The 144,179-nt window shown below is 41.0% G+C and overlaps 3 protein-coding genes and 1 long non-coding RNA gene across 11 annotated transcripts; 2 read left to right on the top strand and 2 right to left on the bottom strand.

Moving 5' to 3' along the window:
- Positions 1-850: 850 nt before the first annotated feature.
- Positions 851-3,310, top strand: LOC142094493 (uncharacterized). The gene is made up of 3 exons (XR_012677671.1): positions 851-2,635; positions 2,678-2,795; positions 3,216-3,310. It is a non-coding gene; the product is annotated as an uncharacterized LOC142094493 (long non-coding RNA).
- Positions 3,311-40,480: 37,170 nt separating this feature from the next.
- On the bottom strand, positions 40,481-63,086 carry YTHDF1 (YTH N6-methyladenosine RNA binding protein F1). Of its 4 annotated transcripts, none has more exons than XM_075176715.1 (6): positions 62,745-63,086; positions 61,317-61,341; positions 60,186-60,304; positions 57,382-58,917; positions 44,289-44,351; positions 40,481-42,875 (listed from the first exon to the last, which is right to left on the bottom strand). In XM_075176715.1, the coding sequence occupies exons 1-5, from the start codon at positions 62,772-62,774 to the stop codon at positions 44,319-44,321; spliced, it is 1,743 nt and encodes a 580-aa protein (XP_075032816.1). In that variant the 5' UTR covers positions 62,775-63,086; the 3' UTR covers positions 40,481-42,875; positions 44,289-44,318. The 4 variants fall into 4 exon arrangements, with proteins under 4 accessions (XP_075032816.1, XP_075032818.1, XP_075032817.1 ...); XM_075176717.1 differs by having other exon boundaries at positions 60,186-60,265; positions 62,745-63,085; XM_075176716.1 differs by lacking the exon at positions 44,289-44,351.
- A 10,061-nt stretch (positions 63,087-73,147) lies between these two features.
- BIRC7 (baculoviral IAP repeat containing 7) lies at positions 73,148-80,150 on the top strand. Of its 3 annotated transcripts, XM_075176709.1 has the most exons (8): positions 73,149-73,783; positions 74,438-74,537; positions 74,761-74,842; positions 76,689-76,734; positions 77,472-77,666; positions 78,510-78,578; positions 78,837-79,048; positions 79,874-80,150. In XM_075176709.1, exons 1-7 carry the CDS (start codon positions 73,186-73,188, stop codon positions 79,034-79,036), a joined length of 1,290 nt encoding a protein of 429 aa, XP_075032810.1. In that variant the 5' UTR covers positions 73,149-73,185; the 3' UTR covers positions 79,037-79,048; positions 79,874-80,150. The 3 variants fall into 3 exon arrangements, with proteins under 3 accessions (XP_075032811.1, XP_075032810.1, XP_075032812.1); XM_075176710.1 differs by lacking the exon at positions 78,510-78,578 and having other exon boundaries at positions 73,148-73,783; XM_075176711.1 differs by lacking the exon at positions 77,472-77,666.
- A 1,433-nt stretch (positions 80,151-81,583) lies between these two features.
- On the bottom strand, positions 81,584-143,738 carry NKAIN4 (sodium/potassium transporting ATPase interacting 4). 3 transcript variants are annotated; one of them, XM_075176712.1, is made up of 7 exons: positions 143,467-143,737; positions 105,412-105,549; positions 102,794-102,874; positions 100,765-100,962; positions 93,437-93,497; positions 90,710-90,794; positions 81,584-82,176 (listed from the first exon to the last, which is right to left on the bottom strand). In XM_075176712.1, exons 1-7 carry the CDS (start codon positions 143,518-143,520, stop codon positions 82,167-82,169), a joined length of 627 nt encoding a protein of 208 aa, XP_075032813.1. In that variant the 5' UTR covers positions 143,521-143,737; the 3' UTR covers positions 81,584-82,166. The 3 variants fall into 3 exon arrangements, with proteins under 3 accessions (XP_075032813.1, XP_075032815.1, XP_075032814.1); XM_075176714.1 differs by lacking the exon at positions 90,710-90,794; XM_075176713.1 differs by lacking the exon at positions 81,584-82,176 and having other exon boundaries at positions 90,706-90,794; positions 143,467-143,738.
- Positions 143,739-144,179: the final 441 nt, after the last annotated feature.

Here is a 144,179-nt window from a genome sequence, read left to right as displayed (position 1 = left end):
ACATCATGCTCACTTGATCGTATACATTAAGGCCCTTTAAGCATCTACAGATATAAATATATATATATATATATATATATATATATATATATATATATATATATATATATATATATATATAATGAAAAATGCAGCTTGACTTGTTATGCTTAACAAGAGATGTGAATAGTATGGAAATGATTTGAAGAAAAATTATACAAAAACACCAGGGACGAAATAAATAGTATCCGAACATGTTAGGTAATAATTATTATTACAATACACAGCAAATTATATCAAACCAACCTGATTACTGCATTAAAGAGCTCTCGAGTTGTTGGTTATAAAATAGACATGTAAAAAAAAATACCAAATAGCATATATATTTATAGAGCCATCCATTTCAATTGTATTTTTTTTTTCTTTCTGTACGGTCTTTACTACATATGTGGGTGTTAGATACAGTCCCCTAGATAAATTTGCGACCCCATATGTGTAAATCAAGCATTGTTATTTTAGCTTCTAATGTGGACAATGGATGTTTTACATGTTGTATATTTCTCGTAGATACATCTGTATATATCTGTGTTTGGATAGATATAGATATATCTGTACTTGTATAGATATTTCACCGTATATATTTATATAGAGGTATTTGTGTATATATCTGTTTAGCTATATGTGTATATATAATTGTTTGTGCGTGTATGTATATATATGTATGTATATATATATATATATATATATATATATATGTGTGTGTGTGTGTGTATGTGTGTTTACATAGTGCTATTTGTGTGTGTGTGTGTGTGTGTGTGTATATGTATGAACAAATATATATATATATATATATATATATATATACGTGTGTGTGCGCGCGTGTGTCTGCGTATTTTTACATATGTGAATTGCGCTTTATTTAGAATTATATGTGTATGTGATTAAGTGCTGTTTGAGTATTGCGCAATTTATGTACACAAGTGTCCATGAAACATACATTACTTTGTTCTATGTGCACATTGGTGTGTATAAACATTAGATAGTCAGCATGTCCAGCAGATGGGCAATAGCAATCAGACAGACAGACATACACTTTACTCCTGTAATATCCTATACAAAGTGATAATATATTAGTGACAGGCAACATGTTGAGCGAGGGTGCTGGGGGTGGTCTGGACTGGCTGTCCCCCCACCCCCAGTCTCAAGGACACAGCTCACTGATGGGATTTGGGGAATGGCGGTGACGTCACCGCGGCTGTTGTAATCCTCTTGCAGGAGTCAATCAGTAGATGCTCAGGGGCTGGCTGGGTGGATGGGCAGAGAGGGCTTTAATCCCATAGACAGGATCAGATCAGGTCCAGGAGCAGACCCCATACTACCCCCTCTGGAAGGAAGATCAGGAGCAGAGGGATAAATTCTCCCAGCTCCCTCCCAGTTTCTTTATTGAGCCGCTTGGAAGAGAGCAGTGAGGATGGGGAGGAAGAGACTGCACGGACTCTGTGTGCGCTTTGAGGATGAGCAAGGAGCATTGATCCCTTTCTTTTTTCATGGGATTTATTTGTCTCTGCGCTGAATGAAAATGCAATCTATGAGGACAAATCTACAAAGGGAGGAGGAGGAGATGAACCCATCTGCACCCGGAACACAAAGGATGTCACAGGGAAGGTTTTCACCCCTTCATGTCCTCTCTCAGCCGCTGGTATTAGTTTGTGTGTGTTTGTCTAATGATGTCTATTACCTAAGAAACCCAACTTGCCGCATCTCCTTCTTATAATAACCAGTCCCGCGAATCCGCGATGACCTTTTTAACATCACCGATGTCTTCTTGTTCCGTGATGACCTCTCGGCTACTTGATATCCCCCTTCTTCTGTCCCATCTCCTAATGCACCTTAGTATCACTGTGACTCCTCTCCTATCTAACAGAGCTCTCCTCTGCCATATTAATCTCCTTCTAATATTAGCCCGTCCTGTCCCATAATGTCTCCACTGTTTCCCGGTCCTGTGCTTCCTCTCTGCTATTCAATAACAGCCCGTGTTGACCGTTTCTCTGCCTCATGTCATCTTATGATTGCTAATAAACTTCATACAATCCGGCTCCATAATGGGTCTCTTTGATGTATGTATGTATTTGCATGTGAAATTTTTTTCTTTGGTCCCATTAGCAGTCCCTGTTCAAAAATGTTTGTGTTGTAATGTCATTCTTCCTAGGGCAGATTGCAATATTTTCTGGTATGTCCCTGTTCTGTCCTATGACCTCTTCTCTCCTGTGTAATATATTCCTCTCCTGTGCTATAAAGCCTCCCTAAAGCACCCTTCTTATAATGCCTAATATCTCACACTATCAAATTACTATCATATCCTTATCCTGTACTTTAAGGTATTTTCTCCTGTCCAGCATGCCCCTAACCTATAATAAGAAGTCTTCTCTGCTGTCTAACATGTCCCTGTCTTGTACTATGAGGTCTTCTCTGTCTAGCATGTCCCCGTCATGTAGTATGATGTTTTCTCTTCTGTTTAACATGTCTGTGCCCTGTACTATGAAGTCTTCCCTTCAAACAGTTCCCTCTACTATGAGGTCTTCTCTCATGTCTAACATGTCCCAGTCCTGTACTATGAGGTATTCTTTCCTAATAAGTCATTGTCCCATACTATGAGGTATTTTCTCATGTCTAACATATTTCTGTCCCTTACTATGAGGTCTTCTCTAATGTCTAACATGTCCCAGTCCTGTACTATGCGGTCTTCTCACCTAACATGTCCCTGTCTTGTACAATGAGGTATTCTTTCCTAATAGGTCATTGTCCCATACTATGAGGTCTTCTCTCATGTCTAACATGTTCCTGTCCCTTACTATGAGGTCTTCTCTCATGTCTAGCATATTTCTGTCCCTTACTATGAGGTCTTCTCTCATGTCTAACATGTTCCTGTCCTTTACTATGAGGTCTTCTCTCATGTCTAACATGTTCCTGTCCCTTACTATGAGGTCTTCTCTCATGTCTAACATGTTCCTGTCCCTTACTATGAGGTCTTCTCTCATGTCTAACATGTTCCTGTCCCTTACTATGAGGTCTTCTCTTGTGTCTAACATGTTCCTGTCCCTTACTATGAGGTCTTATTTTATGTCTAACATGTTCCTGTCCCCTACTATGAGGTCTTCTCTTGTGTCTAACATGTTCCTGTCCCTTACTATGAGCTCTTCTCTCATGTCTAACATGTTCCTGTCCCTTACTATGAGGTCTTCTCTTGTGTCTAACATGTTCCTGTCCCTTACTATGAGGTCTTCTCATCAGACATGTCCCTGTCTTGTACTATGAGGTTTTCTTTCCTAATAAGTCATTGTCCCATACTATGAGGACTTCTCTACTAACATGTCCCTGACTTGTACTGTGTGGTCTTCTCTCCAGTTTACCATGTCCCTGTTCTGTACTATGTGACCTTCTCTACTAACATGTCCCTGACTTGTACTATGTGACCTTCTCTACTAACATGTTCCTGTCTTGTACTTTGTCCCTTTTTATATTTGCATGTCCCTGTCCAAGGCTGTGTCCTTTACTGCCTAAAATGTCTCTGAACTGTAGCTTGTAGTCTCCTGTCCTAACTTGTCCCTGCCCTGTAATACGAGGTCTCCTAACTAACATGTCTCTGATCTGTACTATAACGTGTACTCTGCAGTATAAATATGGCCACATATGCATCCATTTTTTTTCAATGATTGCATGTTCACCCAATTTAATTAATACACAATCAAGGCATGTATGTTACTACACCATTATTTTAAATCCAACAATTTGTAATCATATATTGATTCTTTTGAGTGAACAATTTCCACTTAATCTGACTAGATATAAATTGATTTGGCCATCTAAGATAATATTGTAAAGTGTGTGGTCAGCTTGACATGTTTTGTTTTGTAGAACATGCTCTCATCTCCTGTGTAGCATGTTCTTCTGATGTACACTGTCTTTTTTATTGTCTTATCATGTCTTGTAGTGTTTACACTGCTGTCTAAAGTGCACCTGTCCTGCACCATTAGATCACCTCTTCTGCCTGACATAACCCTGTTCTGTACAGTGAGGTTTCTTCTCTCACCTGACATGTACATTCTGCAGTTTCTGTCTCCTCTTCTGTGTGACATGTCCGTTCTTTACTATCTCCTCTCCTCAATAACAAATGTCCCTGTCCTGTATTATGTGTGCTCGCCTCTCTAGCATGTACATGTCCTGTATTATGTGTGCTCGCCTCTCTAGCATGTACATGTCCTTTATTATGTGTTCTATCCTTCCTAATCCATCCCTGTCCTATACTCTATGTTCTCCCCTGCTTACCATGTGTGCATCCTGTATTCTGTGTCTATCTGGCCTAACATGTCTCATCTGTACTATGTGTTCTCTCCTCCTTTACATGTCCCTCTTTTGTACTGTGTCTTCTCTCCTGCTTAACAGATCCCAATTCTATATTATATGTCCTCTTCTGCCTAACATGTCTCTGTTCTGTACTCTGTGACGTTTCCTACCTAACATGTCCCTAAACTATACTATGTGTCCAGTCCGAACTAACATGCACCTGTCTGTGTAATGTGTCATAACCAACCTAACATGTTACTATGATATATTATGTGTCCTCTCCTACCTAACATGTCACTGACCTGGTCTATGTGTCATCTCCTGTATAACATGTCATGTACTATGTATTCTCTCCTGCCTAACATATATGTATCCTGTATTATGTGCCCTCTCCTGTTTAGTATATCCATATAATGTACTATGTGTCCTCTATTGTCTAACGTATCTTTGTCCTGTACTATGTGTCCTTTCCTGCCTTTACATTTTCTCATCTGGCTATCATTTATTTTGCTGTATCTCCTCCATTTCGGCATAACATATCCCTGTTTTGTATTAACTGTCTTCTCCAAACTAAATTGTTCATGCAATGTACTAAAAGGTCTAGTCTGCTCTCCTGCCTAAATGTTTGAAATGTATCAGGAGGTCTTCTCTCCCATTTCACATGTTTCCACCTGTATTATATCTCTCTCCTTAACATATCCCAGTACTGCACTTTGTCACCTGTTCTCATAATATTTACCCCCAGCCCTCTGATGTCCAATGTCCTGCCTTGTATCATTCCCCAGTCTAATGTGCCCCCCCCCCCCATATCATCAGCAGCCCTGCAATGTCCACTTTCCTGCACGCTATTAACTCCCAGTCCTGTTTTGAACTCTTCCCTTATTATTAGCGCTTTGTCATGCAATGTCCTCTGTACAATATTAAGCCCATCCTATGACTTATAATCTCCTGCCTACTATCACTCCCCCTGCTGTTTGATGATGACCCTCTCCTGTTATTGGTGTTGGACACTTCTGAAGTGTGAATGTGAAATTGTACCCAATCTAATTTCACTTTGTATTTTCAATGGTCTCTAGATTTAACAGAATACTGTAGGTTAAGCTCCTAGCCCCTGTACACAGCCCACATTGTTTGTTTCTGTTGTAGTAAAGGCGTCATTATGCGGAGTCATGTCATAGTGCAACGGTGTTGTAATGATGACAAATGATGCATTTTCATTGCTTGCTATTACACATACATGATAACATAGTCCTTCTGTGAGATGGAAGTTAAGCTGTCACTATCAAGCTGCTGTGGAACTACAAGTCCCAGCATATCCCTGCCAGCTGCAGTCACTGCATTGATATCATAATCCATGTTAGAGAGGACAATGAAGGGCTTTCTGGGAAATCTAGCTATAGGGGAACATTTATGAGTCAGCAGGCTCCTATACTTTGTGTAGCACAAACATTTTTGGGGGTTTTATGGCAAAATGAACTTACTTTTCCACGTTTCCTTCCTTATAAATACCTTCTAACATTCCCAATTTTAAAATGGGGACACTTTGGTCAGTATCACACCTTGATCTACCTGGGCCATGCCACTATATAACAAGGACCCAGCTATCTGTTGCTGACATCCTGCAAAAATACGAGTATTGTGGATTATGGATATTCCGCAGAACGCAGTTAGGCTTAGGACCCCTGTGGTAACTTTTTATACTAAATGGTATTGTTTAAATAATGGGAACATATCTCTTCTTATGCAAAAGTGTAACATGTAATCAGTAAACATTTTGAGGTAATGTTCTTCCCAGTGAAAACTCATTAATAGTGATATCACTGAACTTGTTAGGCACAACATAGAATATCTAACCTTGTTCCGTGTTTACAGCTCTTCTGAGTACCACACAATATGGAGCCCTGCTCTGCGTGTTCACAGCGGACCTTGATTTAATGTCTATACAATTAAGGCACGCGGTGAATGCCAAGAGAGGGTTCTCAGAGCTACAGAAAGGTTGAGGGTTCCAAGATACAGCCCAACTCTCATGAACTGGTACTGAATACCCATTTGGTAAATTGGTAAAAATAAAATTAAAATTGAAGTGATGTGAAATTACTTTGCGTTAATATACCTGTATGTACCAGTGATTGTTCAGGGGACGGCGACTTGCATCACACATGCTGTTGTATAACTTCTACTCGGTGCCAATTGTGTTTCAACAGTCGTTTGTCTAACACTTAAGTCTGTATACTCAGAAATAAGGTAGATAGACTTTGTGATATTTATCAGAAGCATTGAATACATGGAGGTCTGTAAGGCCTGTCACGTTAACGTACACACATTACTTGCACACAAAGAAGGCAGCCATTTTGTGAGCTGAACCAACATTGATGAGAATGCAGCTTATCCACTCACTGCCTAGCTGTACAGTGACCGGGAAAGTCACTGTTTTTACTGAATGGATACGCCGTCTGCTCATCAATATTGGTACAGCTCTTAAAATGGCTGAGTCACTTTATTGCTATTCTTCTACTGGTTACTTGTGAATTGATATGTTGCTTTTGCAAAATGGCTGCTGACACTATGTGTATGTTATGAAAGCAGTTTAAATAGATATCACTTTGACTTTATGTGTAGTAGGTAGATGACATAATACAAATGTAAGGATTAATTGGAGCCAAATACAGGACAATTACACAGCTGTCCCCTGGCACAAACTAGACTCGGGTTGAGTCTCACAGCCAGAGGAAGCTACTGGGATTCAGGTAGTACTGCTCCTGTCCAGAGCACCTGCTAGAAATCCTTATTTTAGACATAAATAGACCCCTAACTGTCAGTCAAACTGATTAAAGAGAGCCTACCACTGCGCTCACTGTTTTTACGTCAAATTCTCACTTTACTACTTTCCGTCCTTTGCAATATATATTTAGTAAAATAAAAGTGTTTCTCCGTGGCTCTGTCCGCCCAACACAGTGTAATATATTAAGGTCCTTATGCACCGTGCTCTCTCCTGAGCTGGCTTTTCCCAGACCTAACAGCAGGAGAGCACTGAGCATAGTGCAGCCTCAGCCTGACATGAAACCCAGGCAAAAAATCATGGAAAAATCCTATATATTTGCACAAGGAACTGTGTAGTAAAGCAATAAATTGGTAGCCAAGAGCCTTGTTATATGTCAGTTAGAAATAAAAGTCCACCATTGATTTGAATCAAGCTGCTTGAAAGAGGTGATCCTCATCAAGGTGATTGCTATTCTACACCAATTGTGTGACAGAAGTCAGTTGAATACCTAGAAAAGACAGTTGGATCAGAAACGTGCAAATGTTGCTTTTTTACCTTTGACAAAGCACATCTGTAAAGAGTTTTAGGTCCACTGTGACCTTCTGCATATGAACTCTTCTTCCTTTCATTTATTTTAAAGTAAAGATTTTTTTTTATTTTTAATGTTTACTTGTGCATTGAAAGAGCTATAATTAAGTAGATATATAGATTAATTATTTTGGGACCTTCGCTGTTGGCGTGACTTCCTCTATTATTAATATATTAATAACATGAGATAATTGGGGTGAGACCAGTCAGAATAGACTTATAAAAGTGTATAATTCCAGGGACAAAATTTATTATGCCTGGCACACATGGATGGTTCTTCATTATCTAGACATGGTTGTAAGTTAATTTGTTTTCTTATTGTACGTATTGTGACTGAAACCTATAAACTTGTACTTTAAATAGTTATTTTTCTTTTTCACTTTTAATTTACCAATCTCTCTTCTAGATTGGTAAGTCTAAATCTTGTAGCTTTCCTTTGCTTGCTGAGACTTGTAGTACTACAACAGTTGGAGAGCCGCACATTGTTTATCTTTTCTCTGGACGTTTCCAAAATATTTCTTTAGTCCAATTGTATTTCCTGAGTATTTCTTGCTTAGAACTCATTGGACCTCATTTAGAGTCGGACACAATGTCCGTTTTAGGCGCATCTAACCAAAAAACACTACCATGCATGTGTAGAAAGCCCCAAATCCACCTGCATCGTGGATGCAATTAACACTTGCGACAGCTTGCGACTCACTACAAGAGAATGGGAGGAACGTGGAATTGTGAAGGCGTGACCATGTTAATACGTCCTAGTCGCAGTGAGGCGCAGACACAACACATGTCAAAACAGGGCTAAAGCTGTGCGGCAGGAATTAGGTGGCGCAAGCTTTAGCTAGCTGCAGGAACTGCTCGCAGCTCCATAGGGTATTACTAGTGGGATGCAACTGGGGTTGCTTGCCACTCGTAATACCCTACCAAGCTGCGGCACACTCCCACTCCTACACTTCTTACATGGACTTTGCGGCCGACTCTAAATGAGGTCCATTATCTTGAGTGATTTATGTAAATAATACCCTACAGCAATAATTTCTTAATAAACCTCCAGGTCCAACCATTGGAGAGAATATATATGTATGCATGGGAGCCATCTTTTAAAAATGATTAAGGGTTACCCACGCCCCCCCATGCGACTGAAAAAATGCTATGCAAAAATAAAAAAATGGCCGTCGCACAGAAATATTGGTGAAGTACTCTCAGCTTCAATGCATGTATGTTTGTGTGCATGGAGGAAGCATGTCAATCTGTGTCACACACACACTTCTAAAATAAAATGTTCTTGGTTACTTTACAAATAAATAGCAACAGATAAATCTAACACGCAAACAAATTCATATGAAGTAACTACCACATAAAAGATAATAAAGAAGATGTTTTGCTGGTTGGGGGCTATTTTTCCAATGCACGGCATACTTCCTGTCAGTAGCCTCATAAAAATATTTTCTCAGCATGAAATAACTCATAATTGATGACAAATGTTTTAACTGGCAACATATTATTAAAATCCAAAGTCAGATTTTTAAACACTGCAACTGTTTCTTGAAATTCAGGACACTTGGTAACCACAATGAGTAGATGTGGGATAGATAAAATGTTACATACAATATCAAGTTTGTACATTGTACATTCAGTTGCAAGAAAAGCATGTACATGCGCTTACATTCAGACTGTGAGCCTAGGAGCAGAACAGGACTGCAGGTGCTGCAAAGGTGAGTTTGTCCGGAACCACAAAGATTCTGCTAGTTGGGGCAACAAGGTTTCAGAGCAAAAATGTTCCTTTTCAGCAGTTTTCTTTAAATGTACACCTGTCTTCATTAACATATTTAATAGTATATAATATATATATATATATATATAATCCTCTATTTATGTAGCGCCAACATATTCCCTAGTAATGTATGACAGATATATATATAAAAACAATGATGACAAAACAGGGACATACAAAGGAACATTAGGTGAGGTTGATCTAGAACTTTCTATCTAAAGCTGGGTACACACTGCAGGTTTTTCACCCGATTATCATGCCAATCACACAATAAACGACTGCTGGGCCCGATATCGCATTAGTGTGTACGCTCCCACGATCATGTTTTATAATACCAAAGCACATTGTATCATTTGATTTGATTTTATAAACGGACTAAAAATCTTGTAAACATGGTAATAACGTCGGACAAATTCTGCAGTGTGTACACACTCATCCCCAGCAGTGTAGGCAGAACTCCATAGAGTGTACAGAGGCACGATCTTTTCAGCAGATGGTTATAACAGATGAAGAGCACAGATCTGAAGTAAATCGTGTATAGTGTGTACACATGAATCGGCATGCTGATCGAGACTAAAATCATTAAAGATATTGCATCGGGAGAAAGTTTCTGTAGTGTGTACCCAGCCTACACACATCATAAGTGTGAATAATGATCAGTGTCTGGTCCTGAAATAGTGACTGTGTTTTTTTATGACAGTTGCTATAGTATGTAGGAGTGTGAGGAGATTGAGCATCTTTCTCAGTTTGAGGTGGATATGTCAGGCCCAGTTTAATGGGATTTATATGTTCAGTGTAAATGTGCAGGGGATTCAGAGTGCATATTTATGTGTTTCATCCTTCTCTAAATATTTTCTCCTTTTTACCTGTTTTTTTATTTGTATTTGTCATTTAATCCAATTAAACATGTTTATTGCAAAAGTCTATGGCTTGTGTGTGACTCATTTCTTGTTCATTATATAAGTTAAGGGTACAATGATAAAACTGCTATGAGAATTAAGCTGCTCTATTTTATAGAAAAAGACACAGATAAAAAAGTATTTTCTTGCATTAAAGAGGATGTGAACTAACTACCCTTGCAAAAATAAGAAACTAAAAAGCTTTTTGCCTTATTTTAAAGGAGTATGACGAGTCCGTCCGTACCCCCCTCTCTCTCCCTCATTGTAGTCAGAGCCATGGTGACTGCAATACTGAACAAGCAAATCAATTTAGGTCACCAACTTAAAATGGCAGCAGAAGGGGTGTGGCTGGGAGGACCAATCGTAAGCTACTAACACACACCCTCCACCACCAATCACTATTCTCCTGGGATCTTATCCGACCACACCCTCCCCTCTCCCATGTATAAAAAAACAAGATAAATACCAAATTATATGGAGGTTTTTTTTATACTATGGACTCTCAAATTAAGATCTGGGATTTAAAGGATTGATCTAATGTGGCTAACTTTCCTGGTCATTCTGGTCCTGTATCTTGTGTGGCTTTCTCAGATGGTTCGGCAGCTGCGGCTGACGACTCCAGTGTCAAATTGGGGGAATTGCGGTAAAGAACATTGAAACGCTGAAAAATTATTTTTGCATGTGAAAAAATCCAAAACAAAACAAAACCAGGAATAATAAAAACACAGAATTTTACACAAAAATTAACACTGAAAACTGGGGCCCCTAATTATGTTGTTTGTTGCACAAACAATTGTACAAAATAACCTTTAATGTCTAACCAGAGATGCTGCAAGCGTTTGGGACACACACAGGTAATTTGCTGTGATTGGTGGACCTGTCGCCTTTTTACTAAACTGTATTTTCCAAGGAATGGAAAACAGCTAATATCATCCCAATCCACAAAAGTAGTGACAAAGAATTATATTGAGGTACAAACCAATCTCATTACTGCCTATATTGTCATCTCATGGAAAAATGTGTTCATTTACAAATCAACAGCATTTCTTAATTTGAATCTATCTTTTGAGAAAAAAAAACACATTTGACAATGTTTAGTAACAAATCTGCTAGCAATCGACAATGAATTTCAGGATGGAATGGAACATGGACAGTTGACTGATATGTTATTCTTAGATTCCTCTAAAACTTTTGACACAGTGCATTACACTATGCTGGTGAGCAAACTTTGGCATTTCATGTAACACATGTGCTAAAGTGATTTCACTTTTATTTATCCGGAAGATCCCAGTATTTGTCAATCTCTGGCTCCAGCCTCCTAGTTGTCACCTGTGGGGTCATCAAAGGTTTTTTCTGGGGTCACTACAGGTTCCATTTCTACAAATGACTTACCCTCAGTCTATAATTTAGCTTCAATGCATTGGTATGTGTCAGGTATGTGCACAGCGCAAGCTACTCTGACCATAAACAGGTACTTCAATCTGATTTCTCCTAGGCAGAATAATAGGTAATGTTTTGGAGCACTGATAAAACAGTATCTATGTTATTTGAGACAAGGGCTAAATCCATGTTATTTGGTGCAAAGGCTAAACTTGCACACAGTATTGCATTAATTTACTGATTAGAGCAAACATGAATTTACTGATTAGATTTATCAGACACCAATATCCAAATATAAATATGTAGGTTTATGTCTTGATTCTAATTTGATTTGCATATAGACATTATAGACATTACATCTAAAATGTATTCCAATCCAGGCTTTCTTAATAGAAATAATTCCTGTCTAATGCCCATGGCCAGAAACATACTGCACAACTGATGCTATATAGATTATAATGTAGTTTGTATGCATGTTTCTTATGTGTGTATACACATCTTCCTGTGTATATTATATGCATGTTATGCAGAAATCTAAACCATTATGTGGCATTTTAAAAAAGATAAAACTAGAATTGCACAGATTAATATTGTCTGACCGCCCCAGGGATTGTTCCCAAACATTATATAATATATTCTTCCATTAGGAATCCATCACCAGCAGTCCTGTGCTTCACAATGTATCAACAGCAGCAGCTATTTATATAATGCCACCCAAAAGGAAACAAAAAGGCTGATTAAAAAACATGCAAAAATGCAATATACAATACAATGTACAATATAACGCTCCTATGTTTCTGCAAATGTGACCATTTTTACAGGCTGCAAACGCCTGTATCTTCTGATTGGAAGAGGCGAGAGGAACAGGGTATTCATAGCAAAATGTGGACTAGGCCTATGACTGTGGCTTGAAATGAACTGAGATTATGTTTTATGGGACAAGATATTGAAATAGGATTCAAGTGGTGGATGCGTATAAATAAATATATAGGAGAATGTTTTGGTTTGGAGACGGCTGCAGAACCATTTTCTTCCACAAAACTTTTTTTAAAGGATTTTAGGAGTTGATGGTAATCAGGAGTCACACCATACTTCTAGTAGCACAGCCTTTGTACCAAATAGGTGTATTTCTTCATCATCATCATCAACATCATCAATATTTATTCAGATTCCGTAGAACTTTATATTTCATGTAGGTAACCGCATCTCTAAGTTCACAAACACCCATGTAATAAAAATATTAAACTGCACAAAAGTACCACATAATAAAGAGTGTCCCCTGAAAAACTGAATCTTTAATATAATGAAGTGTTAGTAGGCAATAATTTGGAGTGATATGTTTTTCCATACTTGCCTGCTAGTCATACCTCCCCATTGCTTCACTATTCCGTGGAATGCTATTCCGAATTGTATTCGTAAATTCTACATTTCACTGTATTTACAATCTATAAATATAACTCTGTGATTATGTCAGTTCCTTCTACTATGTGACCTGGTTTGGGCAGAATACAGGAGAAGTCCAACAAGTAATTGTTGAAACAAAAATGATAGCGGAGAATTTCATGTGAAACACTTAAGAACCGATTCAACCAGAAAAATGGTCAAAATACCTCAGCCTGATGTGGAATGAGGTAAATATTCCACAGAACAGTTCACTCCACAAAATGGCCGACATTGCTTTCTGTAGGAGACAAGTGCACTTTAAGTGATAATCTGAGACTTTGTTTATATGGTCGCAGATGGCTGTAAATATTTGTATTGAAACAATTTGCGATTAAATATAATGACCACTATCTGCAAATGTTCCTATGAAATGTAAGCCAGTTATTTTACTGGAAAACAGTGACTACCCCATAATACATAGATAGACAAAGTGTTCCAAATAAAAGTTTTTGCCTGTGGCTATATGTCTACAATGTTATCCCACTCACATGTCATACTGACCAACAATTGGCTTTACATATATTGTGCATATACAACAAAAAGAGAGGTTTAAAAGGAGAATTACTGGGGCCTGCAAGCAAACTGATGTATCATCTGAGTGCTCAGGATGGAAACCAAGACTCAATTAGGAGTTGCCTTCAAGCAATTCTTTATATAAAATAGTAAGTATGACAGTAAGATGGAAGTATTTAAGGGTCCCAGAAGACAGAATTATGATCCATCTCTGACCGATGCATTTGGGAAATAATCAGTAAGCAACATCAATGGCAAACATGTTCCTATTTACTCAAAAGACACTAGCCCCAGCCCCACAACGAATACAGTACAGTATAACACTATACAAGATGCAATATTTATTTATATTATTATAGCTAAGCTCTTTTCTGATTCTGGCACGGACGACAACCACAGTGCACCTTTTCCACTGCACCTAAATCTGTCCCCACAAAAACACACACCTTTTTTCAGTAACAAAGTAATAACACACACTACCCATAATTATACAGTGATGGTAACCATCCTGCCTTACTGTATAAGAAACCCACCTGCGAGGGTGTAAATAGAGTTAATGTATTATTTTCACCCTAAAATAACACTGTTTTTTTTTTCTTTTTACATTTCTTATAAAAAGAATATAAATCATTGCCCAAATTATAAAAAAAAACTGAAGAAATTCAACTTTAAAATTAATTTTGTCACAGGGCTTGAGACTTGGGCCATCAGTTCCTGTTGCCAAGGCCTAGCAAGGGTGACGGTTTTAGCATTACCCAACCCACAAAATGCAGCCCTTGTAATATGGCAATAAGAGGTCTATGCAGCATTAAGATGCAGTTCACCTAAATATGCATCGCTGCACATTGCAGTAATGCATATTTATGCACAAAAAAGGTGCATCATGCTGGGGATACTCTCGGAGCCCCGACGAAGTGACCCCTCTCCTCAGGGCCGGATTAACGGAATGGAGGCCCATGGGCTAAAGGGGCCCCCATTCCCCCGTGAGGCCCCTCCCCGTTAGCAGACTGACCCCCCTGTTAGCCGACCCCCCCCCCCCCCCCAAGCGCTTACCTTCTCCTGTCACTGCTGTCCTCCTTCCGCGGCGCGCTGTAAGCTGCTTACTGAGGAGATCTCGTGACACTCTCGCGAGATCTCCTCAGTAAGGAGATTACTGAGCGCCGGAGAAAGAGGACAGCAGTGACAGAGCTCAGCATTGATCGGGACCCCGATCAATAATTCTGCTGAGCTCTGTCAAGGGCCCCCTGGATGCCCGAGGCCCCTGGGCTGTAGCCCAGTTAGACCTCGGGTTAATCCGGCCCTGCCTCTCCTGCGATCCAAACTTCCTATTTACTGGCAGCCCAGCGCTGCCGGTGATAGGAGAAAGTGCTATATTGGAATCTGCGAAGCCAGAGAGGCTTTAGCAGAATCCCATAGGAAATGACAGGTAACACTATCCTGAGATGGCGTTACCTGTCTGCACAATGCAAAGCTTTTCAAAGATTGATGCATTGCAGAACATCGCAGTTCCCAAATAATCTATGGGGACTGTGATGCTGCGAGGCATTTGCCTAAACAGAGGAGATTTCTGTGAAGTCTCCTTCGTTAGGCAGTTATTGCATAGCAAACATACTTAAAAGATGCGGAAGCAGTAGTATCCGCATTAAATTAGGTTGATGCATGGACACCCCAATCCTATCATATAAATGTTTCAGAGCATGTGTGGATCCAGGGACCCTTGTGTGAGTTTTATTTTTTTTTTTTATTTTTTTTTTGGGGGGGGGGGCAGTGATCCAAAATGATTTCATTAAACCTTCTGAATATTTTAAAATATTTCCTGTTACATGCCCTTCTGTAACTTTTACTAAATGTAATGTTTTATATTTCTGAATAATTTATATGTTTATCTCCAAGGACTTTTTTTTATCAACTAGGCAGAAATCATCATTATCACCATTTATTTATATAGCGCCACTAATTCCGCAGCACTGTACATGTCATTCAGAAATGAATAATTTTTTTGCCCTTGGATATCACATGGAATTGATCTGTGGAACAACTGTATCTAATGAAAAGAGATGCGTAGAACATAACTGATATGGGTGCTATTCATAGCAAGAAAATAAGTAACCGTATCTGTATGATGGAAAGGCTTTGGTGAAAAACACAGAAGGAAGCAAGAAAGATAAAACAATGTATTTTTTACAAGTTGCAAGAGGGCGTGTATAATCCAATACATTTAAAGTCATCTGAAGGTAGATAATTCCATCTCCTTCATCAATTTTGCTAAAGTCATTTAAGCAAATGTAAGAGAAGACAGATTTAGCAGTTAATAAGGAGAAAGAGATCCTTCCCATGTTTAAATAAAAGATAATTCGGAAAGCCCTCTTGTATATTTTACTACTGACACATGACAGTTAATTAAAGTTGAAATCCCATCACCCACCTAAAGCTATCATCCACCTACAGAGCGCTATTTATAAGAGCCCCAGGGTTCTAGATTCTCAGAGCCCTGGCCACAAGTCTGGGCTGTGTGGTTATACGGAGGGGGAGGACTAATAAAAGGTGAATTCTGAGATATTTAAACCCTATTCCTAACTGTACCTAATGCTAATGTATATAATTTATAGATTAATTTTTGGGGAACCAGATAGGGAATAAAGCAGAGCAGGTATAGGATCTTTGGTAAAAGCATCATGTTTACCACACCTATACATGACCTCAAAGCTGATTTGATTAATTAATCAAATTGTTTTAAGAGCGGTAGATAATTACAGTCTATAGCGTTCAAGGGGTTTGAGTGAATATGTATTCTCAGGTATTTCAAACACGTGGTACACCAATGGTATTTGTGAGTGGATTTAAGCGATTGGAGTTAATTTAAACTCCAGGGGGTAAATGTATCAACCAATCATATTCTAGCTATCATTTATTTAGTACATTCTACAAAATGATATCTAGAATCTGATTGGTTGCTATAGGCACTTTTCAAACCCGCCGGAAAACTCTCAGCTTGATACATTTATCCCATACTTGCCAACTCCCGGAGGGCGTGACTGGAGGGCGGGAGGGGGCGGGGCGAGTCCAATCGCGTCATTTTAGCCCCGCCCCCCGCAAAACCATAATTTACGTCGCGGGGGCAGGGCCAAAATTACCCGATTGGCCTCACCCCGCCCCTCCCGCACTCCAAAATGGCGTGAATCACCGAGAATCGCGTCAAATGCAGGATGCGGGAGAAATGCCAGCTCGTCCGGGAGACTGACCCGAATTTCGGGAGTCTCCCCGACTTTCCGGGAGAGTTGGCAAGTATGATTTATCCCCAGGACTTCCAACTTAGAACTTAACTTAGTGTTCAGTTTATAGCAGGAAGCCTCAGAATATTTAACTTTTTAACAAAATTCTGACTGCTGTATTTAAAAGGCACACACTTTTTAGTATTGTTGGGTTATTGTTACATTACTGTTAAACACTGCTTGTAGCTTATAGCACCATCTACAGGCTATCATCAGGTACTGCACCTATCAAGAATATACTGCAAGTGCCCAAAAACAAGATGTCCATGCACTCGTCGACCGGCTAACAAAAAAATCACTCATTTAAATTCTGCCTTTAAAGTAGTAATAAAAGTAATAAGTATGTAGGCTTTTTTCTACCCTTACTCCAGTAGGGACACCTCTAAGTGTGGAAGAAAGTGTGGCTCAATAGTTAAGGCTTACGGACTGTATAACCGCACAAAGAAACTTGCTGGAGACCCACATTCAAATTCAGTGTTGGATCATGTTTCTGGTGCCAGCACATTGCAATCTCCTTTGGTTAGATAACTCTTACCCTGTGTGTAACTTAGTAGGATGTAAGCTCTTATGAGCAGGGCTCTCTTCCCTCCTGTCTCTATACCTGTCCTTCTGCTCCATCTTTACTGCAATAGTTATGCCTGGAGTTTCTGAGGTCTTGGTATTATTCATATATTGTTCTGTACTGTTTCACCCTGTATAGTCTACTGTTTGTACTGTGTACGGCACTGGAGAAATCTTGTGGCGCCTTATACATAAAGGATAATAATAATAATAATAACATAGTTGATGAGGTTGAAAAACGACACTAGTCGATCAAGTTCAACCTAATTTGGATCTCCTACAATCCCTCTTTTATATTTGAAATTGATCCAGATGAAGCAAACGCCAATCTGTTTCAATGGGGAAAAATCCCCCCCTGACCAAATATTACAGTCCTATTTCTCTTTGGATCCGCTACTGTCCTTCATTTTAATTAACGATCATAACCCTGGATACCCTTTTCCACTAAAATGTGTCTAACCCTTTCTTAAACATTTCAATTTAATCTGCCATCACAAACTTCACTGGCAGTGAATTCCATATATTGACTGCTCTTACTGTAAAGAACCCCTTCCTTTGTTGGCTATGACATTTCCTCTCCACAAACCTTAGGGGGTGACCCTGTGAACAGGGTAACAGGGCTAAAAAAACTCCCATGAAAGTTCTCTGTATTGACCTAAATGTATCTGTACATAGTAATCATAATCAATTTTAGATGCCAATTTCTAAAGTTAACATGCCTAGAGTAACTAACCTTTTCTCAACTTAATGACTCCATCCCCTTTATCAATTTTGTCGTCCTTTTCTGAACCCTTTCTACTTCCAAAATGTCTTTGTTATAGACTGGTACCCAGAAATGTACTCCGAATTCAAGATGAGTGTTACGCCTGAAGATCTGTCTGTGCCCAGACTGCGTTGTGTCTCTGGAGCTGGTCTGGTAACTACATTGACTGCATGGAAAAACTAGAGTGGATGGAACCAGAGTGCTGGAATCAGACTGGAGCCAGAATGCAGATTGCACTGTCAGAGCTGGGATAGTAGCAAGACTGTAGCAAGATAGTGAGTGTAACGTCGCCGTGAATATAAACCCACCTTCTGCTATTGGCGCTGCTACTACAGTAAGCACGGAGTTTAAACGTGCCCCTAATTTTCACCAGGGACCCCCACAAGGAGGTTTGGATTTCGTGGCAGAGGCACTCAGGTCGCGGCCCTCCCAGGTAGCCACCAGAGAGGCGGAGAGGAAGAATGATCGTTCAATCCGAGTCGGAGCCATGCAGGAATATGAAGACAAAGGAGGGAGTCAGAGCCGGAGTCAGGGATAGCCGAGGTTAAACCAGGAGTTCCAAAGAATGCCAAAAGGAGATACCGAGAGTGAAGTCAGGAGAACCGGGTCAGAAGCCAAGGGAACAATCAGGATGCAGGAATATAGAAATTAGGTGCTGGAGGCAGGGAGGACCTTGATACTCTGGCACCAGGAGGTTGCCAGAGCTTCCCATAAATAGACAGGAATGGCCTCTCATTGGTGGCAGTGGGATCGGCGGTCAGAATCAGCTGACCGCCAACAGGAAGCAGAGCCGAGCGTCCCGTTGCCTAGCAATAAGAACGCCATGACTCTGCGCATGCGGGTATAGGCGCGTCCCGTTGCTTAGCAACAGGACGCAGAGGAGCAGGGCAGGAAGGCTTCCGTCCCTGGCACTTCCTGTCAGTGCGGGGACAGCGCCTAATAGTACCCCCTCCCTCTCTCAGAGAAGGAAGATCATTAGAAGACCATGTCTTCAGGAATGCAGACAAAAGACAAGGGGCATGAAGATCCTCTTCGTTTACCCAGAACCTTTGTTTGGGTCCAAACCCCTTACATTGGACCAGGTATTGGGAGTGTCCACGAAATTGACGAACGTCCAGTATGTGGCTGATCTCATACTCATCACCATAGATGAAATGGGGGAGGGAATGTGAGAAAATGTATTAAGTACCAGAGGTCTCAACAGAGAAATGTGGAAGGTATTGTGAACCTTTAGAGAGGTGGGGAAGAGGAGTCTATAGGTAACAGGATTAAAACGTGGAGCCAACTTCATGGATGGTACCCGCAGTCTGAAGTTTCACGTGGAGAGCCATACTTTATCTCCTGGTCGAAGAACCGGAACCCATTTACGGTGGCGGTCTGCAGAACATTTATACTGCTGAGAGGATCTCAATAAATTTTCCCTAGCAGAGGTCCAAATATAACCCAGATCATGAACAAAAGAGCGAGCAGCAGGAACTGTGGGAGCCTGAAGAGAGGAAAAGTCTGGTAGAATGAGATGAGAACCAAATACTGTGTAGAAAGGAGAAAAAACAGAGGAACTGTGAACATGATAGTTATGGGTAAATTCAGCTCATGGGAGATTACTCCATTCCGACTGATTGCTGGAGGAGAAACACGTTCAGTTTACCCGTTGGTCTAAGAGTGATGCCCTGAGAACTTCAGATCGACTCCCAGATCTGTTATGACTCTGCCTAAACTTTGTATGTGGCAGCGGTAGCTCAAATACATCAGGAGTGTTGCTGTTCTGCCCCTGAACTTTACACCATGCCTGTAGGAGTTAATCTCCTTACCTAATTAGAACTGCACCTGTCTCACAGCTTCTAATACCTGCCTCAATCTGTGCTCTGGGCAGTTCATCGTTTATCCCTGGCTGCTGCTTGTCTCTTGTTTATCCCTGTTCCAGTTTTGCTTTGCTGCTGTCTGATCTCCTGTTGTGACCCTCTGCCTAACTACCGGACCCTGCTTGTTTGCCTGTTGCCCTGACCTCTGCCTGATTACTGGATTATTCTTGTTTGCTTGTGACCCAGACCTCTGCCTGGCTATTGGATCCTGCTTGAACTCTTGTTGCCCTGGTCATTGGACTCAGCTAGTCTCTCTGCTTCCCTGGACTGCCTTGTGCTTCTGGCAATCTGGAATGCTGACCCCAGTTTCCTTAGTCTCGAGTCTCGTGCCTCCTGGCAATTGGGTAACTCAATATACTTGTCCCTGCATTTAAACTGTATTTGTCATTGCTTGGAACATGCTGTTTCTGTGGACTATTCCTGCCATTCATCACACATGTTTATATTAAATATACTTGTTCCTACATTTAAACTGTATTTGTCATTGCTTGGAACCTATTGCTTCTGTGGACTATTCCTGCCATTCATCACACCTGTTCATAATTGTGTATTGAAGTATACCTGTTTTTTCTGCTACCTAAAATCTGCATATTCCATGAACTCAATCCTTCTTCACATATTTTGCCTAAATAAAGACACTTGGTTCTTTCTACTGCTATTGCCGTGTACTGAATTTACTAGGAATCATAACAAGATCCTTACAAAAAGCTCTCCAGAAGCGAGACACAAACTGAACTCCAAGGTCGAATATTATCTCCTGCGGGCATGCGTGGAGATGAAAGATCTCTTTGATAAAAACTTGTGCAAGTTTGGGGGCGGAGGGTAGGCCATTTAATGGAACGAAGTGAGCCATTTTAGAAAATCTATCTACAACGATCCAAATGGTGTTGAAACCATTGCTGAGGGGGAGGTCGGACATGAAGTCTTTGTCTCATCATTGCTTCTATCCCCACACTTATGAGAGCAGTTTATTGACTATACAATCTTTATCTCTGCAGGAGGCTGTGGAGAACCTAAAGGCTGCTGGTGAGAAATAAAGCGGGTGCTTTTAGTGAATACCAGTTATGCCTTAAACTTGACCCATCCATACAAGCTTTCAGCACCAGTCTTAAATCTCCAGTCAGCCCCTTTCCTCCCATTGTAATGTTCCAATATCTGAAAAGATAATATGTAAGCCTTAGAAAGATGGACATCTAGGTAATTTGGAAAAAACAAATGACTCAATCGCTGTCTTGTCAGCATTAAAATATCATATTGCATCTTGGTTTTAGCGGTGTCACATCAATTAAATGTTCTTTACTCACATGGGAAAGAAAGATTCTATTAGGCAACCTGTAAGAAAATGATCAGATTGTCTCAATAAAATATATATTGTTTGTTATGTTTGTTAAAGCCAAGTTTTCTGCTTGCACAAATTGCAAATTAGTTTACAATTTACTTAGAAATGCTCAAAGCAGCCATGTTTTGTTTCTCGAAATTAGAAAAAGATATAGAAAGAGACATGGCAACCTACACTCATTCATGTGCTTGATGTGGCCAAAGATCTGCTTGGTAGAGTACACGCTCAGTGGCCAGGGACAAAATCTATTTGGACTGGATATATTAAAGATGGGAGGACCAGGTCGAGTCCTCCCATTAGCGAGGACTTTAGCAAAAATCTTTAGGTCTACATTTAGCTACCACAAAGGGAGGGATAAATTCTTCCTTTAGGAATAATTCAGAATTTGTCAAAAGTCCCACTATCATGGAGCAGGCCAGTGCAGATGAATGTATATTCTCAGAGCCTAGCTTCTGCGGGATGACAGCTCTTTCCTCAGGATGTTTAGCAAACAGAAGTCTTGATTCTGTGAAAACTTGGAGCTTGAAGGGAAAGCACCACCATTACCTGTATTTATGTTGCCTGAGCATTTTGACGACATCCCACAAATCTAGTCTTTTTTGTATCATGACTGGCACTAGGTCACCGAGCAGATATCAATGTCGCTATATGTGACACCGCACCACCTACATGATGTTTTCTTTGATGTGGTATAAGTGCATATGAGTATGACATGTATAGGGGAAGGGCTGGTGGTGGATTTTGGACAAAGAGATCTGTGAGCTCTGTCAATGAGGAGGTCAGCCTCAGAAGCCTCTGGTAAGATGGTTTTGAATAGGCCTTTGAAAAAAGTTAGGGAGGACCTGGCAGGAACTGATTCTGGGATGTCTTTAAGGCAAATGTTGTTCCACTTAATGTCCATGCACTTCTCAATTAGGGATGACATTTCTGTACTGAGAGAAAAAATGTCCTTATTGGCCTTTGTGAGGAGTCATTAAATGTCGCCTGATGTGGATTTGAAGGCGTGTGATTTCCAATCTCTGTATTGTCTTTGCGGAAAAATTATAATTCTGTAAAAGGAGTGAACGGTACAGCCTGAAGCTCAGAAAGAATCTTATGCTTCAATTTTTATTAAAACAGGTGATTGAAGAATTACTAATGATATAGAAAGTAAGTAGTTTCACATGTGCCCTCTGGGTGGCAGCAGATCTTAACCTCTAAAAATGCAGAATTCACATAGAATAGTAAAAAGTTAAATGTGTAACACCTGTACCGTTACGTGTTGTGCTGGAGGAACACAAGTCAAATAAGATGGCCTGTAGCACAGCAATGCACTATGCCCTACAATACTGTCCACCATCCATGTCCTGCACTGTGTTAAGCACCCTTGCATTTGGTGTGTGTGTGGGGCGGGGGGGCTCTCATTTGCTTGTACTCACCAGCTAGCCTGGGCAAGAAGTACCGCATGTGTTTACAGATCAGTCCACCAGGACTGTTGTTGTCTTATTACAGGGTGCCATTTGTGTAATTGGGTATCTTTGGTAGAAGGACAATTTGTATGCTCACCCCTGTAACTGCTTTGGCTATTGCTGTGGACTCAGCTTAGTTCAGCCACCTGTTCCAAGCAGGTTATCACTGCTGGATGCTGCTGGTACTCCAGTACCAGGATTTTGGGTAGATATAGATTGTCAGGCCGCTGGCTATGTTCTGGGTGTTACTTTCAACTGATGAGTAGTACAAGTCTCCTTCTCCACTTCCAACAGAGTTGAACTTAATACCCGGGTGTTTGGCAACAGAGTAGACTGCTTAACCGGTGTGCTGTGAAGTAGCTGTTTGGGAAGGGATGATTAGCCTAACTTTGGCCAGGTTGAGGAGGGTGGATGGGTCTTTATTGGGATCCAGATGTGTGAGGTCAAAGGGTGCCCAGGAGCTTTATTGTGAGGATTCACAGCAATACCAAACCAAAGCAGTGCAGAAAGTTAACCATATATAGGGGACTTCAGTGAAGAAGTTTGAGTTTTCCACCCTCCCTAGACACCAGCCAAGCCTAGTTTGAAATTGAGCCCTTAAATATGCCCAAACTCCTGCCCTCTCCCAGCAGGTTAACACTTTCCTCAGATGTGGCAGTTTTCCACCCTACTACATACCCATTAAAGAGTGGTCCCCAGCTACCCAAGGCAGAAACCTGGCACTGAAGCCCTGCTTGGGACAAAAAGTCTTCATTAATATGCAAGTGTCTGTGTGTATGTTAGGGAATTTAGACTGTAAGCTCCAATGGGGCAGGGACTGATGTAAATGAGTTCTCTGTACAGCGCTGCGGAATCAGCGGTGCTATATAAATAAATGGTGATGATGATGAAGTGTCATAGGTGTGATGCACCTCAAAAGAAATGGTTGGAGCGCAAGTTACCACCTCGTGAGGCAAGCATTTGAGTCTCTCATAGACTGGAGCCACCTTAAGGGGGCATAGTCAGTGACTACAAGAAAGTGTATCCCACTGAGGTAAATAAGAGAGGGCCTCCACGGCCCACTTGACCGTGAGGTACTCATTCTCTACCATTGAATATTATGTTTCCATAGGGTACAGCTTCTGGCTGATATATAAAACCGGATGCTCTACCCCCTCAGAGAGTGATTATACTTGAACAAAAAAGTGCCTTTATTATAAACAGAGTTTACACAAGAAGCAAATAAGTGCAGTCACTAGTTAGTTAATTGCAAGCATAGTTCATAGAAGCAGTAAGTTCAAGATACCAGGAATAACAGGTATAATGGTCAAATACAGAATCCTAGACACAAATGGTGATTTGCAGCACAGTGTAGCAGGATGACCAGGTTGAGCAAATGAAGCAGGAGACACTGGATTATCAGGTACAAATGGTGAAGTTCCAAATCAGGTTACCAGATTTAGTCAGGAGGCAGGAGGCACCAGATGTTCCATTGGAGAATCAGGCAAAAGGAGAGTCAGGCAAGCCAGGGGTAAGAAGTCAGAAGATTCACAACAAAGTCAGGTAGTAGACAGGAGCAAGGCCAAACGTAGCCAGGGTCTGAGTCACAAGAAACGGTGCAGGATGTTGGAATAAGCAGAAGTCAGATGCCAAGGAGAAACAGGACCAGAACACAGTCTCAGTTTTGACTGTTGACAGAATGTATTTCTGACAAATGCCATTGACGAAATCCATGGTATTATGGATAATGGGGTCTTCAGAATTAAGAAGTCTCTGGCTCCCTTCTGAAACCCATAATCATTAAACCTACTTGGTTAAACTGGTCTGAAAAATATATAGGAAAATCTTCAAACAGTTTCATACATAATTTAAGGTCTCCAGCAAAGAAAACTGGAAACCGGCTGGGCAGCAGTCTCTGGACACTCTGGCTAGGCAGTAGTTTCAGAGGAGTCCCTCAGTGGAACGGCAGGACAGGAGTCCCCCACTTGGATGGCAGGACTGGAAAGATTAAGCTTAGCAGGTAGCTCAGAATCAAACTGAGCACATCTCTCTGGGGTTTGGGGTTGAGCACACTCGTCACAAGGCCCAGGTTGAGCACACAACTTTGAGGCACCTTTGACCAAACAACACTTTGAGGCACCTCTGACTGAACTGCACTTTGAAGCACCTTTGACCAGATAGAGACACGAGACATCTCTCTCTGGACAGTTCTATGAGGTAGCTGCGGCTGGACGGTACTGTAAGGTATCTCTGTCTGAACAAGCAGGATGGACAGGACCCTTTCTGGATCATGCTGGAGGGGCAAGACCCTCTTAAATATGCCCAAACTCCTCCCCTCCGAGCAATGGGTAGGACTTTCTCCTGACTCCCAGAAGGTTAACGCTTTCCTCAGATGTGTCAATTTCTCACCCTGCCACAATAAGGCTGAAGCCTCTTCTTCTCGTATGAGCCGTACATTGAGCACCTAGCCGGCTCCCTTGACTGCCGGTGGAGTCATCTCTATAACTTCCATTCCAGGGATTCACCTGCTGTTGTGATCTGGCCTGGACACTGCACCACATGAGCGGGTCATCTGCAGATGGACAGTTGGGGCACTGGGGAGGCCAGGAGCCTGGATTCCCCTATAGATGTAGGTAGTGACCAGGATCTCAGCAGGTGGTAAAACAAGCACTGGTAGATTTCATCCAACAGCGGGATGTTGTGCTGGAAGGACTATAAATGCCATGCAAGCCACCCAAAAAGAGCAGGTGGCCTGCAGGCCTCACGATAAGACTGCCATTGGAGCTAGCTAAAATTGATTCCAAGTGCTAAACCAGGTAGCCGTGGATGTCTGCAGGTTGTACAGTGCAAGATGAGCCTGTTCATATGGATTATCACACTGATAGCAGCCGATAATATCACTACTCACACCATGTTGTCTTTTTTTTATTTCGTATGTCTTGTCCCTTAAACATGGATACAGAGGTATTCGCAGTTTGATGTAAAAATGTTTAAAATACTTTTTTTTATCAATTAAATACATTATATAAGTAGTGTTTTAAACAGAAAGTTAAAAACACTAATTTTAACACAAACAAGTAAGGCAAACCTTGAACATAAATGGCACACCGCAAAAATGAATGGTGAATGTGAACTTTGAACAGCTAACGCAAGCCACAAATTTGAAACCCATGGTTTGAATGGGGGGAATTCGAGCATCTCTATCCTATGCTTCCAAACTTTGCCCTCTGCTGGCCACATGACAGAATACTTTCAGATTTTCAGATTTCTCAGGCATAGGCTGTGTACACACAGCTTTAAACTCTTTTAGAAATGTTTATCTTTGCTTTAAAGCTTGCGAGATGCTATATGAAAGTGTCTGTTTTAAAGCGTACGGGTGTATGTACTCGCATATATATAATCATTTTCTTATTTCACTAGTGTTTACTAAGCGATATCAAATAGGCTAAATTTCATCACCCAAACTTGACTCTTTTTTTTCACATTTACAGAGCTGCTATTTTCCCTTTTTTCCATACCCAGATTTATTATCCATAGTACCTCTATAGTAGCTGCTTGATATTTCCGTAGCTATCAAAATTAGTGCCTATAAAGTTTTTATGTCTTTTTGACAGAGCTATACAATCCTAACAGGTGCTTTTTTATGTGTACAGAGAAATATACATTCACAGGTCTCTTCTTCATGTGTACAGAGATATATACACCTCACATGTCTCTTCTTCATGTGTACAGAGATATATACACCTCACAGGTCTCTTCTTCATGTGTACAGAGATATATACACCTCACAGGTCTCTTCTTCATGTGTACACATATATATACACCTTACAGGTCTCTTCTTCATGTGTACAGAGATATATACACCTCACAGGTCTCTTCTTCATGTGTACAGAGATATATACACCTCACAGGTCTCTTCTTCATGTGTACAGAGATATATACACCTCACAGGTCTCTTCTTCATGTGTACACATATATATACACCTTACAGGTCTCTTCTTCATGTGTACAGAGATATATACACCTCACATGTCTCTTCTTCATGTGTACAGATATATATACACCTCACAGGTCTCTTCTTCATGTGTACAGAGATATATACACCTCACAGGTCTCTTCTTCATGTGTACACATATATATACACCTTACAGGTCTCTTCTTCATGTGTACAGAGATATATACACCTCACAGGTCTCTTCTTTATGTGTACAGAGATATATACACCTCATAGGTCTCTTCTTTATGTGTACAGAGATATATACACCTCACAGGTCTCTTCTTTATGTGTACACATATATATACACACCTCACTGGTCTCTTCTTCATGTGTACAGAGATATATACACCTCACAGGTCTCTTCTTTATGTGTACAGAGATATATACACCTCATAGGTCTCTTCTTTATGTATACAGAGATATATACACCTCATAGGTCTCTTCTGTATGTGTACAGAGATATATACATCTCACAGGTCTCTTCTTCATTTGTACAGAGATATATACACCTCATAGGTCTATTTATGTGTACAGAAATATCTAAACCTCACAGGTCTCTTCTTCATGTGTACACATATATATAAATATATATATATATATATATATATATATATATATATATATATATATATATATATATATATATACACACACACACACACACCTCACAGGTGCTTTTTATATGTGCACAGAGATATATACACCTCACAGGTCTCTTCTTCATGTGTACAAAAATATCTAAACCTCAAAGGCCTCTACTTGATGTGTACAGATATATATACACCTCAAAGGTCTCTTCTTGATGTGTACAGATATATATATATATATACACCTCTGAGGTGCTTTTTATATGTCTACAGAGATATATACACTTCACAGGTCTCTTCTTCATGTGTACATATATATATTCACCTCACAGGTCTCTTCTTCATGTGTACAGGTCTATTCTTTCATCTTAAAGTTCCGCCCTCTCTCCTCCTCCATTGTATTCTCCACTCCACCCTCTTTTCTCAGCCCCCAACTCTTGTACTCCTTCCGGCCTACATCGGGTGATGAAGTCCACTCTCATATCCTCTCCCCTTTAACCTGCCCCGTGGATCCTATCCTCTCTTCCCAACCGTCTGCTCGAAGCTTTTAATCTTCCCCTCATTCTTTAATCATGCTATAATCTCACCCATTCTGCTAAAACCTAATCTTGACCCCACCTCACTCTCTAACTATTGCCCCATTCCTCTTCTCCCATTTGCCTCCAAAATACTTGAGAGGCTTATCTGCAACTGTCTCATCACTTACCTTTCTGACCACTGCCTCCTTGATCCTCTCCAATCAGGCTTTTCAACAGTTTCAACCCCATTGAAACTGCCATGGCGAAAGTCACCAACGATCTCCTCTCGTCCAAATCTAGGGGCCATTTCTCTTTCCTTATCCTCCTGGACCTCTCAGCGGCCTTTGATACTGTGGATCACCCCCTCCTGCTTCACATCCTCCACTCCATTGGCCTCTCTGGCACCGTCCTCTCATGGTTCACCTCCTACCTTGCCAACCGCTCCTACTGTTTCCACCTCTAGTTCACCCCGCTTCCTCCCTTCCAGTAGGGGACCCACAGGGCTTGGTTCTTGACACTTTGCTCATTTTTCTATACACCTCCTCCCTGGGTAAACTCATCAGCTCTGTTTCCCTCCAGTACCACCTCTATGCCGATGATAATCAACCCTCCCTCTCTTCTACTGATCTTCCTCTCTCTTCTCTCAGGTGTCCTCCTGCCTCTGTGCCATCTCCTCTTGGATGTCCTCTAGATTTCTTACACTCAACATAGTCAAAACTTCCGTCCATCTAGAACCTCCTTCCCCTTTGACCTCTTTATCATTGCTGACCATACCCCTATCTCATCTGTTCACCAACTCCGCTGCCTAGGTGTCATCCTCGACTCCTTTCTCTCCTTTGCTCCCCACATTCAATCTCTTGCCAATTTCTGTCGCTTTGTTCTGCAACATTGCTTGCATCCAGCCCTTCCTCTCCCAAGATGCCACCAAATCTCTCATCCACTCGCTGATCATCTCCTGTCTGGACTACTGTAACCTTCTCCTTACTGGCCTCCCCAGCTTTCATCTCGCTTCACTTCAATCTATACTTAATGATGCTGCTAGACTTATCGTCCTTTCTTGCTGCTCCACATCTGTCTCCCCTCTCTGCCAAGCCTTACACTGGCTCCCCTTCCCCTATAGAATCTTTTTCAAGCTTCTCACCCTCACATACAAGGCCCTCGCCTACTCCACTGCTCCCTACATCTTCAACCTCACCTCTATTCACACTCCATCCTGTCCTCTGCGATCAGCCAATGATCGTCGGCTCTCCTCCCCTCTGGTAAGCACATCTCACTCACATATCGAAGACTTCTCTGGCGCTGGACCCCTCCATTGGAACAATCTCCCTTGTTCTATCAGAACATCCCCTAGTCTGTGCAACTTCAAACGGCCATTAAAAAGCCACCTTTTCTTACAAGCCTTTTAGTCATCAGCTTAACTACCTCCCATAGTCGGTTACCTCACCTTCTCAACCCTTCATGCCCCGTCCTCCTTCTCTCCATCTTGTTCCTCTCGTCCCAGTCCCCATTTCACCCCTTGTTTCATCTGTAGGTCTGCACTTCCCTTTAAATTGTAAGCTCCTATGAGCAGGGCCTTCTCTCCTCCTGTTTCCACCACTTTTAACTTTGCTCTCCAGCTACTCTGCCCACCTCCTTCTTAGGTGTTCTGCCCACTGACTCTACTCCTGCATTTCTTTGCACATTTCCAGTGGCTCTTAACCTGCGTCCACATTCTCTAGCAGGTTTCCAGCCTGAGCTGAATATACCTCGCTCACCCTCCCCCTTTCTTATTAGCTGTGCTTTGCGTTACCAAACTTATAGTGTTACTTGTTTATTGTACCTTACAGTTCTACCCTGTACTGTCCTATTGTTTGTATCCTATTCAGTGCTGCTGTCATCTTGTGGCTCTTTACAAATAAAAATTATTATTATTATTAATAATAATAATAATAATAATAATAATAATAATACTACAAAGATAAATAGAAAAACTTCACAGGTCTCTTCTTCATGTGTACAGAGATATATACACCTCACAGATCTCTTCTTCATATGTACAGATATATATACACCTCACATGTCTCTTCTTCATGTGTACAGAGATATATACACCTCACAGATCTCTTCTTCATATGTACAGAGATATCTACAACTCACATGTGTCCTCTTCATATGTACAGAGATATCTACAACTCACATGTGTCCTCTTCATGTGTACAGAGATATCTACAACTCACATGTGTCCTCTTCATGTGTACAGAGATCTACTGGGCACAGGTAGTGGAAATACAGACTGTGGAGGAAGTAATAGACAATGTGCCAAGAGCAGTTTCACCGCCAGTGTGCACTGGAGGTGAAAGAATAAGTGCTGGACAGGAAACCAGCAACCTTGGAAGAAGCCGTTCAGTTGGCGGGTCAATATGTGACTGTTAGGCCACAATAACAGAAGCAACAAGTTAACAGCCAACCACAAAGGACTGTACAATCAGGGGGACAACACACTTCTACTCATTCCCAAAAGCAAGTATCCAACCATACAGGTACCTCTCACCAGTCACTGCCCCGCCCTTTCCCTGGGAGTTACCAGAAACCACCGGAGCCCCAGGAGCTCAGGCTGGAGATGAAGTGCTACAGCTGCTGGAATACCAGTCACTTGAGGATAAACTGTCCCACAGTCCCAGCACCCCAGACTTGTGCCCCTAATCTGAGTCCTGGGGCCCAGCTGACTTGCTTAACTAGCGAAGGTGAGCTGTAGAGGTTGTTGCCACCCATGCCAGCCCAACGGACTATAACGTGTTTGAAGGTGATTCGGAGGAAAGAGTCACTTGTTTGGTCAAAAGACCCACCAAAAACATGTGGAGGAACCTGCATGCTGTTCAAGTGGGACCCCTGCAGGGAGAAGAACTTAGAGACTCAGGGGCTTTAATCACTATAGTGAGTCCCCATCTTATTGAGTCTGCCGCAGTATTGTAGGGTCACACTATCAAAGTTACTGTGGCAGATGGACTGGAAAAGGAAGTGTCTGTAGCAAGGGTGTATCTGGATTGTGGAGATGGCCAGGAGTTGCGAGTTGTTGCCGTTATGGATGGCCTCCCAACTGATGTGATCTTGGGCAACTATGTTGGGGGTGGAATTGTGACCGCATTTTTAAACTCCATTATCTGAGCTGCCAGACTACAGTCTTCAGGATCTACACCGGCATCAGGCAGCCCAGAGAAAATGACTCAAGCTGCTAGATTTTCAGGAACCAGACAGTTCTTTGCCGCTGGAAAGACTACGTCCCCTAGCAATGCAGAGCATGTTGTCTCCGGCCCCTCTGAACTTGTGGAAGTGCCTGATGATGCTCCTGCCCCTAGCAGTATGCCAGCTTCGGCAGTGAGTATGGCTGACCACAGTGATCTCCTTTTAACCAACCCCACTTTTACTTACGCTAGTGACACCAACATAGACCCCTGCAGAGTGTCCCAACTGAGACGATAGTGAGGTTCACCTCTCCTATTCCTTGATAGCAGGTCTAACTGCTAGGGCAGACAAGTGCCAGATAAGGATGTCAGAGGTGCAGTACCTGGGGCATTGTTTGGGGGAGGAAGGGTCAGGTCAGAACTAGCAAAGGTAGAGGCAATCTGAGACTGGCCGCAGCCCACGACCCATTTACATGTAATGGTATTCTTAACAACTGCAGGATATTACAAACATTTTGTCCCAGATTTTAATTCTGTAGCGAAGCCCCTGATGGATCTCACTAAGAATAAACTCTCCAAAGTAGTGGACTGGACACCCGCTTGTGAGCTGGCATTTCAGCCATTGAACAAAGCCCTGGTTCGTGCTCCAGCACTGTTGGTGCCCAATTATGACAAAGACTTTATTGTGCAAACTGACACATCACAGTATGGACTTGGAGCAGCACTTACTCAGGTGGGGCCAGATGGGCAGGAGCACCCTGTGGCCTATTTGAGCAGGAAACTGCTGAATCAGGAGGAGGGGTATGACATGTTTGGCGATAGTTTGGGCAGTAAAGAAACTTAAACCTTATTTTGTATGAATGAAGTTTCACGGTGGTGACTGAACACAACCCTTTAAAAAGCTACAAAGCACCTCAGGGGAGAATGGCAGGCTGTTGTGGTGGAGCTTTGTTCTTCAGATTTATAAATTTGATATCATTCACAAGGAAAGGCCCACAGCAATGAGGATGGACTGCCTTGGCAGGAAGAGCCGCATCCCAGGTCACCCACAGTATACCCAAGAGAATGCGGGACCAGGAACCAAATTGTGGGTAAAATGGCCAGCATGGAACAGTTGTGGTGAGGAGGGCTGGCAGTGTGGCTGGGTCTCCCTCACCTCCCACATGGCCAAGATGACTGCTGCAGAATACCAGACATTGCTGTGCCAAATGGGTTAAACCTCAGCAAGAGATTAAAGATGACTGCGGCGCCTGTAAATGTATTTATTTTCATATTGTTCATGTATTGATTTATTTTTAATATGCCATGTTGGAGGAAGCTTGTTTCTGTAAAAAAAAAGGAAGAAAGGACATCCCATGCAAATTATTTTCAACATATCTATTTAGTCTGAATGCAGAGCAGGGGCTCCTTACCAACTTTGTGTATCTTTTTCATCCTCTGAACTATATAAATAGCAAGTGATTTGGGAAATCACAGATTGATGTAAATTTTGTTAAAGTAAAAAATTGCGCTATCTAGAGGATATTATATTATGAGGGTAAACATCAGATGTAATATCTCAAACTTTGTGGTGACAGTTAGGATCAGGGGGCTGGGTTACCCCCTGCCAACATGTGTGCCAGAAACCGTATAAAAAGAGCCCTGTTTGACCATGTTATGTATTATACAATATGAGCTTCTGGAGATCACTAGTCCCACTAACTAGTATGCAATTGTCCTTATAAGGACTTCTTGAGCTAATAAACATCATTGCTTAAGGATTCTGCTTTGATACCTACTGACCTGCTGTAATTCCTGTGTCCTACCGATTAGATCAATCTAATCCATTATCCGGCTGCTGGGACCCAGCATCTAGTAGCGAAACTCTGCCCGTTACCCTGCAGCTCTGGCCATTGTGAGAGGCCAGGGGGAGCCATCCACAGCAACCTAGATCTGAAGGAAGAGTTCAGGAGTACCAGCCCTGGTGCCCAGCAAGGGAGTACACTAGCAGCGAGTTATCCAGAAGGAGGCGGTTCTAGGTGCCAGTGAAGAAGCCTAACGATGGCAGCAGAGTCCCATCTGATGCATTTAGAGGGGCGCTATTGGGATAAAGAAAAGGAACAGTGGCAAGGCAAGCCCAGCCAGTCTCCAACAACACAACAGGGTGTCATAGAAGTTACATCCTGTCACAATACCTCTATACAGACATGTTTTCTTTGGGGGGGTTTTCCCCCTCTTATTTCAGGAGACAATGCTTACCCTTGTCGCCCTTGGCTCCTCACTCAAATTTTACATCCACACACAAGAGGTTGCATACAAATATGCGCATATTGCAACCAGATCCGCTGTATTGACCCTGCAGATATCTTGCAGGTAATGTGGTGCAGTTTATCCACCATGAGCTGCACCAGCAGCACCATTTCTTGGAGGCTAAAGTTCCACTGGTGAAGCTTTCTGGTGGCTTGGCCTGAACCCAGGCTAGGACATGATTTGGAATGTAACTAATGTCACTATAGCACACTAAACAAATGTATAACAAGTGTCAAACATTTCAATGCAACTTCTGCTCATCTGCTTGATATAGTGTCTGCAGATCACCTGTTGTGGCTATATTTTCGCTGTTTTCCAGACATTTGTTGCATCGGTATGCCTTATAGCGTCAGTATGGCCCACAATCATCAAGGGGCATGATAGGTACTCCAGTATAGATAAATGGTTATAAATCATACCATAACTGCAATTTTGGATATGGAGTTGAAGGGAACCATGTCTTACGTACCCAGACAAATATTTGCAAACATGCTGTAAGAGAGCCTCTCCCGTGCCGAGCTATGAGCCCTGATCATTTCTTGGGACCCGCTCCCCAATATATCTGCAAGGCGGACTAAAATGCAGCATATAGGGCTGTCTGGCGCGCCATACCACAGCTTCAGCGCAATTGGAGCACCTACGCAGGAGACAGCCACAGCTCCTTGAAGAAATTAGGAGAGATATTGCCAGGCATAAGTTCACTATTACAAACCCAAAATTATTATTTTTGTTTTTAACTTAATGGGAAATCTTTCGCCGGAGAAGCCTGGCAAATCTCTTTGCCACTAGGGGGGCTACACACGTTTTCGCCAGTCATAGGGCTTTTCTAACCTCAAAATTACCACTGAAAACAAATGTAGCATATTTAAATGTACCCTACCTTTTATATAGACAAACAGAACAATAAAAATTATAAATGCCACTGATCTCTTATGTAATACAGATTGAGCAAGCTGTTGTTTATTTCACATGTTCAAGGAGTATTCCTACCCCTGAAATCACCTTTGAGGATGGTCAAGGCAACGAACCTGGGCAGCTCTTTTCCACCCTGTTACATGTGGGCATACATGGACCACCACAACATTGCCACTTATCTCCAGATGAGCAAAGCCAAGCCGCCAGCATGCTTTTATTGCCTGCAGTGCAGCAGCAACAAGACAGCAATGGTGTTTTTGGTGCAGCATTGGACAATACCAAGTCTTGGAAAATAATTGTAACATGTGTAGGAAATGACACAGAGAAAAGAAAGTCGTCTATGAGCTATTACAGCTGCTACTGGAAACGCACACAAACATCTTTCAAATACATGTAATTACACTTACCATTAACACATATGATTATTATATGCACACAGCATAGCTATACTCACACTAGTATCACAAATTACAGACATAATGTAGTATAATTGTTAGGTCAAAAATTAGGTGATTTTGCTGCTTATCAGGGCCAGAACTACTGAGTATACAGTGTATATAAATTAAATTCACTCTCCTACATATTCAGGGTGGCAACAAAAACTATTTTTAATTCCCAAGTACTGTAAAACATAAAGGACACCCAATGGTGAAGTATATTCAAAATAAGATGGGATGCACCATTAAATTGGATGAGTCCTGTGGTTCCCAGACTTCCCACATAGGTGAAAAATAGGTGTGGTCTACATACAGTAGGTCCCTATCTCCCCAGCATTATTTCACAGCTTGCTTACTATTTTCCGAGCAGTTGAATTCTCTAGGGACTGCTAACTGTATGGGTACTCCCAGTGCATACAAAAATGGAGCAGACCCTTTCTGCTGTAGTAGTAGCGACCCATCCTACGACCACCAGGAGCCTCCCTAGCAATGAAAAGGGTCATTGGGATCCTTGCATATAGATGCATGTGGCATTCTACATGAATAGGTAGATGCACCATCTTCTCCTCTGCATCATCGCCCCTTCATCTTCGTGCTCTCACACTCCACAAGGCGGCCGAGCAACATCGACTCTGTATCTGCAGGGTCATCTTATCCCACTTTGTTCACAGTTTCCTGAGGCTTTTCTTGTTCAACACTCAATAGAATTACTCAGTACTCCTTGCTGCGCCCCTTTCTACATCCGGTAAAGAGTTCCCATCTGCGCTCACTTCATGTGACATTGTGTGACTCTTTTGGGTAATGGTATAAGAGTGTTATATGGTAACTATTTGCGATACTTGGAAAAGTGCTATCTGGGTCTGTTCATAGGAAGAGGTGATCTTGTTGATCTCACAGGGTTTTGCCAGATGATTTTTTGGCTCCATTTATTTTAAAAAATGATCCCGGGACAGAGCATCCGCTAGAAGGCTGTCTCTGCAATGATTTTCAACTCCCGCTGTCGCTCTCTTCCCTCCGGTCAAGATGGCAAAGTTGCTTAACCGATGTCAAGTATGCGCTGAGGCATATTTGTGACAGTGACGGAGGGGAACGCAGGCAAGCTCGGGTGAGGGATCCGAAGATCCCTCTACCGCAATGCTCTCCTCATAGGATTCAATGGTTAACACCAGTTTCAGATGGCGTTAGCTGTTGCGGACTAGTTGTTAAATCACGCAAAATAACAGCCCCCCTATGGGGACTGGTTTTGCGCATGATAACAGTTACCATCCTATAGCTAGAACTATTTTCGGGGAATTTTCAGTACATTGATAAATAGGCTCCTTTGTCTTAGGTCCTTCTTTATGTGTACAGAGATATACAAACATCACAGGTCTCTTCTTCATGTGTACAGATATATATACACCTCACAGGTCTCTTCTTCATGTGTACAGATATATATACACCTCACATGTCTCTTCTTCATGTGTACAGATATATATACACCTCACAGGTCTCTTCTTCATGTGTACAGATATATACACCTCACATGTCTCTTCTTCATGTGTACAGAGATATATACATCTCACAGGTCTCTTCTTCATGTGTACAGATATATACATCTCACGGGTCTCTTCTTCATGTGTACAGATATATATACACCTCACAGGTCTCTTCTTCATGTGTACAGATATATATACACCTCACATGTCTCTTCTTCATGTGTACAGATATATACATCTCACAGGTCTCTTCTTCACGTGTACAGAGATATATACACCTCACAGGTCTCTTCTTCATGTGTACAGAGATATATACACCTCACAGGTCTCTTCTTCATATGTACAGATATATATACACCTCACAGGTCTCTTCTTCATGTGTACAGAGATATATACATCTCACAGGTCTCTTCTTCACGTGTACAGAGATATATACACCTCACAGGTCTCTTCTTCATGTGTACAGAGATATATACACCTCACAGGTCTCTTCTTCATGTGTACAGAGATATATACATCTCACAGGTCTCTTCTTCATGTGTACAGATATATACATCTCACAGGTCTCTTCTTCACGTGTACAGAGATATATACACCTCACAGGTCTCTTCTTCATGTGTACAGATATATATACACCTCACAGGTCTCTTCTTCATGTGTACAGAGATATATACGCTTCACAGGTCTCTTCTTCGTGTGTAGAGATATATATATACACCTCACAGGTCTCTTCTTCATGTGTACAGAGATATATACACCTCACAGGTCTCTTCTTCGTGTGTAGAGATATACAAGGGCAATGCACAACGTCTGTGGTACAATAAAGTTGACCTTTGTTGAGCCTTTTTTTTAAATGCAGGTCAGACATGATGTGACAGAGTGAATTCTTATCTTTCAGAAAAGTACACAGGAAGCACTGAAAGGAATACTGAATGTAAGAAAACACTTCACATCTTTGGGGTATTTGAAACCTGAGCTGCTGTTATCAGGTGACTGAACATAGTACCATGAACATTGTATGTACATCCAGCCTTAGAAAAATTAAAAAACTATTGTGGTTGGTAAGAATTATATATTTGTCACACTTGGCACGCACAATCATACACTAGACTCTCTTCACAAGTAACATCATGAAGTTTAAGGACACAACTTATAATCAAAATGTCACTATTAAAAAAAATATATATATATTTAAAAATACATTCTTGATACATTCTTTTAATGGGGTACAATATCTTTCTTAATTGGGGGCTAGTAATAATTGATGTAAAGTAATTATGGCTTATGCTTATTGCTTGGCCAGACTATGCAGCGGTTCCATAGAACCGCCTATTCCTGGTGCTCTGAAGCCATTTTCTTCAAATGGCAGATTTTATTAAAGACAAAACCCAATGGACTTTGTCTTTAATAACAGTGCGATTTTAAAAAAATGAGTTCAAAGCGCCAGGAATCCGCCACATAGTAAATATACCCCTTAATGTTGACCAAATTAGAGAGGCAGGGGCACGTTTGTGGTCAAATTGGAGAAGCAGGATCAGCATGTGTGTGGTCAAATTGGAGAAGCAGAATCAGCATGTGTGTGGTCAAATTGGAGAAGCAGGATCAGCATGTGTGTGGTCAAATTGGAGAAGCAGAATCAGCATGTGTGTGGTCAAATTGGAGAAGCAGGATCAGCATGTGTGTAGCCAACCTTAATGCTGCCAACAGCACACAGTAAACAGAAATCACATACACAGATAAAAGTAACCTATTAAAAAACAAAACCTATATTTCCACAGTTTACTGTATTTAAACCATCTTATCATCAAGAGTTTGTATTGCCACATTTGTTATCTGAGATAGATATAAAAGAAGCACACCTTTCAACTATCCTACAGTCTCATACTGCACAGCCTTAAGGTGGGTTGTGCCATTTATTGTTTATGAATTTTCATTTACCAGGTGACAGTACAATCATTCAGCACCACCTGCAGGTCTTGAATTGGTACTGCACACCCAGCCACTAAATGTCAGCAATACAGACATTTATCAGTATCTTTTCAATGAAATGCTACTTTATCAACATAATTACTATTTTTAGCCAAGAAGAACTTAACAATTTACAATTTGTGTGCTATAATCTAATCTATTTCTTCAAGCAATGCAATGTCCGCCTTCTGTCAGTCTTTGTAACAAGCATAGCAAGGTCCCAAACAAACCACCCAGCAGAAAAGTAAGACGCTCCAGATTCATAACATTATTGATTTTTTATTAGTCGAGACAAGCAGAGCAGAGTGGCCAGTGCGTGGGGACGGCTGGAGACACATAATGAGAACCCATATGCATGGAAAAAAGATGCATATTGGCTACATTCAGAATCAAACTGAACCCCTGACTGACCAGAATGAGGGAAGCTGAGGAACGCAGGCTGCTATCCCACTGGGATCCTCCATGCATGCAGGGACTAGCATTGAAACACCTCTAGGACACATAAAGGGTCCCCAATGTGGTGATTAGAAAGAATGGAGAACAAAAATAGTGATATGTAATGTTCACCAGCCAAAGGGTTAAATGAGTCATTATATTAAGAGCAGGACACGGATGTAACTAGGGACTAAGGGGTAGATTTACCAAACCTTCTAAAAAGGAATAGCATAGGTGTTGTCCATGACAACCAAGAAAGAGGGGAACAAGATTCTACCTATTATTTTCCAGAATGTACTAGATATATGGTAGCTGGAATCTGATTGGTTGCTATGGACATCACTTTTCATTTTCAGTTTGGTAAATCTTCCCCAAGTGTCTATTATGGCAAAAAAGAAGCAGTTCCTGCCACCATACAGTCACATTAATCCATGACACAAGCCACATGACATTATTATCATGGATGTCACTGAATTAATAGTTGTGTGACATTCAGGTCATTAATTATTCAAGGTCAGCATCAGCCTGACACTCTAGAAGGGAAATAACCATATCATTAAAAAAAAGAACAACACCAACAAAAAACAAACTAGAGTTACTGCATTCAGTCACACTGTAGACTGTAAGATATCAGCAGCAGGCCTTCCTCGTCTTTACTTGTTCTGTTTTATATATTATTTGTACCTCCTGACTATCTAGTGCTATGGAGTTTTCTGGTGCCTTACAAATAAACAGCGATGATCATGATGGCGGATAAGGTGCAGTATCATGGTCGGGCAGCCTGTGACTAACCAACAGTTGTAGAACTAGTATTCTCTGAAACACCACCTTACAGGCCATGGGAAACTACTATACTCAAATCTTTAACTTAGAACACTGAATAGATTGAGACTAGATATCATGACATGAGATGAGCAGATACAAACTCTCTTCAGTGCAGGTTTCAGTATCTCCAGAACAGAGCTTACATAAACTGGATCAGTGAGTAAGACTACGTATACATCAGCATTTGCATTACTGCACCTCACAATGTAAGAAATAACGCATTTTATTTTTTTTAACACGCGTCTATGAACAAACGGGAATGCACTTCTCCTGCATCTCATTGTGGCCACAAAACACTCCCATTGAGATGAATGTAGCTTTTCAGCTGTGTTGACACAGGTTAAATGCACTGAAATGGAACGAGGAGCGTGCAAAATAACGCAAGTTAAATGTATGCAAAAACACAAATATGTATGGTATCATTTAGTAAAGTGATTTTCATATTTACATAAGTTTACACGCTTAACTTAACTGCAGAAATTTAATTCCAGTAGTTACGTTGCCTAAATTGTCTCAGTAAATTATCTGTAGCTAAGTTATCTGTAGCTCAAGAGGGATTATGTAAGGACATCCTAAAAAACCTTTACCGCTGACGTAGGTGGGCTTTGAGCAGAGGAATAAAGGTTGGGGGATATGGAAGGTTTGTGAAAAAACAGACAAACTCAGCTACAGAACTGTGAACATACAATATATGCATGCTCATTATATGACACGTTATTGGGCAGCAATACCAATATCTGCCAATGAATATATTGCGGACTGATATCACGTAACATTAACATAATGCTTTATAACTTTTTATGTGTTTATCTTTGAAATACCCAATAGCTGCTGATTATCAGCCCTTGTCAAACTGAATGAATGGCCAACAATCTGCAGCTCCCTCTGTTGGTGAGAAAGTGTAATTTGGTGATGCACCATTCATGAGCTGGAACTGCTACTTTTCATACACAGACAAACACTGAATATTTTGTTTCATGGTTTAATAGCAGGAGTAAAGAAAGATTGATTTAGGACAACATGGTGTTATAATATAGACCCCTGGAAAGGCGGCAGGATGTGGGGAAGGAAATTGACTTGGTTATAATCAATAGATACCTTGATCAATAACCAATAACACACAGTTTTTTTTTACAGGAGTAACATGCAAATCAGGAGGCTATGATATGAAGATAGGGTAGGAGGAGCAGATGGCTGGTATATGTTAAAACTACACAAAATAAATATGGTGATTCCCCAAAAATAGAAGGGATAAAAAATGGACCTGTCCAAGATATCACTCAGTGTCATTTGACACGATTCTAACATGTTATCATCAGCGGATACATAAACAGGTGCAGGCTACAAATGTACTACAGTGAGTCAAATCCATATTTTGTATGCATGATAGTGAAACCTGCAATGTCTAAATGAGGTTTCTACCTACAGATGCCTTTAATTTATTGGCATGTACAAGTTCTCCTATACAGTGGCGGAACTACCATTGGTGCAGCAGGTACGGTGCACCGGGCCCCATGGAGATATCGGGGCCTGCTGCACAGGGAACTAGTGAGCTGTGGGACGTGGTTCCCTCCTCCCCGCACCAGGGCCCACAGCTTGCTAGTTCCACCTCTGCTCCTATAACTATTACTAAACAGTGCTTTACCTAGTTTCCGTCTGAGTTTTGCAGCCATATTTTTAAATCAGCAGTTTAATTTTGTTGTCCTGAAATGAGACACAGGTACTCTCCGCTAAGACTCTTTCCAATGCAGAAAGCCCAGTTCTTATTCCAGGACAACAATAATAAACTAGGGCCTGATTCATTAAGGATCTTAACTTAAGAAACTTCTTATTTCAGTCTCCTGGACAAAACCATGTTACAATGCAAGGGGTGCAAATTAGTATTCTGTTTTGCACATAAGTTAAATACTGACTGTTTTTTCATGTAGCACACAAATATCAACTTTAAATTTCAGTGTACAAATAAGCTAACAAGTATCTGTGTGTTACATGAAAAATTTAATTTATGTGCAAAACAGAATACTAATTTACACCCCTTGCATTGTAACGTGGTTTTGTCCAGGAGACTGAAATAAGAAGTTTCTTAAGTTAAGATCCTTAATGAATCAGGCCCCTAGTGATTTAAATACGAGGCTGACACCATACAAGGGTGCTTGAATAGAAGAAAAAAAAATAACTCCATTTAATAAAATTTGCATGAGCACATGTACGTAAATGAAATTCATCTTCAAGGTGGAAACCTCCTTTAATTCATTGCAGTAGTTAGAATTAATTAAAAGCCACTATTGAGACATATTTATTGGTTAATTATGTCTACTCATTAAACAGCAAAGCCTGCACTGCCAATCTTAAGTCACATAGGGTCTGAAAACATCGGCTACACACAGTGGAGGCTGAACTACTATTTAGGAGAATGCAGCTTATCAATACTGTAGGATCTAGAGACATGGCTAAGGTGTGAATCGATATGCTGAATATAAGGCTGCCTCCACTGTACATGTAGATCATTTAACCTGGCCATAGTGGTGGGGCTTGTCATGACAGATCCCATCCATGTTATAACAAGCTTACCCCCACCCCCAGGCCATGGCAATGTACTGCATCCAGGATGCACATTCCCAGCTACAGTCGTAGCATTCTGCATTTCCAAGAAGTTGGACTGTTATTTAAAACAAGCTGTGTGATGGGCTTTGTCCACTGTTACTCTAAATAAAATAGTTATATAGCAAAATAGAAATGGGGCGGGGGATACCTCCCAAACACAACATAAAAGTGGCAATGTGAACACACTCAGAAGCAGATATGGTTCAAGTGACATTGATTATAGGATTTCGGAGGTGCCTGGGAACACAGCACAATTTGTGTTCAACTTCACAGATTGTCACACTGATCATTGTGGTGAGTTGGGGCCATTGGATTTTGGCTAAAAAAAAAGATAAATTCTCTCTCATGAATTCAAAGAAGCTTTGGAGTTTGTCATCTTACTGGGTTGGTTTAAAATACAGTAGTATATTTCTTATGTTTTTCAGGGCAAATACAGAGCAGAGTACACTTATAAACTACAGGTGTACAATGATACAGGAAATACAAGCTGATTGGCCAAAACAAAGGTAAAGAAAATTAAATTTAGTAGTGGAGGGTGGCGGTTACGTTGTAGCCTGCATTAGAAGATACACAGATACTGAAAGATTTGTTTCAGTCCGAAGCCTACAGGCGGCACCACAAAATGTCTATTTCTTGAGGTGTTTTTTTTTTTTTAACTTCCCAAAGTTACTTTTTTTTTTTTTACTTTTTGTCTTTAAGATCAGTTCTAGTCAGAAAGGTGAAGCGGTGTCCTTACGGTTTGCTTCGAGTCTGGCGTTCCTGTAAGGAGACACATAATAGAAAAGCTGGTAAACAACTGAATCTCCTCAAAGCACCTCCACTTCTGCCAGCTACAGTCCTGAACGGCTTAAACAAAGATGTAGGACATTTCGTGAATGCTAGAAGAGAAAGTAACTCGTTTAGGGAGCACCTGTCACCTAAGCATAGTGGAGTCTGCCATTTTACCAGTGGACCCAACATGAGCGTGGCACCTGTTCATTCACTAAGAACCAATGCCTACAGAATATTTGGTCATGTAGCGCCCGTCAGTACATTAAAAGAAATGACAAATAAATATTCCCTGATGCAGACTTATACATTATATGTAAGGAATATTATCACTGCACTATCACTACTTAGGAAAGGTGCACCTTAACCAGGGCTCCTACTAATGGATTGCTTACAGGCAGAAAATCCAATGTGCACTGATAAAACATGCTTCCCTATGACCAAATATCCTCAGTTCAGAAACTCCTGAGACTTCTTATAGAAGGCAATTTGCATTTTAGGTGTAATGGCCCTGTACAATGGTCTTATCACCCACACACTGTGGATGCAGCTACTTGTTGGAGTGAACAAATAGCGGGCTATCAATTCACTGGTGACATCACTGAGGTATGAGAAATATGTGATCACTTACTAGTGAATAGAGCCCATAAATTGTCTTCTTCTACTGTATGTACCAGGTCCATTCTGAAGTGCATTACTGGCCTCCACATAGTGCAGGCAGCAATTCTGTAGTTTGACCCAAAGTTCATGAGGATGCAGCCTATCAATTCGCTCCAGCGACATCAAATACTGGTACAGTCTTCAAACAGGCTGCTTGCACTGTGTGTGGGTGATGCAAACACTTTAAAAAGCTACTTCAAATTGGTGAAGTCCAAAGGAGTTTAATGGAGGGGTGCACTTAGAAAAAGAATGTTACCTGGATCCTAAGGCTACATACACAGTGGTTAAAATTCTGGAATTAAGATGTGATTCCAGAGCAAGTTAAGCACATGTAACTGATGATATAATAAAAACTATTGTACACAATTGCATTTTTATGGATTTTCTGCATTTTTTTTGTTCCCCTGTAGTGTATTTAACACGTTAGCTCATTAAAAAACTCAATTTCATCTTAATAGGAGCGTATTGTAATTACGCAATGGCATGATTTAGAAGTTTACTTACATGTTTTAACATGCGCTTGATTTGAACAAGTTTACAATTTTCTGTTATGTAACAGGCATATGTTTAAAAAAAAATGCAGATTTAACGCATATTAAATGCCTATATAAATGCAGTGTGGTCTACATGCGATTTTACTTGTCTTTTAAAATGCAATAAAAAGTATTGTAAACGTGTATATAGCCTTAGGAACGTTTATGTTGCCATAAAGTAACAATGTATAAACTGCTTTGAATGATTTACCTGTTGTACAAGTCTTCTCCCTCTCTTTTGCTAGCAGTTCCTCTCTCTGATGCCACTGCCATTCTATGCAAATGAAGGGGAGAAGACAGATTGAGTAGATTCTCTGACAGGTTAAAGAGAAAAGACAGTCCCTTTGTGATGAGGGATGAAAAGAAAATTACAAAAGTTTCAAGAATCAATTAGATAAGAGTTCGTATCTTATGTTTAGTGGTCCCAGTTTTGTTTGATATAGGGGTGATGTTCACTTTTAAACATATGACAAGAATATAAGTGTGTGCTGGAAATGTAATTGCATTGCAAACAATGTGTTGAAATAGGATTTAACTTGTATCAATAAAGGTATAAACAATCAGGCTCACAGTTCATAACCACTGGTGGGTAGTTTGTAAAACTAACTAAATATACAATGTTCTGGGTGTTTGAACAGTAGAAGATATATCTTTAAAATAAAATGTCAGTGCTCTACACTGATATCTATCATTACAGTTTGGGGGGGAATTTAATTGACCGCGGTTTTTTTCTCGCCGTGTTAAAAAATAAAATGAAAACCTGCACAGGTTTTGACCCGCTGGCGCGATCGTTTTTAGCTACCGCCGCGTAATAAATCATGTACTTCAATTTTAAAACAGGTAAGCCACCCCCCGCACGTTAATCATTGGTGCTTGAAAATTTTTGGGGGAGTGAAGGGGAGGGTTTAACACGGTCATCTATAATAAAAAAAGAATGAATTGGCGTACATTTGTATTGCATTACACAACCTTTCTATTTTATAATATCTTTTAACACAGTACTTAGTACATACATATTAGTACGTATAACATACATAAATATATTAATTAGTGTTTACTATTTTTATGATTTTTTTTTTACATGCTTTTTGTAAAAGAAAATCCCCTTTTTCATGTTATGCATTACTGATAAACATAATTGTATCTTTTTTTTTTACATTATTACATGATTTTAAATAGTTTTATGTTTTGAATTTTTTGGCACAGCCATGAGAGGCGTGAGATAAAACTGGAGATTTGACAGTTTACAGCGCCACGTTAAAAAACAATTGAATAGCTTTTAACGCTTCTCCCTCCCTCCCTATACTTTCAATGTATCTTCTACTTGTCCGCGATAGGACCATTTGTGCAAAAAAAAAAAAACGCGTTAAAAATTTAATTGAATATCGGGTAAAGTTAACCCACTCTAAAATGAGTGAAAACTGCGTTAAAATGATTTAACACGGTGTAAAAACAAAACAAAATGCGGTCAACTGAATTCCCTCCTTTGTGTGTATTATAATAATGGATGTCTTCACTATACAGGTTACCATAGTTTATCCAGGCATATTCGGCTAATGTCAGAAATGACACACAGTGAAGGAATGTCTAGGCATGGTGAAGGAAGTGTGGGGCAGGAATTGAATACCCCAATATATTATTTGCTGCAATTGCTGGTATGTTTCCTCTCAGATTACTCCTATTACCGCTAATAGGCATCTGCAAATCACAAGTGAACAAACGAAGGTGGTGTTTGGATCGCCAACACAATTTGTTGAGATGATAGTTGGAATAGGCTGCAACTGGTTATATTTTTTAGAGCCACTCCAGAACTGCTTATAATACTTTACTGTGTTTTTAGACACCCAATTACAAACTCCTTCTTGTGATCAGACTAAACGGAATGCTGTACAGCAACACACACACGTGTGGCCTGTAAGCACTGCCAGTGTAACTGTTACACCTGATGGCATTTCAAGCATGGCACATGCATTTTGGGAATAAATATTGTTAACAAAACCATAAACAGCCTATAAAGAGACACAGTACCAAACAATAGAAGTAACTTTACATATAATGGTTGAGGACCTTGTTAGAAATAAAGATGCTGATATAGGTGGATTGCTTGGGATGTCACAAAGAAAGGACTCCTAAAACAACTTTAAAACCACATGAGCGCATTTTATGTCAGAAATCTTCCCATGCGAATGAGAAGTTCACAAGGGAGGGGCTTCGACAACCCCAAATAAATCCCTCTGAAGCTTGAGTAGAATCTCCTGCTCGGAATGTTACATACATCAGGAGAGTCACCTAAACCCCTCAGCACTTGTAAGGGTAGTGAACCTAATGTACCATAAAGTTAGCCTTTAAGCAAAGAAAATATTAGGTTACAGTTCATTTAATAATTCAGAAGAATATAACAACCAAGGCTGGAGTTTTACTTTGTTGAAACTAAAGGTCTCTCTACTGTAAGTTCATTCACTGCAATTCAAAGTGTATGCTAACTGCACTAAAAATGCAGCTGCCTGTGCTCACTGATCACTATGACAAATTATAACCCTTGTTAACATCAGAGCGCATATGTCCAGCATGCGTAATGATGTGAAATAGGATGTACGGATATAAATGTTATGTACCACAGGCAAATGTATGAAAAGATCTTAAACTCTCTGCGCAGGGTGTGTTGTGTGTAACAGTTGTCTGGTAAAAAATTTAGGTAGACCAATTTGATTTTTCAGGAAACATACCTTACATAATTTTATGAAATAGTGTATAAAATATTTTATATGTAGATCTAATGTGAAAAGATATTAACAAATGTCCCATAAAAAAGCATTCTATTACAAAGATAAAAAAGAATATATTGTCCTTGCTGTTGAATGTAAGTTGCTGTCCTGTTATACCCCCACCAAAAAGATCTATCCAATATTAAAAAGCAGGAAGTAAAGCAGTGGGCAAAACAAAATAAAAACAACATAAAGTTACTTAACAGGGCGTTGAGCCACCATGAGGCCAGTGGTCCCTGTATGTCATGGTACTGAGTCTACTGATGCCTGGAATTTTGGATGAAGTACATGGGACTATTCTTCCACAAGAAAGTTACTGAACTGATACCTGGTTTATAGTGACTGTTTCGGGTGTTATTCTAGAATATCCCATAAATGTTCAATTTGGGTTCATAGCTGGTAATTAAGAAGGCCATTATTATCATTACTGTTTATTAATGAGGCACCACAAAATACTACTGTAAAGTGAGGACAGTAAACCAGAGGGATCCAGCAAGCAAAATGCAGAGCATTCAAGAAGCATAAATGAAATACTAAAAAAAAAATCCACATAAACACATAATAGGTAAGGTACAGAACAATAATAAGTGTAGTACTGAACATGCAAGAGGCATAATACAAGGATGCACAGGTGGCATGACATAGAGAACATCAGGATCATGTTCCTCAAACCATTGGAGTAATACAAATGTTTTGTGGATGGAGTCATCCTAGAAGACACCCCTTCTGGTGGTATAGAAATGCTGCAACATCTGGTGATGGTGTCTAGCCTTCAAAGGGAATGACTGCACCCAAATCATAAAATGATAATGCATCCACATCACAGAACAGTTCAATGTTGGTAAGAAAGGTTGTAGATTTCTTTAGGATGGCACCACACAAGTACATGCCCATTTGTCAAGAACATGGCAAAGGATAATTCATCCGATTAAATCAACTTCCACCACTGCTCCGTAGCCCATTGCCTGTGCTCTCTGTACCAATGATCTCAGAAACATGCACTGCCAAATGGGATAAGCCATTTATGCAGTGTAAGCCAAAAATGTCCTGCTGTATGAAGTACTTGTCAGACCATTCCTGACTGGTTGCTTGTGTCATGGGTTAATATTTGCAGACAATTGATTTTCAGTTGTTTGCTTAATTTGACTTGCACTAAATGCAGAGATTACATGATCCTGGAGTATACGCTTCTTCCCAATGGTGTTCTTTGCCGATGATGTTTTTCCCTCGTCGTTCCATACTGACCTCACTTTTAACAGCTAGACACTGTTGCTTGTAAAACATTAGTAAGTTGAGTTGTCTTGGTCACTTAAGCTACTACCAAATGCTTCCCAACCACCACTTCTGTTTCAGAGTAATGGAGGTCTCCTCCTGCAGCCATAATAATAGGCAACCAGAGCAGTCCATCATTTTATACATGACCCTGGCCATACTGGAATGTTAGTTGGTTAATTTACATGATTAACACCTGTGTGGGAGCCCTTGCTTACAATATGTTTGGAGCCCTTCATTTATCCATGTTTCCTTTTCTTTTTTCCTCCACTACAAATTCATAGCTATTTGGACTTTTATTTGGTCAAAATATCTTTCTATCTGGCAAAATCCTGAAACATTCACCCACATATTTATTAATTTATGAATACCTAATTCTTGTAAAATAACTTTAGCCTATACAACATTCCCATTGTTGGAGAGTTAGCAGCATGGCCAGTTTCCATTAGATAGCAGATCAACTCACTCCACTAAACAAATAACTCCCCACAATATTACCATTTGGTGCTGATGCCATATAGGAGTTGTTCCTCAAAAATGTAAGTTGCAAAATCATAGATAAATGAGAGATATGAAAACATATTTGTATTTTTTCTACCTTTAAAAATAGTTTTGTTTTTTTTTTACATTAACATAATTTTCCCTCGTACAGCTTGGTAATATCTTTTAGCAATAATAAACTTAAGTGGGTCAACAGTTTATAAAACACAATAGAATATATTACAAATACACTACATTTAGTAGATATTGCGGGTTAGAAATTAAATATGTGAAATAGGTGCTGAGGAAAGAACAGGGCAGACTGCTTCTTGCTGAATGCAGGAAACCTGCTAAGTAGTAATAACTATAAATGACAGCAGTATTAGTGTTAAGACAGATGCCAGAGTAGGTTGCTGTGCATTAGTTAGACCAGTGGTTCCCAAACTTTTTCAGTTTGCGGCACCCTCATTTTTTCAAGGCACCGCTAATCCAAAATAACTATCGAGCAATCCCGTTTTATAAGTAGTTGGGTCAAAATAATGTAGTAAGTATTTAGGTCAGGACAGACATACTCATTAAGTTGTTTGCATAAATAAAACAGATAAATCCAAGGGAAAATAATATTACTTTCTGCCAAAGAACAAATTACAGCTATCATTAAGAGGAATAAGATCAAACAAAATAAAAACAGTTCAAAAATCATCACACTGTGCCCCTTTAGGTCTTCGCACCGCCCATTCATGTACTCACACTGCCCCTTCACCAGTACACTGCGCCCTCCATTGCGGTTTCCTATCACCATTTCACCTCCATTCCTTTACTTACCTTCCTTGGCCTTCTTTCTTTTTTACCTTGTCTTCTCTCTCCTGCCACTCCTCACTGAATGTGTTGGACGTGATGACATCACGCCCGACATTCAGTGAGAAGAGAACAGGGAGAAGGATGCCGGGTCCCGGGCGCTCCCGGATTGGAAAGTATTTTTTTCGCCCTGGCCACGGCACCCAAGACAGCGCCATGGCACCCCTGGGATCCGTGGCGCACACTTTGGGAACCGCAGAGTTAGACTAACAATATTTTAGAACTGTGTGTACTCTCATGGACTTTTATTAAAGTCATTTCCTTTACACTGCTAACTATACAAACTTACTAACCTTCTCTTATATCCTTCCCTTACCTTTTAAAGGAGAACCATTTTAACTTTAATACTGCCACCCGATAGAACAGTGTTTAGTCTTCCAGCCACAAAGGATGGTTGTGTGTGCTGTATTTACAATTTGGCACTAACTGATTAGATAGGTATTCAGATGCTACCTGGTCTTTCATATCCAAATAATCCTTTGTGCCTTAAGTCTTTGGGCTATGCATCAGTGGTCTTAACATAATGGTCACTATCACTGATGGGAGGCCAACGCCTTCTATGATTTGAGAGGAGGAAATGTCAATGGGGAAAAATAACTCATTTAAAGGGGGGTGTACAATATCAGACAGATGTAGTAATTGGTTTATAAAGCCACCCTGGAGGCATTGCTTTGTCTCTTTCTGACTTCATTATTGTTTCTCAGAAGGGCTTTTACATCTACCAAACTTGTTTATTTTAAGGACACCTTTGACACAACACAGCCCAGTCCTTATACAATTGCATACATAGAGCAGTTCTAAATTCTATCTGCCGAAAAAGGTGAAGGTTTTGGTGAAACACACAAGGTAAATCAATTTGAAGAGTGTGTGTAAACCAATGCAATATTGGAGACCTCTTACGTTGCTTAGCAAGTTTCTTAAAAAAATAAAAACATGAGGTGAAATGGAAATTATAAACTGTACCAACCAACCAACCAAAATCATAGGATTTATCTCCTTTCTGAGGGTGTGTAAACTATCTGGACATGTTTTATTGTGTGGACTATTGTCAGTCATAAGAAATATCTTTGTGCAGCACAGTACTAAACATTGCAGTTATCATCTTTTATCTAATACATTATTATTAGTTGGAAACTTGCCCTGAAGCACCCAATAAAATGTACTCTTAACTTGCTAGGCGATAATGAATTTCTATAATGGTGCTAGTAAAGGTTTATAATTATTCATATGGCACCACCATATTGTGCAGCACAGTACAGAGAATATTTAATCATTCAAATCAGTCCCAGAGCCTTTAGACCTTACAGCAGTGGTTCCCAAACTTTTGCAGTTCGCGGCACCCTTAGAGTCTCCATAATTTTTTCAAGGCACCCCTCCAAAATAATTACCGAGCAGTCCCATTTTATAAGTAGTTGGGTCAAAAAAACATAATAAGTATTTAGGTCAGGACAGAAATACTTATTTTGTTGTATGCAAAAATAATACACATAAATCCAATGGGAAAAGAATATTTTTATATATTTTTTTCAATTATATTTCTGTCAAAGAATAATTTACAGCTAACTCACTGTGCCCCCTCTGCATCATCTCCACACACTATGTGCCCCCTCTGCATCCACGCACTCTGTGCCACCTGTCCTTTCTTCTATATTACCAATTCGGCAGTGCCTGTGACCCAACATCCTCTCTCCTGTCGCTTGTCACTGAATGTCGGGCGTGATGACATTGCGCCCGACATGCAGTGACAAGGGAGGAGGATGCTGGGTCCCGGGCGCAGCAGTATTGGTAAGTGTTTTTTTTTTTTTCTCCTCCTGGCCACGGCACCCCAGGGAGCCGCGGTGGGAACCTAGGCCTTACAGTATAAAACAGTGATGGACAACAGAAAGCACCCTGAGCCTTCACCTGCAGCTCCTTCTTGCTTTGTCAGATTTGTTTAGCTTGTAAAACTCATTTAAAATGCCTGCTGGTATTTTATTACATATAGGCATTTAACTTGTTACAGAGATTAAGACGGTTTGAGGGCTGCCCATGCAGCCCCTGAAGTGTATCAGGATCTCCATCATTGGTCTAAGCTGTCTACCACACAAGAGCACGCAGACAAAGAGCCCATTTTTGTCAGCAGCAAATTAACCTACCCGTACTGTGGGATGAATCCAGTGCACCCAGAAGAGGTTCTTGCAAACATGGGGACAACATGCAAGGTCCATACAGGTAGGACTCTGGTGGGAATCAATGGCCACAGTGCTGTGAGGCAGCAAGGGTTCTTCCATAAATATCATTATTTATATAGCGCCAATGAAATTAAGAAGTGCTGTACAGGGAATATGTCATTAGTCAGTCCCTGTCCTGCTTACATTCCCTATACCCACACACTCTAGGGTCCCATATTGGATGAAGCCAATTAATCTACCAGTATGTTTTTGAACAGTGGGACTAAACCCATTCAAATACGGTGAGAACACACAGCTAGGAGACCTTGGTTGGAACCGATCCCATAACCCGTGTTGTGAGGCAACAATGATAGGCACTGTGCTGCATCTGTATCTATGTAATAAAGAGCTAAGTAAAATTAATCCCTATACTATGTCACTTACCCTATTAACATGGACAGCAATGAGATACGCAGCTCATCAATACTGTCCATGTAGACAGGATAAAGGGTCTGAAATTGGGATCAACAGACTCAATCTGAGGCATGTGGGCGATTCCCAAGTCAGCTTGCAAGGCTTTCCGTCTAGTGCAGGCCTGTCCAACCTGCGGCCCTCCAGATGTTGTGAAACTACAAGTCCCAGCATGCCCTTCCAGCTATCAACAGGTTGTCTACTGGCAAATCATGCTGGGGCTTGTAGTTTCACAACACCTGGAGGGCCGCAGGTTGGACAGGCCTGGTCTAGTGCAATGCATCTGTCTACCATCTTGTCCCCAAAATCCATTTATCTCCTCTCACAGTCCTGCTGACAATCTTATGGATATGTGATAATCCTTATACAATAGCTTGGGGGACTGGGATAGGATATTATTGGGGTGTACACTCATCATGAAAGGACAAAAAAAAATTGACAGTGACCAGGCAAAGAGAATGCAGAAAACCCGAGTTTATTCACATCCACAACAACGCTATTACAAAACTATATGAATAATAATTCTTCTTTTACATAGCACTTTCTTCCAATAGGATTAAAAGCACTTTACGTTACAGAAGCAGTCATCCTGGCCATGCTCAGCTGCTATTCTATGGAATCATTCCCCATTGTTGTCTTACTACCTGACCTGCAGTGATGCATTTTTGGGACTACATTTAAGGAAACTGATTTTATGCCTCTTATTTTATTTAATTTTAAGGCTATAAATATCTTTCTAAATAAATGTTCACTGGGTCAGTCTCCAAATGTGTGATTTATAGATGTACAAGCATTTACCTATGTCCACTTGCTGTATCTAGGTTTTTGAAATTGTAAAATTAATGTGCTGTAACTCTTAGCAACAAATAGATGTTTTGATCAGCATAGGGCAGATGTAAGACACTTGTAGTTCAATCACAGCTGGAGAACCACAAGAGCTATCCTGTCAGACTCGCAGGCTGCCAGACTAGTCTAGGGTAGAGTAATGAAGTGGTGGGCAACAGACTGGCCTCGGCGTGTCCAGCAGTCACGTGTGGCTCCGAACCTGCTGCGACGATCTTACTTATTCACTGCTTGCAGTATACATTACAAATGTATTGATCCATGAAACAGACTTGGGACGCAAGAAAGCATTATACAAAAAAACAACAAAAAAAACCCCCAAAAAGGCAGCATGCAACACACAACTAGAGAATGAAATAAACAGAGTTGTTCCAACATTCAAAGAGATTCACTGTCTGTGGCTGCACTGGAAGCATATAAGTAACCATTAAGGCCTCTGCATCATAGTTTCCAGATACTGCTATACTTTTTTTAATAAATATTTTATGCTATACTTGTTTTAATAAATATTTCTTAAAATCTTTCTTCTCTATAGTGTCAACAATTCGACAGAGAATGTTTAATCGCTCATATCAGCCCCTGCCCTAGTGGAGCTTACAGTCTAAATCAGGTCTGGCAAATCTGTGGCTCTCCAGGTGTTGTGAAACTACAGGTCCATGCATTCTCTGCCAGCTACCAGCTGGCTATCTACTGGCACAACATGCAGGGACTTGTAGTTTCACAAAACCTGGAGAGTCACAAGTTGGCCAGGCCTGGTCTAAATTCTCTAATACACCAATACAATTGGATCAGATCCAGTTAATCTACTAGTATGATTATTTTTTTTTAAATTTTGGACCGTCAAAATCTCAGCAGGACACGAGTTGAACAAACAAACTCTGCACAGATAGTCCACTAGTCAGAATGGAACATAAGACCCAAACAACGCCAATCACTGTACCATTAATCAAATACAAACCTGGCATAGGCAAATAAGAGTCAACATATAAGAAACCAAATTGCATTAAACAGATATACCTTTTTATGTGCAATGTTAAGATTTGTTGAACAATACAGTGAATTTGACCTTAAAATGAAATGCACTGTCAGCAGTAGACAATTATTCTGCATATCTGTCAATATGAAAAATGAAAAACAAAAAACAAAACAAAAAGTGAATGGGGTGTTAATATCTCTGCTGAGGAAATTTAATGCAACGCAAGTTGTGTACTGTACTGTGTAATATACTGGTACCTTATAAATAAGTAGATTGATAAACCAGTGGGACTATACTACGTCGTGGCAGAATGATAGACAATTTGAAAGTTTATATTAAGCAATAACTGAACAAATATTTTGTTCATTTAGAGTGCTACAAAATAGCATGTCCTTTTAAGGTACCTACAAAAGGGAGTGGTGCAGAAAGAGACCCCCTTTGCCTTGTTATAAGCATTTAAAGTCCTTGGAGCCCATTGAGTTTCGTTACCGAATTTAACCTGTAAAGTAAGCTCTGCCTCCTGATCGGCCTAAGACGATTGCAAGATCCTGGTACCAATCTGTGTCCTCACCAGAGGAGGGCTGGAGATTTTCCAGGTCAGATTCAGCCAACTGGATTGCAGATTCCCAATAATTTAAGAAAAACGAGTCCCTTGTTATTTGTTTGTGCCTACTATCAGTAGAAAGTCTTCAAGTCATTTTCCCTCTATACCAGTAACAAGAATATGTAGGCAACACTCAACTTAATGGCTGCTTATGGTATCGTACCTCAGCTATGCCTCTTGATGTACACGTTTTAAAGGGCTTCTCAAACATAAAATCTATTTTTCCCATAAATGAATATCTGAGGCATATTATTTATATAAAAGTATACTTATCCAACTTAAACGCTGTATTTAGCAACCTCTCAGAAGATTGCATACTCTGGCTCTCACGTCAACAAGATGTTGAGGATGCTATGCAGAAAAGCACCCAAAACCCTACCATTTAAAATCACCAACAGCATGCCTAGGCATTTCACACATGATCTTCCAATCACACTTTTTGTGGCACCTTGTTGTTGGCTTCTGAGAACTGAAGCCACCACTAACATAAGAGGATACCCTACTGAAAAGAATAGGTAGGCAATAGGCACCATCCTTCACAGGAACTAGAGAATATAGCTCCCATTACCAGAATATCAAGCATTTTAAAGACAGTTAACTAGTTTTTGTTTGCTTGTCTTTTAAATGCCAAGTTTATTCTTATAAAAAAAAAAAAAATGTACTGAACATTTAGAATAAAAAAAAAGCTATTGATTGCAGAACCCTTTAATTTGACAAAGCCATCTAAAGACTGATGCTTATTAAACATGTATCAGTGATTGCTGAAACCAATAGCAAGTGTAGCCAGACTAATTAAAGCTAATCTCTGGTTGTTATGGGCTACATCATGTGTTTTACTTGCAGTATGCCATACTATTAAGCGTTCAAGGGCTGATCTCAAATCAGTGCATGAAATTGATCATTTAGCAAACAATTAACCTTAAGAAACTTCTTTTATATGATAACATTCAATGTGTGCGACTCACAAAAGCAATTGCTGCATTGCAGTTCCTTAACCAAATGGAGGTGTAGAGACCTTCAGTAGGGTAGGGTAATTTTTATTTCATACAGAAATCAGTTGGTAATAAAAAATGTTTCATTGAGATAGTTACATTCACATGTTGAAGGTGCCCAATTGATGGAGTTTTGCAGTTGTCTGGACAAACTCACATTTCTATGCACTTTTAAAGCAAATACCACAAGTCAGAGCTACTGCTCAAGGGCACTTCTCAGCCTCAAGGCTTAAAGAAGTGATGTTACAAGGATGTAAATGCCACACCTTGACATAAGAAAACTGTATGCATGGTTGTTAAAGTGGTTCATAAGTTTTAGACAATCCCCTTAGATTGGCAGCTGTTCAATGAAACATACCAAAAAATTCCAGCCACCCACGAACCAGTACTGAAGCAACGGGCCAGCCGTGCTGACAGCATGGAGAAAAATGCTATCAGTACAGCTTGGTGGGTAGTTCAAATTACCTGGCACTAAGTGTGCAGTGTATGTAGCACCTTATTGGACCGTGGGTCACAGCCAATCCAATCAGATGCAAACACTCCGTTCTTGCTTCATAAAAAACTTGGACGTCTTCAGCCTGCCTCGAAAACTGCATATACATTAATGTTACAAAGTGCTGGTCTCCAAAAAGGACAATTCAGCTAGTCTTCCTTTAAGGAAAACAGTCCATTTCTTGAGGACAGGACAGACTAGTGAAGGGTGGGCTAAATTGGGAAACCCTGATTAACTCTCCAAAAAAAAAAAAAATCATCTTTATTATACACAGGTATAAATAGTCTGTCAGTGGGTTGCACTTTATCCTTTCATGATAGACATACTAGGGACCAAGGGAAGGGAGGAGGGGACAAAACAAAAAAAGTCTGGAATTAAAGATTATAACCTGATTGGCACTTCTCAAAACGTGCTGGAACAAGAGAGTAGATGACAAGTGTCATTTATTTCAAAAAGTACATGGCATTATATACAAGACAGAACCGCTTTAACATACAGCATACACAAGTCACCCTTTCTGCCACAAGACTGAAGAGACACGATCTCCATTCCACCAGAATACTTGTTTTCATGTGCAACCCCCTTGTTACATCACTAAATCAGAGAGTCTCGTCCTTTGGTTTAGTACAAAGAACAAGCCATATTTTGAGGACTATCTAGGACAAAGTATGTTCCTGGCTCATTGAGCGCTAAACGCAGATTCAGACTATAAATCCACTAGGAAACTAGCAACACCATTGAGGCATAATGTGACTCATGTTTCACTGTTAGTTCCTAATGAATGAATAGGCTGCATTCTCAAGAATACTGTTTAGCCCATAAAACTCCTTTATCCATTGTGTGCAGGTGACTGGTGCATTTTAAAGCAAACATATACCAGACTTCTTAACAGGGATTTATTACACCTTTTCTATTGTACAGAAAAACAGACATATGCGTTTGAAATTACAAGCAAAACCTCTTTAACAAAGTTCTCAGATGTGGGAAATACTCCTTGAAAGCATTATCCTGCTAAGATTGTAGATATAGTTTCAAAATATGGCTCATCAGGGTACGCGAGAAACTCTGCAATAGACAATCGTCATCTCTCATAATACCACTAAGTAACGGTGGAAGGAATTCTTGTCTTAAACTATTGGGCAGGTTTCATGCCATTCCCCACTAAATTGGCTCTGCCATGTGTACCACTACCCTTGCTAATGGTTTATGAATTTATTAGAGTACTATCTGATCTATGTGTATATATAGTTATATATAGAAGACATGACATTTTTAGACTACAATAGATTACTCCCATGTTATTATATTTGCAGAGCGGCCATTTAATCTCATTTTTTATTTATGGCTACAAGAGTCACAGACAGCAAAAGGACCAAGAGTTAACAAGGCTGGTATATTACCTTGCGCACGACCTCTTCCTCCTCCTGGCGCTTCTCATAATGAGAAAAGTCATCAAAGATGGAGGTCGTGTGCTTGTAAGTGGCAATGATTTTAAGCACTAGTTTTGCTTTTTCTAAGGGAACCTCCTGTGTGTCTCGCGAGTTTGTGACCGGTTTGTTGTCGTTGTTCTCCAGGCGGATATGCCTCAGCTGGTTATTGGGGACGTCCTTGACAAAGAGCCACTTGACATCAAACTTGCCCTTCCACTTGTCCTGTGACCAGACGCCAGCACTGGTGCCGTAATCAACGGGTGACCGCATCTCAGCCACGCCACAGAAGTGTCCACTGCCATTAACGCTGAAGAGCAAGTAGACCGGGCCTTTGCCGTTCATGGAGCGGAACGCGCTGTCCAGACGCTTATTTCCATGCTCTGTGCTACACCAGATTGAGTACTTGATGGAACGGTGAATATCGTCCTCTGAGTAACTCTTGATGATAAACACTCGTCCATTTTTCAGATTCCAGTCAAAGTCCTTGGGATTGTAGCTGTGAGAGGCTTTCAGCTTCTCCAACACTGGATGGGAGTCATTACCAGGGACAGCATGAGGCTGGGCCCCACCCAAGGGATTGCCATCTGATCCCCCACCTTGCCCATAAGCAGGGTTCCTGTTACGGGGGGCTACCCAGCGGTTCTGAGGTGCCTGCTGCTGCTGCGGTGGCGGGTTTTGATAGGGAACTTGGGACATAGGTGGCGGTTGCGCTGGGATGGGCTGCAGCAGCTGTTGGGGTTGTGGCTGAGGAATAGACTGAGGAGATGGGATCTGCTGAGGCATTGGGGGTTTTGTAACAGGACCCTTATTGTCCCAGGTGCCAATGTCCATGTTATGTTTAATGGGAGGTGGAGGTAGAGCCCCACCAATAATGGTCACAGGCTTAGTTTTTGTCTTGGGCTGTGGTTTGGCAGGTTTGCTGGCTATGGCTGCCCATGAGGTTGGTTTTGATGGTGGCATGCTTATACTTGTGCCCCCATTGCCAGACAAAGCACTCGGCATTCCTACACTGTTGACCACAGAACCTACCGTCTTTACTGCAGAGGCGGTAACATTGCTGCCTATCTTAAGCCCCACCATGCCCTGCTCAATGCTGTTCATGCCCGGTGCCTTGTTTAGAGTCTCATTATGAAACCCAGTCTGTCCATCCACAATTGTTCCCCCCAAAGAACTTGGAGGGTAGCTGTAGCTTCCCCCATAGGCAGAATTCTGAGTCTGCTGACCCTGAGAGCCGCTGGTGCCCCAGGCAGAGAATGCAGGGTTTTCTGGGAAGAAATTGAAGCGATGTTGGTAGATGTTATTCCCCAGGCCTCCTGGTTGGCCAAACACTGCATCATGCATGAAGTGGTGGTCTCCGTTGCTGAGCTGTCCATAAGGGGTAAGATACGGGATGGGAGGATCCCCACCAGTTGACCATGGCGCCTCACTCAGGGAGTAGGGGAAACCAATAGATGGAGGATAGTAGCTGGAGAGGTATGGGTCTGTCATTGAAGGGTAACTGTTGCTCTGTTACAAGATAAACAAAGTATGGGATTAGAAACTGTGTTTGTGCTCAAAGAACTCAAAAAAACAACCCACTTTCACATTGTTTACCAAATTCCAAAACCTACAAACTAAGGGATTTTAAACAACACAGAGTTATAGACAGATATTCATAAACGGTGATTATTTTTAATATTTTAAATCTTCTTTTAAAGTGCAACTCCTAAGAACAATAGAAGTAAGCCTGTATGCTCAGAACCAATATCTAAAAGAATACAACTTATCAATTCGAACCACTAAGGCATTTCATTCATATTAAATATATCTTCAGTCTCCAACATGGCTACCATCCCTTTGTGTACAAATGACTGGTCCACTTTAGAATACAGCATGTACCTTATATCAGTGGCTAAGATGATAAGTTATTTTCTTGCTTCAAAAAACCTTTGTACTAAATGCCCTACTTTTACAAAAGAGTTTATCATCCTTGCCATTCTAGCTGCAAGTACAGGTGTATAAAAAGCAGTACAGGCATAGGTCCTGTTCATGTAGTTTTCACATCAGCAAATGCAGATAAGAAGAGTGTACTTTCTCCTACTGAAACCTAGATTTAAGGACATCTCTTCATAATGAGATGCTGCACCTTTAATCCTTGGTAACATTTAGGGCTTGTTCACACACATGCACAGAAAAACTTGTGAAAGCAAATTAACTAACACATGATTTAAGTGCATTTGCCATGTGCTTTAAAGTGTATCACACTTCTACCAATAAAATCTATTTTACCTACTCAACACATGAGAAACAGAGCAATAGTGAGAACAGGCCCGTAAGAAATCATTGACCCCATTTTTAATGATATTTTCAGCCAACAGGTAGCAGCTCATTCACATGCCATTCCCTGGTTTAGGAAAATAATACAAAATACACACAATTTTATATAAATGTTAATTATACAGCAAAGCTTCCATTGGATATACTCAATTATTAATAAAAATTTGAACCATCAAGCTCGATAGAAGTGCCCAGCTAGCAGCTGTTTCTGGGTCAAGTATGGAACCTGTCTATTTGCTACATGCTGCGAGGGGAAAACAATACACATTTGTACAAAAGAGAGCTTCCTCATAAATTAAAATTAAAGTAAACACAATCAGCAACAGTACAGTGCTACTTAGTGTCAACTCTGAAAAGTTGTAAATTGCCTGTGTTTCAATCTGCATTCCAGTGTTCACAATATACTATAATGTGCATGTCACAAGCTATTGGAATTATAGCACAGCGCACATACTGACCTGATTGGACTGCCCAGACAGATACTGCTCGAAGTCATTATCATGCACGCTGTCCTTCTGGTGCAAGGATCCATTTTGAACTGAAATAAGATCATTGTTTGAGCGTCCTAGTGGAAAAACTTTTGGGGAGAAATTGAGTTTGCAAACTAACATGGCAAGGATTGACCTCACACAGTTTAATTACAAGCTATGATGGAGGATACTACATCTTAATATTTGTAGCGTGTGTGTAGAAATATCACAATAAAACGAATAGTAAAAATAACTACATTAAAAAATGTATTTATCATAAAATATGCATACTACTATACACCTTTACATACATATGGAAATGCTTTAGGAATTTATGAGAATTTAAAGCCCCCCATCAGAAAGGCATGGGCTACACAACTGATCAAAAATATCCCAATGGAACCCAATATCCCAATGGAACCCGCATAACAGGTTTTACAGCTGACCAATAGTCTCACTAAGCTGAAGCTTGATGAAAAAAAATTGTCTGAGGACAATGTATGTGTAGTAAGTTTCATAGTGCTACTTTGTTGACTGGTCATCTGATGATATATTGCTATGTGGATGCTTCCAACACGATAGCATGGCAAACATCTAATGTGGCCTATGCTGAAAATCACAGCAATCAGCCAATATGTCTAAAAGGACTAACAACAGGACAATAGCTTGCGATTAAGTAGTTTAAATTATTTTACTTTATATGTAACCTAACTATCGAATATGGAACTTTTAAACATGCAGAGCTGTGATCAACATAATATGCATTTTCCTAATACACTTGTTTCAGGGTTTAATGGCCATTTCATATGATTTATTTACAATATACGAGATAGAGATATATAGAAATATACAATATCGGTGTGTGCGAGAAACCTGTGTGATTTTTCTAGTCTAAACGATTCCTAACTTAAGCAGAGATTACATAGTCTACAGTCATAATGACTAATGAACAAGTCTCAGATAAATGTGAACAATTAAAAATGTATGCTCATAATAATTTGGAAATAGGCGTTTTACTAAAATTGCAGTTTGACAAGTACTAAAAGGAGTAATTTATAGGTGCAGTTGGTCTTTTAATACACAAATTCGAAAGCAGCACATATGTTTTAATATATTTACCTTTACTGTCTTGTCCTTTTGGTCTCTGTTGTATATTGTCAAGGAAATAAAGAGAAAATAAATAGATTAGATGTGGCTATTCCAGTAGTGGACACAGAGAGTGAATATATTGATGAGGCACATATATTGATAAAGATATTCATTGAGAAAAGACTATGAAATGTTCTACAGATATTCAGGAAGATGACCTACCCTATATTCATAGCATCAAATGGGTGAGAACTTATGTGAGGAAATTAAGTTATTCTGGGGCTATATTGTTCTATTATATGAAAATATAAAATTAAATGAAGATACTAAGGTGGGGTGTGTAAAGTTAAAGATATACCAGTAATGAGAACAAAATGGAATACTGTCAGAACATGCAGAAACATAGGCATAAGAATAATCAGAGTGGGAGAAGAGATTAGAAGGCAACTCTCCCAGTGAGGTAATATACATAGTATGAAAACCTTTAGCATGAATATACAGATGGGATGACAAAAAAAAACAACCATTTGTGGGAAAGAGGTGGGATGAAAATATTCATGGGGTTAAGTGTGAATGAAATGTAATAAAGATATTTATGAGGAGACTAGAGACTGGGAACAAGAGAATATATATATTTACTGTATTAGAAGGTTCCTTCAAGACAAATATAAAAAACATCTGATAAGCCAGAGTGATAACTGTTAAGGGTAATGCAGGTGGGGATTTAGGATGAAAGAGTGAAAGCCTATGAAAAGAATGATACTTGAATTTGGGCTGTATCTATGATACGTGGTGTAGGTATCTGGGGATACACAAAGGGTTATTGTTAAAACACAGGAGTGCACTGACATATGGCAATATCTGGAGAGATGGATCTGAGATACATGACTATCCTGTGAGATATTGTGGAAGCCAGTGACAGATTAGGTGAAGTGTAGGAAGACAATGCAGGCATACAGGATGTTGGCAGACATAATGGGAGGGGTCAGTATATGAGAGGTGGGGAGGCATGGGTCAGATGATGGAATAAGAGGGGGGCAGCACATCAGGTGGTAATACATATATAGGGCTACAGATTATATATATATATATATATATATATAAAAATGGTACAAAAGAAGAGTGCAGAAATACAGTATAAGAAAACATGGGATGAATGTATCTATGGGAACAGGACAAGTATTAATGGCACTGATATATAAAGGGTATAAAACATGTAAGGATTAGAAAATATTCATGGGAATGGGCCAGAGCGCCCCACGCGATGATCTATACAGGAGGTGAAGACATAGGAGGAGTGGGTGCAGACATACGAGGAGTGGGTGCAGACATATAAGGGAGGGGGCCAGGGACGGATGACGAGGGCTCTACAGGCGGGGATCGGAGCTGAGACTGCGGCCTATGACCTGATGGGGAGACCAGGCCAGCAGAGTGTAGCACTAGGCGGATCCTCCTCACCTGCGGGTCCACGCTGGTGGCAGACATCATTCATGAAGAGCAGAATCGGAGGGCCACACGGTACGGGACGAGTTGCTCACTGCAGGCCGGGGCCCTGGAGGTGGGTATAGGCCGCGGACGGTCGCTCAGTAATGGCCGGAGTCTGGGTGTGTCGGGCTCGCCGGGTCAGTCCAGGCCTGAGCGGGATGTTCGCACTAGATCAGAGGCCGGTACCCGCTCGGTCTATGGGTTCAGGCCTGGCCCGGGAATTACAGGCTCCACACTCACCAATGGCGGCGGGGACTGGGCAGAGTGCGGCTGACGTCAGCACCAGCGCGATGCACTCCGGGAGCGGAGGGCACTGCGCATGCGCGTCTCAAACCAGTGGCATCCAGCGCGGTTACTAACCGGATGTGACGTAATGTGTGAGGGCGGAAATTGGGTGTTGGGATTAGCCCAGGCCACCATGTGACTGATAGGCATCCTAAATGGTTTTACTTTATTGTTTTAAGAAACAAATAACAAAACACTGTCAGTGTGTCCTTATAGGAATCTTTTAATTGAACGGTGCAGCAAAGTGTATTGCTGTGGCAGTGGATTAGCATCTGGTTTCGGCTGATGATGGCAATCTAGTGCTCTCCAGCAGTTGTGGAACTACAAGCACTAGCATGCATGGGCAGGACATGTTGGAACTTCTTCCTCAACAGCTGGGAAGACAAAACATGGATTTTAATAAAAACAGATCATTGCATTCTGCTGTTCTATTGTGCAGTGAATCCTTTTCCACCAATGTATTGATAGCTTTTGGTACAATCATGTCTTCTCCCTATGTAGTCGCCCCTTCCTCATGTCATCGCCATGGTATATTTATTAGAAGGGTAATTATTGTGGGTATTCCTAAATAAAGATGGTTGCCTGGCTCTGTAACTGATAGAGTTTTCGCATCTCTGAGACAAATACAGATCTTCCAATCTCGTAATAATATCAGTGCTATTAATAAAATTGCTACAGATTACAATTTTTACTGGTAAAAAAAAAACCCACACACACTGCAAATTGTAAAGTCACTGATACATCTTCTCCAGGCACTATTCTTGTGGACAAGAATATAATAAAAGAAAAATTTGCCACACATTTTTGATTTTGTTAGTCACTTTAAGTTATCATTTTTATAGTACTGTTTGGTTTTACCTCCTAAAAATATCCACTAAATTATATATGTAGGTTAAAACACTCATTATGCTGTGATTATTGTGATTATTTTTTTTCTTTTTTTAAACCTACAAATTTAGCTAAACCTTCACATGTATTAATATGAATTTGGCTTGTTCTGTCTATGTACATATATCAAATGTTTATGATATCTGTTTGCAGGACATATAGAGATTAAAGTCTGGGTTACAGATCAAGAGTAGTGGCACTGTGCAATTCTTCATGCATACAATACAATAGGATAAAATACTAAATACAACTTTATGCATACAGAACAGAAGGGAGTTGTATTTGCAAATATATATATTTGCAGGATTAGAACAAATATTGAGAGCCAGATACTAAAGACAGAACAAGGTTAATTGCATTTTTGATTTGCTTTTACATACATAATAACAGAATCTGAGGTGTATATCCAGTTTACATAACTAGTTAAGCTTGTGATTTTTTTTTTGTATCGCTGTGACAGGAAGGACCGCCTATGCCACCCTGTCTATTGTTGCTGGGAACCGGCTGGGCTTACTTTGTCACCATTCCCTTGCGCTATCCCAAATGCGCCCTCTAACCGCAGTAGGAGAAGAGGGGACTCCTTACCGGCATTGAGTACCGTGTTTCTTTTGGGTAACTGATGCTGCGAGTGTACCCCGTTGATGGTGTACCTGGGCTGGTACTCCTGACCTCTTCTTATGGATCAAGGTTGCTGTGGCTGAATTCCCCCTGGCCTATCGCACTTGCCAGAGTGGTAGTACTGGATGCTGGATTCAAACCTCAGAAACAGCCGGGAACGGATTAGATTTTGGGTCTAATCTGTAGGTCACAGGGATAGAGAAGTTTACAAGCAGGTCTTTGAAGCAAGTGATGTTTATTTGCTCACCTGGTTCAAGGTACCATGGAGCAGGTCAGATGAAGCAAGAAGAACAATTTTCAATACAAGACAGTACTTTTTATACAGATTTGGACACAGCCTCACAGGGTAAGCCAGCCCCCTGAGGTCTGAGCCATTTTTAGAATCCGAATGCAATTTGTTTACCCAAACATGGATTTACATGCATTGCAAAGCTAACAATATTTACACTTCTCTGTGATATCCTAAAACTTGCTATGATTTCCTGCATCTAAAACAAGATGCAGGAAATGTAGTAGTATGTCTAGTTAAACCTTCCTGTGCCTTCAGGTGCTGGACCCTCACACATCAAAAGGTCTACTTAACATGAGATTAACATGGGTCCTTTCTTCAGACAGCTGCAGAATACACATTCCCAAAGAAAGTTACAAAACCCCAAACAAGTAATATCCCTACTTCAAGATACACAAAAGACATCCCTTACAAAGGTTTATTGTATCAGATATATACCTCAGAAATAATGCATTTCCTCTAGCAAAATTAAAACAAACAAATTTCCCTGGTCTCAGAAATAAAGATGTCTCTTTACCAACATACACACAATATCAAACATAAGTACATTTGCAATTATATAAATCAGAGCCCTGCTCTATTTCCTTTAACTAAATTTATACCATAAGTGATCCAGTCACAATCGCTCACAAGGAACTTCAGATTGCTGCTATCATCTGCTGTGGGTGCATTATCCTGTAAAGTGATTACCTGCTTGTGCATCTCACACTGCTTTGCTGCACTATGGCTGGGTACACACTATAAGTTTTTCACTCGATTATCATGCCAATCACACCATAAACGACAGTTCGGTTCGATATCGCATTAGTGTGTACGCTCCAACAATCATGTTTTATCATTACAAAGCACATCGTATCATTTGGTTTGATTTTATAAACGTATTAAAAATCTCAACGCTCAAACAATGTAATTCCAATTCTGCAGTGTGCACACACTGACGACCAGTAGTGTAGGCAGATCTTCATAGAGTTTACAGAGTCACAATCTTTTTAGCCAATGGTTATGAGAGATGAAGAACACAGATCTGAAGGTAAATCTTGTAAAATGTGTATAGTGATAAACATGAATAGGCATGTTGATCAGGACTTTAAGTCGCTGGTAAAATCGTTAACAATATCGCATCCGGAGAAATTGTCTGTACTGTGCACTCAGCCTTACTCCAATGTTTTGGCTTCCCTAAAATCTCTAATATTCAATGAAGTTAGTGGAGGTGCCTCTCCTGTGTCGCAACCTAAAGGGAGCCTTATAAGATGGAAATAGCCGGAGTTCTCCTGTCTTCTCTAAATGTTTGTTGTGTAAATAAGTTAAAAAAATCAACTATACGCATCTGAAAATCAGTGACTTGGATTTGGGGCAGATAAATTGAAATAGGCAGCATATGAGGAACAAGTGAATGATTTTCTGGATATTTTTCCGTTATGACATCCCATCAAAGGTAAGAGGGTACAGGTAATAGGTATTTACATATACACAATAGATAGGTTTCAAGTTTTAAAAGTTGAGGACAAAAATAGGGGTGATTGTGCAATGCCCAAAAAGTGTGTCTAGGGTTAGTGCGGCCCACTACATATTAGTGCCCCACAGCAAAATATAAGGGGGTGGCTTTCAACGCAGTCTGTGTTTTATATGCTTTCTGAATCCTAGGAAAATTCCTTATGAAGCTCAAAGAAAAAAGATTCTTAGGAGGAATAACTATTACTTGGGTCACATGAACTTTTTAATGACTTTTGTTTGGTATCAACAGTTTTTGTGTACTAATCAGTGACCATACTGACTCCAGTTGTTACTTTTGTCACCACCCTTAGTACAGTGGTAAGCCCTACATATAGGGATCCTTTAGTCCTCTGGTTTATCATTTTTCAGTATGTACATTTTTTTTAAAAAAACAGGTTTTCCTAAAATTCACTCTCCAATTTCACATCACCAAGTAAGAATGCAACATTACCAAGAGGCTAAAACATATTTTAATATATTTCCTTATAGGGGGTGTTTTTCCTTTATGGTCAACCTGTATTTATTTATCCAGGCTTAGGTAAATTGTGATTTTCACTATAGGATTAAATAATTGACGTAATTTACTATATATTGCAAATTTGACATCACTATTCCAAGCACCTATTGCTTTTGGTATAGACAGTAAGGTTTAGGCCACATCTTGCCAAAATATCTGATTCAATAAAGCTGGGTACACACTACACTGTTTTCGTCCAATAATCGGCTCAAACAGCCGACATACGACCGCTTGTTCAAAAGTCGGGTCAGTGTGTACAGTTACACGATGGTCGAAAGTCTGCCCAAATGGACGATTGTCGCCTCATTTGGTTGGTCGTACCGTTTAATATTTTCGTTCCAATCTCGTTTCCTCTGTGTAGTGTGTATAAACTTCCGACCGATCCACAACAGTGAGTACGAAATTACAGTCATTGCTCACGACAACATGGCTGTAAAAAGTCGCTAACGGGACGTCCGCTCTTCCCTTTCTCATCCTAAACAAGGCTAGTGTGTATGCAGTCCATGGACCGAGCGATCGGACCATCGGTCGCATGTAAAATCGCTCGGCATAAAAAGTTGGTCGAAATTTCTGTAGTGTGTACCCTGCTTAAGTGTACTTACTACGGTACAAACAGCCTGTTAGTCCCACAAACCACCAGAGGGAGCCGTTGATTGCTGCAACATTATATCTGTCTACCCAATAATACACATCATTCAATGGTAATGTTGATTATGATGTCTTAATTTATAAGGGCAAAAAGCACCTCCTTGTTCACTAAACATGGTTAAAAAGTTATATCCACTGAAGCCACTAATTTCAGTAGTTCCTATACTCTTGGTGTATTACTTGCAGCTTCAGAGTATACTATAGTAGACATTGGAAATCTTTATCACAGAAACACTTATTTTCATAGCATTCAAATAGATGATATTACAGTGTTAGCCCTAACATAGATGAAATAGTAGAGTACTTTTGCAAATAGAAGCAAAATAAAAGTAATTTATATGTGATACTGTTAATAGCTAAATATAGTGGAAATATTTGCAATATTTCAAGGTTCCCTGGGTGCACACACAGGTGTCCAGCATGCTTTGTGTTGCTCTGTGAAGTATTCACGCTGCGTTTTCTTTGACTGGCCTGTTATCATCATATGGATCAATGATCCACATGTTTGAGCTGCATTGTTTTTACATTCAAAGGCAGTTGAATGAAAAACAGCTCCAGCAAAGTGGACAAAATCTGTGAGGCTCTTTCATGTGGCAGCTTACTGTAATTCAACAAGTTAGATTTGTGTAATTAGTTCCCTAGAGAGGTGATTTTTCACCACAGTTTTTCTGCACCAGTTTCATTGGAACCTCACATCACAACTCACAACTGTGCTTTTTGGGAATGTTGCTCTTTCTACTCTCTAGCTCTCAGTGTGTGGCTTCTCACTTGCTCCTATTCCCCTCCTCACATCATGACACTGCCCCTGTCGCATGCAGCCCTGTCATCATGTACATCTGCTGCTGTGAACTGATGATCTGATTGGCCACATGCATTCTAATAACTTGACTGGCTACACGTTCTATCCTTCCCCACTTCAAAACTGTGGACATCCCAGATGAGCAGGAGTTGAAGATTGAACACAATAATCCCCCAATAAGTCTCCAGAAAAATGTACAGTGTACCCTAAAAACTGATGAAAGAAGCGCCTGTGTGTCCTGGACTTTAAACTACCTTTGCACATGCGTATAATCTATACTTGCCTACTCTCCCGGAATTTCCGGGAGTCTCCCAAATTTCAGGCCACCCTGCTGGTGGAGGCGGGACTTAATGATGCGATTTGCACGTGAATCTCGTCATCACATAGCAGGGGGGCGGGGCCACATTGATGAAATGGCATCACCCCAGCACTTGCTGCCTGACCTCCCCTCTGAACTCTCTCGGAGGGAAGGTTATAAAAGTTGGTAAGTATGATAGAGATAGATAGATAGATGTGTGTGTGTTTTAATAACATGAACATTCTGGAGAGCTCCGATCTGTCAGTTTACAAAGGATTACTTGTTCTGCTTGCAACCCATTGTTCTGGATGGATACATTTCTATTATTGGGAATACAGATCATAGCATCTATTCATATTCTATATGCTGTTTATATTCTGATTTAATGAGGAGAAGGCTATTAAATTGTTTTATGGTCATGTTGAGCTGACATTTTAGGCTATAGAGTAGACCAAACTATCTACCTAGAATGCAATGCATGTCAAATGTATAAACAGAGACCTGCCGTGCATAGAAGTGTCAATACAAATTCAGTACATATTAATTATATGCGCTCCAAACTTCTCAGGGAAGATGAACTGTGAACGGTCCTTCCTTGTGTCCTCCACTGCTGTCCATTATTTTATTTATTTTTTATCACAGACATACCATATTTCTTACCGTTCCCTTATGAATCTGATAACCGCCTCTCTGGAATGAAAGGTGGGTGGTCTTCATACCAAAACCGCTCATCCATTTAAAGTGCAACATAATTAACATATATCAAAATTCTATCCAGTTGTTTGCAAAATTATAAATTGATACATGCATATGATTCACGTGACACATTGTTATATTAATTAGTCAAAAAGCAACGATACATAGTACAGATTTCAGCTGTACAACAATTTGATAATTTGACAATACCCGGATCCCTACTGTAGCTGGACTGCAAAAATGATAACAAGAGCAAAAGTGACAGTGCGGAAATAGCCACTGAAAAACTGCATCGGTTAAATGACACAAATGGCAGTGAAATAGAGCTGCAATCAGTCTTGAAATTGTTTGTTCATATCAACTTCATATAGATTAACATATATATTTCAACACAATATATGCAATCTATAGATGCATAATAACCATTCAGAATGCCAAATATAGGAAACGGTGAAAGAACTTAATATTTTATGATTGTATCTTATCAGACTCGCTGTGCCAGGAGGTCAAAAATGTACTCTTTCAAAGAATTTAATGTACCTTCGTTAAATCCTGTCTCCAAGTATTTACAGTCTCATCTTTAAGGAACAAGCAAAGTCCCGATAATAGAGGTAACAGCCACTGTACAATAATTATTCACTCACTGGACAAGATTGTGGACAAATCCTTTGATGATTTGCACACTGAGCCTGTGGAGCAGATACAAGGTGGCCACTTGTACTGGTTTGTCCGCATTCCTCCTTTGATATTTCTCTCGCTGTCATATACAGTAAGAGGAAATCTTCAATATCATAGGGCCTTGATAAATAGACCCCTAAGTGTTAGTTGTCATGTCAAATAAAATAAGAGGCTATTTATTTAAAATGCCACCAGGAGAAATTCCTTTCTGTCCCAATGAATAAATAAAATAACATCCATACTGTAACAAATACAAAGAAGTTTTTATCACCCAGCACTTATCAAAACTTGCAAAAAATGTTCTGGTGATCAAGTATTCACCTCTCCAGTCATGAAGGGGTTAAAGGCACATCAAGCAGAAAAGTCATTAACACTTGTCTCGGCTCCCCTTGGCTGTTATATGTTTACTAAGGATATTGGTACTTGCAACATACTGCCAAATTTCTGAGAAATTCTGTTTCACGTCTTAAGAGCTGATTCCCACTGTTGTTTTTTTTATATTTTTGAGTCAAATATTTTTGTTGGTATTTCATAAAGGCATAACAACACCAAACCGTTCAACCTAACATAATATGAAAAATCGCAAAAAGTGATCCAGATAAACATGATGTATACAAAGTGTGACATAGTAAATCAGACTGAAGTATTGTCAGTACTCATGCAGATACAAAACACATACATAGCAGTATCTGCATTGACAATGTTATATGTCAATGGTGTTTTTAATTGTATTTTACTGGCCCTGTGTATAGTCACTGAAATGTCTACTTCCCTGAATGTTAGGGGTTAATGCTATAAATGGATTTCCTACAGCTGGGTGTGCAGTGCTATAAAAGCATTCAGCTGTCATCTCCTTCTGTTATTAGAGCACATTGTGTGGAGAGGTATGTATGAGAGGCAACAGTGGGGCTCTTGGAACATGTGATTATGACACACCTTTAATAAACTACCTTGTTTCTCTTTTTAGGTAACATATCTTAAAAAATAATTTTAGTTGAGATATTTTAAGTAAAATCTTGTCCTGAAAGGCTACTTGGGTTAAGTATTTGGGCTATTTGGTGGGTCACCTGACCTCTAACATACATCTGATGGTTCTCTGTTCACTTCTGCTGGCAGTGGGTTGTCAATGGACATTTTGGGCTCTAGTTATTAAGCTGGGGAAACTGGTATTTTCACCAGAGATATTGCTTCTCACTAGGAGGTCTATGTATTACAAAATGACCAGCCATTAGAATGGAGAAAACAGTGGTTTTCTCTATAACATAACCATTGCAAAATGTATGAAGGGTTTATGGCTATTGCCATAACCCATTTAACATTTCTTAATGCAGTCCCCATAGATTAATATTGGGACTCCAAAGTCTGTAATGCATAAAGCTTTGAAAAGCTCAGGTTTTTGTAGCAAGGTAATGCCATCTGTCATTTTCTATGGGATCCAGTTGAAGTGCTAGGCAGCCTGTATATAGGAAAACCAATTTGTGTAAGGGAAGGAACATTGCTGGGGCTCTTGGAGTAGCCCACAGCATGGTGAATCATAGCGGTGCTTCATCATGCCTCACTGATTTGCAGTGATGCATAATGATTGTCACTGCACCCTTCTAATACATAGACCCCTAGCCATCAATGGCTAACACCATGCTACTGAATAAAGTAGTGCTAGAGAGGAGATTGGCTTCTACAAGTACAGCTGCAATCCTTCTGCTATTGCCCACTCAGGATGGTGATCGCAGGAGATATTCAATGAAAAAAATGCCAAGTAAGTGCTTCCTACATGACAAGCCCCTCTCGCATGTGTAGTTCCACTAAGAATGCCCTGGCAAAGTGCTACGGTTACTCCTATAGCTACCAGCTAGTATCATTGGGCAGCTGAGTATCTCACAGCTGCCATGGTAATAATTTCTTGGTATCGCAATAAGCAGTGATTGAAAACCTTCCTGTCACAACTATTTATTAACTAGACTCCCTGGTGCTTTAGCTTGCTAGCAGGAGTGAGTGGAGCAGTGGCAGGTATGTGCAAGGAGGGGAACATTAGTATTGTAGGAGAGGATAATCCAGGTGAAGTGTGACTTTCCATCTGCTGTAGAACTACAGGTTGCAGTATGTCTTGCCAGCTGGAGGTGTTTGGGTGTGTCATGGTTCTGCAGAAGCTGGAGAGCCACAAGTTTCATTCCTGAGTTCTAGAGACTGAACCTGTTATATTGCAGTTGCTTTCTGGCTCTGCTTGCAGATAATAATCCTGAGGAAATACCTTGTGATGAGGGAGCAGGGGCCACCTATTCTGAACATGTGATCTAAAGCCATACATGGAGTACTCCATACATGCAGTAAATCCACCTCAGCAGCTGGACTCATCTGTGTCTGACCTATCTCCAAATCTGCTGATCAGTTCTTCGGTGTCACGGGCATATGCTGTAACTGACGGCTATACACAACGTCAGATCAGGGTTCTTATCAGACTACATAAGCCTGTTCTGATCAATGTCCCTTCCATCCTCATCCGATGTGGATCTATCAGTAAGACGTCTATATAAGAGCACACACTAAAACCGCCTAATCGGTTGTACATTGAGTGCTCCTTAAAATTAGTGTTTAGGCAGAATTTGCTCAAGCGTAAAATCCCAGACATCGTGAAAATTGATTCCAATGCTCGCAGTATTCTCTTCCCACATGCGTATAAAGCGTGGTGGGTCATAATCGCCATGTACAACTTGCCTAAAGTTCGTCTGTTGCTGCTGCTAATGAGAATAGAGCTTATGCAGGATCCTTTGACTTGATGCCTGGAGCAGTATTTTGCTTCTGTTACATGAGAGCAATTTCTGTCAAGGCTTAACCGAGTGCTGGGACAGGCTTGGCAGATGGGCATCTGCCCCCCGGACCGGCCCATAGTGGGCTACCTTGGGCTGGGTCACCTGCATTTTTTTTTATAATGGGCTGCTGAATACAATCTTGCCCCTCTGGCCAAAATGTGCCTTCCCTCCCCTGTCCCTGTGAGCGGTGACTGTACAGCAGGTGAGTGAGTGGCCCCTTCCCTGTGAGCGGTGACGGTGCAGCAGGTGAGTGGTCCCTGCCTGTGTGATGGGTGACTGTGCAGCAGGTGAGTGAGCGGTCCCTGCCCGTGTGATGGGTGACTGTACAGCAGGTGAGTGGTCCCTGCCCGTGTGATGCTGACTCAGGTGTCTCTCTTCCAGAAAACCACGTGTTATCATGAACCACTGGCGCTGGGACTCTAGCACACTGTTTGGACCCAGGTCTCTGGGCAGGAGTGGAGCACACATGTCGGTAGAAGACGAAGTGATCCGTGAAATCCTGGGCTCCTGGAATCCCTCCAGCATGGTTCCGGAGCCCCCAGCCCTGGTGAAGCCCAGCATGCGCTGCGAGGTGAACAGACTGCGGACATTTACTGCGTGGCCCGGATCCAGCACCTTGTGCCCCCATGAGCTTGCCAGGGCCGGCTTCTTCTATCTGGGCCCCGGGGATCGGGTGCAGTGCTTCTGCTGCGGTGGAGTGCTGAGGTGCTGGGAGCCCGGGGATAAACCACAAAATGAGCATCTCAAGTTCTTCCCCTCATGCCCCTTCGTGCTGGGCAGAGAGGTGGGCAACGTGCCCTGTGTGGAAGGCAGAGACTCTGTCGATGGGCAAATTCTAGGGCAGCTTCAAAGGTTACCGGGCGAAGAGGAAAACTGCCAGGCTGTTTACCCCGAACTGGCTGAGGCGAGTGAGAGATTGGCCACCTATCGCAATTGGCCCCAATATGCAGAGGTGACCCCTGACCAGCTGGCACAGGCAGGCTTCTTCTACACAGGTATGTACAGAGGGTAGATAAACTGCAGCAATAATGACACTTTATTTATGCTATAGCGTATTATCTTATTTCCACCCAATATATGGCGTTTAGAACACATGCTCTTGGGTCAAGATCCAGTGTAACAATATGGACAGCGATGCTATGTGTAGATAACAGTGCAAGTTCAGGGATAGTCTATGTAATATACTATTTACCCTTACAACAGGCTCAAGCTACCTCCTGAATATCCAGCTCTTGTGAAACTAAAGATACAGTGTTACCTTCCAGCTTCTTGCATACTCAAACTTGTAGTTCCACAAAAGCTTAAGAGCTACTTCTCTCAATCACCCTGGCTCAGAAGAGGAATAATAATGTTCCTACACTCTTATACTGTAAGGGGGATATTAGATTTACAAGCATTTATGGCAAGGGCCTTTGTGTAGTGTAGGGATGGTGCAGGACACCTGACATAAGGTCACCTGTGCTAAGAACCCACCAGAACAGGAAGAATGTTTGGCAGGGGGAGGGCTGGGCACACTCTCTGCATAGTGGACCTGCTGTGTAACATGTTGGGTGGTAGACACCATCTTCCTTCAAGGGAATTTTTTCTTTTAAATCCACTGAGCAATGTCTGAATTGTGCTCCTGACTTCTCCAAATTATTATTTTGCAGGGTACAGGGATAATGTTAGGTGTTTTCATTGTGATGGAGGACTGAGAAATTGGGAGAGGGGTGATAACCCCTGGGCGGAGCATGCTAAGTGGTTCCCAAGGTAAGCACAGTTAATAATAAAACATTTTGGGAGTCTAATAAATGTGTATGTATGTTTCTATTAGATTCTAGTGATGAGCAATTAAAGGTGACCTCCACTTTGCCAAATAAGTCTGTAGGCCTTTGTGCAGGATAGGGGTACCATACATTCATGGTATTATACCATGAATATAATGGATGGATTATGGATTCTGTACACTTATTCTAAGACTTTTATATTGCAGGTGTGAATTCCTCATTCAGTCCATGGGACCAGGGTATATCCGCAGCATACAAGACATTCAGTTCAGTAGCCCAGAGAGTACAGTGAGTTAAACTTTGCTAGAGACTTTGATTTTCTAACATTTCGTAAAGACTTGTTAATAGTCTAAGAACTGCAGCAATTTAACAGACTTTGTAACCATTAGATATGCTTATTGCACAACTTTAAAAATCCTTTATTAAAGTCCAATGGCCCTATTAAAATGGTATACAGCAGCATTGTGAAACAAAGTAACCACATCGGGACAGTAAGCCACTTCAATCTCAGCTGACTTGTTTCAGGAACGATTTGCCTTTGCTGTATAAAGGGAGTGACCAATTCAAGCAACTTTGGCTAATACGAAATAAACTGATTACAGCGTAATGATCAAAACTGTAGCTATATAATTTTTGGATGTTACGATAATGTAAACTGTGTTTAGTACAAAAAGGTCAAACTCGAGTACAGTGGAATATGAATATAACAAAATGAGAATTGGCCTAAGTGTGGCAGTCCATCTCCAAAATGGAGATGGTTATGTATGCTTATAGCAGAAGAGGGAAATCTGTTCAGGAAGAGCAAATTGTTCAGAAACGGCAACTTTTTGTCCTATTTCCTTTCCAAATCTGAGTGGACAGAAATGCAGCAACAGAGTTAGAAGTGTGTTTGACAGGAGAAGTGATCATTACAGGTAAAGTACAGTTATGGAAAATAAAGATGTCGCAACAGAGCTGTGTATACATCTGATGAGTAGAATCCATTCAGGAACAGCCATGTACACAGACAAAGTAGAAATGCAATTACAGACTTGTATCTGTTTATTGCAGGGGGGGATTCGTTCAGTAACAGAGGCAGTCTATGGGATATAGGTGCAGTGACAGCTGTACGTGTAACAGGAGTGTAAAAGAAGTAATAGCCTGAATATGGGGGTCTAGTTGGAGAGCTACAAAACGAGCCTCTGTCAAGCAACAGCGGAGTGAACAGTTGCATCACAAACCATGTAAAAAATGGGACTTGCATCTGGCACAAATTTCTTTTTTTTTCCCAGTCCCTCTCAATGGCACTAGCTATATAGTTAATATTCCTAACATCAATTTAAACAAACCTATACAATTGTCAAAATATATCAAATTTAAGCTGTTGCACTCACTCTAAAATAGAATGTTTTTTATTATTGGTACTTAAGTCTAAACTACTTGTGCACGTATCCACTATGCTGCAGGCTTATGTCATTTTAGAATTTTACCCCTTCTGCTAATTTGATGTTTTGTCTTATTCCAAAATGTACAGTAATTATGTAATATTTTCATAAATACAAATGTGTTGGCACTCCCAATGTTCACCAAGTCAATAATTGTAAGTACAATTATAAGAATTCTACTTATGAGACGTCTGTCAAAAGGTTTTTTTTCAAACTTCTTGCTCTTATCCCTTATATATGTATGTAGATATGCATAGTAATGTGTGTTCACTGTCATATCCATATGTGGTGGTAGATTTAATTTGTATGTATATTAGTTTATTTTCAATGTACTAAGCCCATCATCCACCACGGCATGTATTTATGGTCAACACCTGATTCTGTTTGCACTTACTAGATTATCATTTTATTTTTCTTTTACAGATTCCTCAATCTCAAACTACAGTTACATTTCAGATTAAAGCAATGTATGGAATTCTGTCTGAATAAAACACTTTTCTACATATTTTAACTCACATTAATTTTGTATGCTGTACACTTAATATGAAATCCACAGAAGTAATTTTGGCTTGTAATACAACATTGAATTTGCAGAGGTTTGAAAATGACTGTAACCAGGCTGCTCATTGACTAGATAGATTTGTTACTCAATATCAAAACTGCACAGTAGACATTTCCAAACTTAATTTTCATAACTTTGGCCTCCACAGCCTGAATCTCGGAGGTCATCTGACAGAAGCCCAAACACCCCAAGCAGTGAGTACATGTGTTTTTACGGTGTCTATGCCACAAAGGCCAACAGTTTGAAGGCCAGAGCTATTCATTTTATATTTTTTTTTCATGCTTGTGTGATGTATTTATGGAATTGGCAAATATCTTTTTAACTGAATTTGTCTAGTAAACTTGCTTTCATACAATTAAACTGAACATTGACCATTTGTAGGGGAAAAAAACCCTTACTTAGACACCACTATTTACAGATTTGTGTTATCAAAGTTATCTTTAACAATACAGCTCAATATTTAGTTTCAGTTAAGTCTCCACTCTGTCTAGTCCATAAGTAAGTTTACAATGTTGACAAAGAAATAGGACATTTTAAGGCTCCCATAAGTTTTTAATACTGAAAACTGGTACCCATGTGTCAACTGTTCTTTCTCTTGTTTCAAACTGCAATAAAACACTGCAGGATCTTATTGGTATAAATTGTTTTAATGCAGTTTTTTTCTTCTAGTATAAAATGGGGCACATCATAGCCATATATCTGCAAAGTAAACCTTATGCTCAATCTTGGTATTCTAGATTAAAAAACACGTTCCTTTTTGCAGTGGCAACTATTGGTCCCCAGTACCAAATATATAGTAGATTAAATTATTGAACCATCACAGAAGCTGAGTACAGAAGTCGGGCTTTCAAAATCTTTCAGAGGGGTTTGGGAAGCACACAAATGGCAATTGGGGTTTTGTGGAATAATCGGACTAACCCCTCCCTTGCAGATTCTCCCAGTGACTGTCAGGCCTTCCTTCAGTCCTCCATAGCACAGGGCGCCCTGCAGATGGGGTTTGATGAAAACTTGGTGGCCAGTCTGGTGGAGAGCAGGTTCCTGCTGGTTGGGGCCCCTTACAGCTCCGTCTCTGACCTTGTCCATGATCTAGTGCAGGCAGACGAGGAAAGAACAGCATGTACCACAGGTATACATAGCCTGAGCTGCTATCAAAGTGTTGGCCAATTGTGGATGCTGTGTAAAGGGTGCAGGTTTTGGAGTGTGTTTTTAAATGTAGTGCTGTGATTAGGCAAGTGCACTGTTCACTAGTTCTGTTTCTCACAAGAAGCGTTTTTTGTAAAGTGAAACTGGACCATAAAATACTGACTTAACAAACTAAATCTTGCTTCCTTGAATGACCGAATAGTCGTTTAAACTAAATAGAATTCAGAAGTTGCTTGCTGGATTCTCACCATCAAACTGACTAGTTACCCATGTGTGCTACAGCACTCTTGTATACTTGGTACCACTGAATAAGTATGAGGACACTATTCAAACAGTAGCTATTCATGGCCATTTAGTATGACTAGATGTAATACCATTGAACTTTCAAAACCACAATACTGACTAACTCTGTTCATTGCCTAGAAGTAAATTGCTTGCGTGAAATGAACTATATTAAATGTAGTAATTTGTCGCTATACTTACACCGAGCTTACTTTTCCAGTATAGTACAATGTAAAGCTGTGCAATCTGAACATCCACCTGCAGCGCTCCAGCAGTTGTGGTACCAAGTTTATAGGCACGAATAAAACTGAACCCTGGCTTGGCTGCCCCTAGGTATCTGCACTGGCGATATCTTGAATGTGGTTGGAAAGGAAAAGCTTATATTTTTTTTCTCAATTAAAACACCACTGCCCTTATTACTATAAGACTTAATATAGCAAGGACATGCAGCTAAATATGAGGACTTCAGCTATCTTAAATCTGTTGCTAGTGTCTATTGTACAGGTGTAACTGTAGAATTTAGATGCAATGATTCTTTCTTCAGGCTCTGTAAGGATTGCAGAGGCTCCAGCACAGAGGGCAAGTTCAGAACCCGAACCCCAAAATGAACCAGGTAATTCTAGTGGCTTTGTCTGCCTTGGTCTTTGTTTAGATTCCCCTGAACCCTATTTCCAAGCTTTGTGAACTGGCCTTTTTACATAACCCAAGGGTACATGCTTACGGAAATTCCAGATCACAGATGAAAAGCCATGGATTATGCTAATTTATAATCAAGACTTGGTTCAGGGTTTTTGGGTGTTTTTGTTTTTTTTCTACTGCAGAGATTGCAAATGGCTCTACTGTTGCTCAGCAATTACTGTTTACTCTGCAGAGACTGCACTCAGCACAGAAGAGCAGCTCAGGCGCCTGAAGGAGGAGCGGATATGTAAAGTCTGCATGGATAGAGAGGTGTCAATGGTCTTTGTGCCTTGTGGACACCTGGTGGTCTGTAAGGACTGTGCCCCTAATCTTAGACACTGCCCTATCTGCAGGGCAACGATCAGAGGGAGTGTGAGGGCGTTCATGTCCTGATTTTGCTGGCAGGTGAGTAAATTTTATAGTCTGAAACTTGTGCAACAACTCAAATATGTACTTAAACACTGCAGTTTAAAGAACATTCCATAATCCCTTATGTTTTTAGCATCAGGTGAATGACCAAATGTTAGTGAAACACTGTCAAGTGTTATTCGCAGAGGTTACATACAGTTCTATAGCTTGCTATAACTGCCTTGTGTATGAATATATTTACAAAACCAAATGGGCAAGTTAGCTTTGTAAAAGACTCTTTACATTTAAGTAAACCTTTGATAGAACACACTTTTTAGGATTAGAGTGGCTTCCTGCAGACTACCAAAACCTGCAATTGGTAACCTTGTAGGGTAGTGAATAATACTTCTACACGGGGTAACTTATATTGAAGTGTAGTAGTGCACCTGTAACATTGAGTTTTAAGATGCCACATATAGAAGCTTGCCCTCCAGTGTCAGACAACCGAAATGGATAAAGGATTCTTCAGCACCACTCTTGAGATGTCTGCATAAGTGTGGCTAGGGTAAGATATTGAAATTGCATGGACAGGAGGTCTGGTGAATGCTAAATTTGACTGAATACTTTGGGCTATCCAGTCTGGTACAAATTTAGTCTTGAGCCCATAAAGTCAAAAGTATTGTGACAATAAGATATTACAAAAGTAAAAAAATAAATAAATAACCTTTTCAGAGTCTGCTTCTGAGAATGAGCACAGTTTCTGATGTAAAATCTAAATTTCCATGGGAAAAATTACTTTAATTCAAACTTGGGTCGTTTAATGAAAGAAAGAGGCCAAGGTATGCATTGCGAAATGTTCATGACTAAACTCTCATCATACAGATGTGATCTAGGATGCTGACTGTTGCTGGCTTGCTAGTCTTGAGGGCAAGTAACGTGTTCATCTGACCTGAACTCTAGACCTGACATTTGGACAATGGACTGGCCTCTTAACATTGAGTAACAAGTATCTGCACTTGAGACGCTGGTCTGTACTGATGAACTACAAACCTACAAAAGATCCTTTATTTTTTTGTTTATATTTAAGTTGAACTGAGATAATGAATTGAATATTATGTAATGCTGTGGAATGTTTTGCAATAAAGTATTTTACAACATGTTGAAAGACTCCTCCACTCTCCGTTGCATGGCCATCCCCATAACAAATGCAGAGCATGTAATCTTCAAGACACATGGTCCGTGGCCTCCAAATTGTGGCAATAGTAAAATTGTCCAGTATCCAGCTGGCTGTGTTGGATAGAACTGACTACAAAATGTAGAACTTCTAGCTCACACTTAGAAAAAAATACTTTAATTTATGTACAGTTCTGAATAGGGATTGGTAGAATTTGTGTATATGACCACAAGGGGCAGTATTGACTTCAAAATGTTTCACCATATTGTGCTCCCACACTTCTGTGATGCAGAAATTATAAATTATGGCACATATGCACCCTAATATAAATTTCTGTTCTGCCACAATATTCACTGTCACAACTTCTGTGCTACAGCTTTGGTACAAGGTTAGATTCAAATTTAAAATGTGTCTGGCAATTATCTTTGTGTCGAATTTAAATGGAAGAATTCCTATTGGAACATAAGACACTTTGACTTCGCAATTGTTTAAATTTGACAGCTTTCTGTTCCTACAAAGGCTATATGAACTACACACCATGAAATGTCATGTTCACCGTCTGTCCCTTATTCCATTGTTCATTATCGGTTTCCAACAGCAGGAAAAAAAAAATCTTCCTTTTTAAGAATGGTTATCTTGGGTTGTGTACAAGCTGTGTCTTTACAGGCATCCGTGGTAAGCATAACACTGTCTAGCACAGCATACAGATAGGGGAATAGGACTTATTAATACCAGTAGAGAAATACAGATTGTGTTTTATAAAATGATTTAGGGTACATTGACCACAAAGTCATGTGGGTATATTTATTAAATTGTGGGTTTGAAAAGTGGAGATGTTGCCTATAGCAACTAATCAGATTCTAGCTGTCATTTTGTAGAATGCACTAAATGCGAGAGAATCTGATTTGTTGCTGTAAGGAACATCTCCACTTTTTCATACCCAGTTTAGTAAATATACCCCATGGTCTCTTCTGATAAGAATTTGTATGATACAAGCACCTGAAGTATACATCCATTGTATCTAGCAACTTGCCTTGGGCTACTTACACACTGTCATTAACCCTCTATTTATAATGCACTTCAAATGCATGAAAAACAAAAGTCCCTGTACTGAATAAGATATTCATCTTTACATTTAACTTGGGCTGCAGTGAGTTTAAATCTAAATGTTCCATTTCAGTGCATCATTGCAGCTGAAGATCCCATGTCACTGCAAATAAGAGCATATACGTAGGAGTTTGGCCTAAAACACAAATTAAACAGTAGTGTATATGTAGTCTTGAATAGAAATCATTTGCACCTGTTGAAATAGAACTTGCATGATGGAACAGAATAATCCCTTTTACATGATTCTACAATATAATTCCTGTCGTATATAATTATGATCCCTGTAATAGAACACCAGTGAGTGATTCAAATCGGAGCATTAGAATGACTGGTTTATTAAAAACAAGTCTGGAAATGATGTTGCCTACACCTGGCCAATACCACATACTAGCCAGTCTTCCTCACTTATGGGAAGCTATTCCCAGCACTGAATATGGAATGTTGTGTAGTCCCTTCTAATATTTTCTAAGCAATTTTTTTTTTCATTGTCCACTGGACACTACAACCAGCTATAAAATAGGAAACTATTGTTTTAGAATGATGATAAATGTTCTCCTTGACAGCTGCAAGGATTCAGAAGGTCAGAATGAGAAAATGGGCTGAATGAGAACAGGAAGATGAAAGTAGAACTGTGTATTAGGAGAGCAGTTTATTCCACAAATCAATGTTCTGTATCTGTCAAGGCTACACAGCTGCAATACAATAGGCTTTGTCTCTTTGCCATGATTAGAATTCAGCTCATCTGTTGAAAAGTCCCAATGCTACACCCAAAATGACGATGTTTTTAGTCCTGTGTCACCTGCCTTGTTTACATGTAATCCTGTTGATGCTGCATGTCACTGGTGCAAGTGAGCAGGTTCCGAGATCTTCCTTTCTGTGGCACCTCTGTTTCACTTATGCCGGCCTGTAGTAGAGAGATGGTCAGAAAGAGTTCACAGGCAATGTCTGCAATCTATTAAATTTATGAACATTTTAGTTTGCAATTCCCCTCATCCAGACGCTCACTAAACAGCTAGTGTTCTAGGTCTACATCTAACCATATTTTGTTTTGTGGTGTTATTCCTGGAGAAGTCCATTCTTTACCCTCTGTTTAGTACTGCTGATCATGCTTTTTTAGAGCACAGCCCACAGTGTTTTGGTAGCCAAGCCAAAATGCAACACTGTCCCAATGTTCTGTTACCATTATTTTCTCTATCCAGACTACCAGATAATATCCTTAAATATCAAAGAATTTAGGTACATTTTCACAAGACCTTTGTGTAACACAATGTTTTTGTTTTCACTAGTATAAATACATAGGGCTGCTTATGGAATTTCTCAAACTTATGTGAGAGCACAGCTATCCAAGGAACCTTGACAATTCTCCCATAGCGTCACTTTACTTTAATGATGGTCTTGTTGGTCAGGGGGAGTATACCACTAAGGTTCAGATCACGGGCATGAGATTCCTGTTCTTCGTGGGGAAAATAACACTACTAAGTGCACAAGGTTAACCCATTTTGGTCTAAGGCTTTCGTGGTTGTTATAACTGTTATTACAAATTGTTATAATTCAGATTCAGTTGTTTAAAACTTCTTTGTTGTTGAGGCTTTAGATCATGGATATGTGACTGATCACATTTTTAAGAAAGTGATTTTTCACTTGTAGAGATTTTTCCTTTCTAGGCTCTAGGCCAGGGGTGGGCAAACCTGTCCTCAAGGGCCATATCCAGTTCATGTTTTTAGGATTTCTTTAATCATGTACAGCTGAGTTAATCTATTTGGCTGGGTCAGTAATTATCCCACCTGTTTCTACAGACAGAAATCCTAAAAACATGAACTGGATATGGCCCTTGAGGACAGGTTTGCCCACCCCTGCTCTAGGCTCCATTTGCTCAGGCCAATTAATGGAGAGGTGCCAATGTTTCCTATAAATGAAGCAGTCTCGAAATGAGGGTTAAAGTTTAATGTATGGACGATGTGGGCTCTATGCCCACTGCCTATCTGTGGTAATGTACAAGCATAAACATTGGAAAAATGCAGCGTTGCCATGGGTGTGGAAAGAGTCAGTGTGCCACTACCTTTAAAGAGAATGGTCACACAGATCTACATTTTCCTTTTATATATTGCCTTGTGTATATGATTCATCAGTGGTACCTTCATGATTCCATTTGCCCACCAGAGAACATTTCATAGAGCATGTTTCCTAAGCGCTAGGCTTTTTATGGCCTGGTCTCCAGCATTGAAATCCTGCTGTTTGGTGCAAGCCTGGATAACCTTATTCTTTTACAAATTCAGTATTTAACATATGGTTAGATTGCACATGTTGTAGGGAACAGTGCTGGTGGACCCTGTACAAATAGCCCTTTCACTTATATATTAAGCTAGCCCTATATAAGTAAGCAGATCCTTGTTAGGAACTATTACAGATACACAAGAGGGCAAACTGGTGCAATGACACTGACAGTTTATCAGAATTTCAAGGCTGAATACAGCACTGTCACTGATGGAGGCTGACTGATCAATATATAATCTCCAGCACAATACGCTATAATGAAGTTTCCTACTAAGGTTTATCACTGCTCAGAAATGACAAGAACCATATTCACTATATTACCTATCTGTCATCACCTAAGTCCTCTCTACTTTGCACTTAGTGCCAACTAAAGATCCCTTAGCATGGTGGCTAAGTGGTTAGCACTTCTGCCTTACATCACTGGGGTCATGAGTTCAATTCCCGACCATGGCCTTATCTGTGAGGAGTTTGTATGTTCTCCCCGTGTTTGCGTGGGTTTCCTCCGGGTGCTCCGGTTTCCTCCCACAATCCAAAAACATACTAGTAGGTTAATTGGCTGCTAGCAAAATTGACCCTAGTCTGTGTGTGTGTCTATCTGTGTGTCTCGTGTGTATTTGTGTCTTAGGGAATTTAGACTGTAAGCCCCAATGGGGCAGGGACTGATGTGAGTGAGTTCTCTGTACAGCGCTGCGGAATTAGTGGCGCTATATAAATAAATAGTAATGATGATGCCCTTTTTTGGCTGCTGAAAGCAATTTGAGTCCACACAAGAACTAGGGGTGTGCACCGGGCACTTTAAGTGTTTTGTGTTTTGGGTTCTGATTAGCTTGAGGTTTTGGGTTCTGATTTGTTTTGCCAAAACACCCGACGAAAGGTTTTGGTTCTGATTTAGGGTTCTGATTTATTTTTAAAAAAGCATAAAAAGTGCTAAAATCTAGTTTTTTGTTTGTTTTTCACTCCTACGCTATTGTTAACCGCAATAACATTCAATAACAATCATTTCCACTAATTTCCAGTCTATTTGGAACACCTCACAATATTGTTTTTAGTCCAAAACGGTGGACCGAGGTAGCTTTCTGGACTGCGTAGTGGAGTGGACCCGGTACCCAATTTGGTACCGGGGCCACAATATATCACCCTCAACTGGTCTGAATTCCACTGCACAGCTGCCTGCTCCTACATCCTCTGCAGCATATACAGGGTGTAGTTCTAACGCGTCAATACCTCTTGTTTTTGACGATGACAGGCCATTTTCATTAATTTTGGATTTGGCCCCAACATTGAATGTAGTTTAATATCTGATACGCATCTATCTGGACTGCGTAGTGGAGTGGCCCCGGTACCCAATTTGGTACCGGGGCCACAATATAAAACCCTCAAATGGTCTGAATTCCACTGCACATAGTAATAGAAATGGCAGTTATTCTTTTTTTGAAATACAGAAAGAAAGAACATAGTAATAGAAATGGCAGTTCCTCTTTTTTTGAACTACACAAACAATGAACGTAGTAATAGAAGTGGCAGTTCCTCTTTTTGGGAACTTAACAAGAATTAGAGCATTTTTTTTATTCAGAAATGATGAGTCTCTATTAGAGTGTAATGCCCCTTAAAACGCCTTTAAATAAAATAGTGCGTATTCTAGGAGACCCTGTTTATATATTTAAATTGTTTCTGCAAAAATATGCATGATGATCACTGTACAGAGATCTGTAATAGAGCAGCGATTAAAGTGGCCTGATTAAAGGTCATGTAAGATCTTAAAGCACTCACAATTATATAGATACTGTATTCTCATTAAAGATGCTGCCTAACGTGTATAAAAGTTGGCACTTATATAGCGCTTGCTTCACTGGGTGATGTGAGCAAGCGGAGTGTGTTAATATGGAGAGACCCTATCTAAACATTAATATGATAGAACAAATAGCAGCGCTGTATACGCTGTGTGTAGGTAAGGTAGGGATCTCAAATACCATGACACTCTGTTTAGCCTAATCCCTGACAATGTAATATCACGGAAAGCCTATTTGATTATCAAGGCCAATGGCTAGCTTCTGCTAAATCAGACAGAGTATGCAGCGCACATCTACCACCAACATAGCTGTGCCGGTGACATGGCCTGCAGGAATATCTCTGATGGAGATAGAACTAGGCCTCAAAGAGCACATAATGCCAAAAAAAAGAGTTGCAAGATGGTATTGTCCTTGGGCCCTCCCACCCACCCTGATGTTGTTGAAATAGGACATGCACACTTTAACAAACCAATCATTTCAGCGACAGGGCCTACCAAACTACTGTGGCTGAAATGATTGGTTTGTTTGGGCTCCCACACCAAAAAAGCTATTCATCTCTCCCTGTACAAACTAAACTGGCTCTACTGAGGCAAGATGTCGTCCTCATCCTCTGATTCCTGGCCCCCTTCAGTGTGTACCTCCTCATCCTCACACATTATCAATTCATCCCCACTGGACTCCACAACCACAGGTCCCTCTGTATTATCTGGAGGGCAGTGCTGTACTTGATTGAGGAATTGATAATTCATTTTTATGAACATCATTTTTTCAACGTTCTGAGGAAGCAACCTCCTTCGCCGCTCACTGACCAGGTTCCCCGCTGCACTAAAAACTCTTTCCGAGTACACACTGGAGGGGGGACAACTCAGGTAAAATAGAGCCAGTTTGTACAGGGGCTTCCAAACTGCCTTTTTTTTCCTGCGAGTAACAATATGGACTGTCTGACATGTCTATTTGGATGGTGTCAGCAAAATAATCCTCCACCATTTTTTCAATTGTGACAGCATCCAATGCAGCGAGAGTAGACATGTCTGCAATGGTTGGCAGGTCCTTCAGTCCGGACCAGATGTTCTCAGCATCCCCGTCAGCGGGTCTTTGAGGAAAACTGAGCTTTTTCCTCGCAGCCACAGGTGTGGAAGAAAATGAAGGAGGAGCTGGTGGCATGTCACGGTCCTCTTCAGAGGACAATCTCCTGACCAGCAGGTCTTTGCACCGCTGTAGACTTGTGTGTGCCGGAAACAGAGACACAACATACGCTTTAAACCGAGGATCCAGCACGGTGGCCAGAATGTATTCCTCTTACTTTAAAAGACTGACCACCCTCGAATCCTGGCAAAGCGTACAAAGGGCTTCATCCACAAGAGCTACATGCTTTGTGGAATCGCAATGGTTTACCAGCTCCTCCCTCACTTTCTCCAGCTGCTTCTGCAACAGCCTGATCAGGGGAATCACCTGACTCAAGCTGGCAGTGTCGGAACTGACTTCTCGTGTGGCAAGTTCAAACGGCTGCAGAACTTTGCACAACACGGAAATCAGTCTCCAGTGTGCTTGACTCAGGCGCATTCCCACGCCTTTTCCTATGTTGTAGGTGGCTGTGTAGGCTTGAATGGCCTTTTGCTGATCCTCCATCCTCTGCAGCATATAGAGGGTGGAGTTCCAGCGCGTCACAACCTCTTGTTTGAGGTGATGGCAGGGCAGGTTCAGACTTTTTTGATGTTGCTCGAGTCTACGGTAGGCACTGGCAGAATGCCTAAAGTGTCCAGCAATTTTGCGGGCCACCGCAAGCATCTCCTGCACACCCCTGTCACTCTTCAGGTAATGCTGCACCACCAAATTAATGGTGTGGGCAAAACATGGGACGTGCTGGAAATTGCCCATATGTAATGCCCGCACAATGTTACTGGCGTTGTCTGACACCACAAATCCCCAGGAGAGTCTAAGTGTGGTAAGCCACTGGGAGATGTTTTCCCTCAGTTTCTCTAAGAGGTTGTCAGCGTTGTGCCTCTTATTAAAACCTGTGATACACAATGTTGCCTGCCTTGGCATGAGCAGCCGTTGTGGAGATGCTGCTACTGATGCAGTTGCTGCGGAAGGCGATGCATCTACCCAGTGGGCTGTCACAGTCATATAGTCCTTCATTTGGCCTGAACCACTTGTCCACATTTCCGTGGTTAAGTGGACAGTGGGTACAACCGCATTTTTCAGAGCACTGAGGACACTTGTTTGTACTTCTCTGTACATCTTTGGTATCGCCTGCCTAGTGAAGTGGAGTCTCGACGGGATTTGGTACCGGGGACACAATACCTCCATCAACCGTCTAAATCCAACTCCACTGATGGCGGACACCGGACGCACGTCTAACACCAACATTGCTGTTATTGACGCAGTTATCCGCTTTGCCATAGGATGACTAGTGTCGTACTTGGTGCTCATGGCAAACGATTGTTGGACGGTCAACTGTTTGGTGAAAGACGTAGCGTTCTTACGACTTCCCCTCTGGGAAGATGACCGACTACCAGCAGCAACAGCAGCTGCGGCAGTAGTAGGCGTACCGCTGCAGGATTCCTCAGATGAATCCCGTATTGAAGAGGACTCAGTCTGGCTGGTGACATGGCCTGCAGGACTAAATCTGATGGAGATCGTGGAGGAAGTTGACGAGGAGGGTGTTGGTGGTGTATATCCAACAGGACCAAGGGATTTAGGTGTCCCTGGACTGCTGACGGTCCTAGCCCCAGTTCCTGAACTAATCACTGAACTATGAAGGTTATTCAGGTGACGTATAAGGGAGGATGTTCCTAGGTGGCCAAGATCCTTACCCCTGCTTATTTGAGCTTTACATAAGCTACATATGGCCATACATTTGTTATCCGGATTGGGGTAAAAATAACTCCAGACAGAAGAGGTGCATTTCTTGGTCTTCTGACCAGGCATGACGATGGGCTTTTTCATCCCATGGACATCCACTTTTTCCCCCCCTGGTGCCTCATTTAAAATAACCACATCAGCATCCTCCTCGTCAAGTTCCTCCACAACGCCAGCTACATCAATAGCCTCTTTGACACCTTGATTATCCAAATCTGGATCTACACTGTGGGTCATCCTTCCAGCATATGCAGAGGGTGTGCTGCAAATGGTGGATGGAGTCACCTCTTCCCATACAGTGATGGGAAGGTCAGGCTTCGCAACCACCAACACCCTTGGACTCGCCTTGGGGATTTGTGATGTCATCTGTTTAGAAGGCAGAGTTGTTTGCTGTGTTGTTGCTGACAGCATAACTCTTTTAAACTTTTTGGAAGGGGGGGGGGGGGAGGAGGGCTTAGATCCGTGGGTGAAGCTGAACCACTAGTCCTGAACACGGGCCAGGGCCTAAGCCGTTCCTTGCCACTCCGTGTCGTAAATGGCATATTGGCAAGTTTACGTTTCTCCTCAGATGTTTTCAATTTTCTTTTTATGCTAATTTTAGTGAACTTTGGGTTTTTGGATTTTACATGCCCTCTAGGAGATTGGGCATCGCCCTTGCCAGACGACGTTGATGGCATTTCATCGTCTATGTCATGACTAGTGGCAGCAGCTTCAGCATTAGGAGGAGGAAGTGGGTGTTGATCTTTCCCTACTTTATCCTCCAAATTTTTGTACTCCATTATATGCAGCACAAGAGAGCGTACCCCTAAACCACACACACTCGGCAAAGCCTTTACAAATTATCTGCGGCACAGGAGAGTACCACTGGACTGGAGTTATACAGCAGTACCTAGTATTTTTAAAATAATTTTTTTATATTTTTTTACAATTATATTTGGATAATTTTTTTATAATTTTTTAATTTATTTTTTAGCAGAACAGAGCACAGGACACAGGCAGCACCACTGGACTCAGCAGGACAGAGCACAGGACACAGGCAGCACCACTGGACTCAGCAGGACAGAGCACTGGACTCAGCACCACTGGACTCAGCAGGACAGAGCACTGGACTCAGCACCACTGGACTCAGCAGGACAGAGCACTGGACAACGCACCACTGGACTCAGCAGGACAGAGCACAGGACACAGGCAGCACCACTGGACTCAGCAGGACAGAGCACTGGACTCAGCACCACTGGACTCAGCAGGACAGAGCACTGGACTCAGCACCACTGGACTCAGCAGGACAGAGCACTGGACAACGCACCACTGGACTCAGCAGGACAGAGCACAGGACACAGGCAGCACCACTGGACTCAGCAGGACAGAGCACTGGACTCAGCACCACTGGACTCAGCAGGACAGAGCACTGGACTCAGCACCACTGGACTCAGCAGGACAGAGCACTGGACAACGCACCACTGGACTCAGCAGGACAGAGCACAAGACACAGGCAGCACCACTGGACTCAGCAGAACAGGACACAGGCAGCACCACTGGACTCAGCAGGACAGAGCACAGGACACAGGCAGCACCACTGGACTCAGCAGGACAGAGCACTGGACTCAGCAGGACAGAGCACTGGACAAAGCACAAAAGTACCACTAATATTAAAACAAGGACAGGAGCTCCCTAACTGCAACCTCTCTCACGAGTGATCGCAGCCAGAATGAAGATGGCGGCCGCTAGCGCTGAATTTATGACATCCGAGTCTCGCGAGATCCGACGCGAGACTTGGATGTCATAGCCTCGGTTTGGCTCCGTTTGGCGCCCGGAAGTTCCCGAACAGTGCTCGGATCCAGTCGGAACGGCACTGTTCGGGTGGGCTCGGATTTCGGAAAACCGAGCCCACTCATCTCTAACAAGAATGCACACTCTTTTGTATCACTGTATCTTTCTAAACGGATAGTATTGTCATCTAAGATATGCAAGATCAATGGAGTCCTTACACACTTGACCAATTACTGACCCTATAAGTTGCCAAGTCAGATAACCAACTGCGTATATTTTGTAGATTATTAGTCGGACAGGCATTTTATCACAAGGATGTAATGGCAAAGAATCAAAAAGTGACAGGAAACCTTTTACCTTTCCACTTATGACAATGCAGCTTGTCAATTCACTAGACATTCGTAACATTACTGAGGCGTGAGACACTTGTGCCTCATACCTAAGTGATTTTGCTAGTTACAAATAAATTTATAGGATGATTATTGGTTCTGCCCACAAAACGTCTGCCTCTAGGGTGTGTAGGTCCATTTTAAAGGCTTATTTAATAATAATATACTGCTAATAGCCCCAAAAGGCTATAACCCATGTCAACCAATCCAATGTTAGCTTCAGTCCCGTGTAGGTTACAGTGACAAAAAAAATAATATTACATTAGTCGTTGGGTCTCTGATGCCTCAGCCTAGCTCCTCAGAGACGGGGGTCAGAAAGCAGAGTGACCACTTTCTGCCAGCTTATACTTACAGGTAACTCTGCTTGAACAGCAGGTGATTGGATTTTTCATTGACATGATAGAGAGGGAATGGATCAAATCCACCAATGAAATCAACTGAAAGAAATAAATTCCCAAAATAAAAGCAAAACCAATGAAATGGGCATGTAGGAAGCATGGGAAGATGTGCAAAATAGATTGACTATGAGAATATGTAGACAAAGGCATAGAGGGATGTGTTGGTAATGGACATGAAGGGTAGATGTGCAAATCAATAACATACAGACAAAACGCAAAATCAAGTAGATGAGAGGGGGAACATGAACAAATTAAGGACAAAAGGCCATGGAGGGGATGAGAATGAGGCCTGTAAGGATGGGGAGCAAGAAGACACAGGGTATGTTGAGAGAGAAGTTGGAAAGGAACACAAGAAACATGACAGAGTGTGCAGGAAGAAAATGGAAGACAGGGGGGTGAGAGTCAAAAGGATTATGGTGAAAGGGAATGGCAAATATAGAAATGAGACCACAGGCCATGAATGAGAGGGACAAAAGCAGCGATTTTTAGGATGGTAGACCAGAAAAGTACAGAGCGTTTATAGGAAAAGTTTTAGAGAACATGAGGACATGGAAGAGAGGAACAAGGTAAGATATTGTAAAGCGCTACGGAATTTGCTGGAGCTATATAAAAAAATGTTGATGATGATGATGTTGACGATGAAGATATTCTAGTATGCAATAATAGATATGGACAGAAGAGAGGGGGAAGGGGGTAATGTGTGTGTGTGTGTGTATAAAAGAGAGATTCAGGAAAACATTAATATGTGAAAGAGACATCATAGGATGGCATACCAGAGAGAGAATAAGGAGATAGGAGGTGAGGGGTAGGGTATATAAGGTTGAGAAATTCAGGAGAACATGACGATGTGGAGGATAGGAATAAGAGGAGAGATTCTCTGATGACATACTGGAGAAACATAAAGAGGAGAAGGACACAGGGGATAAATTCAGGAGAATTATAAAGACATTGAAGAGGAACAGGAGGAGATAAAAACACATAATGGAGATGGATAGCACAGACAAAAGGAGATGCTGGGTGTATATATAGGAGAGATTAAAGAGTACATGGGGCCATGGAGGAAAGGAACAAGAGGAGAGATTCTAAGATGACATGCTGGAGAAAAACAGATGAGACAAGAGGAGAGGGGTTGATGAAACAAAATAGAATAAGTATGTTTTCAATTTTCTTTAAACCTTTCACCTCTGGAGTGACAAGTAAACAATAACATGTCTGTGTAACAAGAACAGCTCTGAGAATACAAAGCACATATACAGTATATGAGAGAGGGCAGCTCTGTCACTGTCAATTCTTAATTATGTCATTCCTGCTTGGCACCAGTGTAGCAGGAGGGGGAGGGAGTTACTCATTAGAGGTTTCTGTCTGTACTGCTGTTATCTTTTCTCTGCAAGGATCAGTATTAATAAGAAGCAAGATGTGTCTGAGTGATGTGGAGGACAATAGTGGGTCTATAGCAACTTTCTTAACCTTGATTTCAACCGAGTATGAGTGCTGTTAGACTGTGTGTATGCACTGCGTGCAAATAGTTAACAGCTTGAGTCACATGAGTGACCCAGATTTCCACTGATAATCAGTTACTGTACTGTAAGGGGGGTAGATGGGTATTGTATTATAGCAGTGGAGAGGAGATCACTTGTGGAGGTTGAGTGCAAATAAATGAACATGGGTGGACTACACAGAAGCTGATGGTAGTTAGTGTTAATGTGAGGGGGGCTGGAAGTTGGTGGTTGTGAAGAATTGAATTACAGGGGGTTTGAGTAGGGATGGTGAGAGGTGATTTTAGTAGGGAGTTGAGAAGGCTGATGGCTGACAAGTGCATGGAAGGTTGAGTAATTCGCAGAGGGCTAATGGCTGAGATGTGTAGGAATGCTGGAGAGGTCATGAGTTATGGTATAGAGAGGTGGCATGAAGGGCAGGTAAACAGCTAAGTGACTAAAGAGAAAAGGGATACAGAGGTGTTAATGAAACATTTTCACACTTGGTAAAACTTTGTACATTGGTTTAATCATCAGAATGGTGGATATATGATATCCAGTACATGCTTTACACACACACACACACACACACACACACACACACGCGCGCGCGCTACACAGCACGCACAGTGACATGGTAATAGTCATTTTCCTGCTTACAGGAGAATTTTGTTTAGCAGGAAATTGACACTTTTCTAGATAATTGGTGATTGGATGTCCACCACAGCGTCTCAATCAATTGCTCTGGACGCAAAGTTGTGAAAAGTACTAGCATTCATTATTCTCCTGCTTGCAGTGACAGGAAAGTGGCCATTGCCAAGCTGGTGAGAAGGGATGTAAGGAGTAGTTAAGCAAGTTGATTATCTATAGCAGGGAGAGTGCATGGGAGTTAAAGGAGGCAATAGTTTAGGGGAAGCAAGAAGGATGGTGGATGAGAGGAGGAGGATAAAAAAAAGAGTTAAGTGGAAGCGGGTTACATAAGAATGGTAGAGGTTACATGGAGGGCATGAAAAAAAAAAGGCTGTGATACAGGAGAGATGAGAGTGTACAGCATTGATTTTGTATGCACTTCACTGAGGCTGAGAATCTGTAGCAGTAACGTTGTCCCAACACATTCAGTTCCAGTGAAATCAGTGAGAATAGTTGACATTATGCGCGGATACTACTCTGTTTAAAAGCAGAGACCAGTGTTAAGTATATACTCACAGCTGTCCTCTTCTTCTGTGAACACGCTGGTTACGTAACAGGCGTACACAAACCCGAGGAGCTGAAAGAGAGCATAGAGGTGAGTACACTCCCAATATACACAATAATCTGTTCATGGAATATACACTTCATCTATCGGATACATAGATTGGCTACTATCAAAATTGACCCTAATCTCTGTCTGTGTGTGTGTGATTAGGGAATTTAGACTGTAAGCTCCAATGGGGCAGGGACTGATGTGAGTGAGTTCTCTCTACAGCGCTGCGGAATCAGTGGCGCTATATAAATAAATGGTGATGATGATGATAAATTGGAGAGAAGATATATAATTATATCTAGTTCATGGACAGTGGCAGCAATGGGGAAATAAACACACTCTGGAGATCAGGTTAATATTAGCTTACTACATAAAGTGTCTCAGTGATTATACTAATTCCCAGTGAATTAATAGGCTGTATCCTTATGAATGTTGTTTCAGGCCACAAGATGGCTGCATACACTCTATGTAGGTAATGGGTACACTGTAAAGAAGTTTTCCACCACCAGATGACTTTAATGTGCATGCCATCCTGCAACTGGTGTTAAATACATTGTATTATCTTTCTGGCTTCCTCCTGTGATCTTCACTCATGTCTTTATACTATCATGTAGTATGATTTATTTGTATGGCCCATAGATGCAGTTATATCCAGTAGATAGCCTAGTGTCTTATCCATGAGCAACAAAAAGGAACAAATCTGCTTGCTGATAAAAAGACCAGGCTGAAAAGCAAAATAGAAAGCGAGAAAGTTGCTAGAGGGTATATACAAGTCAGCGCATTAATGTCGTCATGGTAAATCTCATCCATTCACTCTTATGGCACAGTGCCCCCAAGTGGACAAATTCTCTTGTCAAACAATGTAAAATAGTTATAAGTCTTGGTCAAATAAATATCTCTCAGAGATGTGAGGACCACTATTTTGTTCATCGAGAAGAGTTCAGCAAAAGTCAATTCTATAGTTTAAAAAAACTTACTGATCTTTCTGTATAATGTCTTCTAATGATTTGTATGATGAATTGGTAATTTCCTTTTGTTGTATTGCTTTTCAGTATTGGATATACGAGGTATGTCTATTAAATAACGAGACTGTGATTCTACCTAGTAAACAAAGCAGTCAGAACCGGTTATAACTGTATACGTAGTAACCTTGAACTTGTCTGAACCTGCATGACAAGCTGCAACACTCTATGACGTTCAGTTGATTGTGAGTCGCCATTTAGTTTGGTTGTGTTTTCTGTAGAGTGACGAAAAAATGCTAAGTTTAAAAGTTGAACAACGTGTCAATTTGAATTTTTTAGTAAAATTGCACAAAACACCAACAAAATGTTTTCAAATGCTTACTACAGCCTATGGGAATGACTGCCTGTCTTGTGCGCGTGTGTTTGAGTGGCACAAAAGATTTAGCGAGGGACGTGAGAATGTCGAAGATGATGAACGCCCTGGATGACCTTGCACTTCAAGAACAGAAGAAAATGTAGAAAAAAATCAGTCAGATTGTTCGAAAAGACCGCCGACTCAGTGTTCGAATGATAGCTGAATCCATGAACATTGACAAAGACATTGTATGGAAAATTTTGCGCGAGTATCTTAAAATGACGAAACTTTGTGCAAAGATGGTCCCAAGGGTTTTCACACCAGAGCAAAAAGAACTTTGCAAGGAATGTTGTGTTGACATTCTGCAGCAACTTGACACAGATCCAAACCTGTTTCATAAAGTAATCACTTGTGATGAGACCTGGATCTTCCAGTCCGATCTTGAAACCAAAAGACAGTCAATGCACTGGAAAACACCGTCATCACCAAGAATGAAAAAAGCTCATCAAAGCAAGTCAAAATTCAAAGCAATGCTCATTGTTTTTTTTCGATATCAAGCGTCTAATTTTGGAGGAAGGGTTCCAGAAGGCACAACAGTTAATCAGCATTATTATAAGGAAGTTTTGCAAAAGCTGAGAGAAAGAGTCAGAAAGAAACAGCCGCAACTGTGGAAAAATGGTTTCTTTCTTCACCAGGACAATGCGCCTGCTCACACAACACTTTCTGTGAAGCAGTTTTTGACCGACAAACACATTACTACACTTGAACATTGTCAGGCACCGTCCCTGCTGATCCCCTGTCAGTCTGGGACGGACGCCTTCCTTCTTCCGGCCTCAGCGCTTGTTGCTTAGCAACACTCGCGCTGCGGCTTCCGTTTGAGTGGCCTGTCGGGCACATGCGCCCTGTCTTGTCCCGTGACGCTACTTTCCCCGCAGGATTCCCCGCCTTTGGCTCCTCCAATAACCAGCGAACTTGCCCTATTTAAACCTGGCTCTGGCGCCATTAGGGTGCCAGAGTAACAGGTTATATACCTAGTGTTCTTGGTTCTCCTGCTCCTGATTGTGCTCCCAGCGTTCCTGCTATATTGTTGTGACCCGGCTTGGCGACTACTCCTTCTTCTGTGTGACCCGTTTGTACTGTGACCTCGGCTTGGCGACTACTCTCTTGGATTCTCCCTGGTACCGTTTATTCCTGATTGGCTCGACCCGGACCGTCTGACCCTTCTACACTACACTGGCAACTAGGTAGTAGGACCACGACCTGCGTACCCTGTGCAGCGAAGTCCAAACCTCCTTGCGGGGGTCCCTGGCGAATACCAGGGGTACGTTAGACTCCACACCTATTAGTTTAGTAGTGCTAATACCGGTTAGTGTCCTGCTATTGTTATCCTCAAAAGGCTAACGGCCTGACAAACATCCTCCATATTCGCCCAATTTAGCACCTTGCGATTTTTATCTTTTTGAAAAATTAAATCAGTGCTTAAAAGGACACGTTTTGAGTGAGTTGATGCTGTAAAGAAGAAAAAGGCAGATATGTTGAAACAAGTGACAGAATTTGATTTGCTCCATGTCTTCGACCAGTGGAAAACAAGACTACAGCGATATATTAGTGCAAATGGGGAGTATATTGAAGGGGACAAACATTAAATTTGTAATACCGATAAATAAAGATGAGTTATTTAATCAGTCTCGTTAATTAATAGACATACCTGGTATGTATGTAGTATAATTTAGTGCTAATAATTGTTGATGAAATTCAACATGTTGTCATTAGTACAACCTAAAAAATATGCAGTGTAAGCCTGGCCAAGCCCCAGGAATTCCAGACCAGGCACAGCTGGATCTCAGCATGACAGGGGCTGGCAGAGGAATGTTTTGGTGTCAGGGGGTGTCAGGGAGGGGAGAGGGTGGGAGTATGTGGTGCAGACACATTGTCCATATAAAAGGTCATAAAACACCATGGGTTGTTTGCTGAGCAATAACCAGAAACGCTTGTATTGGAGTGTAAAAGTAGAATTCTCCTAACATTCCACCCCTTTCTAAATGTTAGCAATGTAAATGATATATATCTAGTTATTTTTATGGCAATGTTTCATATTATCACATTATCATTCAAGGCAAAAGTAAAACACTGAGCAAAGTATTATTACCAAACAGTCACTTCTACCTAGAAGCTCATTGTGGTGTTTTTGTATGTAACTCTAATAAAATGCCTGCCAGACATTTGGATGAAACCCTCTCCAGTCGTTCACTCATTTGCAATTTTAGGACAAAAGGTTCTTTGTTTGGCAAATGTTGTATTACTGGTTTTAACAAAAAACAGTAATTTAAACACCTTTTAGTATGTAAAAATGTGTTTATAATGGTCATTTTCTCAAAAAGTTGCCTTTTTATGTTCATATTGTTTTTATATTTGTAGCTAGAAAACATTTTACAAATCAATTTTATTAAACATTTTTTTTTAAAGATAATTTTATCTCTAATGATACTTTTTAAAATCAAGTTGTGTTTTAGAGTGAAATTTAAAATATTAAAGGTGTGGGTTACATACAAAATGGTGTGGTCCCTGTGCCCAAAGGCTACACCTTAATGGATTTTGAAGTACAGTTCAAACATGATGTTAAATGACCAGAAAACACAAATAAACAGTGCTTCACTAAGAAGTATTGTTTGGGAATCATGGTTTCCCCACACTAACCCTTACAGCCATGTAAGTGAGTGCTTACACAGCATAAGGTGTAACGTGCCTGTGGACAGTAGTATAGTGCACTACAAATATGGACTCCTGTACCAGTATAATAGCAGCTACCTGCGGTTCTGAAACAGTAGACTGCAGCAGGGTCTCATTCCCTGCCCCTCCTCCACTCTAGGGACTCGAATAGCAGCAACCAATTTATGCTATCAGCTATGCACTGATTAAATACAAATATAGCCATTTTGTTTCTCTGTCTCCTTTTAATAGCACTGTACCTACTAGTTGTCTTTGATTCTAAATCTCATATACCTTTTTGAAAAGTACTTTTTTGGAGAATATAAAGCTTGCACACTTGTCTTGTAATTGGAAATGTAGATTATGTAATACAAATGACTGCACTAAATGCAATGAATATGCCTCTTCTGCAGGGAAGTGTACTGCAAATCAGGCCATTAAACCTAAAATAGCTGTTGACCTAATATGTTAAGATACATGACTTTGTATGTAACATAAAATTTCCTCACTGTAAGCTACTGCCATTGTTAAACATTGGGATGTATATTTACTAAACTGCAGGTTTGAAAAAGTGGAGATGTTGCATATATCAAACATTTAATATCTAAATTATCTCAGATATCCATAGTACTGATAAGATGATGAAATTATTCTATATATGTGTGGATGATAGTTGTAGCTCTTTTATGTAGAGCAACTTACCTGTTACATTTATTAGTATTTTAAAGCACAAAGAAAGCCTAGCTTACTAGCCCTCTATTAAAATTGTAGCAGAAGTAAGCCATTTCTTTTTATTTATTAAAAGTGTGTTTTAAGTATGGAACTAATCCTAGAATTAGCAGTGTTTCTGGGGTGCAATCCAATCCTATAAATGACATTTGGTATGAGATCACGCATCTTTCCATTCGGCATACAGCAGGCCAAGCCAGGGAGGTGTCCCCGGAAGAGGTGCAGGGAGGGAGCAAGCTGACACACAAAGGCAGGGAACACATGGGAGGGAACAGAGGTGTACAGACAAAGGCAGCCATTCTAGGTCATCAGCTTGTGAATAATTCAGCAGGTCGATTTAGAAAGACAGAACAAAGAGTTTAAGAATGGAAAGATTTAATAATTAGTAACCACTTGTAACAAAACAAACAGGTCTATATAGATAGATATTTAGGAGGAGATATACCAGGATTACATGATATAGTGTGTAGAGAGATGTTTAGACTGTGTTTAATAATAGGGGATAGGACCAGGGATCACAATTGCCTCCTCCTATCCCATTAATGCACCTGCTCTCTCAGGCTGCGTATATTAGATGCTTGTGATGCACCTGTGGTTCATTCAGCTTGATCTGCTTGGATGAAAAATTAATGCAGCATCAAAGTAATATAGAATACTATGTGTACATTGGGGGACATGCATTGGAAAAAGGTACTGTAATACATTGCAAGCAGAATCTAACTGGTATTGTTCTGGTAAACATCAGAAAATTACATGGGTTACATCAACATTTTCCTGTGCATCGGTTTTCATACTGCACACACTATGTATTTCTGCACAGGGATTGCCTATTCCAAATCTGGTTGAGGTTGTGTTCACCATGTGACTGGTCACAGCTCACATGGGGCAGAGCACAGGCCACTTTCTGTGTGTATGCAGCTTCAGAAGTTTACAGAAAATCACATCCTATTTAATACCATAATCCTATTTCATTTTATTTTAGAGTTGGAGATCTCTACAAAAAAGGTCTTAAATGGCACAGTGAATAGCTAACAATATGTTTAATATACTGCAACACAATTTTGTATTATTTGATTTTATTAACAAGTGAAATGCCCACAGAAGTGTTTCATCTGTTTTCCTATATAAGGATGTATGACTTGAAGTTGAGAGTTATATCTGCAAATAATCATTTTCCCCCTGCTGTTTTATATCTTAACAAATTAAAACATATCAGCTTCTCTGTTTTCTAGTGTAGCAACATTGTTTTAACAAAGTCAAAAAATAACCGGAATTGTGGCTGCCTGTCAAATTCTATTGTACACGCATTTGCGTTCTGAACAGAGCCCACGTGGAAGGAAACGGCGATGAATATTTAACAGCCCTAAGAACCATTCATCCCTATGGTGACGTACATCATCTGTCTCCACAGCCAATCAGTGAAAATCAGACATCACAGCAAAATGGAATGACTAAAAAAGGGCTAGTCCCACGTCTCATGTTTTCTGATGACAGCCCTGAATATCAGTGACTTGTATAGCTGCATCTAATAAACTCTAATAAACAGACTCCCTGAAGGAGTCTAGTTGTTCTTCTGCCTGCTGGCAATCCTTACACCCTAGGTTCTCAAACAGTAGTATATGTACCTCAAGGTAGAGCCATAACTAGAATTTTAGTGTCTGGGGCAAGAAAGAAAACTGACACCCCCTAGCCCTCAACTGTAACCAAATTACACTAAAATATTAATTTTCCTGTGCCCCCCTTCAGCTGTGTGCCCTGGGCAGTTACCATACCTGTCTGAAGGGGTATCTCAGGTGGCTTCAATAGGTACTTCAAATAGTTAAATATAACTCAAAATAGAATTACACTTTTTGGTATATAATAAAACATACACAACTTGTAAGAGGGGGTATTTTTTTTAAAAAAACTATTTAAATGCATAAAGAGTGGACAGCACGATGGCTTTTTGGTTAGCACTTCTGCCTGTCAGCACTGGGGTCATGAGTTCGATTCCCAACCATGGCCTTATCTGTGTGGAGTTTGTATGTTCTCCCCGTGTTTGCGTGGGTTTCCTCTGGGTACTCCGGTTTCCTCATTCAAAACACATCATCCCACACCACAGCACCAGAAGCTGCCAATCGCCAATGGCTGTTTAATATTGGTTGCTGTTAATGTTTCTACTTTACAGTACCCACACTCACTTTCCCCTCTAACAGTTACAAATATTTTCTTGCTACTTTATGTATGAAATGTTGCTCACACAGGACTATTTTTACCTTATGTTTTATGTCAGTGCATGTAATTTGTTTATATCATGATCCCCACGATGTATAACGCTGCATAATGTCAGTGCTTTATAAATAAAGGATAATAATTATAGTACTAAACATGAACGATGGGGAATGCTGAAGGTAAAAGTAATGAACTTGAGGGGCTTGTAGCACTATACAGAGGACACTGGAGGACTGTAAGCATGGCAGGGGGTAATGAGCCACAGATATTGGTTAGTTATAGTGGTGCAGGACTTGGAGGTGGAGAAGGGTCAGTGTAGACTTACCGCCAGCAGTATCTGTGTGGCGCTGTGTAACACCTCGATGTATTGGTATTCTATGGCACATCCAATCACTGAGACATAAGAGTGGCTCTCTAGTCCAACCATGCCGGACACCGGGGCCTCTTTTCTCACACAGCCAGGTCCATGCTCACTCCACCAAGACTGATGCTGAGACACGTGAAATGTGAGAACGTCGCTGTCCTGTAAAGGGGAATAACAGCTGATCTCACTGACTTCCACTTTATTCCGAATTTGTTTATTATATTGTTATATAAGAATGTAAGCACCGTGCTATAACTATATATTCTGTACAATATACATACAAATTGATATTTACTCTCCAATAAATTGATTTTTGCAGGCCTGTAATGACAGTACACAAAATATACACAATCTGACTAATTAGACTTTATAACAATGAGATGTGTACAGATAATGCTGCATATCTTCAGCGGTCAGGTCTACTCACCTGCCTCTCTACTACACTGTAATGTGATATATTTTATAGCACTTTATAGAGAAACATAGAGCTATAACATGACATGAAATATAGCATAGTATAGTGTATGAGAGAGGCAGGACGTGAAAACATGGGTAGAGCGAGGGGTCGAGCAGTGTACACAGTTGGTACACCTCTCAATAAGCACCATATATGTACATACAAATAATAAAATAAAGAGGAGCTACTGGGTGGGTTTTAAAGTATTGGAGAACAGAAAACATTCTACTTTATCACATTGGAGGCAGGCATTTTTTGGGATTGATCCATTGTTAATGAGTCAGTGATGTCACTGGTTCTTAACCAATTGATAAGCAGCAGTCTAATGAATGGCTGAACCAGCCTGTGAAATGGCTGCTTCCACTGTGTGTAGGTGACAGGTTTACTTTTAGTTTCTGCTGATTGTTCCACTTCCACCCACACTATAGTGGAAAGTCAAAGGCAGAAAAATACATAGCATCACATATCTGCATAGAAGTACAGTTAGTATCCTGTTGGTATTCTGGACCTAACTAATGATCAGTAAATACACATCTTAACTTCAGCCACTGGGCTCACACACAGGGGCGCTTTTCCTGCATTTATCTTACATTCACTCTGAACTACGTTTACAGCTTAATTAAAGATCATTAAATAAAGTGCAGACCGTACGCACAAGATTTGAAGTTTGAAAACACTGGATGCAAAATGGACACAAGACAATTAGAGTTGCTGCATTATGTCCATCCAATGTTCATTGTGAATACACGTGTGTACTGTTCACACATTCTTCAGAAGTGTCAACACTATTTGTGGTGCATTGACGAAGAACACAGCTCAGTGTAAATATACCTACATTAAGAGAATATCTTTTATTATTTATTCCAGTTTCATGGTTATTTAAATGTAAAGCATTCTCTATCTATCTATTCTTTATCTGACTGCTTAGGTTTTCTTCCCTACTTCTTGTACAACATGTCCAATCCACTAGCTTCCAAGAGATACAAATTTACCTACCATCCTAAAAAGAATATAAAAATTAGCATGAAAGGATAATTACCCAAGTACACCACCATCCACACATATGTACTTATGAGCTATAGTAATAGAATGCATAATGACCTTGGTATCTAGTGTATTGATAGGCTGAATATTAGTACAACTGACAAAATGCCATTGTTTGAGTACCACTTAAGAGGTCTTAAATCAGTAAGAAGCAAGTAAAATATTGTGTTTCTGTGTTAGGCCCCTTAAGGTAACATATACAAACATCTTCACTGATACAGTGGAATATGTGGGACTCTTATACAATCTAGGACCCTCTTAGACCCTTTGTCCAGATGCAGCGTGTGGGGCTGTAGAGAGCTCAGTGACAGCTGGGGAAATAATGGTTTTCCAAAAACAGCAGATGGGAGCAGTTTGGCATCGGAAACTAAGAGCAGTCTGTTATATGAAACCCTGCTTATACACATAGAGGGAGCATGTCTGTAAATTACTTGTTATATTTTTCACTGTAAGGTAGTTAATAAATTAGTGCATTAGAATAAATATTACCTTAGACAAATCACCCACTTCCAGGTAGAAACATATGAGGAAAACATTCCAGGTCACCCATACTGCAGCCCAGATTGCATACTGGCAGAAACAGAAAAAAAACGGTTATGTCACAATGTTCTATGTAACATTAGGTCATTGAATTTCTAAAATGATTTTTTAATGCAAGCACTTATCTTTCTTCTACGTTGTTATGTATACCAGACATGCACACCATATTTAATAAACTCTGCGTTATAACTTTAGAACATTTACTTAGGTTAACATGTGCACCCTCGGATTTCAGCCCCATGGAACTCATGGAATTTACACTTGGTACTTGTCTGCACAGTGTAAGTGGCGAGTTCCTGTCGCACAAATGCTGGTATGAACTATGCAGTAGGGTATACATTTGGCATTTACACTGCTTGCTATGTCACATCACCAGGGCTTAATGCGCAGTGTGGCTGATTAAGCTTTGGAAATCACTGCTTCATCTACTTCTCATATACCTTGTCTCTGGACAGTTTTCTTGTTTTATTACAAAGTCCCTGGTCACTGACGATGGCTAAAAACTTATTGTACTGTACTAGGAGAGTTAATAGATTCTGTAGGAGAATGCAAATGGTTGTTTAGCTTAACACTAGCATTTTTCACTTATCTCAACAGTAATGAATATCATCTATTTCTCTCCCTTTCTGCACTGGTGTAAACCATGCCGACTGAATGTTTCTGTGAGTCAGAACTGCAAACAAAAGAGCAGCACACTACTCTCAGTTAGAATACAGGCAAGAACAAAGCAAAGACAAAGGGGTAAATTTATTAAGCTGCGAGTTTCCGGCGGGTTTGAAAAGTTGAAATGTTGCCTATAGCAACCAATCAGATTCTTAGTTATCATTTATTTAGTACATTGTACAAAATGACAGCTAGAATCTGATTGTTTGCTATAGGCAATATCTCCACTTTTCAAACCCGTCGGAAACTCGCAGCTTAATAAATTTACCCCAAAGACTTTTTCATTTAAATTAATATTTTTCCTATGCTTTGTTAGAATGTATAAATTAGACAGAAATCTTGTAATTAATTCAAATGAAACATCATTAGAAATTATTTTAAACAGAAAGCATTAATTACTCATGTTTCCATCTTTCAAACTGCCATTTATCATCATCATCATTTATTTATATAGCGCCACTAATTCCGCAGCGCTGTGCAGAGAACTCACTCACATAAGTCCCTGCCCCATTGGAGCTTACAGTCTAAATTCCCTAACATACACACAGAAAGAGAGACTAGGGTCAATTTGATAGCAGCCAATTAACCTACCAGTATGTTTTTGGAGTGTGGGAGGAAACCGGAGCACCCGGAGGAAACCCACGCAAACACGGGGAGAACATACAGACTCCACACAGAGAAAGCCATGGTCAGGAATTGAACTCATGACCCCATTTAAACATGCATGTTGTGGCCAGGAGACCTCTGAATGAATACAACAGGTTGGCGGTATTAACACCACACAACAATGCTCAACCACATGGGACTTACATGGCTTCACTTATAAATGGTTGAGACACAGCGCAAAATACCCAATAGTGGTGCTGCACACCTCTTTGCTGGGGTTACAAAGCCAGATCATGGCGTTTGAAGAGCAGCAAAGTACAGACTAGACACAGCTGTGCACCTATTTTGCAATAAAATTATATTTTGTGGGCCTAGATTACTGAAATTAGATAAAGGAGTAAAGAGAGGGAATCATTTTAGGGGCATTTGAAAACAGTAGTGGCCCAAGATAAGAGCCTTGAGGAACCCAAGAGATAACAACCAGGAGGCTGGAGTTGGAGCCAGAGATTGACCTATACTGGGTTCTTCCTTATATATAGGAGGGAAATCTCTTGATTACAAATGTTCCAATCCTTATAGTGTGATTCACAATGTTAAAAGCAAAATCTAACAATAAACAATTTGTGACCACATAACCATGTACCAGTCAACACAGAATTTCATAGGTGACCCTCCACTGAATTGTTACGATGAAAGGGTTTTGTTGAAATCCATATGGAAAAGGATTAAAGACATTTTTGTTTTGTAGAAGCTGCTGGTGATTTAGTTTAATAAAAGTAAGCGAATTCTCAACCTGTTTTTCGCATACTGGAGTAAATGTGATTTGGGGATTAGATTTTAGTTGGGGATTTATTGTATGATTGTGTTCAAACTTGGCATCTGCGTTCTGATTAAGACTATGCATTACCAATAAAGAAGTAACATACCCCACAAAGTATTAAAGTAACAAAATAACAAAAAAAAAAGTTTCCAGTGAAGTTTCCACTGTGAGGAAAATTAAAATGAGTAATGTTAACTTAAAATCTTTCTCAATTTTGCAAATGGATTCTGAATCATTTCACCATGCTAAAAGGCCTTGATGTTAACAGTACTTTGCAGATGAAGTTATCAGCTACTTTCAATGAGGCTGTGTTTGCTCAACCTCCAAACACACTAAAGATACAGATCATAAGTCACAGTGGCCATGCAAAACTATCAGAGCATAGAGGCAAATGAATTGTTCATCATAGTGTAACCAATGGGAAGCAATCAATTTGCAAAATAAGTCATGCTAGTTAGCGTTAGTGGTGAATACTTACAGAAACAACATAGCGAGGTCTGTACTGTAGGGTCCCAAACAGGCCTAATATGATAACAATAATGTGCAGAAAATTGGCCAAAATTGGTGCCCATTGATATCCAAGAAAGTCAAACACTTGGCGCTCTAATGCTGCTATCTGCGGAAAGACACAAAATTATAACATTAGGAAACCAGTGAAGAAACAGTGACAGGAGTTGGATGCAGGGGTGTAGGAATTAAAAAAATGAACAGGTGTATGATGCGACAACCACGGAACATTATGAATGTGAAATTGTATGTCTTTGGAGCCTGGGGCACATATTATTATAAAGTTTACCCTTGCTCAGCACTCACAGCCAGTGGCCAGTGTGTACACCAATTATACCCTGCACAGCAATGCTCATGGGAGCTAGCCATAGCTTGTGTACCCAGTCGATCAGGCACTTTCATTGCACATGATGGATGTCTGTGTCCACTTTCCTTGTGACGGATCCATCATCCTGTCTTGGTGCCGTTGCTCCTAATACAAAAAGGATTCATCACTCTGTTATCACACCTCTCTTAGAATCCAGCACACATACTGCAACATCCCTCCAGGGTCATCACAATGAAAGGCTGGCACTGCCAGTGCTTGCTACATACCTGATTTGCATATAAATCATCTCCGTGGGTAGTGAGGGTGAAGGAGAATGCCCTGTACCTACAAGATTTTCTATATACACAGACCATACCTGCAGTTTCAACGTGTTTGTTTTAATTGGTTTATCTCCTGCTGGGGTTGCTATGGCAACATTCCTTGGGGTCCTGCAATTTGTGATTCATTTCCCAGCATCCCTTGCATGTAACCAAAGGTCATGTGTGATGGATGCCTCTAAGTCAATGCTGCATTTAACCCCTTGCTGAGTGATAGGATAACAAAAATTTGGCATGAATGTAAAGTAGGAAAACACAGATGCATACATTTTATTTATTCTTGGCACCCTCAACTGAGCTAATTAAATATCGTACTAACCTTTACCATTGCAATTAGGTCAGCACAGGAATGTATTTGTCACTGAGTGGCATTAAGAGATGTTCTAATATTGTGGAGTTTTATTTGTTTAACTTTGTATCAGTTTTTCTGATAACAAAAAAACAGGCAATTTTGAAAGCCCAAAGTTTGTGACTTGCTTTTGATATGGAATGCATATAATAACAAAAAAAGTAATGTTACCCAAGTATCTCTGCAGCAATGAAAAATATTACAGCAGAACCAAAATCATGTTTCTGACCTTGCTAATAAGGTTACATTTACAAGACTGAGAAAAGGGCTGTATAAAGAATCCCAGAATTCAGAGCAGCTGACCTCGTCGCGCAATGGTCATGCCGTGACTGACAGGTCATAAGGAAGGGGACACGACTGGATCAATAAGTATTTAATGTCTTTTGCAGAAAAAAAGAAAACGTATGCAAATGTAAGGAATGGCATGCTCTCCCCCTTATAGCACTAATGCAATTATGTATCCAATGTATCTGCCTTTGACGCAAGGTTGCAACCCTCAATCTGTTGAAAAGCATTATGTGTTAGGCAGGGCTAGCTAATTAGCAAGACACCATGGGCAATTAAAATACAGAACAATGGTCAGCAAAAAAGGTTGTCATATACATTTCATTTGTACCATTTCATAAAGTGTTATACATTTCTTGTGGGTTATTAAATATATCCAAAGAACTCAAATTTAATAAATATGAAGGTACTTCTTGGAAGTGTAGGACACTAACTTTAATGTGCATTTTTGGAGCAGTCCCATGAAAACATGATTTTGTGTTTGTTTTGATGTGTATGATGTGTTTTTTAATCACTTTGGCAGGCTGTAAGGAAAATGTTGATATTTACCATTTTGCTTCTTCAGACTGTTATTAATGATTTATAATTCTGCACAGTGTCATGTGACTACCATGGCAACCACAGTCTCATGACATATGGTATATTAAGGAGGCTTTGAATGTCCCTCTGATCTGTGTCTACATTGTGTACTATAAAATTACCGCTACCTCTTCCCTCTGTCTTCACATGACATGCTCATTGATGTGAGCCTGTGCAACTAGCTGCCATATTTTGTAACCCCCAGATTTTGAAAGGAAGATAATAATTTCTAGATGGGCAGATAAGAAAATGCATGCTCAAAACATATTTAACTTAATGTGGGATTGCGGCTTTAATATTTAGATGAAAACAATCACAGAATCAAGGCTGCAGAAAGCATCCGTTTATTAGAGTCAGCAATGGAAGAATGTTTAAAATTAGGAACATCTACTATATAGTAAAATTAAAACAATATGGCATATACATTGTTTTCACACTAATTTCATTAGTAATACAAATATTGGTATTACTTATGGACTGTGGTAGGAAACTGGAGCACCCACAGAAACACAAGGAGAATACACACAAATAAAACCATGGCACCAGCACTGTGAGGTATCTAACTGCTATGCCAACGTGTCAACCTATTTAGGTCAGTACAAAAATACTTATTTAGTTGTATGCAAAGATACACATAAGTCCAAGGGAAAATAATATTTTTATATATTTTTTTCAATTATATTTCTGTCAAAGAATAATTTACAGCTATCTCACTCTGTGCCAGTGTATCATCTCCACACACTCTGTGCCCCTCTGCATCACCATCCACACACTATGTGCCCCTGCATCACCATCCACACACTGTGCCCCTCTGCATCACCATCCACACACTCTGTGCCCCTCTGCATCACCATTCACACACTCTGTGCCCCTCTGCATCACCATCCACACACTCTGTGCCCCTCTGCATCACCATCCACACACTCTGTGCCCCTCTGCATCACCATCCACACACTCTGTGCCCCTCTGCATCACCATCCACACACTCTGTGCCCCTCTGCATCACCATCCACACACTCTGTGCCCCTCTGTATCACTATCCACACACTATGTGCCCCTCTGCATCACCATCCACACGCTCTGTGCCCCTCTGCATCACCATCCACACGCTCTGTGCCCCTCTGCATCACCATCCACACGCTCTGTGCCCCTCTGCATCACCATCCACACGCTCTGTGCCCCTCAGCATCACCATCCACACGCTCTGTGCCCCTCTGCATCACCAGCCACACTCTCTGTGCCCCTCTGCATCATCCACACTCTCTGTGCCCCTCTGCATCATCCACACTCTCTGTGCCCCTCTGCATCATCCACACTCTCTGTGCCCCTCTGCATCATCCACACTCTCTGTGCCCCTCTGCATCATCCACACTCTCTGTGCCCCTCTGCATCATCCACACTCTCTGTGCCCCTCTGCATCATCCACACTCTCTGTGCCCCTCTGCATCATCCACACCCTCTGTGCCCCTCTGCATCATCCACACCCTCTGTGCCCCTCTGCATCATCCACACCCTCTGTGCCCCTCTGCATCATCCACACCCTCTGTGCCCCCTCTGCATCCAGGGCCATCTTTTCCATTGGGCACAATGGGCAGCTGCCTGGGGGCCCCACGGGCAAGGGGGCCCCATAGGCAGGGCTCTTAATGAGAATAAATAATCCTGCAAAAGAAAAAAACCTGCAAAAAAAAACCTTCAAGGGTCACTGAGCAAGTACATCTATCTATTTCTATCTCTATATATCTATATCTGTATACATCTATATATCTATATCTATATCTAGGGGCCCCGGTGCACTGCTTTGCCCGGGGGCCCATAATGTTGTTAAGATGGCCCTGTCTGCATCCACACTCTCTGTGGCCCCTCTGCATCCACTCTCTGTGCCCCCTCTGCATCCACTCTCTGCCCCCTCTGCCTCCTCACCCTGCTTCTCCTTCATTCTTTTGCCCCTCCATGCATTCCATACATGACCTTCCTTCTTCTATTTCTTCTGTCTTTTCTTATTTCTTACGAATTCGGAGGTGCCTGTGACCCAGCATTCTCTCTCCTGCCGCTTGTCACTGAATGTTGGGCGTGATGACGTCACGACCCAACATTCAATGAGGAGGGACGAGGATGCTGGGTCCCGGGCGCCTTCGGATTGGTAAGTTTTTGTTTTGTTTTTTTCGTCCCCTAGCCAAGGCACCCCTGTGACAGCACCACGCCACCCCTGGGAGCCACAGCGCACACTTTAGGAACCTAGGGGCTAGATGATGAGGAAGAAGATTAATGTGGCGAGAGAGCAATCTTATCACATATCGTTAGAGATAGTAAATGAGTGATATGAGTAGCCATTGGCTATGACTGTAACTGACGGATTGTGGTATCATCATCATCATCTATTTATATAGCACCACCAATTCTACAGCACTGTACAGAGAACTCATTCACATCAGTCCCTGCCCCATTGGAGCTTACAGTCTAAAATCACTAACACAGAAACTAGTGTTAATATTGTCAGCAGCCAAATAACCTACCAGTATGTTTTTGGAGTGTGGGAGAAAACCAGAGCACCCGGAGGAAACCCACAAAAACACTGGAAAAACATACAGATAAGGCCCTGGTCGGGAATTGAACTCATGAACCAGAAGTGAGGCAGAAGTGCCCTAGTGATATATTCTTAGTAAATTGTGTTGGTAATTAATTTTCTATCACTGCAATAAGCAACAATAAAAAACATCATTGTTATTGCTACAGATTAATAAATAGGGGACTGGATCTCCAACATGACCTAACCACTAAATATGATCATAATACAATTCTATTACACTTTATGCAGACATAGGATGCTACACCCACCCAACAGTGCCCTAAAAGTGTAAAAAAATTGTATTATGACCATGTCCAGTGGTCAGGTCATGTTGTGTAGATGTAGTGTTCTATGACTGCATAAAGTATGATAGAATTGTATTATGATCACATTCAGTGGTCAAGTCCTATGTCTGTATAGACTGTAATAGGGTTGACATATGATCATGTCCACTATTTTGGTCATGTTGTAGGTTTTAGTATCATATATTCTTATAGAAATTATTACAATTGTTTTCTTTCCAGTGGTCAGATCATGCTGTGTAGGTGTACAGTAGTGTTCTATGTCTGCATAGAGTATGATAGAATTGTATTATGATCATGTTCAGTGGTCCTTCCATGTTGAGGGTATAATGTCCTATGTCTGTAGAGACTGTTAGAAGTGTTGAATGACCAAGATTTTTGATGGATTTATGACTTCTCCCTATTTACTAAAGCTTCTTCATCAGGGATGTCTGGCAAAGGCTTACATAAATATATTAAAATATTTTTTTTTTCTCTATATTTTAATTTATTTAAAAAAATATATATATATATTTTTTTAATGAAAATGAAACTGGAAGCCCAAGTCCAGGCTGGTGAAGAGGTAAGAGTTCTTATACGGATGTCAGTCAGTATCCCCAAGGAGCAGAGTATCAATCATCTGCCCTGGAGAAATTTTCTTAATTAACATAGAAAGAATTTGAAGGCAGATAAGAACCACTTGGCCAATCTAGTCTGCCCCTTTTTAACCTATGGTAACCTCAACCCCCATTTGATCCTTAGTTCTTTGTAAGGATATCCTTATGTCTATTTCAAACATGTTTAAACTGTTACACTATAATTGTCTCTACCACCTCTGATGGGAGGCTATTGCACTTATCCACTATCCTTTCTGTGAAGTAGTTTTTCCTTAAATTTCCTCTGAATCTACTTCCCTCCAGTTTCAGCGCATGTCCTCCTGTTCTAATACTTCTCTTCCTATGAAGAATGTTTACCTCCTGTACCTTATTAAAACCCTTGATATATTTGAAAGTTTCTATCATGTCCCCCCTTTTCCTTCTCTGCTCCAAACTATACATATTAAGATCTTTTAGTCTTTCCAGATAAGTTTTGAGCTGTAGGCCATGCACCATTTTAGTTGCCCTTCTTTGTAAAGTCTCTAATGTATGTATATCCTTCTGGAGATATGGCCTCAATAATTAAACACAGTATTCTAGATTAGGCCATACCAATGACCTATATAGTGACATTATTACTTCTTTCTTTCTTTCTGCTACTGATTCCTCTCCTTATGCAACCAAGCATCTGACTTCCCTTCCTAATTGCTTTGTTACATTGCTTACCTGCCTTTAAGTCACCTGAAATAGTGACTCCTAGATCCCTTTCCTCCTCAGTAGTTCCAATTATAGTGTTGTTAATACTATATTACAATTTTTGGCATTACACTGTAGTTGCCATTCTCTTGACCAATCCTCTAGTCTACATAACTCATTAATCATTTGTTTTAGCCCTCTTGTTGCATATCTTTGTGCCATCTGCAAAAAGACATATGTTCCCTTCAATACCATTTGCAAAGTCACCAATAAAGATATTAAAAAGCACTGGTCCAAATACAGGTCCCTGGGGTATTCCACTGGTAACCTTACCCTCTCGTGAATGCACTCCATTTATTACAACTCTGTTTTCTATCCTGCAACTAAGATCTTATCCACTCAACCCTAGACCTTAGAATTCAATCCCAAGCTTTCAAGTTTATTTAACAGTCTACGGTGTGGGACAGTGTCAAAAGCCTTACTAAAGTCTAGATAAGCTACATCTATGGTTCCCCTTGATCTATTACGCTAGTCACCCAGCCAAAAAAAGTCGATCAGATTTCTTTGACATAATCTCCCCCCAGTAAATCTATGCTGTTTAGGATCCTGAAAATTACTGGATTTGAGATATTCTGCAACTCTTTCTTTTAAGAGTGTTTCCATCAGTTTCACTACTATTGATGTAAAGCTCACTTGTCTGTAGTTGTTTGTCTCTTCCTTGCTTCTACTTTAATACAGTGGGACTACATTTGTTCTTTTCCAGTCCTCTGGAATTATTCTTGTAGCTAGTGATTGGTTGAATAATGATGTTAAATTTGGTTTAAAACTAGATTCTCTATCAAATGCTGGCTAGCAGTGCAACAATAAACATGGTTTCATATACTGTGAACTCAATACTGCTCTGCTGCTAACCCTTCTCCACATGTACTGTATTTATAAAGCCCCTTTATTTTGTCTTTTCATCAAGCACAGAAATTTGACCACCTTGTGAATCTTCGAGGTAACTGTATTCCTAGTCATCATAATTCTGCCGTAGCTTGCAATACCAAGGGATGAGCAAGTGGTAACAGCATGTGATACAAGGGATAAACATCAAAGACGCATTCAAACCTCAATAATCTGTTCATATGTGGATCTTCCAGCAATGTGCTAGATACCTGTATCACCCCTGCTCCTCCCTCATTTCATTCAACCTCCCCCTGTCTTGCCCAGGCATAGATCTGTACAAATCCTATTATATACAGCTTGCATCTGCAAATGAGAACATTTGTATCCCGGTGGAAAATTAAAACTTATTAACGCTGCACTGACCTTTCTTTATCCCACATTCCATTACACACAAAGACTTTTAGTCACAGCTAGGCCAAAGGAACTGAAACCCATTTCCTACCAGGGGTGAGATTAGCAAGAGAACTGCAACTCCAGGCCAATTTTACAAACCAGGCCCAGCAAATGTTAAACCACATACTTAATCATATCGTTAATATGTAATGCATATGTTTAGGGGAAATCTTATATGGTAATCAGGGGTGTGCCTATCATGAGGCAACCTCAGCCTGCCAAGGTAACAGGTTTTGAGGGCAGGAAATTAGTTTACAACATGCAAGTTGTTTTACTATAAAGTCTAATGGTTTATTCCTTAATCATCATAATAATTCCTAGAATTAATCATGAATAAAGTCACAGTGTTTCTCTTTTATAGTTCACATGTATTATTATTGAAGTTCTCTACCATACACATACTAGGGTTCATTTTTGTCAGCAGCCAAGTATGCGCCACCATTACAGTAGTATGTATAAGGAATGGGAAAGGCAGTATTTCACTTTCCCCTGATAGTAATAATAACGCATGGGACAATTGTGAAGCCCAGCCGGACTGCTACTATTGACCCCTCATATTTGTTATGTCCAGGCTTATGACACCTATGGCCCTGCTATTATCCAACTTTGCTTTCTTTAGTCACACCAAACTGTTATCAGACCACACGGTCTTCAGAATAGAAGCTCCTTTGTATATGTTTCACTTGTTATGTGAACAATATATTAGAATATCATAATATGCCTGTTTAGGTGCACGTTTCACCTATAAACAGTAGAGGCAGCCATTTGTGGGCTAAACTCCAATCCATTCACTTGGAACTAGGGACATCACTCGTGTCATATTATGCCACTATTTCCAAGTGAATTACTAGACTGACTGAATACTCGCAAATTTAGTTCAATAGTCAAAATTGCAGCATCCCTTCTGCCCAGTTGCATTTTAAATCCCACTTGTGGTTACCGCTTTCCTGTCTGCTCTAAATATTCTCACTTAGTAGTTGTGACATTTATGAAAACTCATACTTTGCAGACATCCAATCAGGGAGATCCTAGAGAGGATGCCCAAGGGACAAGTGCGGGGGGAGGGGGGGGGGCGTTGTAACGTGATTCACGCTATCATGGTCCCACCCAACACTGTGCTATCTCTTAGTTCGCTAGGGAAGCTGTATGGAATCCGTGATTTTGAGCAAATATGTGTAAAGTAGTGCTCACAAAAAATGTGCTATTTCTTAATGCAACATGTCAAATATTTTGCTTCCATTTTCTAAACTTCATTACAAAAACAATGTAAATAATTGCTACGGGTAGCAATATTTATTTTTCTGTGCACCAATATTCATAAATGTCCTTAACTCATTTGCTAACATTGCATTTAGGTGTAAAATGTACACTTAACCACAGGGACAAACACAGAATTTTTAGCGAGAGAGGTTTCCAAATGATTGATTTGTAAACAAACATAAAATAAACTTTCCACAATAAGCCTGAAACAGACACTTATTTGTAGTCAAATAGTTTTACTGTAATTAACAAGTATAGTTGTGTCACATAGTGCTATGTTATATATAAATTCTAATCTGTGTACCAATATTGATGAGGTCAGCCCCAGATATGATAATACACACCTACCAGGTAGTATGAAATAAAATAAAATAAAATAAAATAGCTGAATATGAATAACACTTTTGCTGGGATTAATTCAACTTTGATAATTTATTAAAATGTCAGTAAATTAAATGGAAACTTAACCTAAAAATTTTAAAAACATGTTTTGGTGGAGTATAGAAAGTTAAAAGATACCATGAGGTATATTTACTAAACTGCGGGTTTGAAAAAGCGGAGATGTTGTCTAGCGCAACCAATCGGATTCTAGCTGTAATTTTGTAGAATACACTAAATAGATGATAACTAGGGGCCCGATTCATTAAGGATCTTAAATGAAGAGGATTCTTATTTCAGTCTCCTGGACAAAACCATGTTACAATGCAAGGGGTGCAAATGAGTGTTCTGTTTTGCCCATAAGTTAAATACTGACTGTTTTTTCATGTAGCACACAAATACTTGATAGCTTATTTGTACACTGAAATTTAAAGTGGATATGTGTGTGCTACATGAAAAAAGAGTCAGTATTTAACTTATTGGCAAAACAGAACACTCATTTGCACCCCTTGCATTGTAACATGGTTTTGTCCAGGAGACTGAAATAAGAATCCTCTTCATTTAAGATCCTTAATGAATCAGGCCCCAGAATCTGGTTGCTATAGGCAACATCTCCACTTTTTCAAACCCGCAGTTTAGTAGATATACCCCCAGAACTTTTACTTTCCTGTTATGCTCCACACACTAAATCTGCCAAAGTCCCACATGGGTCTAATGAATCCATGCTGAACTCTACTCTCTTCATGTCCTTGAACAATTAAACTCACCATTTGGGATCACAGCAGACATCTACTCTATGGTTTACACTTATAACTGGATAAGGAGGTTGGCATGTTTTCCAGGGCCACCCACCCGGACCTAGGGTTAGATTGCCAGTTGTAAGGTTGGGGATCGCGCTGTGGGTGAGAGTACACCTGTCCTGTGCTGAAGCTGTGCAGGCTCAGTACGCCAACACTGGCCTCTCAGAGTTTAGAGTAAGAAGGGGGCAGCGCAGAATTGCATGTTGGATTGAGGAGCACTAGTGTGAGCACAGCAGGGGCTGACTGACCACAGCTCGCATGGGGAAACCTGAGGAGAGGGGCTGTTAATGATCCAGATCTGCCTCATTATTGCCAATATAGTAAGTAGTAATAAATAATAGGTTAGTTACAAATAGGAAAGAGAACCGAGTACTTTATTTTCTTTTAGAGCTATACTTTTCGTTTGTTAATTTTGTTAGGTTTATTATGGAAAAAGAGGTGCTGTTTTTCTTTCACTGCTATGTTTAGATTTTTACCATGCTGTTAGGCTGCCGGTTTGATTACTAACTTGCAGAACTGATAACAGAAGTCTTCACCTATAGCAGCCACCTTTCCTGTACAGCTTTATGTGCTCACAGGTACTCGGAAGCCCCCAGGAATTAACTCCTAGCGTAGTGCAAGTTCGTTATACAATACCGCAGCAGCAGGCCAGAGGAGGCCGAGTAGATGGTAACGGATGGTTAGACGTAAGCCAAGGTCAGGGGTCACAAGCAAGGTAGAATGGTCAGATAGACGCCAAGGGTCAGGGTCACAGGCAAAACAGCGGACTCCAAGATACAGGCCAAAGGGTCAGGGTCACAGGCAAGCAGAAAGGTCCAAGGTACAGGCAGAGGGTCAGAACAGTATGTCCAATAGAAAAATATGCATAGTATCCACAGGAACTGAGACAAGCAGGAACAGGACAGGAGCAGGTCAGCAACAGAGAAAGTCTACGCTATATAAACTTAAATACTGGTACTAGCCAATCAGGGCTTAGCCCAGTAATTATCTTCAGGCACCAGGTAATTAATTATTAAGCCGTTTAATCAGCCCATGGGCTGTAGCGTGCACAGCCGCCGGCTGCTCTGAGTGGCTGGGGCGCAATAGCAGAAATTTCGGCGTCCTTAACCCCGAGGAGGGGTTAAGGAACCCCAACACCCTGGTTTCCTAGGGAATTGCTTGAAAAACTTTTGGATAAGCCTTTTAGCATTAAGGCGCCTTTGTGGGACCCAGGATTGTTCTTCTAAACCACGATTCTTCCACTGAACAAGAAAATGGACCTGAACTTGGACTTTTTTAGAATAGAGAATCTTTTGAACAACAAACTTCTGAGGTCCATCCAGATCCGGTGCCCGAGTACTTGAAGGCTGAAGATGTTGACTGGCTTGGATATAACTCTGGTTTAAGAATGGAACAGTGAAAGGTGTTTGGAATCCTCAAGGAGCAGGGAATCTTTAACCTGAAGGCTACAGGGCTGACTTGTTTGATAATCGTAATCGGTCCAATAAATTTAGGCCCACATTTTTTGCAGGGTTGTCTGAGCTTAATGTTGCGAGTCAAAGGCCAAACCTTCTGTCCTACTTTGAAAGAACAAGCCATACGATGGCGGTCAGAATTTTTTTTAGAGTGAAATGAGGCTCACCTCAAAAAAGACTGAACTTTCCTCCAAATGATCTTGAGGTCTGCAGCTGTAGAACGTATTTCCGGGAGACCAGAAGAACTGAGTGAATATAGAGAGCTGGACCTAGGGTGGAACCCAAAATTACAATAAAATAGATAAGTATGAGTAGAATAATGACATGAGTTATTGTATGCAAATTCTGCCCAGGGTAATAGATTGTCTTGGAATTCTGAGGTTTATAACCGTAAGAACTGCTCCAGGAATTGGTTGACTCTCTCAGTTTGTCCGTTAGATTGAGGGTGGTATGCGGATGAAAGGCTGATATTGATTCCAAGAAGAAAGATTTCCAGAACTGCGCAACCAACTGGGAACCACGATCAGAGACAATATCAGCAGGGAGCCCATGGAGTCGAAATATATGTTGAACAAAGAGAATAGCCAGATCTCATGCACTGGGAAGTCTGGTTAACTATATGAAATGAGACATTTTACTTAACTGGTCCACAACCACCTATATGGTGTTATGCCCTGCAGAATATGGGAGATTAACGATAAAATCCATTGACAAGTATGTCCAAGGTTTTGAAGGAATGGATAACGGAACAAGCTGTCCTGAAGGGCGGTTCCTGGGGACCTTACTCCTTGCACAACTTTCACAGGACAGAAAAAAGTTCCTGATATCTGTGGATAACGAGGGTCTTGCTGTCATGAGCTTCCAAAAGGACCGCTTTTCTTAAGTGAACCGGGACAAACAGGTGATTCACCGGAGTGTCTGTAGGAGCTATCTTTTGAAATCTACTGAGAGTAACTCCCAAGTCTTGAGTTAGTCCAGCGTGGATGATAGACGATGGGATTATAGGCAGTGGTTCAGAAACTGAAACGTGATGCGACATGAAGCTTCTTGATAGGGCATCCGCCCTGATGTTTTTAGAACCAGGTCTGTAGGTAATTATGAAGTTAAACCGCATAAAGAAAAGTGCCCAGCGGGCCTGTCTGGGATTCAACCGTTTGGCTGACTGGATGTACTGCAGATTCTTGTGATCAGTTATCACGGATATTACATGCATGGCTCCTTCCAGCCAATGACACCCACTTAATGGCCAAAAGTTCACGGTTACCTACGTCATAGTTAGTTTCAGCGGTAGAAAATTTCTGGGAGAAATATGCACTTGAAAATAAGGGACATCTGCAGAGACAAGAGTCTCTTACAACCCTGGACTGTCCCTGGAAACTAGGGAAACGTCCATGTTTTTAGTGGAGCAAAATACAAGTGACAAGTTATTATTGTTTAAAGGAAAATCTTAGCTTCCTTCTACTCCATCTCATGTATCCCCAACCAGTCATATTTTGAGGATTTCTCTATTTAGGAACGTAGAGAGAGGGCTGCACAGATTTACAGCACGTGGACTTTGTATGTTTTCCCCACGTTCCTAAGGATTTTTCTGGGTACTCCGGTTTCTTCAAATAGTCTTAAACCACCCTATAGTCTGTGTGTGTGTGGTATAAACTTTAAAATGTAAGCTCAAATGGTACATGGGCTGATGTTAAAGACTACCTATTTTCTGTGCAGTGCGAGATGTGATTCCCGCTATATAAAGTATAATAATTATGCTCACTCAGGTTCAATTTACCTAATATTTCATTCTTTCACAGCAATGTGTATATGTATATTTATAAATATATATATAACATTTTGCATTATCATATTTGGATATGTGTTAAATAAATATTCCTTTTATGCTCAAATTGGTCTGACTGCCCCTTTAATATTTACCACTTACTCTAATGAAAGATAACTGCTCTTAATTTAGGGTCCCCCCCTGTCTTAAATGCCCTGGGCGTCCCAAAACCTAAATCCGACTCTGTTTGCACCGTATGCCAGAACTACTTAGACGAGTATCCTCCTCTTTTGTGCTGGCCTTCTTATCTACCAGGCACTGCTTCATATCACTGCCGTTATCCATCCCATAGATTGTAAGCTTGCCAGCAGGGCCCTCTCACCTCTCTGTCTGTATTACCCAGTAATGTTTTACTACTGTGTTTGCTCCCCAATTGTAAAACGCTACGGAATTTGCTGGCGTTATATAAATAAATGTTGTTGATTATGATCTGATAAGCTGGGACACACTCATGCCCCCCCCCCCCCCCCTCTTTCTCAATACGAGCCTGTAGAGGAAGGAGGGACCTCATATGGTGGCATCTACACTGTACTCCCTCGTTTTCCTCCAAGCTGCCTGGGAAATGTAGTTAAATGTGTGTCTCTCGCCTTGATGTGCATCTTCCTCTTCTGTGAGCCAGGTTTGTTAGCTTACAATACTCATTAAAATAGTCAAAGTACACAGGTGCACTATATCTGGTGAGTTGAGATTGTGCGCTCTAAAATAGGCAAATGTTATGGTACGTACTGTCCAGTTCCCAGGATTATAGTGAGCTGCTGGGACACACAATGCAATGTATGTGCTCCAAGCTCTCCAGGTTAGATATACAGATCACAGTTCTAAAGTTAAAGCAGGCACACAGCCATTGGTTAAAAGTGCCATAGGGATGCTATCCGGCCAACTGTAAGTATCCCTAAGAACTCCTCTGATTGACACCGACAAATCAACAATTAGCTTTAATCTCATACTTGCCCACTCTCCTGGAATGTTTGGGAGTCTTCTGAATTCTAGGTAGGCCTCCGGGGAGAGCAGCCCACTCTGCCCACTTCCTAGCGAAGTGCCCCATCACAAAATGCTTTTGTGTCATTACATCGCCAAAATCAGGCGATTCACCGCACCCTCCCCTGTCTTCCTCACACCCAACCTCCCTTCAGGGATCTCCCGAAGGGGAACATTAAAAAGTTGAAAGGTATGTTTTATCTGCGTCTCTCTTCCACTCACATCACATCCTCCCACTTTCAGTTACAGGACTTTTTTCGGGCTGCACCCACTTTGTGGAATTCCCTCCCTCGCACAATAAGACTTTCCTCTAGTCTTCAAACGTTCTCTGAAAACCCACCTCTTTAGACAAGTTTATGATATTCCTTAACCACCATCTTAATCTCCCTAGGTAACCCTATTACCACCCTCTACACAGCTAACACAAGACAACAACCCTCTGACCAACATTACTACACACACAGCCCACTCAATACTTTTAGCTTTGCATTCTAGCTGGCCCAGTGTGCAATATGATGTAGCACATCCCCTTGTGTTTCAAGCTCCCACTGTCCTATAGATTGTAAGCTTGCGAGCAGGGTTCTCTTACCTCTCTGTCTGTCTGTATTACCCAGTATTGTCTTATTAATATTAGTTCCCAATTGTAAAGCGCTATGGAATTTGCTGGCGCTATATAAATAAATGATGATGATTTTATCTGTGTAGTGGACAATAGACAATGAAAGCAAATGTCTCATTGGTGGCTCTAATTGAATGCAAAGTTTGCACTTAAATGCAATGTTAGTAAATTAACTCTTGGAGGGAATTCAGTTAGCCACGAGATGCCGCCAGACATCATCTCCATGTCTGGCTGGGCACATTGCTGACTAATATGGTACAGAATCTATACTGTTTTCTCCTCGCATCTCTATGGGACGTGAGCAGAGATTTCAGTAAAACACGCCAACAGGATGTGTATTTGCGGACTGTTTCGGAGACATATCACTGCACCTAGCACAAATTGAATTCCCCCTATAGGTTCTGATTTCAGACTTTGGGGTCTATTTATTAAAGACATGTGTCACCAGCGATAAGGCTTCGCCCTATACATCAAGGGGCCATGCTAAGATTCGCTGGGTCTCGCTACTAATAGCTTTCCCAAGCATAAAGACCATCGCAATAATTGTTATTGCCATTATTGTGTTAAGAATGAATGAAAAAGTGTTTTATTACTTGAAAATAAAAATTCTTTGACAAAAAATTTTAAATTGATTTTTCTTATTTTTTTTTATATTTTTAGCATTTTTTTTATTTTACTAAGTAGAACTGAAATTGCAAGCCTGGGCTTTCATTTCCACTGTGCATGCGTGAACTGGCTAGTTTGTCACACATGCACAGATCTAGTGAGACTGGCCCGTCAAAGGGGTAAGTCAACCCTTACTGGTCCAAGCCAATAACGCTTAGGCTGGGTACACACTACATGGTTTTTGTCCAATAATCGGCTGAACCAGCCGGCATACAGCCGTCTGTTCGAAAGTTGGGTCAGTGTGTGTAGTGACACGATGATCGAAAGTCTGCCCAAATGGACGATTGTCAATTCATTTGGTTGGTCGTACCATTCAATATTTTCGTTCCAATCTCCTTCTGTTGTGTAGTGTGTATAAATTTCTGACCGATTACGCAAATGTTGCTTCATTGCTCACAACAGCATGGCTGTAAAAAGTCACTACTGGGACGGCCGCTCTTCCCTTTATCAGAGATAAATGGAAACAGATGATATATAACACTGACATAGGTTGCAACATTTATTCTAACATCACCATGGATTCTTTTGGTGTCCCGTAGAACTATCACATCTACCGCTGAGGTCTACTTTACACGGTACCGTTACAGCAGGGCATAATAGGATACTATTCCTTGGAAATTTACACATACATTGGACTCTTTTTGTGGGACTGACACATTTGGCTCCTCTGAGTTCTTCCATTTTCTACAACTGGGACTATACCGTTTCTTATTGCTTATTGGACTCCATAACCTACATGCTTAGAGACTGTGTGTTTTTACCATCATTGTCTCGTATTGTGTATTTGGACTTTACAGCTCATATGCCTAGAGACTGTATACATGCTATCATTATTGGTATATCATCCAAATTGGGAATTGATAACCGCACCACTTTCAGCTTTTGCCGTCTCTTTTTTACCTCATGATTGTATATTGTGGGTTGCAACCTATGTCAGTGTTATATATCATGTTTCCATTTATGTATAAAGTGGACACTTTTTACATATACATCGATTATTGGCTTTTGGCGCCCCAAGGTTCCCCTTTCCCTTCTCTATTATAGAGGGTTGAAGCCCACCCCTCACACTTCCTTGAGGCAGCCTACTATTCCAATACACCTGTGGGAAGAGCAGATTCCAATTCCCTTTTATATCGCTCTTCCCTTTATCGTCTGAAACAAGGCTAGTGTGTATGCAGCCCATGGACCAAGCGATCGGATGTAAAATCGATCAGCATAAAAAGTTGGTGGAAAATTCTGTAGTGTGTACCCAGCTTTAGGCAGCAGTGTGATAGAGATTTTAATGATACACTGTGGAGAAAAGTGATTTTACTGTGGCAATAGAAAATCCGCCTTATCAACACATTTTATTATATAGACCCCTAAATCCCTGTAATTTGCCTCTGGATAGTTTCACCACTCTTTACTTACATTCTTAAATGCTAACATCAGCTAATCATTTTTACACTGATTTCTTTTACACACATTCCAGTGCAGTCAGAGGCACTTATGTGTGCTTCACAGTGATAGACTGCTAGGTATGGATACTCACATGGAGTAAGGTAACACCACAAAGGACAAGTTATTTGTATGAGGTGATCTATCTAATATATTTGTGTGTATGTCATTTGCTTTCACTGACTGTTATATATTGCATTAGAGAACACTAAAAATAAGTAATGTGAAAGAAAAAGGTATGCTCTGTTGCTTTAGTATAAATGTGCACAATCAGGGAGCTTCAGGGTCAGTCAATTCAACCAAATTACTGTATATTTAGACAGTAATCATGTAAATAATATTCTGAAAGAAAACTTATTCGGAGAAACTCTGAAAAAAGGATACTCATATGCTGATTGTGATAAGTGTGGTACTGCCAAGCTTCTGCCCACTGAATTCCACTGTCCTATAACCAGGGCTGCCAAGAAGAATTCAGGGCCCCGGTAGCCCAACTTCATGGCCCCCCCCCCCCCTTATAGTTGAGCATTGAAAAAAAAATTGGAGGTGGCGCAAAAGTGTTATAGTGGGTGTGTCCATACAATTGGGGGTGTAACTATGCATCACTGGGGTGTGGCTAGCTGGTGAAAAACGCTAGGCCAAACTCCTACAGAAAAAAAACAGGGTGTGTAGTCACTTTATGATTGGGTGCGTGGTCATGTCAAGATGGGGGTAAAGCCACACTCATGGGGAGGGATGCCTAGAAATTTTGAAGTGTTTGGCTGTGCCTTACCCCCTCCTAACAACCATTTATTGCATGCACCCCTGCCACTGGCACCCATCCATTGCCTCTCTGCTGCTCTTTGAGATACCTCTCAACATTTCTAGCCCATAGGACACAGCTGTCCCAATCTTCTGACTTAAATTGTGACAGTTGGCATGTATGCTTACGAGCATACCAATACTTATGGCAGTTCACACTCACTCATAGATGCCAATATGCAAATAAAAAATATATACAATAATTAATAACCTGTAGGAATTTCAATACTGGAAATGTCGTCAGTTAACCTGTCGACATGAAAATATCGGCAGGGTAAATGTTGCAATTTAGTACCCAACTCGGTTAAAATGAACGTCTCATTACTACTCCGCACTGTAAAAGGACCTGCTCATTTTGCTATCTCTATCTGTGACTTCCTGCCCTTGTCCCATGCCCTCACTTGCACAATTACACAAGTGGACAAGTCACTGCCTGTCACATGATCAGCACATTTATCTTTCAAAATACGATGTGCTGCTGTAAATATCCTGATGATCTGATTGGCTACAGGTTGCTATATCCCACCCACTTCAAAACTGAGGACACCCAGGTGATCATTAGAGGAAGAATGATCATAACAATGTGCTGAGAACCCTGTTAGACGTACCTTATAAACAACATTGATGAAAATAAGTATGTTGAAATTATCTTACCATCTTTTGACAGGCAATAAACATATGGTCAGTGGTGTCCGCAGAGATGAATCTAACCCCTCCCCAAGTTCATGATAACCCTTCAAGTGATTAGTCTCTAGGTCAGGGCTGATCCTGCCCTCTGACTTACGAGACTTTGAAGGTACAGTGACAGTATGGCAGCGAACTGGAGTGCAGGTGATTAATTCTGATTTGGTGCCAGACTGTTTGACTTCACTTACAAGTGGTCGAGTCTCACTGAACATGGGGGTTGGGTTGGGGAAAGCACCCACCTCCACAGCCACGGGACCCGATGCGCAATACGTGTAAATATAGACCCATGTGTAGCTGGGACGGAAACAGTACCGTAGTAATTCTATCCCAGCATCTCCATGTATCTGTCCTTACCAAGTATTACTACATGTTCTGAGCAAAATCCCAAGTGATACGGTTTACCTTGTGTGGAGTTTTATGGGAGCTGCCATGTCTAGGATCATAACAGAAACATTTTTCCACACAGACAGCAATAAAAGCAGCACTACATTCATGTTGAGAAAATGATACGTGCAATCATGGCCAGTTTTACCACAACCCTGGGCCTCTAGATTTAAAAGAGCCCTGTGGAAAAAGATATGCCCTGCTTTCATTAGATCTGCCATATTCTTCTAATTGCATTTAATAATATATTTTATTTATCAAGGCTTTAGCTCTTATGGCAGAGGTGGTCAAACATTTAATCGTGATATACCAATAGATAGCCAGTTGTTTGGTCGATCACGGCCGTTGCGTGCTGTCAGGCTTGGAGACTGTAGGCATTGCACCCGCAGGCAGTCACACTGTAAGGTGATTTATGTGAGCAGATACCTATCTACAAGGTAGGCTCACTTTGCTTTGACCTGATAAAATTTGCATATCTGGGGTTTTCTCTCTACATATCCATATGTTCCCCCATGTGAGCGAGCTGCATTGTTGTCTGCCAACTGAATGGATTCAGATGCTTCAGTACAGCAATAGATTACAAATACAAGATTGGGACTGACGTCTTTTGCTTTTAATAACGCTGGGCATGCAAGAGTTCAGCCATTGATCTTCCACTTTGCAGCGTTATGCTTAGGTTGTATAATAATGCATCAGTTTCCCCTCAATAATGTCCCTTATCAATATCCCCTTCCAATTTCCATTATTTATTCTGTTTCTGTGTACTATAACCTTGTTCAGAGGAAATCGGGTCTTCATAGTTAAAACAGTAAGAGGCCAGCGCTACATAGGTGAAATTCTAATGAGGTTTCTGTAATATATTTTGCTATTGAATGAGTTCAATACAAGTGTATACTGGAAGGATTTGCTATTTTTCATTGCGTTGAGCAGCAAAAGAAAATCTGTGCGAAATTAATAAATATGAACATGAGACAGTAGAGGTCTCATTTACTAACACTGCATTTAGGTGCAAAATAAATATATAGAAAGTGTCTGATTAATTGCTATGCATAAGTGTAATTTGTACATAGATACAATTTTTCTAAATTGTAAAGTTGTACGAGGGGCTTCAGCTGTGTAACAGAGTGAAAAAGGTAATATTTTACTTTTTAAGATAGCTTCAATTGTGTTCTACATTCATAGTTCATATATGAAATCCTTAATTTTGGACTTTACCATATCTGCTAACATTCCTGAATGTAAAGCTGCAAGACATTAGGTCACACTCCTGATCTGGGCAAAACCAATTCATTTTTTTTCATGTTCCGAACATCAGGACCAATAGCAGATATGGGTTAAGTGGGCATTTCAATGTTGAGGCCCAAACTTTATTTTATATCCTTTCCCTCCATAGTTTAAGCAATAGCCTCCTCCACTCCTCACATACAAATCAAATATTTTAAAAGGTTCTATCACTGTATGTGAATTGTGCATGTATTTTTGTTGGATGTTACAAAGAAAGATATTTTATATTTTAACTTCCCTTCCCTAAATGTACAAGAGATGAGACAATAATGAGAAAACAACGAGAGAAGGTCCAATGTCGGAGATCAGGGGACTGATTCATTAAGGATCTTAACTTGAGAAACTTCTTATTTCAGTCTCCTGGACAAAACCATGTTACAATGCAAGGGGTGCAAATTAGTATTCTGTTTTGTACATAAGTTAAATACTGACTGTTTTTTCATGTAGCACACAAATACTTGATAGCTTATTTGTACACTGAAATTTAAAGTTGATATTTGTGTGCTACATGAAAAAACAGTCAGTATTTAACTTATGTACAAAACAGAATACTAATTTGCACCCCTTGCATTGTAACATGGTTTTGTCCAGGAGACTGAAATAAGAAGTTTCTCAAGTTAAGATCCTTAATGAATCAGGGCCCAGATTATGAAGTCTGTTTATTAATATCCGACGATAAGGTTGATTTTTCAGATAATCTCCTATCACCGCAATTTATCACTAAAATCTTGCAGAGGCAGCTGGATCACACATAAACAGAGGAACTGACAGCCACTACTTGGGCTTTCAGTTCCACTTAGTATCATTTCTTTCTTATGGCTGGCGATATCACCGCTGTTGCCAGCTGTACTCCTTCATGTATACAGTTTTTCACCCTTTCATAATTACCCTTATGTGTTAAACAAATGGCAGCATGCATTTTCCATACAGCAGTGATTTTTTTTTTTTACAAAAGAAAGGGTAAAGCAGAGTCTGGGCAACAGGGACAATTGTATAAGATTTTCGATTATTATAGTCCTGAATCAAATCCCAGATGTCATTAAAGAAAAAGAGGATTTATGTACTTACGCTAAATCCGTTTCTCTGATTCCGTCTGGGGGACACTGCTTACCATGGGTTGTGGAGGGAGCTTGGGGAGTTGGCACCTAACTAGTTAACTTTTAGTACTGCCGACAGACCCCTCCCCTCTACAATCCCCCTGCCCCCTCTTGTTCAGTTAATTAAAAAGCCCAAGGAGAAAAGGCCAGTCAAACAAGAGCACACAGAAGAAAAGCAGAAGGGAGGGATCGCAGTGTCCCCCAGACGGAATCAGAGAAACAGATTTAACGTAAGTACATAAATCCTCTTTTCTCTTTCATCCAGTCTGGGGGACACTGCTTACCATGGGGACGTTCTAAAGCAGCCCCCTAAGGGTAGGACTACTCTGAAAATCCCGCTCGTAAAGCATTACGAGCGAAATTTGCATCCGCGGATGCAAATACATTAAACTGGTAAAATTTTGTAAAGGTGTGGACAGAGGACCAGGTGGCTTCCCTGTAAAGCTGGTCTGCAGAAGCCCCATTTCTTGCTGCCCACGACGCCCCTACCGATCTGGTGGAATAGGCCGTAAGTCTCTCCGGCACAGGACGGTTAGCCTTTATGTAAGCTTGCTTAATGGTTGCCGTAATCCATCTTACGTTGGACTGTTTTGAGGCTGGCCAGCCTCTCTTATTAGCATCATAAAAAACAAACAGAGAATCAGTACGTCTAATCCGAGAAGTTCTCTTGACATAAATACGGAGAGCCCTAACCACATCTAACTTTTCCATTGACTGTTGATCCGAATGGGAAGTAGATGAGAAGACCGGAACTACAATTTCCTGGTTCAGATGGAAAGCCGAAACTACTTTTGGAACGAAGGAAGGGAGGGTTCTTAACACCGCTCCGTCCTCGTGGAAAACCAGATATGGTTCCCAACAAGACAGAGCTCCTAATTCCGAAACCCTACGTGCAGATGCAATAGCCAAAAGGAAGAGGACCTTCCAGGTCAACCACTTCAAATCTGCCACAAGTAATGGCTCAAAAGGAGGCCCCTCAAGCATATCCAGTACCAGGTTGAGATCCCATGGTGCTGTGGGCGGAACATAGGGAGGCTGAATATGCAAGACTCCCTGGAGGAAAGTCCTAATATCTGGTAAATCCGCTTATTTCAGGTGAAAAAATACTGACAGAGCCGAAACCTGAACTTTTAAAGAACCTAACCGAAGCCCTGCTTCCAGGCCATCCTGAAGGAAAGCCAACAAGCGAGGGAGGCGAAAAGAGGACGAGTGACATGTCTTATTTTCGCACCATCTGATGTAGGCTCTCCAAATCCGGTGATAGATACGAGCTGAAACTGGCTTTCTGGCTCGCATCATAGTATTCACTACGCTGGAGGAAAAACCTCTAGCCCTCCAGAGGCAGGCTTTAACAGCCATGCCGTTAAACTGAGCTGAGGTAAATTCTGGTGACGGAAGGGACCTTGCAGAAGAAGGTCATCTCGAGACGGAAGACGGAAACTCTGTCCTTCCGCCATAGAGATTATGTCCGCGTACCAGACTCGGCGCGGCCATGAGGGAGCTATTAGAATTACTGGCAAACCGCCCTACCTTACTCGTCTGAGTACGCGAGGAAGCATGGGAATCGGAGGAAACAGGTATCCCAACCTGAACATCCATGACTTCGTCATAACGTCCACTGACACCGCTAAGGGGTCTCTTGCCCTTGCGCAAAACCTGTGAACCTTTCTGTTGTGTCTGGAGGCCATGAGATCTATGTCCGGAAGACCCCACCTCTGAACCAGAGACTGGAAAACTTCCGGATGGAGTGACCACTCCCCCGGCATCATCTGGTTTCGACTTAGGTAGTCGGCCTCCCAATTCTTTATTCCTGGAATGAAAACTACCGATATTGCTGGAACAAATTGTTCTGCCCAAACCAAAATTTGAGCTGCAATATTCATTGCCGCTGCACTCCTGGTTCCTCCTTGCCTGTTGACATATGCCACGGCCGTGGCATTGTCGGACTGAACTCTGACAGGGTGGCCCTGAAGGAGGGACTGGGCCCCCCGGAGGGCCAAAAGAATAGCCTTCAACTCCAGCACGTTTATTGATAGGGCTGATTCCTGAACCGACCAAAGTCCCTGGAGCCGAAGGTGCAGAATTACCGCCCCCCAACCTTTCAGGCTGGCGTCCATCGTGGCTATGATCCATGGCCATGGAGCGAAGGACCTGCCCACTGTCATGTGATCCTGAATCAGCCACCACTGAAGCGATTCTCTCGCCCTTGGAGATAGAGAGATCCTCTGGAGATCCAAACGTAGTTGGGATCCTGACCATTTCGTCAATAGATCCCACTGAAAACAACGAGAATGGGCCTCGACCGAAGGGGATGGTCTCGAAGGAGGCCAACATCTTTCCCAGCAGCTGCATGCACAAGTGCATTGAGGGGTTGGGAGAAGACAAGACCTGAGTTGTTATACTCTGAATTGAACTGATCTTCTCGACAGGTAGGAACACCCTTTGCTGGCTGGTGTCCATAATAAGCCCTAGGAAAACCATGCATTGACACGGAACCATCTGGGATTTCTTTAAATTTATTAGCCATCCATGGCCCTCGAGAACCACCAAGGTGAGGGATAAGTGATGACGTAAGCAATTCTCTGTGGAGGATTTGATGAGCAGGTCGTCCAAATAAGGCACGACCTGAACTCCCTGAAGGTGTAGACATGCTGCCATAACAGACATGATCTTCGTGAAAAACCCTCGGCGCTGTTGAGAGGCCGAAGGGGAGGGCCCGAAACTGATAGTGGAAGGATCCCACCGAGAATCTTAGGAGAGACTGATGGTGGATCCAAATGGGAATGTGGAGGTATGCGTCTTTTATGTCTATGGACGCCATAAACTGATCCTTCTCTAAGCCGTTTATCACCGACCTTAGGGATTCCATCCGAAATTTGTCCACCCTTAAGTGCACATTGAGACCCTTTAAGTTTAGGATGGGACGAAATGAGCCGTCCGGCTTCTTGACCAGAAACAGGTTTGAATAAAACCCCTGTCCTTTCTGGTAATCTGGGACCCTGCAGATAACTCTTTGAGAAAGAAGAGAGGCGACACAATCCTGTATTGCCTGCCTTCTTGATGGATCTCGGGCTAGAGGAGTTAGGAAGAAACGATGTGGGACCGGGCCCAGCAGGTCTATCTTGTACCCCTCTGATATAATACCCCGAATCCAAGGATCTTGGGAGGACGCTGCCCACTGTTCCTGAAACAAAGACAGACGTCACCCCACTGGGGCCCCCTCCGAAACATAGTCGTCGTCAGGATGCAGGCTTCTCCTGGCTCTTGAAGGCCTGGCGCCTAGCTGCAAACGAGGATCTCCCCCTGGCAGAGGAGCCTCGAGAATTTGGCTGTCTGCTTCTAAAGGACTGTCCTCTAGGTAAGGAGGTCCCCCAAAAGGGCTGACGAAAGGAGCTGACCAGAGGGTTTCTGCTCCTGCTAGGGAATACCGGCAAGGAAGTGCTTTTGCCCCCCGTTGTCTGTGAGATCAGGGTATCCAATTCCAGGCCGAACAAACCTGTTGCTGAAAAAGGAATGGTTTCCACGGACTTTATTGATTCCGCATCTCCTGCCCAGTATTTTAGCCATAACGTTCTTCTTGCTGAAAAAGATGCAGCCTGAATAGAAGAGAATATAGCCGCTGTGTTCTGGGCCACCTCATAAAGGTATCTTGATGCCTCCTTCAAATGCAAAGCCAGGGGAAGTAAATCAGAGTCCTGCAAGGCCTCTGCCAGCTGGTCTGCCCATGCTTCCATGGCTCTAGCCACCCAAGCTGAAGCAAATGTGCGCCTAAAGGAAGAACCCGCAAATATAGATTTTAGCTGGGATTCCACTCTGCGGTCATTGACATTCTGCAGAGATGCAGAACCTGGAGCTGGAAGTAAAGTGTGCTTGGCCAATCGGGCTATTGGAATATCCACTTTTGGAATACTCTCCCAGCGAACCACATTTTCCTCCTGCAATGGATACAGGGAAGAGAACCTTTTGGGAACAGAGAACCTCTTATCAGGCTGTTTCCAGGCTCCTTCTGCAATATCCTTAAGCTCTACGGAAGGGGGAAACGGATAGCCTTTCTTTTGGCCTTCTTAAATAGACTTCTGTCTCTAGGAGTAGTATCCTCCGGTTCTGGGAGGTCCAACCCTTGTCTCACTGCTAAAACCAAATCATTAATAAATTGGCTTTTAGAGCTTTCTTCCTGTTCCCTCAGATCTGTTCTCTCTTCCCGGGCTTCTCCTTGGCGCCAGAAGACTGGGATAAACCATCTCTCTCTTTGGAAGGAGGGGGAGCTCTATGTGTTAGCTCCCCCCCTTCAGTAATGCTGCCTCTGCAGCGATTCTGTGTCTGAATAAAAAATTAAAAGTATTATGTGGCAGAGTAGTGGAGACCTCCAGGGGAGGTCTCCGCAGCGGTTAATACCAGATGCCCCTCCTATGTATGAGGGGGGATCCTGGTATAGCCCCCTTCTCCTCTCCTCCAAATCCAAGATGGCCACCGTCAATGCAGTATCCGATAACCGGCGCTCTATGCCTGCAGTGGCAGCGCCGGTTATCGGGGAGGCTCCAGGAGTGACAGCGGTCCGTGAGACCGCTTGTCACTCCTAATTCAGGCACCAATTTCTTCAATCTCCTCCTGTCCCTGTCAGTGAGAGCCGCTGGCTCTCATCTGACAGGGTAGTGCCTGCGCTGCCCTGCTGTGAGTGTGTTCTCTATATTAGAACACACTCCAGCTCTGCCACCTATAAAAAAAGTGGCTTAGTGGTTAGCACTTCTGCCTCACAGCACTGGGGTCATGAGTTCAATTCCCGACCATGGCCTTATCTGTGTGGAGTTTGTATGTTCTCCCCATGTTTGCGTGGGTTTCCTCCTGGTGCTCCGGTTTCCTCCCACACTCCAAAAACATACTAATAGGTTCATTGGCTTCTATCAAATTGACCCTAGTCTGTGTGTGTGTGTGTGTGTGTGTGTGTGTATATGTTAGGGAATTTAGACTGTAAGCTCCAATAGGGCAGGGACTGATGTGAATGAGTTCTCTGTACAGTGCTGTGGAATCAGTGGCGCTATATAAATAAATGGTGATGATGATGATGATGATGATAAAATAAAAGTTAAAAATTATCTACAGTACTAAAAACATTGCCCAACTCCATGGGCACCTAAAAAAAACTGAACAAGAGGGGGCAGGGGGATTGTAGAGGGGAGGGGTCTGTCGGCAGTACTAAAAGTTAACTAGTTAGGTGCCAACTCCCCAAGCTCCCTCCACAACCCATGGTAAGCAGTGTCCCCCAGACTGGATGAAAGAGAAAATTATTTTACACGGCACCTCTACTCTGTTGTATGAAGGTGAATGGAGGCAGAACATACGGGGAAATGTCCCAAATGATATCTAAAGAAATAATCTGTGGCAGGCAATATTTATATACTATTACAAACTCCTGTGATCCTTAATCATGGACACATAAACCTCAGGTTCGTTTACTGATGTTATTGTGCACTTCTACAGTCTTTGTTTCAGGAGCACCTGGAAATGGTCCCAATTTGTCAAAATGAAATGAGACAAGTCACAGCCCATATAATAGGACCATCTGGTGGTGCAGCCATTGGTAGGTCAAAATGAGATATTTTGGAACCTGTTATTCCTGCTGTCTCTCACATAACCCCTGCTGTTACACAAATAGCTGCTTCTTAGTTAAACAATCCTGCTGTAGTTTAAGTTTCATGTCCTTAAACATTGTGTTATTCAAATTATTATTAAACACCGTTTTTGCTCCACTTTAATAAATGGGGTGGTGTAATATTGATTATGATAGACAATAATTGATAAATATTGTTAATTACAGGGATTCCTTTTCATAACGCTACCCTCACTTACCACCAGATATTTTCTCTGCACAATCTAAAAAGTGTACTTATTCCAATATAGTACTCCCTTTCTAACGCTATCCTTGCTACAATTCCAGCTTTGGACTGTGTCTAAAACTGTAGGAAGCACTGTACTTTACAGCTGGAGACACATTCCAAGGCCCACTAATCACAAAATACAAACCACAGGAAGATGAATATATAATGTTCTATTTCATATTCTATAATACTTCATACCCCCTGGCATCAAAATACATACATTACTAACATTTTTAATATTGGCACAATGCATTTAAACGAGGGGGACATTGGCACTCAGTTTTTCCAGTGGGTTCCAATGTCATCCTAACCACCAGCGTTCATACTTGCATTCAGTGTTTGCAGTGTAGATTTTCGGATGTTCTCTGCTGCATTGTTTGCTTTCAACACAAAACAAATACATTGAGGTCAATGGAGTGTGCTCCATAGTCTTCCACGGAAGCAAGTAGAGGCACTACACACCACATGTCAAACACATTCATATTTGACATGTGATATCACTAGCATTTAAACTTGTGCTATTCAGGTGGGTATAGGACCGTTCGAGTGGCTCCCTCATGTGACTTAACAGCCTTACAATGGAACTGCTTGTTCAAGTGAGAAGGATGTTTGGTATGCACTGAAAATCACTCACTCTCAAAATACCTTTAGTTGTTACAAGTTATTGAAACCTCTGGACACAGACATTTCTGAACTTGTGAATGTTACTCAGAGCTGAGCAGCAAATTTTGTAGTAGTAACTCATATGTGTATAAATATCCCATTATCTATTCCATAGATAGGGCTTATGAGGTGAAATAGCACATGCATTACAATAGTTACAGAGATATTTATTAAAAACAGGCAGTAGTGATGGTTCTCTATTGGTGCTTATCACAGACTTGGGCTTTGAAATTAGAAACCATTTTTAACTCAATATGTTCTGCTATCTCCATCCTGAGATGGCAATAGCAGAAGGATTATGGCGATACTGGTACAGCTGGCATCCTCGTTAAATATGCTTCAACATCCTTTCCATGGGGATGGTATCGCTGGCAACACCCGGTGGATTTTCTCTCCGTCAGGGGCTACAGACGGTAATCCTAATACAAAAGCAAAGTTTATATTTTACACCTATTTTTACACTTATAGAGATCAGGTTCTCTGTGATACGCCAATACCTTCATCATCATCATCATTTATTTATATAGCGCCAACATATTCCGTAGCGCTTTACAATTGGGGACAAACACAGTAAACTAATAAACAAACTGGGTAAAACAGACAAAGAGGTGAGAAGGCCCTGCTCGCAAGCTTACAATCAGCAAGGAGAAAATATAAATATTTACATTTATACAATCTGCAATCTCAGAGCACTACTGGAGAAATTCTCAATCCTATCCTGATTTCCTCCACTATAAATTCACCCTTTCATCTTACAGCACTGCCCTTTCAATTGCCAAACAAACATTCTTCAACTCTCTAATATCCACCCAGTCTTCTAACCCACCTTCAACTCACTTCTCTGCCCAACTGCACCTCCCTCACTGCCCATGATTTTGCCACCTATTTCAAAGACAAAATTGACACCATTCGACAAGATATTTCCTCATGCCAAATTCCACTCACTCTACCCACCTTTACCTACAATCCCCAATCCACCCTTAATTCATTCTCTCCATTAACTGAAGATGCAGTCTGTGCACTCATCTTATCATCTCACCCTACATCCTGTCCACTTGACCCTATTCCCTCCCAACTTCTCTGCTCCCTCTCCACTGCATGCCCTCCTCTAACTCACCTCTTCAACCTGTCTTTCTGCACTGGCACATTTCCATCCTCCTTTAAACATGCGCTCATCTCACCTATTCTAAAGAAACCATCTCTCGATCGAGCCTCTCTCTCCACTTACCACCCTATTTCTCTCCTCCACTTTGCCTCCAAACTACTTGAGAGATTAGTGTACAAACGCCTGTCTCACTTTCTCTCCTCTCATTCCATTCTTGACTCTCTGTAATCAGGCTTCCGCCCCCAACATTCCACTGAAACTGCTCTCACAAAAGTGACCTATGATCTACCTACTGCAAAATCTAATGGTAATTTCTCCATACTCATTCTCCTAGACCTCTCTGCAGCTTTTGATACTGATGATCACCCTCTTCTCCTACACACCCTTCACTCCATTGGCCTTCGTGACACAGGACTTTCCTGGTTCACTTCCTACCTATCGAACCGCTCCTTTAGTGTTTCTACCACTGGCACATCCTCACCTCCACTCCCACTCACTGTTAGGGTCCCACAAGACTATGTTCTTGGCCCTTTACTTTTTTCATTTTACACCTCTTCTCTTGGGGCACTAATTTGCTCATTCGGCCTCCAATACCACCTCTATGATGATGACACCCAAATCTTTATCTCTTCCCCTGACCTCTCTCTTTCATTACTATGTTGTGTAACAAACTGTCTTTCTGCTATCTCCATATGGATGTCCCAACACTACTTAAAGCTCAACATGTCCAAAACAGAACATATTGTCTTCCCTCCTGCCACAGTCACCACCTGCCTTCAAATCTCCCTCAGTCAATAACACCACAATTTCCTCAGTTTCCCAAGCCTGCTGTCTTGGTGTCACACTTGACTCAGCCCTCTGCTTTATTCCTCACATCCAGACTCTCTCCCAGTCCTGTCGACTCCACCTTAAAAATTTTGCCAGAATGCACTCTTTTATTACTCAACGTGCTGCAAGACTGATCTTCCTCTCTCACCGCTCCACATCTGCTGCACCACTTTGCAAATCTCTACACTGGCTCCCTGTGTCCTCCAGAATCAAATTCAATTTACTCATTCTTACCTACAAAGCCCTCAACAACAACACCCCTGCATACATCTCAAATCTCATATCAAAATACTCTCCCTCCCTCTTAGATCTACCTCTGGCCTGCACCTTGTCTCGTCTCTGATAACCACCTCTCACTCCCGCCTACAAGACTTCTCCTGTGCTGCTCCCCACTTATGGAATTCCCTACCACGCTCAATCAGACTTTCCCACAACCTTCGAATCTTTAGATGCTCTTGGAAAACCCATCTCTTTTTTAGACGTGATCTTATCCTCGATAACAGTATTCACACTAATGCACCCTCACAACTATCCCAATATTTACTCTGAGCCACACTCGCTCCTCTTGTTTCAGCTGTGCCCTCTTCCCTTTAGAATGTAAGCTCTCTAATCAGCAGGATCCTCCATACCCTTTGTATTCATGTCTCCATTAATTTGGTCTGCCTTGTTTTACATATGTCCATGTATGTCCTTGTCTTCCCTACTGTACGCACTGTGGAGCACTGTGGTGCCTTACAAGTCTACAATAATAATAATAATAATCTCATAGTTCCTGTTTTACATACTAAACCTTTATGTTTTAAATAATAATTTGCAGTTTACTAGCCACACTTGCAATCTGCATTCCCATAATCAGATAATAATAAGGGACATATACAAAAAATATTCTCAGAGAAGCATGCCATATATTTATGTATATTTATGAAAATTGCATGGAGTTTCTAGAAATGTACCCCGACCACCATTTTGCACTTGTCCTTGTCTTAAACCTGGCGCCTTATTACATGTAATAAATGTTTTGTTGGCCCTGGCAATATGCTTACATTCACCAAGTGGGAGGGGAAAGGCGTATAATGACACAAATTTCATCATTAAGCCCCCGCTATTTAGAGTTCAGGCAGGTAAGCACACTTGTGGTTGAATTCCCTGTTCTCTTGAGAGTTTTTATAGGTTTCCCTAATTAGGAGGTCTCCTGAACACTCCAGGAGAGTAGGCAATTATCACTGAAAGGCAAATTACAGTAAAAGTCTCATTTTTATTGTCACTTATTTCAGTGTAAAAAAAGATTATTAACTCTACCATCTAGGAATATAGTGAGTGATACTGAACTGCCATGGCAATAAATATTCAGAGCGATAAGGGTTACTTCTCACTCTGGAAGCCCCTGTTCTGTTCTACTAGGGCAGGCGGCAAGGGCAGGGTCCCAGAACATGTGTGGACTGAAAGCTACACGCTAAAAAAAAAGTTTTTATGTATAAAAATATAGATACCATACATAATCTATGTTATATCAACTGTTCCCCCGAAAATAATATTTATACTGTCGACTATAGTTACCGTCAGTCAGGTTAACCTCATTAATACATTGAATGAAGCAAGTGGCCATTTTGACGGTGAAGTAACTTTTGACCAGCAGAAGGGCTCTTCATCCACTGATAAATATACACCTTTATGTTGAGCTTATAATTCTTGGATCTGCTTTTCACTCATACAAAAATATTATTACTGAAACTGCCTTACCAGACTATACAGCCTCCATCTGTTTCCTCTGATGAGGCTGAGTGCAACTGGGAGAGATTTAAGAGCAATTGGAAATGACAATAGTGAAAAAGATTTTAAAGAAGTAATAATTGCTAGAAAGAATACTCAATGGTGGTTAAAGGGTTAACACCAATCCCATGTTTGTTAAAGGCTCAGGATGCTGGTACTGGGTGCTTGGAAACCAGCCTTTCCAGAGTCCCCTTTCCAACCCCCAACCATAGCGACCACCCAGATTTCAGGCTTTGTAAAGCGTTCTCAGTACTAAGCACACAATGCCTGTCTGTGCACATCCAGTGTGCAGAGCACTGCAAGGACCTGATATACTGGCCACAGTATACATAGGCAAATATTGCTCCCTAAACAGTTTTATGTACACAAATTATAACAGAAAATACATTTTAACAAAACAATAAAAATAAATAAAATAAACCTTACAAACAGAACTGCCAGGTCATGTAACTATTATTTAATGAACATTTTAAAATGTATTATCAAACAGTATTTTTTTACTGACATTGGGCCTCATTTAAAGTTAGGAGTAAGTCATACTTGCCCCTCTCCCGGAATGTCCAGGAGACTCCCGAATTACGGGTAGGTCTCCCAGACACCCGTGAGAGCAGGCAAGTCTCCCGCATCCTGCCCATAGGGTGGCAAAATGACGTAATTTGCGGGGAACTGTGTAATTTTGGCCCCCGTGACAAAATTAGAATTCCATCGCAGGGCCAAAGTGCCGTGACTTGCCCCACCCACCACAGCCCCTCCCCAGGATCTCCCGGATGCCAGCTACATAAAGTTGGCAAGTATGGCTTTATTCCCAACTGTAAATGAGGCCCACAATGTTATGTAACACAGAAAATATCCCCAAAAAGTGAAAGAACAACTGACTGCACAAGTTGCATATATGTTGTCACTATATAAAGGATAATAGTAATATTAATAATATAACAATGATAATAATAATAATAATGAAAATTATGAATAAAAATAATAATAAAAAGAGTGGACAGATTTGGTGCCAACATATTTATAAGCCAGGACAGTCTAGCTCAGTGATGGGCAACAGGTAGCCCTAAGGCGGATAGAGACGGATGAACATTTTATTTCAGTTTGAGTGATGGTTGGTAACCATCCCTCAAAATACCAATGATAAATCATTCGACAAGGTCAACTGGCACAGCAAACCCAGAAAAGGGTCAGATAACAAGGGACACAAAAGCTTTAAACAGGATTGATAAATATAATAAAGATTGCCCTTCCAAAAATGGATTGCTGGCGCTCAAGATCTGCATAGACTGAGAACACTTACATCATTAGATATACATTTATTGTAAGTTTCTACTAGTAGACACAACAGAGCAATGTGCTGTATAATGGAATTGCAACCACTGTGGATTCTCCTGATATTTGTCAACCTAATTAGTGGGAACTGGGTTACTGATGTTACACACTCTTTTCTTCCACCATGCTATAAAATAACCCTGTGCCCCCCCCCCCCCACCTGTGTGCGCTCACCGTGCTCTCTAGCACTCCTGTAACACCGCACCTATTTTCATGCCTTCAGGAAACCCTATTCTAGAGCTGTTTCATGGGTTTCAGTAAGCCATGGCTCAACATGAAAGCAATGAGCCATGACACTTCTTTATGTCCACTCTAAACATTTAACCTTATGAAGCTGATAAACAATGGGGGCAGTGTGTGAACATAATATGTTAATATACACAATAAAAACTATTGAGCCTACCTACCATAACAACATAACTTACACTGAAGCACTGTTTACATTTTATTTTACCCGATGACAGAATGATGACAGAACGCCAGCATGGTGCCAAATACTTTTCCGCTCTGTTACTCATTGGGATCTAAGAGACCATGGAACCAAAGGATATACCTGGAAGTGTTACAGAAGCTTACTTGACTGAGAATTGCATTTTGCTGTGACATGTGGCTATTAACGGACGTGAACTTCCAGTAGGAACAATCCTTTACCCAAAATAAAAACACACTGGCTGGTGTTGGTGGAAATAATGGTGTTTTATTTCAAAATCAAAACAACAAATGCAGGGAAAACAGTGCGCAAGGTTTTTTTGCTTTCAGCAATTCCTCAAAATTTGCGGGGGATGGGGGTGGGGTGTTCTGCCCACCATGTGAGCATCGCAAACACGCCCCCCAGAGCCCACATGAGGCACCTACACACCCTCATTTTCCATTGGCAAGGAACCCATGAAGGCCCAACTTTTGAAGCTGAAGCTGGGCACATGGCTGCATTTCCGGGGTTATTATGCACCACTGCTGGCTCCCCCCACAGCCATACCTTGCGCAATATATATATATATAAAGGAGTGGGTGTGTGGGAATCTCAGCTTGATACTGGCCCTTCTCTTCCTATCCCCATCCTCACAAGGACTTAAACCCCCCTACCTACTCCTACCTTGGTGCCCCCTTATTGGCCCTACTCATCTGTAGGTGTGCAAAGGGGGGGGGGGGGGCAGAGGCTTCATAACCGCTCCCCCCAACTCTCCTGCTGCCAGTGTTCTTGCGGCCATCCCCCTTATCGGACTGACACCACTGTGACGCCTTCGCCTGCATTTATCACAGTATTTTAAGAACGGAAGTGTTAACAAAATGTTGGACCACAGAACATGTACAGCGCATTAGGCACAGTCATTTCTTGATAGACCTCCGAGTTCAATTGCATAAATCCATATGGGTATAATTTTTAGTGGCTTCTAGGGTAAGTGTAGGGTAACTCAGTGTAAGTCTAGGGCAGGGGTGGCCAGCCCGTGGTTCTCAAGCCCATGCTGGTTCTTTGACTTTAAAATTGAGTCTCCTGGCTGGCTGGGTGATACTCTGTGGCTGTAAGCAGTGCTCTGGGTGCCGAAAGCCACAGATCTGACAGCTTGGCTAACAGGAGCCACATCATGTGACTTCTGCATAATGCAGGGAGGTCACATTATGACAGGCTATCTAATCATAGAAGGAAGAGGCAAGTGAACAGTCTGCTCTCCCTCCTGCCTCTGCACGGGGTCCAGCGGCTGTATGAGAAGTGTGACAGGTAAGGGATATCTGAGAGGCTGATGACATTTGGTGATATCTGTTGGAATGTGTTGAGGTTTGATTGGCATGTATGGGGCATGTGGGGAGGCTGATTGGTATGTAAGGGACACGTGGTGAGGTCTGGTGGAAATGTGAAGAGGTCTGAGGGACATGTTGGCTATTTCCGACTTTTTTTTATCCCTACTTCACAGTGATTGTGGATACAGAAGCACGTGAGCTACTGTGTAGAGACCTAGCACCCAATGAACCCTCCTCTGCTGGACACAACAACGAGGTAACAGCTGAGTTGATTATTAATCTGAATATGTTGGCAATGTTGGATATCTTCTTTTTCACTTGGCAAGATATTGTAAATTATGTTACATTTTCAATGCATGTTTTATAAGGCATGCATGTACATGTTTATACTGTGTGTATATATATATATATATATATATATATATATATATATATATATATATAAAAACACAACTTGGCTCTTTGACATATCTATGGATATTTTTTGGATCATAGGCTCCACCTGGTTGGCCAGGGTAACTCAGAACGAGAATTTAATTTTTGCACAATATCTCACAAGAATTGTTGGAATCTTTTGGCAGAAAGCCTGCAGCTTACCAAAACCCCAAACCCACCATCTTGTCCTGACATTGACAAGCAGGAAAAAAGATATCAGCTTGACAGTATTTCACCCAGGAGGTGACTGGACAGAACCGCAGCTTCATCCAATTGGCATTTTTTGGCAGAAACTGACACAATTTAACTGCTCTTGGTTGCCAATACCAACAAAAAACATGTTGTAGTGCCAAGGAGTTTTCCTGAACTGCCAGGTTTGTGCCATGGGACTCTGGGGGTGGGGGGTGAAGGGTAAAAATCAAATTTTACTTAAAGTTACCCATTAATGACATACCTTGTTTTCTTTTGTATACTGTACGTAGTATACAAGGACAAGAGTTCTATAAATTACACAGTGGCGTAAAATGAGCAGAATAGTAAGTAAGGCTAGGTACACACTGCAGAAATTTTCTTCCAATGTGTTATCTATAATGATTTTACCTACAACTGATAAAAAAATAAAATGCCGATCAGCATGTCGAATTCCTGTGTACACACTAAATACATTTTACACCATTTACCTTCAGATCAGTGCTCTTCATCTGTCATAACCATTAGCTGAAAGGACTGTGACTCTGCACACCCCACAGAGATCTATGGACACTGCCGGTCATGAGTGCATACACACTGCAGAATTGGAACGACTTTGTTTCATCGTTGAACATCATTTTTAGTCCAGTTTAAAAATCAAATTAAACAATATGAAGTGCTTTGGAACGTTAATCGCTCATCGTTGCAGTGTACACACTAATGCAATATTGGGCCGAACACTCGTTTATCGGGTGATTGACAAGGCTAAGTTTTAATTGTGAAAATGACATTGGACGCTTTGAACATAATTGTACGTAACCTGATTTCCTGTGCCTTTATAACAGTTTTTCTGTTTTCAAGTGAGAACCAACATGACTCCTTTATATGTCCAGAGGACATATGGCTCTCTTTATTGAAGATAGAAAACCCACCTCTCCAGCAAAATCTGGTGTATTTCCATATCTAACCCCTTCTCCCTATCTATGGAGGGGTTAACACTTATAATAGCACTGCTGTCGCTGGAGGTAATCCCCTACCGGCGCTAACCTTCCCCATGCAAAGCATAATTAACAAGGATAGCGGCTGTATATATACCGCTGCAATCCTTCTTGCGCGAAACATTCAATGAAAAAATGCTTTATTAATCAAATAAATAATTTCAACAGTTATTAATACTAAATTATTTTTTCTTTTTATTAATGTTTACATTTTTTTTTTCAAGCGGTACTGAAAGCCTACTGAAAGGTACTGAAAGGTACAGAGCTTTCAGTTCCATAGCGCATGCATGCTAGACGGGTCAAGCATGCACAGATCCACCAGTGAAGTGGTAAGTCTACCCTTATGGCTGCCGGACAGCATTGTCAGGTAGCTGAGTATCTGGTGATATTGTCTTGCTAGCCCTATACCCACTTTATAATAAATAGGGCCAACAGAATTAAAAATAAACATTGATAAATCATGGCAAGCCACTGCAGTTAAAAAGGTTGGTTGTCTGTCCAACCTCGTAAATAAATGCAAGCATGAGAGAGTGGCTATTAGAGGGGGTATCTGAAATTCCTTATTGACAGCATGAATTAATTTATAACTATACAATGTCACAAAATAAAATATATTATTTAGTATATCAAGAACTGACCTCTGATGCTAGAACTTCACCAATTACAATCTCATTGTATTTCCTGTGCAGTGGTGTAAGTATTGGGCTGTTATGGCGGTCCTTGCTGCATAGTTACCAACATCTGAGTAAAACTAGCAGGATCATTGTGTTGCTAGTCCGGTGAATGTCATATACAGTTCAGAAAAGGTATGACAATTGCATCCAATATACAGAATGAAAAAAGGGGTCAATATTAAAACATTTACTGGGTCAAGTCTTTTTAGTCTGGGACAATAACTGGAAATCAGTGACAAGCTGTGTGGCTGCAACTACATCTATGGCTCCTTGGGACACAGGTACATAGTGGAAAGTTTAGGACAGGAGCATCAACAGGAATTTGGAACTAGTGTGTAAGCTAAGATAAAGATAAGGGGGTGAGGAACATGTGCACTAGACCCCTATACTAAATCCTTCCCTCCTTGCTTAGAAGAACACAGAAGTCATGGATTTTTGGTTTCTATATTTGAACTACATGAACTAAAGAAAATAAGGGACTGTAACAAATTGTCTGTTTCAGGCATTCCAGCATGAAAGGTGCCAGGCATAAAGCAACTATAATAAATCAAATATAAGACGGTGTGCCAACCATATACAATCTATATGCCATACAGCAGTGTTTCCCAAACCCGGTCCTCAGGGAGCCCTAATAGTGGAGATTTTCCAGATCACAATTGAAATAATTAGTATAATCTGTGGATCTTTCAAAATGTGTCAGTCAGTAATGAATACACCTGTGTTGCAGCAAGGAGATATGGAAAACATGCACTGTTAGGGGTCCCTGAGGACTGGGTTTGGGAAACATGCCATACAGGACTAACTAATGTACCTACAGTGCTGGAAAATACAGAGTACATTTTAAACACCAAAACAAACCAACATAAAAAGTGGAATTGAGCCCCTGCTCATTTCATTTATTCCCCTTTAACACTACTTTGATGGCCCACAGTTTAACATACTTCTTTTGTGTAACACGTCATGAATGCAAATTTGTGTATACTAACATCATCCTAGAGAAATGTGGATAAAATTGTCTGACAGTCACAAGGTACAAACATAAACATAGGTCCAAAGTGGAAAATGGAAAGCATTATACATGAACCCATCCCCCACCGTAACTCATTGTCCCTTTAAACTGATATGCATGAAATTGTCATAACGGTACGTGGAGGAGGATGTCTAGTATGTATGACATAGGGACTAAACAAATTAAACAGAACAAGTCAATGGGTTGAATGTGTGCACAAAATCACTAAAAGCACCCTTGAAAAGTTTTCTTACACTGTTTTTCTAGCTCAGAATTCAGGTCTAGATCGGACCAGGACCTGACACTTTCACACAGATTACAAGCCTCGCAGATAACGGTGCAGTGTGCGTGCAATTTACATGGTTCTAGCAGTGACGTGATATATTATGTAAGAACAAGTAAACTCACCAGTTGAACGGTGCAAAGGAGAATTAAGGTGCATCTTCCAGTGCAGCATCCCATTCTTTTGCCAGGGGGTACAAGGTTCTTCGGCGTACCCCCCCTAATCTAAACTCACAAGCTGTCTGTGACTATAGGGGTCTGTCATTGACCATGTTCAGGGTGGGCAGTGCTCGGGAAGCATAAGCTGCTAGGGAGTAGCTGTGTACAGACCTGTCTTTCACACTATGATATGTAGGAACAGATGCTTTTCTCACAATGTGATCAACTGATGCTGAGCCTCTCCCCCTTAATCTCTTTCTCACAAATGCAAGGAGAAGGGAGGAGCCAGTGTCTATTTTAAAGGAGCAACGCTGAACTAACGACAAACAAAAGAGCCTGACAATGGGCAGAGCTCAGACAGATCTGAGGAGCAGTCAATACTTTATAAATGTGTTACACTATCCAGAGCAGACATAACAATAGCAGACAAAGAAAGAGCCTATCATACCTCCCAAATGTCCAATGAAGGCGAAACAGTGTTAATTTACACGGGCTATCCCACAGTCCTGACAGGACTGACTGCTGGGAATGTTAATAGTTATGTCCTGAACACAATGTTGAGCAGGTGTACTTGCCACTTATACCTGTATAATTGAAGGATTTTTAAAAGGAGAAGAGGGAAGGTGGGGGCAGCCTAGTGCTTCAGAACTGCTAGGCATGTGCTCAGGAGTTGTGGCACT

Source organism: Mixophyes fleayi, chromosome 6, assembly GCF_038048845.1.
Source record: "Mixophyes fleayi isolate aMixFle1 chromosome 6, aMixFle1.hap1, whole genome shotgun sequence".
In the NCBI taxonomy this organism is placed as follows: Eukaryota; Metazoa; Chordata; class Amphibia; order Anura; family Limnodynastidae; genus Mixophyes; species Mixophyes fleayi.
Note: the sequence above shows the minus strand (reverse complement) of the source record. Positions and strands in the feature narration are given on the sequence as shown.

Coding starts and splice junctions, on each gene's coding strand:
- YTHDF1 (XM_075176715.1), bottom strand. CDS start 62,774: ATGATGTCTGCCACCAGCGTGGACCCGCAG. Junction 61,342..62,744: donor CCACCAGCGTGGACCCGCAG/GTGAGGAGGATC, acceptor AATATACAACAG/AGACCAAAAGGACAAGACAG. Junction 58,918..60,185: donor TGTCTGGGCAGTCCAATCAG/GTCAGTATGTGC, acceptor ATCTTGTAACAG/AGCAACAGTTACCCTTCAAT.
- BIRC7 (XM_075176709.1), top strand. CDS start 73,186: ATGAACCACTGGCGCTGGGACTCTAGCACACTGTTTGGACCCAGGTCT. Junction 74,538..74,760: donor CATGCTAAGTGGTTCCCAAG/GTAAGCACAGTT, acceptor TTTATATTGCAG/GTGTGAATTCCTCATTCAGT. Junction 76,735..77,471: donor AAGCCCAAACACCCCAAGCA/GTGAGTACATGT, acceptor CCTCCCTTGCAG/ATTCTCCCAGTGACTGTCAG.
- NKAIN4 (XM_075176712.1), bottom strand. CDS start 143,520: ATGGGATGCTGCACTGGAAGATGCACCTTAATTCTCCTTTGCACCGTT. Junction 102,875..105,411: donor GACCTCGCTATGTTGTTTCT/GTAAGTATTCAC, acceptor TGTTTCTGCCAG/TATGCAATCTGGGCTGCAGT. Junction 90,795..93,436: donor CACAGAAGAAGAGGACAGCT/GTGAGTATATAC, acceptor TATTTCTTTCAG/TTGATTTCATTGGTGGATTT.